Source organism: Mytilus californianus, unplaced genomic scaffold (assembly GCF_021869535.1).
Source record: "Mytilus californianus isolate M0D057914Y unplaced genomic scaffold, xbMytCali1.0.p SCAF_12, whole genome shotgun sequence".
NCBI lineage: Eukaryota > Metazoa > Mollusca > Bivalvia > Mytilida > Mytilidae > Mytilus > Mytilus californianus.
In genome coordinates, this window is record NW_026262604.1 from 20,976,465 (window position 1) to 21,114,065 (window position 137,601).

Below are 137,601 nucleotides of genomic sequence, written 5' to 3' on the forward strand. Positions count from 1 at the left end.
TAATCAAGCAGTCACTGAACCATAAAAATTAGGTCAAGGACAATGGACATTTGTTGGACAGAAACTTAGTGACTACACATATAAGGTACACAAAAATGTATCTGTGTACAAGGTATAAAACATCCAGGTCATCTATCTTCTGAAATATCAAACTTTATTCAAATAGTTTATGCTGCTGCACGATTATGCTGATTGTAATCCCTAAGTGTCACATTTTGCAACAATGGTCTCAGGTGACACAAAAACTATTTCATTAAATTCAATCACATTTCATGTGCCTGTACCAAGTATAAACCCTGTTGTATATTTGTAGTACATGCTGCATGGCCTATAGTTTTTATTTTTTTATTTTTAGAATTGTGTATTAAATGCATATGACAGATCTATATAAAATAGATGTGGTACATTTTTGTACATGCAGTAATGTGATGTACATGTACATGAATGATTATCACAGACACAATGAACAAGATATTTCTGCTGAATTTATTCACTACTTTTATAGACACATTAAAGACTAGAGCTTGACATATTGCATAGACAATTGCATTTTCTTCTATTGAAGCCTTATATATACATGTAGGTTTCATTCTAGATGTTATTTAATTATTTTTTGCTATTTTAGTTGCTGTCGGTCTATTACAAAGAAGGGTTATTATTCACATCACATAAACATATTCTTGTCCTGAATATGCATATTAATTTGCCACTGGACTGTAAGCAGCTATCCATCATCATCATCATCATCATTAACATATATATAAACGTTTCATGTATAGTATCTCTTCTTGTTCAAATGTAAACTTTGACCTACTGCTTTATATACATTGTGTAGAATCTGAGAAATGGAATTAACCACAATATATATTAATTTGCACAAAAAAATAACCTTAATCACTGATGGGTAAAATGAGGTTGGGGTCACATGAACACCGTCTTTTGTTTGATTTTATTTTTACCTACCTTAATTTTTTATTTAGATATCTGTAGACTTATAAGTTGAAACAAGAGTGCACACGCTGAAATGTCTCGCCTACTATACTGACCATTGATTTTATGTTGATAGTCCTACTTATAAAGTTTTACTACAAGTATCACATTAACATTTATGATCCAAGGAAATGAGGTCAAGGTCAGATAAACCAAGACGGAAATACATGTACACCTTTAATACAATCATTCCATACACAGAATATAGATGACCTATTGCTTGTAGTATAAAACAAACAGACCAAACCATGGAAATTCCATATGGACCAATGAACCATGAAAATGAAGCCAAGGTCAGATGATACCTACCAGACATACATACATGCATACACCTTACAATCATTCCTTACACCAAATATAGTTGACATATTGCTTAAAGTTTAAGAGAAACAGACCAAAACACAAAAACTTAACATTGAGCAATGAACCGTGAAAATTAGGTCAAGGTCAAATAAAACCTGCCAGACTGATTGCCAGACTGATATGTACATTGTAAAATATTTCCATACACCAAATATAGTTGACCTACTGCATACAGCATGTACAGTATTAGAAAAACAGACCAAAACACAAAAACTAAACTAGTACCACTGAACCATGAAAATGAGGTCTCAGATGACACCTGCCAGCTGGACATGTACACCTTAAAACCATTACATACATGTACGCCAAATATAGTAGACCTATTGCTTATAGTATCTGAGATATGGACTTGACCATGAAAACTTAACCTTATTCACTGATCCATGAAACGAGGTCGAGGTCAAATGAAAACTGTCTGACAGGCATTAGGACCTTGCAAGGTACGCACATACCATATATAGTTATCCAATTACTCATAATAAGAGAGAAATTAACATTACAAAAAATCTGAACTTTTTTTTCACTGAACCATGAAAATGAGGTCAATGACAATAGACATATGACAGACGGAAACTTCATATCATAAGGCATCTATATACAAATTATGAAGCATCCAGATCTTCTACCTTCTGCAATATTAAGCTTTTAAGAAGTGAGTTAACGCCGCCGCATCACTATCCCTAATTACACAAAATTTAGATTATTTTTTAACTTTTGTGATAAAATGGTGATATACATGTATGTGCTCAGTTGATACAACATTTTACAATTTTCATGCATCTTGGGACTCGCAAGTTTTGAAAATGATGAGTCCAGACTGATTATGATGAGTCCAGGACTCGCCTTAGTGAGAACCCGGGGCTTGACAAAAAATTGAGTGACAAGTTGAACCCCGTCTGACAACACATGTAAACCTTTGATCCCATACATGTATACCAAATATAGTTATCGTATTACTTATAAAATGCCACAAATTCACTTGATAAAATCACTACACATGTAGTTTTTTAAGGAGCACTGAACAATGAAAATGGAATAAGGACAATGGACATATGTCTTGACAGAAACTTCTAAACATAAGGATTCCTTATACATTATCATGATTATGATTTTAAGTATGACAAATCCATGATTTCTACCCTCTGAAATATAAAACTTCATATAAAAAGTAAATGTTGTCCGATTAGCATTTCATGTCTTGCATGTCTTGTATTCTGAAACTTTTGTCACAGACAGGACATAACTGGAGACCTTGGAGGAATTAAGCCTACTTACACATGTTATAAGCCTCATGGTGATAGTCAGTAATTTATCTTGAGGAAAATGAACAAGGAAGATACAAAAAGTGAAGGTAGTCTTCAGTTCCAGAACAGACATAGTTGTCAGAATTTTTTTTTTAATTATCTGGTTTATCCGTTCAAATAAAGACAGACGAAATCTATCTATTACTAAAATATAACTGTTCTGAACTGCATTTTATTTAATGAATGTATAGCACTGTCAACATGTACAATGTACCTGACAACAACCAAGCAACAATCTTTTAGTTCACAAGTACAACAGCTTGATCCATATGTGATCCAAAATGTGCAGAATGCTATTATGGTGGGAGGTTCAAATTCACTTTATACTTCTCTACTTTGAATATTATATCCTATATCACCTTCATTGCTGGTGATCATCATGTCATGTACATGTAGAACTTATTTTTAAACTTCTATTGGAAACCAGATTGGTCAAATATGTCTTCATAACGAGTTGAAAATATGGAATGTCTTGGACTAGGTACCGTGGCTTCCAAAGATTTAAAGATTGTCTGATGGTCTTAAATCTGTATTGTATATGACTGTTACATGTATAAATGAAAAAGGCTTTTATATCTTTGCTTTTGTACAGACATCATTGACATTTATATTAGCAAACAATTTGCATTTCCTGGCATATCTATTTGTTTGGCGGCTGAACATTTCCAAATGCATGTTTCATGTTTTTCACATCCTTTTTAGTTTTCTGATGAAAATGCTGTTGCTTCCAGTTGATACAGATTCTATAGCTGAGCCTGTGTCTGGCCATTTCTTTATGTCTAGCATGTCTAGCATGTGTGTGAATTATTCACAGTGACTCTCAATTTCATTTCCCCAAACTTTCTGTGTCTGATTCCTTTCAATGAAGCTATATAGACCAGGGAAGAATGTCTGCTCCTGAAATATCAATTTAAATATATTTATGGAATATTCTGATTTCAAAACAATGCTGACTCCATTATAAAGCTTATTTAAGATTATTTAACATCCGTTTCAGAGGAACTCATTTAAATTTTTTCTTTAATAATTATTACTAGCTTTTCCAGACTAAAAGATGAAGAAAAAATGTACATGCATGTTTGTTTAGGGTTTCCCTACCTACATGTACATACCCTGTTACTTAATACTAGTGTTTATTCAAACACATTTTAATTGATATGTTCCTCTGGTTAATGACAAAATGTTTTATTGTCCTTAAATAAATGTTACTTACAGATATACATGTAGGTTATCTAAAAGTAAATTTATAAATTGACACTGTGAATCCATTTCTAGGATCCACATCTTCTTATCTTTGAACATTTTTTGGGGAAATAAAAACACTGGCCCTTGAGTAATCCTTTTTGGGATTAGTCCTTGAGGTGTGGATTCCCTAATCAAATTTGTATGTACATGTATTTATTATCAGAATCTGTACACAAATCTTTAAACTTGTATTTCATTTCATTTCACATTTTTTACTTTTTGGTTAGCATCATCATTTCCAGACATTAATCTTATAAGATACCTATTGATTTTGTTTGATGGTTGGTTGTTTTCTGAACAATTTAACATACATGTATGTACTATGATAGAGATAGCCTCGTCTGTCTTGTTCTTCTATATATTGATCATTGACAAGTATATGTATTGGACATGTTGAATTTAAAGATGGAGTATTCTATCAGTCAAGAGCATAATTATTTAATCAAGTCTTCAAAATTATTTATATATATAGTAATGTTACAAATGAAAACAAAGCAGTGGCGGACCCAGAAATTTTCTTCATAATGGGGGCCTGTACAGCCATGTTTCAGTGATTCCCTATATAAACAACCAAATTTTTCCAAAAAGGGGACCTGAGCTCCCCCTCTTAATCCGCCTCTGCAAAGTTACTCAATCATGTAGTTAAAGCTAAATATTTGAGTATAAAAGACTACAATAAATGGGGAATGTGTCCATAGGACACAGATGATGCCCACTCTTGCAGATCATATAAAGTTATAAAACGACATAACTGAAGAACGGTAAAAGTGATGCTACCCAAATTTGTGCTTGATCTGAGTTTTTTTGGTAATAAGTATTGTGTATAAGTTTCATAACATTCGGTTGAGGCAAACTAAAAATAGAGAATGGAAACGAAAAATTCAGCAATTTTACCATTTGTTCTGGAACAGTTAAAGTAACACTTTTTGCCTCTTTCAACTGATTTTTATAGTTCGTTCTTATATTGTACTGTTAGATCCTCGTATGTAGTATAACCAGGAGTTAAAAAATCCACTAGCCCGACGCCCGGGACTAGACTTTTACACTCCGGGCAATTAAAACTTGTAACCGAATATGCCCGACGGACTAGTAACAAACAATTCTTGGCATTTCCAAAATAGTAAGTGGAAAATCCCCTCATCACTATTCTATCTTAGCCAATCAGATTCAATTACGTACGTCATCCGGGATTCCAAGAATTTGAACCGATTTTGTACATGTTTTAAAAATAGAACAACTAACTCTGGGTGGACCGGTATCATGTATTGATCGCAATTCACGTACTTTCAATATCAATTTCTCAGTACAGGGGGTATTGTACTTTGCTTATGCCGAGATTTTCAATTAATGGTACTTGGGTGTATGATGTAATGATCGATATTGACCTGTCTTGTCGGACAGCTGTTAATTTGAGCTTGAAACCATGCACAAATTATTTCTAAACATTTTAGTACGGCCACCAAAGGAACTTTGTCAGTTTTAAAACGAAAAACGGTAGATGAAGGGGGTAATGAGGCTGAAAATTTATCCCAAAAAATGCCAAATACGACCAGGAAAAGCGGAAAAAAACATTTATAGTGTCATGGACAGAAAGATTCCCCATGGGCAAGGTCGACTGTTACTGATGATAAACAAGAGATGATGTTTTGTGAATATTGCCGTTATTTTCCCGATCTCGCTGATAAAAAGTCTGCTTTGTATGTGGGAACAACAAATATACGAATTGAACCACTGGTTTAACATGACAATATCAATGAACATGTTTTCTGTGCCCGAAAATATTTAACCCATAGTACAAGGGATATCCAAAAAGATGTCTAGAGATCCTTGTTATAATTAATAAAACAAAAATTTATTTGATTTATTTTATCAAATACCGTGTATAATGCCGCATTCAAAACAAGGGACACCCACTCTAAATTTAAAAGGTATACTCGGGCTAGCAGTTCAGTTTTGATGGGCTGTCAGCTCTTTCAACAGGGCTAGTAAAATCCTGCTACCAATAAGTCCTGGGCTAGTGAGCTGTAACAAATTTTTTTAACCCCTGAATATTTTTTTTATTTCATTTCACAATAGATAAACATTTTTACCTTGAAGTGGAACTATCCAAATCTCAGTTTCTTTTTATAAGATGCTCTATCTAATGATCTGGTGTCGTTTCCAGGTGTCTTCAGCATTTTCTCATCTGATGAATTTTTCTACCCTTTCCAGTCACTATAAAGTGTTACAATTTAAATTTAGACACAACACATAAATAGTAATTGGAAAGGTACTGCCATTGCATGTGTAATGCAGAAACAAACTGAAAAAATAATGTAGGAGTTGAAAATGATACAACTATCCATAAGCCAACTGACCAAAGAACGAAGATTTGCACAATTACAGGTCACCCTTCCAGAATGCATATGCCTGGTTCGGGTTTAAAAATAAATGACAGTTTACAAAACATGAGAAGCGAAAGTTAGTAAACAGTAAATCGATTTGTACCATCGTGAAATTATGAGGTCGACAAGAAATGAACTTTGTGATAATCTACTCGTTTCCCAAACCTGAAATAATTCCATCGTCTGCTTTCAAAATGCTTTTTAAATATATGTGACCGTCTTAAGCCTGAAATATATGCCATACTGAACGTTTCAGCATGTTTATGGCGTCTTCCAAACAACTGTTTACTTTCAGTTTGTGTTTATCATGACTTTCGATCTAAAAACTAGAGACGTTCCGAAATCCTGTATTGGCCGGATCAGAACTCGGCCAATACAGAAAAAAAAATCTATATTGGCCTAGTTATTCTGTATTGGCCGAGTTGACACCTTTATATTGCATAGGCAGTTTTCATCATATTAAGTCCAATAACAGTGTAGTTAATTAATAAAACACGTCAATGTTTGATTACTTTCTGTAAAACAGATAGAAGATACCATAGGGCAATACAGTACGTCAATGTTTGATTACTTTCTGTAAAACAGATAGAAGATATCATAGGGCAATACACTACGCCAATGTTTGATTACTTTCTGTAAAACAGATTAAGATACCATAGGGCAAGACAGTACGCCAATGTTTGATTACTTTCTGTAAAAAAGATAGAAGATATCATAGGGCAATACACATTGCCAATGTTTGATTACTTTCTGTAAAACAGATAGAAGATACCATAGGGCAATACACTACGTCAATGTTTGATTACTTTCTGTAAAACAGATAGAAAATACTATAGGGCAATACAGTACGTCAATATTTGATTACTTTCTGTAAAACAGATAGAAGATACCAGAGGGCAATACAGTACGTCAATGTTTGATTACTTTCTGTAAAACAGATAGAAGATACCATAGGGCAATACAGTACGTCAATGTTTGATTACTTTCTGTAAAACAGATAGAAGATACCACAGGGCAATCCACTACGTCAATGTTTGATTACTTTCTGTAAAACAGATAGAAGATACCATAGGGCAATACAGTACGTCAATGTTTGATTACTTTCTGTAAAACAGATAGAAGATACCACAGGGCAATCCACTACGTCAATGTTTGATTACTTTCTGTAAAACAGATAGAAGATACCATAGGGCAATACAGTACGTCAATGTTTGATTACTTTCTGTAAAACAGGTAGAAGATACCATAGGGCAATCCACTACGTCAATGTTTGATTACTTTCTGTAAAACAGGTAGAAGATACCATAGGGCAATACAGTACGTCAATGTTTGATTACTTTCTGTAAAACAGATAGAAGATACCACAGGGCAATCCACTACGTCAATGTTTGATTACTTTCTGTAAAACAGATAGAAGATACCATAGGGCAATACACTACGTCAATGTTTGATTACTTTCTGTAAAACAGATAGAAAATACTATAGGGCAATACAGTACGTCAATATTTGATTACTTTCTGTAAAACAGATAGAAGATACCACAGGGCAATACAATACGTCAATGTTTGATTACTTTCTGTAAAACAGATAGAAGATACCACAGGGCAATCCACTACGTCAATGTTTGATTACTTTCTGTAAAACAGATAGAAGATACCATAGGGCAATACAGTACGTCAATGTTTGATTACTTTCTGTAAAACAGGTAGAAGATACCATAGGGCAATCCACTACGTCAAGGTTTGATTACTTTCTGTAAAACAGGTAGAAGATACCATAGGGCAATACAGTACGTCAATGTTTGATTACTTTCTGTAAAACAGGTAGAAGATACCATAGGGCAATCCACTACGTCAATGTTTGATTACTTTCTGTAAAACAGATAGAAGATACCATAGGGCAATACACTACGTCAATGTTTGATTACTTTCTGTAAAACAGATAGAAAATACTATAGGGCAATACACTACGTCAATATTTGATTACTTTCTGTAAAACAGATAGAAGATACCACAGGGCAATACAGTACGTCAATGTTTGATTACTTTCTGTAAAACAGATAGAAGATACCACAGGGCAATCCACTACGTCAATGTTTGATTACTTTCTGTAAAACAGATAGAAGATACCATAGGGCAATACACTACGTCAATGTTTGATTACTTTCTGTAAAACAGGTAGAAGATACCATAGGGCAATACAGTACGTCAATGTTTGATTACTTTCTGTAAAACAGGTAGAAGATACCATAGGGCAATCCACTACGTCAATGTTTGATTACTTTCTGTAAAACAGGTAGAAGATACCATAGGGCAATACAGTACGTCAATGTTTGATTACTTTCTGTAAAACAGATAGAAGATACCACAGGGCAATCCACTACGTCAATGTTTGATTACTTTCTGTAAAACAGATAGAAGATACCACAGGGCAATACAGTACGTCAATGTTTGATTACTTTCTGTAAAACAGATAGAAGATACCACAGGGCAATACAGTACGTCAATATTTGATTACTTTCTGTAAAACAGATAGAAGATACCACAGGGCAATCCACTACGTCAATGTTTGATTACTTTCTGTAAAACAGATAGAAGATACCATAGGGCAATACACTACGCCAATGAAGACATCATGGCAAAAACAAAACAAATAAGGGGACGACTATTTGATTTTCGGGAGGGGGACGGGGCGAGATGATTTTGAAAATGAATATCCTGGCTTCCTAAGAGATGAAAATAAAGAACATTGCACAAACCGGATGAAAATGAATATCCTGGCTTCGTAAGAGATGATAATAAAGAAGATTGCACAAAACCGTTTATGAAGTCAACGATAAGAGGGAGACTATTCGGTATTCTTGGGGAGGGGCAGGAGAAGTTTTTTTCCATACATATAACATACATTTTGTTTATCATTAGTGTGTGCGCAGGCGTCTGATCGTACATGCAGGTTACACCATTGGTAGGTTGGTTCCCTCCGTAAAATATTCAGTATGCCTTCGGAATATACAAGTATTGTCAAGATTTTCAATAGCGGCCGGGTACCAGTCGACACCATTGGCGGATCCAGCGGGGTGTTCCAATTTTTACTATTTCTTTTAATTCTGTTAATATTTAAAGGCGTTTTGGAATACTCGTTTTAAAATGGCTGGATCGGCGCCTGTTTTATACCTAACACTCTGCTACAAAAAAAAATATATAATGTTCGTCAGCTGTTGCTATGTGTATTCGCGTGTCTGTAAAAATCTTATTTTCGACGGCCGGTACTCTTTACTACATACCTTACATTTGTAAGGTTTTCATCTGCATGTGTTCTGATGTGTCTATTTAAATCTTATTTTCGACGGAATTCTTTACTACATACCTCTCATTTGTAAGGGTTTTCACTAGCACGTGTTCTCAAGTGTCGATGTAATTTTTATTTTCAACGGAACCCTATACTACATATCTCACATTTGTAAGGTTTTTCACCAGTATGTGTTCTCGATTGAAACTGTAAAAGGTAGTTGAAGAGGTCTTACATCATCAGACACGAAGTACAACTAGAGGTTCTAAAGAGCCTGTGCCGCTTACCTTGGTTTATGTGCATATTCAAAACAATTCAAATAGGAAAACCAACGGTATAATCTATATAAAAAACGAGAAACGAGAAACACTCATGAACCACACCAACAAAGGACAACCACTGAACACTAAGTCACTTTTCCTGACCTAGGACAGGTGCAAACAAATGCAGCAGGTTTAAACGTTTTAACAGGCGCCAACCTTCACCTTAACCTGAAGTAGTAGTGTAACATTACAACACACTATAAAATATCAATTGAAATGGCTTAACTCAATCAAACAAACATAATTACAAAAACAAAACATACACTGAACGAATAAATTTGATCTATGACACAATATAAATACAATATTAATAATAAAGGGGAAGATGTTAAACATTATCAGAGAGACAATCATAACCTTCCATTTGATGTATGGAACCATGTGGTACAATTTCATAGAGATCCATACACTTATACACAAGTTATTGTCCAGAAACAAGAAAAATGCGTGTATTGGACCCTTATTACCTAAACAGTTAAGACAATTACCCCAAAAATCATTCCAAACCTTCCTTTTGTAGTATAGTGGTACAATTTCAAAGGGATCCATACCAAAATACTCAAGTTATTGTCTGGAAACCAGATGTCTTCGGACGACATCGCCATACCATTAAAATCTTTTGCATCAGTATAAAACCCAGAACAACAAAAAAATATATCAATGAAATGTTGACTGCTGTAACCCAATTTTTGACATTTTCACCTATTTTCTCTACTAGTATTTGTTTGCTTACACATTGTTGGCAATATAATCGAATTTAATGCGACTGTCATACAAGTGAGCACACACATGTGTTGCATGTGGTAAAGGGTTTAGTGACTGCAGATCCTATATCATACATATAAGTACTCATATTGTTGAAAAACCTTTTAAATGTGATGTATTTGGGAAAAATTTTAGTGGCAAAAGCAACTTGCTTAGCCACATGAGAATTCATACTGGTGATAAACCTTACAAATGTGATGTATGTGGTAAAGAGTTTAGTTACAACAGGTCTTTTCTTATACACACGAGAACTCATACTGGTGAAAAACCTTACAAATGTGATGTATGTGGTAAAACGTTTGGTGACAAAAGGAACTGCCATACACACATGAGCATTCATACTGGTGATAAGCTTTACAAATGTGATCTATGTGGTAAAGATTTTAGCCAAAACAGTGTTTGTCTTAGATACACGAGAACTCATACTGGTGACGATTTTTACAAATGTGAAGTATGTGGTAAAGGATTTAGTGACAGCAGTTCCTATAATAGGCACATTAGAACTCATACTGGTGAACAACCTTACACATGTGGTGAATGTGGTAAACAGTTTAGCTACAACAGTTCCTATAAAAGACACACGAGAACTCATGATCATACTGGTGAAAAACCTTACAAAACTGAAGTATGTGGTTAAGGGAATAGTGACTAAGTTAACTTTCATAGACACGTGAGAATTCATACGAGTGATAAACTTTACAAATGTGTTGTTTGTGGCAACACCAGCTCTTATCTTATACCCATCAGTGTTCTCCCCAGGATGTTTTGATAGCGCTGTGGTAAGTGCGTGACTTTTCGACTATTCTCAGTAACTTTGTCGCGGCGCGTGGTTCATTTGTAATGATGTTTTATGGAACATGCTGCTGATGTTTGATCTTGTAATGTTATTCCAAAGGAAGTTACCCCTTTGTTTATAAATGTTATTGTTTGAAAGTAGACGAAGAATCCTTTTGTATGTCCGTTGTAAATTCAGATAATCAAACAAAATTGAGTACAGAAATGACATGCGAATTCATACTGGTGATCATGGCAAACCTTACACCTGTGATGTACATGTATGTGGTAAAGGGTTTAGTTCACTTAAGAACTCATTCGGGTGAAAAACCTTACAATTGTGATATGTGGTAGAGTGTTTAGTGACTGCATATCCTGTAATAGACACACAAGAACTCATTCTGGTGAGAAACCTTACAAATGTGTTGTATGTGGTAAACATGGTAAAGGAATATGTGATAAAAGTACCTTCCATATACACATGAGAGTTCATACTCGTGATACACATGATCATCTTTACAAATGTAATGTTTGTGGGAAAGTGTTAAGCCACAGTTTTTGTCATAGACACATAAGAACTCATACTGGTGAAAAACCTTACAAATGTAATGTATGTGGTAAATGATTTCAGGTGTGTGGAAATATTTGTCCCTGGGCAAGTTTAACTGTAAATTTTACCTTATACAGCATTCGAAAGCTTATCAACAGAGGAACAAAATGATTATAATCAATATGTGCCACAATGCCCATTAGAGGGGTTACGTAGGACCTAAATGCCAAAATACGCGTGAAAATCAAGAAATAGCCAATTTTGAATAATGAAATGGATATTTTGAATAATGGAATGGACTGCTGCGCTGCTGCGACCGTTAGGTTCGCCAAGTTCGTTACTTATTACTTATTTATTATTCCGTATTTCTTACCTATTCGTTACTGATTCATTATTCCTTATTCGTTACTAGTTTTTCCTTATAATCTTTTCATATGTTGCCCCTCTTTAATGCTTTCTTTTCTATTTTTAACTCTGGTTTGAGGAGGTAAAAATAACCTGTTAGCGCGTATGTACCGGTTTCAGCGCTCGAATGATACCCTATTACTTGTTCGCTACTTATTCGTTCCTTATTCTTTTTGATACGCTACCCCTTTTTGATGCTTTCTTTTCTTTTCTTGTCTTTGGTGTTAGCTATGGGTTCGGTGAGTCGAAATTTCCTGTTAAAGCGGATGTCTCCGTCTTTGCGCTCGACTGATACCCTGTTACTTATTCGCTTTTTATTTGTTCCTTATTCGATTTTTATACGTTGCACCTTGTTAATGCTTTATTTCATTTTCTTTTCTTGGTTTTTGTTCTTTGTTCGTAGAGGTGAAATTGCCCTATTAGCGCGTATGTACCTGTTTTGCGCTCGACTGATACCATGTTACTTATTCGTTCCTTATTCGCTTATTATACATTGCTCCTTTTTAATGATTTCTTCTTATTTCTTTTCATGTCTTTTGTGTTGTTATAAAAAAGAAGATGTGGTATGATTGCCAATGAGACAAATCTTCACAAGAGACCAAATGACACAGAAATTAACTATAGGTCACCGTACGGCCTTCAACAATGAGCAAAGCTCATACCGCATAGTCAGCTATGAAATGCCCCGAAATAACAAATGTAAAACATTTCAAACGAGAAAACTACAGGGGTTAAGAAATCCACTAGCCCGACGCCCGGGACTAGAGCATTTACACCTCGGGCAATCAAAACTTGTAACCAAATATGCATGACGGACTAGTAACAAAACATTTTTGGCGTTTTCAAAACACAAAGTGGAAAATCCTTTCATTTCTTTTAACTTAGCCAATCAAATTCAATTACGTCATCCCTGATTCCAAAATTTTGAACTGATTTTGTATGTTTTAAAAATAGAAAAAATGACTCTGGGTGGACCGGTATCGTGTATTGATTGCAATTCCTGTACTATCATTATCGATTTCTCCGTATTGTACAATGCTCAAGTCGAGACTTTTAATTAACGGTACTGGGGGTATGATAAAATTGAGAAAGGAAATGGGGAATGTGTCAAAGCGACAACAACCCGACCATAGAACTGATACACGTGTCAGCATGTGCGCAGGTGCGAGATTTAATTTTGCATCCGAATTCTTCAAAAATGCGAACATTATAATAGATACCTTTATCTAAACGTTCATTTCAAGTATTTTTTTCAAGAAGAAATTATGTGGAAAGAACTACATAAACTGAATAGACAACTTTGACAGCGTACATGGATTTTTTTGTCCATTTTTGGTCCGTGTTTTACCATTGACAAGTCAACATCCGGTAATAGGAAAAATGTTTTTTGAAAAAAGAAAGTACAGTTCTGACAGCGTGATATTGCATTAATAAAGAGTTTAAGGCAGATTTTAGTTCACTTGTTTTTAACATTTCGTATGTGGACAGTCAATTTAACAGTTTACGTCAGAACATCAAAATTATATCAAAAGTCTTCTGAAGCCAAGTTTAGTATCGTTTTAATGTAAATTATTCAGGCATTGTGATGATGCCAAAATTTTAACAATGATTGCCTTTTTGACTATTAAAAGTCTTACAGGATTGAAATTTGAATCAGAAGAAAATATCGAGCTGACTTAAACATTTGTTGGAAGTTCGGGCTATCAGGTTTGATCTACTGGGCTATCAGTTCTATCAACAGGACTAGTAAATCCTGCTACCAATAAGTCCTGGGCTAGTGAGCTGTAACAAAATTTTTTAACCCCTGAACTAACGACCTAATTTATGTACAAAAAATGAACGAAAAACAAATATGTAACACAGCAACAAACGACAACCACTGAATTACAGGCTGCTGGCTTTGGATAGGCACATACATACAGAATGTGGCGGGGTTAAACATGTTAGCGGGACCCCCCCCCCCCCCCCCCCAACCTGGGACAGTGGTGTAACAGTACAACATAAGAACGAACAATAAACGGTAAAACTAGATATATAGAAATCAGTCTGTTGCTTGACGTATACATGGAGAGACTAACCTTTTTATTAATACACTTAATGAATGAACACAGTTTTCTTAAAACTGATTCTTTTTAGTTTTAAACAGTGAGAAAATTGACATGATAAACAAATTTTTCAATTCTAGTAATTATTTCATCAAACGAAAATTCCGCGAAACGATGTTATTTTCTTTAGCACCTAAACTAGGTGACTTTATATGTATACTTCTGATGTCAAATGTTAACACCAGACGTTTTCTAGTTTCTTGGCCGCATCATAAGGTAATAGGATTGTATAAAAAGATTATTTCTATGTGCAAAATTTGAGTTTGTTTTGTTTGCTTTATATTTGAGAAATTAAATGTCAGTACATTCCGGAATTCAAAATGTCGGCTGCCCTTAACCACAGACAGGTAAATATAGAATTTTACGCTGATTGTCACCCAATCAGAACCATTGATACAAAATAGTTGCATAAAATATAAAATGTACAGCAAGAAAAGAGAGAACAAATATCTGATTACGTCTTAGAAGGAAGATAATACTTCATATAAAAAAGAAGATGTGGTATGATTGTCAATGAGACAACTCTTCACAAGAGACCAAATGACACAGAAATAAACAACTATAGGTCACCGTACGGCCTTCAACAATGAGCAAATCCCATGCTGCATAGTCAGCTATATAATCATGCCTGCAAAGGGGTAACGTTAAAGTCAACCCTTCAATTCTCAATTTGAATTTTATTTCGGATACCATGTTGATTCGGTTGACTTTTAAAAAAATATCTTTGTCGCAGATGACCGGGATATGTTCCAAAGTCGTTACCTTAATTTCGTTCTCTTTTCTAAGATGCTGACATTGCCGAATGCGACTAATCACCAGAATTTTACAAAAATGAGCAAGACAACTGGTCCAAAAGCAGAGCTGAAACTGTTTTCCCTTCTGGAGCACATTATTTCAACCCTCGATTTTCGGTGGGGATTGCACTTTTTTTAAGCAGTGTTTTGTTATCATTCTTATTGTCAACTAAGGTGTTGTCAGGTTTTAGTGGACTAATCATTTTTATTCAGTGCCCCTCCAGGAATTTACTTTCTGCTTTTTCTAACCCTGCAGGTGCCTGTTATGTTCTCTTCATAGGAATTTTTTTATGGCAAAATGTACAAATAATTGTCAATACACTTAGGCAGTTTAATTTAGATATAATTACAAAGGTGTTTTATTTTTCAGATCTGCTAAAAGAATAGGTAGATACCTGTACACATATAAAGCTTTGTGATTGGTGATTTCATTTTTTTTTATCAGTCGAAGTTGAAGGATATAATAAGAAGGATGCGCAATACCAAGCCTTTCAAGTGAAAAATACAGGATTCTAATTTTAACTGAGTATTGAAATGAGTGTTTTAAAATAAACCATTAATTATCACTAACATTAATAAATTTTTACATTTTAGGAAAATCTAAATCTTATAAACATAAACTTGGTTGATGCACTAGAGACACAGGTTGTCATTTAGTGACATGTACATTCTTTTTATTGACAATACTGCAGACAAGATAACAACATATTATATTTCAAATTTACAAGTTTTGGTAATCAAGTAACAATTCATTATGTTGCCGTGTTTAGTTTATTCTTTCTTTTTTTCAAGTAGCACAAGAAAAACTCAAAATACTTGTATATACAAATAACAGCAATCACAAAACTACACTGGCTTGAATAAATTTTTCACAGACATTTTTAAAAATTATACAACAGTAGTGTGATTCCCTTATCATAGTAATACTAATGATATTAAGTACTTTACAGAAAAATATAGGCACTTATATGTTTATTTTGAATAAGTTAAGCAATTAAAAATAAACGAAAACAATCGTTTCTAAATGGCATGCGTCCGAAGAATTTTTCTGGATTTACCTTTATCAGGAAAGCTCAAAGATGAGTATTTGATAGCCAATGATATCTAAGAACCAAAACGTTGTAGGGTTTTATGACCAAAAAGGGCCTAAAAATAACGACCATATCATTCTAATGTCAATTTTAGATTAGGGAGTTGAAACCTTTGTTCCTAATTACTAATTTTAATTTTGAAACGAACCATTTAAGAAAGGTTTATGATAAAGGATAGAAGTACCGAAGAGTGCAACAGAATGTTTTAGAGAAAAGTACCACAAACCAGTACTCCTGAGTTTGCAGAAAAGTCGTCCAAATCAGATCCTTCAATTGTACATGCGGGAATATTCTTGATTTCGTTTTATTTGGAACAAAACCTTACATGACTTAATTACATACAAAAAGATCAAACTGAACCTAACACCTATTCCATATATCTTCACCAGAAACGCGCGAACCCTTAACGCTTAAAACTAGGAAAGATTAAAAGTAAAATCACAAAAATACCGAACTCCGAGGAAAATTCAAAACGGAAAGTCCCTAAATAATTAAATAAGTTCTGTTCATAGTTAAAAGTTTCATTCAAAACCAACAATAGAGAATTGCCTTGAAACAATTTTTTCAAAAGATTTCTGCTTCTCGTCACAGTGATTTTGACAACAAAAACAATAGTCGAATTCCTTGCTTCATATATTTCATCAAGACAAGTTTAATTAAAATTTCGTAAGGGGAAACAGAAGATTTATTAAGAACAAAACATGTTTATTTCATTTTTTCAGCAAAAGCGACGTAAAACCTTGACTGATTAATGCAAAATTAAATAGGTTTCTTCTACGTTCTTATGTCGTCAACTAGTATAATGCTTTGTTGTAATTAAGCAAAACACTAAAGAAATATTTCGAAAAATTTTTGAAAAAGAAATCTGGAGAGAAGAAATTATCAAATTAGGAGGTTCTGAAGGCGGAAAATTTGGACGTCCTAGGTAAATGAAGTAAGTTGGATAAGATTCGTTAACCTGCGGAATGTGCAGGAGATCGTTAAAATAAGATGAGGGACGAAAATAATAATTTCATGTTCAACATCAAGATTTAAAAAAGGATAATATATATATCAGAAAATGTTGCGTGGTCATCTAAACCATTCAAATATATGTCCTGCAGCAAAACGTATGCGTTAGAAGCAGATTATATTCAAGTTAAGCACATATCTATGTGCAATATAAGGAGCATTTGAAAAAATACTCAACCAAGAAAAAACCAGACGCTTCCAGATACAATTCAATGCTTGATTACCGTTTGCTCAAGTGAAAAATTGAGAGCAATATGAACATAAACAATAAATTGTATGGGCTCTTAGGAATGAGGTTATTATGCTGATATGAGAACAATTTTGCTTTTCAAAAAGCAACCTACAAGTGTTCAGTAACGTACAGAGAGCATGGCACTCTCCATACAAAAGTATTACAATTTACTTTTCAATGTTGACAGTCTGTGATTTAGCAATCTTTCACAATAAAACTAACATTGTTTTGCATGGATTATATTGCCGGATTGGAAAAATCCTGGTAACAATAGTTGTGTACCACTCTTAAGGTCTTATATACAATGTCCACGTGCTTTTGTTTTACTATTTCTTAACCAATAAAACACTTTTTATGCTAGGTATTATAAGAGATGTGAATACGTTTGTGTTTTCCCAATTCATGTCATATGTAAATGTAAGATTTAGATATATAGGATAATAAAATAATCAAATATATGTTATAATGAAATTTTCTCCTTTCATTATTTTTTTATTTCTTATTTGCTTTATCCTTATACATATTTTACGACAGGTTTTACGTTTTGTTGATTTTTTTTAGATAAAACAACATTTCCTTATCTTAATTTGTTTGCATACAGGATATTTTTTTGGTAATATATAATTGTTGACAATTATAATGACACTGTGCTTAATACAGATGTCACTAGATCCTTGTTTAATTCCGTAATTGGGGACAAATGATCGATTACTATGATATATTGTGCACACCATCTCTTTCTTTTCTAGCAGATCACATATATCATTTTACATTTGTCACTTGGTTTCATCCTTACATTGGACAACATTTCTGTTTTATTCAAATGTTATTTAAGATTTCGGGCTATAACGATATATTTCAGTCTGTATAGTCCCTTATTAGTATAATGACTTACAGAAATGCACTTATTCGGCACTTTAAGAAATGATATATTATTAGTATGACTTTTCCTTGAATCATATTGATTTGTTATAGATATATCTGTTTAGACTTCGATATTAGAATTTCTAATGATAATCAATATTTACGATAAACGGGCGGATTTTCACCTTTTTTTCTTTTTTGTTTTCCTATTCTTTGATTGAATTTAGATTACACATCAATTATTTCAAAGTGAATGTGTTTACAATGAAGCCACGAGTTTCAATGCAAGTAATTTTTCCCTACTAATGAATTCTTATAGTAGGGACAAATATATATACATACTAATGTGGTCAATTGTTGTGTATTGCTTGTGCATGTTGAGTGCTAATTTATCTTTTTTAATATCTCTACTATTTCATTCAATGATGCTCTCATTACGTTGATTGACAAAGTCGAAAAAACATGTGTTGTTATTTTCAATACAATTATATACCTAGTACATGCGTTTTGAACATTTTACCTTCAAGCTAATCATTTATTACAGAAATAAATATTCATTTTTCCTAATGTGTGTATTTGTTGTGTCGTATAATAAATTCCGATGATGAAATTTGTAATATTTGGAATAAACCATATGTTACAATAAACAATTGATACAAATACAACGCTGTTTAAATATCATTTAGTAAATGTTATCCTGACCGTTGAAGAATGTGGAAAGCTGTAATTCTGATCCTTTGTCTGATTAATCATGCACATGTAAGTTTTATTATTTACTTAAACAATTATTGATTTCAAAATTTCTTGTTTTAATAATTGAACTGTTAAACACTTATATATGTTTATAGACTATTTCGTGTCTGGTTTATTTCCAGAGTAACAGCAAGTAACATTTCTTTTTTTCGTTCAACGACATTGTTTGGTTGGTTTCTTGATGCTCATGGGCACAGTGTTTCTGCTGGACGTTAAATACAGATTGTTCATCATTTTCCTACGTTTACTCCTTGAGCAGCTATTAATCATCACCTTTTGGTTTATGTAAATTAACTTCATTTCGGTACAAAATCAGAAAAAAATATACGAACAGATTACTGCAGTTTAAACAGCCTTTTCCTCATTTAATTCAAGATAAACTTACGGGTTAACTTCCGGTAATGCGTAACCTTTTGTGAAATTGTGAAATTTGTGAAATCTAATTATTAGTCAAACTCTTTTATACAGCCACGAATAACATGTTTCGTAAAACATTATCACCAATCAAATACTTATGAAGCTACACATTCAAAATTTTTTAAACTATGCTGGCATATTTATAAGTGTTTGTCCTGCAATGAGCATATTAGGATTTACTAGAAAAAAGTAGAATCACAAAAATACTGAACTCCGAGGAAAATTCAAAACAGAAAGTCCCTTATCAAATGGCAAAATCAAATGATAAAACACATCAAACGAATGGACAACAACTGTCATATTCCTGACTTGGTACAGGCATTTTCAAATGTAGAAAATGGTGGATTGAACCTGGTTTTATAGCGCTAAACCTCTCACTTGTATGACAGTCGCACCAAATTCCATTATATTTACAACGATGCGTTGATTTTCAGTGGTAGTAAAAATGTAAAGACTACAGTAACGTACCAAATACATTTTATTTAAATTTGGTTTGAATGCCTTCAATATTCCAATGAAACAAGCATTAAATAAGTCATATTGCAAGATATCATCGTACATTTACTTATTTCATAATTTGATAGTACTTGTTCCTTTGTAATCAATCGGAAAAGGGGGAATGTATTATCAAATTTAACGCATATGATATATCGTGTGTTATTGGTTTTTTTTTGCATTCTTTTTTAGTGTTGGGCGAGGAAAGGGGGTGAGGGTACTTTTGCAGTTTCTAGGAAATAATGAATATGTTAAAATATAATAGTTAACAATTAAAATGACCGAGTAACTACGAATAGCAAAACAAAAAATAAGCGTAAACATACCACGTGATCAAATGACATACAAACTATGGTGGGTAATATGTTATATTATAAAAATAAGAAGATGTGGTATGTTTGCCAATGAAACAACTCTGCACAACAAACCAAATACACAAAATTAAACAATTATAGTTCACCGCACGGCCTTCGACAATGAGTAAAACCCATATTTCAAAGTCAGCTATAAAAGGCTTCGAAATGACAAATGTAATACAAATCAAGCGAGAAAACTAGAGGCCTGATTTATGTACAAAATAATGAAATAAAAACAAATATGATGTACAGCAAAAACGACAACCACTGAATTGCAGGCTCCTGAACTAGTACAGGCGATACAGAATTAGCGGAGTTTAATTAGTTTGAACGCGCGTCAACCCTCCACTATCGTGGAACGGTGATGTAACAGTACAGCATAAGAACAAACTATAAAATTCAGTTGAATGTAATGTTACTACTGCGAGCCGATAGTAAAAGAAATTATGGAATGTTCACATTCCGGCTCTTTTGTTTTTTAAGGAAACACTTATTATAGCATGCTCGTTTAAATATACATGTAAACTGTTATATTTTGACTATATTGCAAGGAGTGCTTTAGAATTTGCATCACATGAACATTCGAAAAATATTTTATGTAACAATTAGAGATTTACACTCAATTGTCACATTAAATGCTTTATATGCACATTGTTTTAAATAAATTCAACAAATAAAAATTCGTATAAGCAACTTGCATTCCTGCATCGAAATTTGCGGACTGAATTGAAAATCTATACCTTGTGATTTTCTTTTATTAAATCCAAATGGCTAAGGAACCCTTTGCTATTTGATAAATTTCTATTGATTTCATGATTTGAGCCGACCTAATAAATTAATAACACATCGCAATCTTGCTCAATTTAACCATGGTGTATTTGCTATCTGTTAACTGTTATGTTTATCTGTTATAAGATAATAAACGTTCAGAGGTTTTTGTAACCATGATTTATACAATTAAATGCAAAAAAAACCAACATAGCACTTGAATGGCAAATGACTTAAAAGTTTTAACCCAAAAAGGAACAGGTATAACTTAAACAACCTACTCTGATTATACTTATAGCAACACCATTTGATAAATTTTATATGGAATGACTGGCAAACGTGACTTAGTTAGTTAGGCATGTAAACAACGGCTAGTGTGGCCAATTTTATTCTGTAAATAATATTACTATCAAAAAAGAAAAGTATTGTTGTTTAAATTGCACTAATTATACTTGACACAGTTAAATAACATAGCGTATATACAAAACTTTATCATTTGTTTGATAAGTGTGGTTTTTTGTTCCAGTCAACGACCCAATACAAAAATTATATGTTTACGCGTATGTTGCATTAGATAACTATATTTACATATTTCCCTCAAAAACAAATGTGCCTGGGTTAAACATGTGTGGGAGCAATCAACCCTCCCCTAACGTAGGACAGTGGAGTAACTGCACAACAATAGACATAAGCACCGTAATCAGAGTACTTGCAGTCACTGGAAGCTAGTTCAAAACCACTTAAAACTAATAAATAAAGCATGCATCATAAAAAGACTTTTTTTATATGTTCATGTAGTTTTCATTCCAGCAAACGAGATCATTAACAAGTAAGTATACATATTAATACTTAGTGTAGTTTATATACAATAACTTATCTATTTGGAAGACAATGGATGTAATTTGAATGAAAAATTGACAGTATCATCAGAATGATTGGTATCTAGAATTTTTGTACCATAAATAGGTTGCTAGCTTATGATTTCAGTTTGTTTTTAAATGCAGGATAGTTCAAATTGTTCCGCGAACATAATTCAATAACCCGAGTGTCGCAAATATCTAGTGCGAACGACATCAATTTAACGCTGTACCTAGCATCAACCAAACACATTTACCATAAAACTTTTCCATATGCAAAGATGAACGACGATATTTGGATCTATACATTTCGTCATAATAAGTAAGTCAAGGAAGGCAGACCAAAAGATCTTACTTCATAAATTTACTAACAGAATCGATTTTCATACCTTATATGACCATTTAGGTTTGTTGATTTGAGCTTCACTGGTGATTTTTTTGCACCCGAAACTCGCGTCTGGCGTTCAAAATCATAAGCCTGGTATCTTTGGTGAGGATGTTTACGACAGATCCTAAAAGGGATGACATCGTTCAATGATTTGTAATTTAGTTGCATTTTTTTAGCACTGAGCACAAAAGAGTGTATACCTCAGGTAAGACACAAAAAATAAAATCTCATAAAAAAAACGATTAAATACAAACTATCCGTGTTTAGGTTCTTATCATATGTAGATCCTTAAGAACAAAAATGTTCACTTTTGAATCGCATAAATAAGCATGAAATCAATTTGATATGCCGCCAACTGTTTAGCAATCAGAAATAAATTATAAGACTGCTTAGCTATAGAAAACTTGGCAATGTAGAACATGAATTCAGTTGAATATTGACTTTAACAACATTGGTTTGTCAATTAAATTATATAATAATAATCTTTTATTCGTAAGCAATACAACTTATAGAATATAAATATTACAACTATTCAATTACATCAGTGAAATATATTTACATTTAAACAATTAGTCAAATAATCATATAAGTAAGTATACCCATATAACAGTACAGCAGAGTATGATAAAATATAACACATATTAAGCATTTATAAATGAATTTAATTACGTGCCTTCTCGGCCAGAAATAAAAACTTCCCGAAATTGTTAAGTTCCTTTACATAATGAACAGATAGCAGTTGTACGAGTTTAAAATTCGAAGGTTTTCTCCAATAATATGGTTTGATAAATTTCTTTCGAAGTTCATTATACTTTTCACATACTAAAATAAAATGATATTCATCTTCAATTACTTGTTTATCACACATATTACAAAGTCTCAGATGTCTCTCAATATTCTAAAATCGACCAGGTTCTATATTCAAACAGTGAGCAGATATGCGGTATTTACAAATAAATGGTTTATAAACATAATTTACAGCATGATCTAAATAAAATTGTAACATGTTGGGGTCAAATACATATCTATACAGCATACATTTTGGCGAATCTTCAAAAAATGAGTTCATTTCACTATGAAAGCTACCCTTTACTCTATCTTTGAATTCAATTAAAAACAAATCCACGTTTTTAACACCCTGATGTAACCATACATCCTGGAACCCATACATGTATAATATGTCTCTAATTCGACAGGCCCAGTTATATTTGTCGTTTGGTTTTTTATTACATCTCTCGAGAATTTCTTCATAACAGCATTTAAGAATACAGTTATCAGTACATAATAACTTAAACCAATATTTTAACATTCGACAATATCTTTCTATAAACATAGGGTATCGTCCCAACTCACAATAAACCATATAATTAACAGTAGATGCTTTCACCTTTAATATACGTTTTAAGAATTTCATTTGAACTTGTTCGATATCATCACATTTGTGATTTCCCCAAACTTCACAACTATAATTCAAAATACTTGCTACATACGTGTCAAACAATGACAGCATAGTTTCAACTTTATGACCTTGGTTTGCTAATGATTTTTGGGTATATGTAAAATAACCATTATATCTAAATAAAATACTATAAAATATAACGCAATGGTACTAGACATTTGCGGAAACTAGGTCTATACCTAGGATTACACCTTAGACTTACGATTACAGTTAAAAAAAACAAGGGGTCATCTCAAAATGAAAAAAAAACAAAACAAATAAAGATACATAGTAAAATGATTTTTTTTATTAGGTAAATAAGTCTTTACGGCGACACACGAAGGCAGCACATATGGTCACAACAGATGTTAATCGCTGTCTTGGATGTCTCCACAAAGTCCCCATAACTTTATAATTTTTTAATTCTCCGATTGCGTGTTCAACCTTAACTCTATAATGGGTTATCAGTCTATTTAACTTTCTACATTTTCTCTGCATATTCCGGGGTTTTCTAACAATTTGCTGTCTAGTATAAGCTGTCAATACTGGATGTCTGTTTGGATAAATTTTGTCGCCAAGCAAAAATAGCTCATCCGGGAAAGGTAGTTGTTGTCCAATATTTCGCATCAACATATACTGCTGAGCATCGTTTTGATGTCCAAGAAATCCACATTCAACATAACATATCCTGCCTTCGTTCGATATAACAACTTGAGTATGAATGCAGTGATATTGTCTGTGTCCCGAATAATATTGTTCCTGTGGTTCTGTTATTGGCCGATAAATTTCAGTTGAAGTTCCGTCAATAGCTCCTACTGCAAACGGAAGTTTTTCCCACCCACCTTGTAAGTCCTGCCATTCATTCAAAGAAGGCCAATGAATGAGACGGCTATATGTTTCTTCAAAAATAGGTATACATGCATGAATTTCATCTTTAATAGTAGAAACACTAACGTCAAATATTACATAAAGCCTGTGATATGACGGATACGATCGTAACCATAGCATAAAAACAAGTATTCTGTTTCTTGGAGAAAGCGTATGATTTCGACCGGTTCTCTGTCTGAAAAGAACGTTCACATCGGCTACAATTTGAAGCAAAGTTTCAGGAGTTTCACCTGTTACTTCAAAGAAAGAATATCGGTTGCTAGCGAAAGAAGTGAAAACATCTCTCCCGTTCCAAAAGTGCACATTATTTCCTATAATTCTTTCCCTGATTGTTAAAGATTGATCTGGCAGTGGTTTAACTAGCGTCGCAAGGGTCAGAACTAGCTGACGAATAAATTGTATATCATCTGGTGGAGGCTGCATCAAGGCAGGTAATGCTACCATGGATAATCTGCGATGTTCATCCATAACGGAAATAAACTGAAAAAAAAACAACATATCACAAATACATCCATCATTTATTTTCTACGTATATAAAAGCGGGCGGTATATTAAAATTGAGATTCCGTCCTTCCTTTCCTCCTTCTTTTACACGATTAAGTTTTGTATTCGCAACTGCTCTTTAACAGAATTAATTATACATAAATTAGGCCGTTAGTTTTCTCGTTTGAAATGTTTTACATTGTCATTTAGGGGCCTTTTATAACTATGCGGCATGGACTTTGCTCATTGATGAAGGCCGTACGGTTACCTATAGTTGTTAATTTCTGCGTATTTTGGTCTCATGTGGGGAGTTGTCTCATTGGCAATCATACCACATCTTCTTTTTTTCACATATATGTACATGTATAAGGGTGTTTGTTAACAGTTGTGTCTGTAGCTTTTACCTTTGATCCCTTTCAATCAACGTATTCATTTTGCGGGTAACTTCATGTTTAGACGACGGCTTCATTATAAGTGTTCTCTATAGTACAATTTAAAAAAAATCGCCTATGTATCTTTACTGTATCGTATTCAGAAAATTCTAAAATTTATTGAGCAAATAGGTTTTTTTTCAAGGTGAGGGGAGGGGAATTTCAATTAAGAAAGGAGGCTCTATTTTTTTCTAAACTTTTTTTCTTCTTGAAATTTGCCATTTATACGTATTTGAAAAGATAGTAAAATTCCAAATATTAGAGTGGACCTATTCTGCATTTCAAGCGCACCTTCATCCACGTTTTATGTTCGACCAGCTTGTAGTTGACAACATGACTGATATAGACGCAATTAAAGGTAAGTTTACAATAAAAAAAATATGTGATCTTTGCAATATATTTTTTGTGAATAGTTATATATATATATAGAGAGATCTTTTTTTCTTTTTTCCTTTTTTGTGTGTTTTGTATTCCAAGTCTATAATATACCTTATCTAACTGTACAAAATGAAAAACAAACAAACAAATAAGTGACCTACCTTATTTTGTATAGCAAATATCTGTTCTAATTTCGTTCAATTGATACTCTTCAAATGGTGCACTTGAAATTCACCGGAAAATACGATAAGGAAGTAACACAATATAATTAGCAAACCCGCCTCCGCGCAGTTCTCTTGAAATATTGTCCGGTGTCTGTCCGTTCGTCTGTGAGTTAATCAGAATTTTAAACAAACTCGCGTTGGATGTCTTGCCGTCAAAAATATATCCTGGTTTTGATAATTTTTACCATTTCTGGTTTAATATTTTTCTAATTATTTGACCTTTTTTTGCAGGACCCTCAATTCTAAAACGGAAAAAGAAAATTGTCGCAGTATCTGACCAGGAGTTATTACTTATGCTGCGGGCATATCAGACACACCCGTGTTCGTGGGACAGAATAATTGATACAGTAAAGGAAAACATCCATACTCTGACAAACGATGCACAAGATCTCTACAAAAATTGCACCAACAAACAAATCAGAACAAGATTATCAGTAAAGTTGGGCAAACTGTTGGCCCTTCCGGCAGATAAGATCAAGAATATCATGGTCAAGTATGTATTTATGTCAACTATTTACAATATTTTGTCAGAGATATATACATAGCGTTAGACAAATTCTAAATAAAAAAAAAAAAACAGAAACAAACATCATTAAACTACCTGTTTTACTGTAACAATCGCAATTCATTTAATGAAGGTTGGTTTTTTCTACGTCCCCCCTTTTTTCCCACTAAAACAAATCTATATATATATAACATTTTAAAAAACAATTATATCGCGACTTAACTGCATAAGCTTATTTGATTTTTTATTATTGTATCGTCTTGAACATGCATGAAATATTTGTCACTGGAAGTTTAGCATCACACAATCAATGTTTTAACTGTTGTATCTTTGTACTTTTTATCCTCTAAGAAAATATATTTTTATTCCTTTTTTTTTAAATTGTAGGGAAGAGCTTGCTAAAGTAAAAATATTGGAGACCAGGTTGACAAAAGATCATCAAAATGTCCCTGGCCCATCAACTGCAAATGACAAAAGGGATAAAATACTTGAAGATCTATCCTCTGAAGATGATAATAACGGGCCAGTTAATTCAGAGCCGAAAAAAAACCCCCAAAATGCTACTTCAGTACAACAAAATATAGAGCAGGAAGAACCGAAAGAGCCAGAGGAACCAAAAGAACGAGAGGACACGAATGAGGAGGAAATTGAGCAACCGCAAGCTGCCAAGAGGGCCAAGCTACAAAAACCAAAAAGCAAAAAAATGCCGCTCATGAATTTGATTAAAAAAAATCATGAGGCCTACAGCAAGTTTATTACGAAAAAGGTTCCGAAGTTGCTACGTAGTCTTGGTGTCTCCTCATCAGAGTCTGACGATGATGAATTATAGTTCAAATTCTAAATTTGAAAGATCGACATAAATATAATCACAAAAAAATGGGTTGTGTTTTTTTTGGTATACTTTTGAATGTTTATTGATAGAGGAAACGTAGACAAACTGTTTTCTCGATTGAGATAAAGTAAAAGATTATAAAAATATACCGAAAGGGAAGTGAAATACCACGAAAAAAGAAAATATTATATATACATGTAGTTCTTAAACACCAACTTGTTGAATCTCTCATTCTCATTAAAAAAAAATTAGGACAATTTGTATAATCTTATTATATTGCCAACATGCTCATTAGTTGATTGCCCTAGGCCTGCCATAACACTATGTCTTGCTGAAATTAATTCAGAACTACCCAAAGCGATAACCACCGAAACTGCCATTGCGAAAATTTCTCAGATGTCAAATCATTTTCTGAAATGATGTTCGTTCATTCTTTCATATGCGTACTTTAGAGTGGCATACTTCAACTATAGTTTAACACAACGACCAATATTAAATATGTACATTATAATTACATATTTTGCTTGAAAACTCAATTGTTCAACATTTAAAAACATCATTAAGGAGATAGCATTGGTTTGGAACGACAGTTTGTATTTACACTTTGAGACGACCAAAGTTTAAATGTTACCTGTAAGTGTAATCGTAATCCTAATCGTAGGTGTATGACAGTTTTCGCAAATGTCTAATACCGCTCTGATCATTTTGATTAAAATAATTACAAATGGCCTTCATTAATACCAGTGAACCTATTTAAGTAAACAATAACATGAATTACGAAGTTGTATGATTTCCCAATTTGACTGAACAACACTCATACTAGCTGTATGACTCCGGTAAGGTAACCCCTTTTATATCTGCATTGTTATAATAAATATATCAGTAATTAAATAGTTGCATTCATCTTGAATTGTAGATCCTTGTCCACAATTTATGCCTCCTGTGCCATGGCTCTGTACTGGTGAGGCTAAAGTATTCTACATAGATGGTGTGAAATGTTATGGACCGCCTGAGATCATTCCATGCAATGATAACTCAATCTTTTTTTAATTTCTATAAGGTAAAAAAATGCATACATAGATATAAGAAGATGTGGTATGAGTGCCAATGAGACAACTCTCCATCCAAGTCACTATTTGTTAAAGTAAACCATCATACATCACGTTAAATAGTATTCAAGCATATAGTGACAGGTATTAATTCACTATTTATGTATATACTTGTGTATGTTTTCATATCAAATGTTTTGACTGTACTGGCTACAATCATGTATATATAAAATCTATTCAAATTGATATTTCGTGCATATTATATTGTGCATGGTTATATACAGCCATTTTTTATTTGATGTATATGTATTGTATGATGATATAAAAAGACGCTAGTAGTTTACTAATATTCAATTCTTATAAATCAGTAAATAAGAAGTTAAATACACAAACGGAGTAAATTGCATATACTCCAACAATAAAGGGGATTGTATGTTTTTTCCTTCCCCATGGTAAATTTGTATTCATTCCATAAAAAGTTTTAGAGCTGGTTGACCGTTATGATATATTAACATCTATGTCACAAATGAACCTAACTATGTTCTATATTCGCAGCAACAATCCTGGTATAGACATGACCAAAAGAACATGAGTTATATAACGGGTGCCAGATACGTAACAGGATCTACTTCTCCTTTCGAACTTCTTAACATTGTCCCAGTTTTTGGCGGGAATTGTGTTGCTCAATCGTAAATTTAGTATATACTCGTATGTAACTATGGATCTTCACCTTTTACTGCATACTGCATTTAATAGTATTACTACCTCAAACATTAATATTTCTTGAAACCAATTTGATGAAGTATTTTCATGCAGAAAAGTATTATTGTATCAATAATACTCCATCTATGTTTATTACAGAAATAAATATACTACTCATGACACGTATTATTAAAAATGAATAGTCTCTGGTTTTATAGGGCTAACACCCACCTTCAACATTTGAAGGCTGACATTTCATTGGGTAATGTAAAACTTACCAGAATTTAAGCTCAGCTGAATGGAATGATTAAACATTTGCAAGATACTAGAGTCTAGGAATGACCATATTCTAATACCTTAATCAACTCTTGGGATTCTTACGATTTTACGCGAAAACCTGATGAATAAAACAATCTAAAATAATATCGTTAAATCTGTCAATTATAACGTTCAATGAGAGCACATTGAAATTTATTCAGGTAATTTAGTACTAATTGTAATATCAAATGTAACAATAAAGCGACATTTTCTAGTCTAGCACATGGTCGATAATAGTAACTGCATGGTTCCGACAATATCTTCAACTTAGTGGTCATGTTCTTTTTTGGCACATACATCTAACCTCTCTTATATTCCAGTACTTACAAGCCCAGTGTTTCCAAAGTTTTACTTTGAGTTTTGGAAGAGCGCTTCAGACGCACCAATATCGTGTGTTATTAAAATGAAAAACAAAATTGTAAGAGTAAGTTAATATTAAATCAACAAAGTAAACCACATAAGCCGGAAAAGCAGATCGACTCGCGAACACAATTTCCAAACTCCATGAAAAAAATACCCCCAAAAAATAAAAAAATACTAAAGGAAATAACAATAAATTGTTTTTGATTAGTTTATACTTGTGTTGTCCACTCTTAATCATATAAAGTACTTTTAACGCATACATACACATCACATATAAATGTAAAAATAAATATAAAGATGCGTAAGCTGGTGCATGTTCCAGTTACAGAATTTTATATATTCTCTTATATTATCTTATTTCACCGACTTAGTTATCTCTATCCTTGTTTTCAGGTGGCATGACATTTTAATAAAACATTTCCTGAAGTTCATATATTTTGTATCATTTGTATACAGGATACCACTGACAATGACAATGTGCATATCACTGCGAATTATTAACAAAATAAATATGAAACATCTGGTGTTTATTTATATATTTGTCTAGATCCGCAGCGTATTTGTGTCCTAATGGCATCATTTATTATGTGCAGGTTATAACAAATTGAATAATTTTACAAAATAAAACGGTGTTTAATCGTTAGATACTGTATCATTATTTTGTTTTGTTTTAAATATGTTAAATGGTATGGAATTGAAGTTTCATTTTGGAACTCTAAAAACATTGATTATGAAAGGCAAACATAATTCCTTAACCAAGAGTTCCAAATGGTGAAGTTGAAATCATCCCTTTGTAAATTTTACGGACGCCATCACGAGTTGGTTGACCGTTATGGATTTCACAGATGATATCGGATATGTTCCTTATGTCGAAACTACAATACCCTTCCATTTTCACGAATGTGATCTACCGAATTGACTATTTACCGGATTTGTAATAACATAAGCAACACGACAGGTGCCACATGTGGAGCAGGATCTGCTTACCCTTCCGGAGCATCTGCGATCACCCCCAGTTTTGGTGGGGTTCGTGTTGCTTAGTCTTTAGTTTTCTATGTTGTGTCATCTGTACTATTATTTGTCTATTTGTCTTTTTATTTTTGGCCATGGCGTTGTCAGTTTGATTTCAATCTATGAGTTTGACTGTCCCTCTGGTATCTTTCGTCCCTCTTTTACACACTTAGCTGTCAGTGGGATTATGAAATTGCATAATATCACATATCTGAGTTTTGACAGATGATAGTTCACCGCCCAAAAGAAATATTGCCACGTTCATGTTTTTGCTGCTTGCTTTTCGGTTTTGTATCGACTTGATGAGTGCCTATGTCAATTCATTTTCATAATTTGTTGATATATAGAAATAAGAATAGGTGGTCTGAGTGCCAATTAGACAACTCTCCATCCCAGTCACAAAATGTAAAAAGTAAACAAGTATAGGTCAAAGTACGGCCTTCAATATGAAGCCGTGGCTGGCTCACTCCGGACAGCAAGCTTTAAATTGCCTAAAAATGGCTAGTGTAAAACAATTCAAACAGGAAAATCAACGGTCTAATCTTTATAAAAAAATACCATAAACGATAAACACTTATGAACCACATCAACAAACGACAACAACTGAACAACGAGTTCCTGACTTTGAACAGGTGAAATCAAATAAAGCGGGTTTAAACGTTTAAACAGGCGCCAACCTTCACCCTAACCTGAATCAGCAGTGCAACATTACAATATAGAAAGACACACTATAAAATATCAATTAAAATGGCTTAACTCAATCAAAAAAATTTATTAACAAAAACAAAACATACACTGAACGAATAAATTTGATATATGACACCATATTTTTTCAATATTTACAAAAAAAAATGTGGATGATACTTTATAAACAATATCAGAAAGACAACAATAACCTAAGACAAAATGGCATTAAATGAAATAACGTACACAGGTAAAAATAATAATTCTGTTGTTCGGGGTGGAGTACGGAAATATTTTTCACGAAATAATTTGTTGTTGTTGTTGATACTGTTAAATTAAATTGTAGTTTGTTTGTTGAAATTAAAGTAACTTAGAGTTATAATTCATTAAACAGTTTAAAAAAAGAAACAGAAACAAAATCCACAAAATAAAAGTGACAATCAAGACAACACGATAGCTATTTCACAATACAGGTCCAAAGATTGGAAACAAACAAAAAAAAACATGTTTCAAAGCATATCACATGGGCCATTAAAAATCTTTTAACATTAGGGTTAAATATACTTCTTGAGAATAAATCATCAACTTAGCTCAGCTCAAATACAAAAGTTATTCATTGAGACTTAAGAACACGTGTTTCATTTAAACAAGCCAGATTGTTAGATTTAATACAATCAAAGTATTCTTTCTCTTGCAACAGTAAATTGAAAAAAACCAACATTAATTACGTATCTTCTCTTTTCACTAGTATTCCTGGTTTTGAAATTATTGACAGATTGAAAGAGGGGCAAAAGATACCAGAGAGACATACAAACTCGTAGATCAAAAATAATCTGACAACGCCATGGCTACAAAAGAAAAAGACAAACAGACAAACAATAGTATACAAAACACAACATAGAAAAATAAATACTAAGCAACACGAACCCCACCAAAAACTGGGGGTGATCTCAGATGCTTCAGAAGGGTAAGCAGATCCTGCTTCACATGAGGCACCCGTCGTGTTGATCATGTCATTACAAACCCGGTAAATAGTCTTATTCGGTAGGTCACATTCGTGAAAAGGGAACGGGATTGTAGCTACGACTTTAGGAACATATCCGAAATCATCTGTGAAACGGATATTCCATAACGCTCAACCAAGTCGTGATGGCGTCAGTAATATTTACGGACGGATGATTTCAACTTAACCATTTAAAAAAAAAAAAAAAAAAACAAATTGGCCAACGTAGATGCAAGTAACTTGTTTAGGGAGGCATATATCATACAAAAAAAAAAAAACACTGACTCCATATAAAATATAAAATAGCCTTCAAATAGGGATCTATCAGAAAGAATGAAAATGAACTACATTCCACCATATAGTTGAAGTCCTCGCAATGGACAATTCAAAGTGTGTCGACTATGGGGAATCCCATATTTCATGAAATAAGGAATCCCATTGGTACAGATGAAATCTGTCACATATCTTAACTTATATCAGAAGTAAGATTTAAGTAATCAAGTTGAAGTTATACGTCAAAAATTTTACAAATGCCATCATGCGTTGGTATTTTCTACCCATTTTATTATATGATTTGGTAATATCGTAGATATCGATGAAAACTATTTTGTTATCAAACAATAGTTCATCCTAAAAACAATGGGGTTACATGCCAATGAAATGAATGGAACAGAAACTGTTGACCCTATCAGCTTACCTATGTTTACCAACGTATATCCGTTTGTTACCTTTTGTGATTAGTTTTTTTCTATTCATCGTTTATTTCAGTCGTCGACTAAGGGTCTGTACACATGTATCATTCTAAATGTAATTCAGATAGAGTTTTGTGTGTATTTTTAATTCTTTAGTTGTCATGATTTGTTTGGGCTGTTCCAATCCTAGTGACACTTTGTACGTTTTTATGAATGATTTACCTCACGTCAAATGGTGAATGACGTCATTGAACGTAAGAAGAATGTAAGGATTTAACAGGGAAACTGAAAGACGTCAAAACATTAAAACATAAACAAACGATGGTAAACATTTGTATAATGTCTATATCTTTTTAGATAAAAGTAAAATAATCAGTTACTAGTACATTCATCCAAATCCGTCTTAGTATGGTATTTTATATCGGTTAAGAATCTTACTTATTCAGTTTTCGATGTCGTTAATGTCAACACTAATCGTGTGTTCAATTGCGGGAAAGCAAACATTTCCCTTCACCTAGAGTGCTTCGAACAAATAGTATTGCTGTCTTTGTCCTATTAGAATTGTAATAATTTATGGGGGCTTGATTTCATAATTATTTTGGTATTTATTCTGAGACACTAGTGACGTTGTATAAATTCTGAGTAACAGTTGCAATCTATTGAATACCGAATGAGTTGGAAAATGATTATCCCATATATAAGTGACGTTGGTATATTGCTGCTAAGGTGGGGGAAATCAACAATTTCTAAATTAAAAATCATCTCGTGTGTCAGGCATTCTGGTATTAAGATGACCGCTTAAGGCAAATTCGAGGTAAAAGTCTAAAATGAGACATAGGATGCAGTGTTTGATGTTTCTATTATTTCTAGTTCGGGAGGATATATTAATGGAACCCAATTAGAAAAGTTTAAACTGTTAATGAACAGAACATCATCAAGATATCTAAATGTGAAATTAAACGATTTTGCTTTTTTTGTTCTCCTTGTTAATGACAAGCTTCTGAAAGAACTAAGACTCATATTAAAATAAGAAAAGGTTGGCAAGGAGAGGCTCACAGATAAGTGGAAGCAGTAAAGGCTTTGTGTAAACAATTAGAATTTTGGAAGTGAGGATTAGACGTAAAAGTCCACTATTAATTCATGCTGAATTATAATCACATATTTTAAAAAGAATCTTTGCCGATCCGGAAATTTGGAAACAATTTTATGAGGTCTGGAATATTTCCTGAAAATTCCGATACTTGTTTTACTTATTGTGATTTTTCCTTCTCAATGAGATGATTGAGCATTACAAATTGAAACAAATTGAATATTTGATTATACAAATATGTTTTATTACTTAAAATGTGTAAAAGCAACAAAATAGTTAAAGTAACAATCAGTAACAATTACTCAACACTATAGCAAATTTTCTGGGTTTTTTTAGGTTTATTTTTTTTGAAAAATGCTGAATTTTCATACAAATTTTCTGTAAATTCCTAATGTCGGATCACAAATAACTGATGACAGGCAAAAATAATTTACCTTTGTACTATAAAAGATTTAAACTTCAGCTTTACTTCGAGTCTAATTTGATGTATTTCAGATAAAACTGTTATTTAAAAATGTTTGGATGTACAAAAATATATCAACATAAGAAAAATAAAAACCTGTAAAAATATATGTCAATAAAATACATATTTGCGTAAATTGGAAAAACTGTAAATTTAATATAAATAAGATTTAACCAGAAATCTAGCCGATTTTCAAAAGTGCTCTAAATTCGTCGTTCACATTTGAAATACATGTTTTGTAAATCTGAAATTTACGATCATTTTGAATTGTGTTACAGCATCTTTGTATGCAGTGACGGTACAAAAAGATTTCTACTCCATGCAAACTATCAATGCAAATGATCGTTATGTGACATCGGATTGGTAATATTCAGAAAGGAAGGGTGTGTGGTCAGATTTTGTATTTGTTATTTGATTCATATTAATCAAACTTTATTTTATTTGAATCATAGATATACAAAATATGAATACAATACCTCGAAACCAATATTAAACATACGGTATCTAACCGTTAATGATATCTATTTTTCTAGATTGAATTGTTTTACATTTGTCATCACGGGGCCTTTAATAATTAGTTTTATTATACTTCATGTCAAAGTGCCAGATTTGGATTGTTTAATATGAGGGAGACAATTTACTCTATTCTATGGTAAATACTCTATTACCCTTCACGGAGACGCTTGATCAAGTGTGCGCTTTATTAAATACGACTCTATCCTATGGCAAATACTCTAATACCCTTCACGGAGACGTTTGCTCAAGTGTGCGCTTTATTAAATACGGATGGTTGTTATGTACAAGACGTCATAGTTTATTACTTTGAATTTGAAATTCAATCGACATTAATAATAAAACATTCAGTATAATAAATTAAATAACACATATCTGAGAGGGTGATAGAGCAGATTGTTACCCCTCGAAAAGACATTGTCAACCTTGGCTTCGCCTCAGTTGACAATGTTTTCTCGGGGTAACAATCTGCTCTATCACCCTCTCAGCTATGTGTTATTTATAAAATGTTGTTTCTGGTTTGGGTTTTGATTATTGTTGTTCCGTTGTTTCCACTGTTCCATGGTGTTTCCGTTGGTTTTGGTTTGTGACCCGTATTTGTGTTTGCTTAATCGATTTATTACTTATGACCAGTGGCATACTACTGTTGCATTTATTTACGATAAACTATTGTCTCTAATCATTTACGTTATTTTGTCTCTGGTAGAGCGTTGTCTTATTGGTAATCATGCCACATCTTGGTATTCATATATAAACTTTATGTTCAGCTTCAAATTGCCGAATCCAGAGAATTTTGATTCGTTTTGTTTAATACTATTTTTGAGTTATCATAGACCTTTGGAGGATAGTAGTATTTTATATTCATTTTTTATATATATTATTGAAAAGAATATACTGTAGCTTTGAATGAGTAATGGAGAAAATTTATATTAATAAAAAAAATCAACCAAACCTAGCATAGAAATCTTTTAACACGTATACATGTAGTCTGTTGAGCAAAACTTGTTTACTAGAATATCCAGTCCAAGCCTTCTCAAACCAACAGTTTGTTATATAAGATGACTAAAGTTTATGGCTTGTTTTGCACATCTTAAAGTTATTATTTCAACTTTAATTATTCAAAAGGACAATTTCACAAAAAAAAACATGTATATATGTCAATAAAAAAAAGCGTTATTTATATCTGTATCAGGCATGACCGAACGAACGCCTGGAATAAGGGTACTTAACTTCATGTCGTTTTCTAATTCATTGTATCGAGGTACCGTTAGGGATATAGAGGGAGAGTATCTAACAAATGAAAACGCGATGAAGTCTTGTGAAAAGAATCATTCAATAAGACAGCATGCGAAATCAACAAGGTACACACTATGTGGTTCCTCTGAACAAACAAACACACATTCTGTTTCGAATTATATAAGAAAATATAAATAGACTACTAGCATATTAAAACAATAAAAGCTCACTCTGATTATAGCCAGGATATAATTCAGGAGTTGTTTTGGTATACATATTTTTGAAGCATTAGAAATTCACGGAGGAGAATAAATTTCGAGATATTCATAGCTACGTTTCCTCATCGACTGCCTTCAGTGTAGAATACACGATCTGTTTTCTGTAAAAATATAATGATATCAAAGTTTACTACACCAAATACGCATTTTGACAATTAATGTTTCTTCAATGAAGCTGGTGTTCACCATACTTTAAAATTCAAATCATAATGGAAACATTGAAAAGCATCTATCACTAAACCAAGATCAAAAGTGTAAATAACCTGGACAAGGATTCGAAACAGAACTTTGTATACAAGATCAAAAGTGTAGAAAAGGATTCAAACCAGAGCTTTCTTTACTGAAGATACATTCCATAGTTTTAAAACTTAATTGCCTATCAAAACAAAAACAGTTATTACTCGTTCAATCTTATGATTTGTATACTGGAATGTTGCATTTAACTCATTTTAACTATAGGTACCTATTATTGTAGACATTTTACTCACAGTAAAACATTTAAGAAACAATCATTCTATTTTATTTTTGGAAACCTCCGATTCACCTTTTTCCGGGTCATTGATTATATTCCTAAAAAATTGAAAACAACACGTTTAATAATTTCATGCGTCCGAAGCGCTTTTCTGGATTTACCTTCATCAGGAACGCTCAAAGCAAAACATTTGAAATCCGAAGGATGTATAAGTACCGAAACAGTTGAAGAGCTATATGACAAAAATACCTAAAACAAATAGCCAAATCCATCTAAGGTCAACTTTGCCTGAGGGAGTTGAAACCTTAGTTTCTTTATAATTTCAAAATTTATAAACGGGCAATTTTAGAAAAGTTTGTTATAAATCATGTCAGTACCGAAGTACTGACTACTGAGCTGATGAGACCCTCGGGGACTGATAGTCCACCAGCAGAGGTATCGACCCACCTAAGTGTTTCTTTCCCTCAATAATTTGTTTAATTTTTCTTCAAACCAAGTTTTCAAATATTAAAATATAAAAACACCAGAAGTTTAATCTTACAGAGCTTTTCAAATTTAGAACTATTTCACATTTCCTGTGGCGTTTTATAACAGTAAGTAATGCAAAATATCTGTGTCATTTGGTTTTTTGTGAAGAGTTGTTTCATTTACAATCATACCACATCTTCTTTTTATATTTGCGGGTAATTTTTAAATCAGTTGACGAAATGACAAGATGTTTCAAATAATGCGTTTTGACCACGGAAATGACAATAATCGGAATTCGTGCTGCTCGGTCTTTAGTTTGTTACCTTGTTTACTGTATGCTTTGTTTGTTGTATACTGTTGTTTGTCATGTGGGCTTTTTTTCATTTTTTTTGGCAATGACGGTGACTTTTACTTATGTATGTTAGACTTATGAGTTTAAATGTCCTTTGGTATCTTTTACCTCTCTTTCATATATCTAAATTCGACAATGATTATATTTCAATCTGCTAAGATTACATTGATTCCAATATAAGTGCTGTCACTATGGTGGAGCTTGTATATCATACCATACACGAGGTCAGTTGTATATTGTCAAAGGATTCATTTGGTTACTGACAAATAGAAATAAAAAGATGTAGTATTTCCAATGAGACCATTTTACAACAAAAATGGAATGACGTAGAAGGTTATTTCCCTCTGACGTATTCAAGCTATTTTATCAAATTTTATTGTTGTTTCTATAAACCTTGGTCTTGTCCATCCTTGTCCCTAACAGACATGTTTTCCCTACAAACTTTCATATTCGGACATGTATTAGAATAAGATGTACTTACATATTCGATGTTTCATAAATTAGGTTAATTCTTAGAGTGAAGTGATAATTTATGTCATAATATATAATAAAGGGTATGTAAATTGCAGATTTATTCCTGTTTGCTATGAATTTCAGTTTATGTCCAAAATCAGTAAGGACACGTCATTGTTACATTTGGTTGATAAATTCAACAATAACTACCGTTATCTTTATAGTTTTTTCGTTAAATAATCCACAGTTCTCTATAAACATTGATATATCACTACACGAAAAGGCAGATTTACAACAATTTGGACAGTCATGTAAATGTTTGACAAATGTAACTACTTTTCTGCCAGATATATTTGCGGACCTAATAATGTATATGTAAATGTATTATTATTATATATGCCCTTGAATTTTTACTAGATAACATTTTTGTTCGCTTTGGAGATTCCGTATATCGTCAGGTTATCGGAATTCCAATGGGGACTATTTGTGCACCACTTATTGCGGACCTTTTTTTGTATTGCTATGAGTTACAATTTATGACAAAAATCAGCAAAGACCCATCGAAACAACATCTGATACACAAATTTAATAATACTTTTAGATATTTGGATGATATTTTGGCTCTCAATAATGACGACTTCAGTATGTATACTAAAGAAATTTATCCTGTTGAACTTACTTTAAATAAAGCTAATACTAACAATGACCACTGCCCTTTCCTCGATCTTGATATCTATATCATTAACGGAAAGCTTAATACTAAAATATATGATAAAAGAGATGATTTTTCATTTCCTATCGTTAATTATCCATTTTTAGATGGTGACGTTCCCTTGTCACCATCTTACGGTATTTATATATCTCAACTTGTTCGATTCGCTCGTGTATGTAACAATGTTTTAGATTTTAACGAGAGAAATTTATGTATTACTGAAAAATTATTACACCAGGATTTTCGATATCACAAACTAGTCAAAACATTTACTAAATTTTATAATCGGTATAAGGACATCATTCGTAAATATAGCTCAACATGCAGACTTCTTATACGTTCAGGTATTTCACATCCAATTTTTTATGGAAATATTCTTTATAAAGCACAAAAATGTCAGTATTCACCTCTGAAGCTAACAAAACCTTTAAATAGACTTATTAAGAAGGGATATAGTTACGATACTGTTGTCAGGTCATTAAAGATTGCATATTTTGGCGTTAATATTGATTCACTTATAGGGTCTTTGCATCGGCACTAAACACATTTATTTAAAAACCAGTTGTTGGCATGACACGGGTTATGTTCTTCTCATATATGTTATGATTGTATGATACTAAACCCCTAAAGGGAAGGATTTTGCCTGATATTCATATGATGAAGACATAATCTTTCAATCAGTTTAATTGAAGTCTGGAGCTGGCATGTCAGTTAACTGCTAGTAGTCTGTTGTTATTTATGTATTATTGTCATTTTGTTTATTTTCTTTGGTTACATCTTCTGACATCAGACTCGGACTTCTCTTGAACTGAATTTTAATGTGCGTATTGTTATGCGTTTACTTTTCTACATTGGCTAGAGGTATAGGGGGAGGGTTGAGATCTCATAAACATGTTTAACCCCGCCGCATTTTTGCGCCTGTCCCAAGTCAGGAGCCTCTAGCCTTTGTCAGTCTTGTACTATTTTTAATTTTAGTTTCTTGTGTACAATTTGGAATTTAGTATGGCGTTCATTATCACTGAACTAGTAGATATATTTGTTTAGGGGCCAGCTGAAGGACGCCTCCGGGTGCGGGAATTTCTCGCTGCATTGAAGACCTGTTGGTGACCTTCTGCTGTTGTCTGTTCTATGGTCGGGTTGTTGTCTCTTTGACACATTCCCCATTTCCATTCTCAATTTTATTCCTTTGGCATTATTAAGGACATCCTCAAAGATATGCTAAAGATAATTATTTTATTTTCATAGCTTTATTCATATTCCAAAGATATGTAAAGATAGGCCTTAGATTTACATGCACTTTTCAGGATAGGAGATATATGCAAAGTTTAAAATTTGCATAACTGTTTTACAGAGGTGTGGGCAGTTTTGAGAGACCGCGGTTTATAAAACATTTACAACCAATGTAAATGCTGTCAAATGTTTGTGTTATATTTGTAAACGTTTGTCGATATCGTTTATGTATGTAAAGAAGTGTATTTTATTTACTAATACTTTCCATTATTATAAATATTTTGGTAAATATCGATATTTGCAACATATCTTTACAGACGTATGCAAAGTTTTGAGAGACCGCGGTTTATAAAACATTTACAACCAATGTAAATGCTGTCAAATGTTTGTGTTATATTTACAAACGTTTGTCGATATCGTTCATGTTTGTAAAGAAATGTATTATATTTACTAATACTTTCCAGTATTATAGTTATTTTGCTAAATATTGATATTTGCAACATATCTTTACACAGGTATGCAAAGTTTTAAGAGACCGCGGTTTATAAAACATTTACAACCTAAGTAAATGCTGACAAATATTTGCTTATTTTTGCAAACATTTGTCGGATGTATTCATGTACGCAAAGAAATGCATTTTATACACTTCATAGTTATCATATTAAACATTGATACTGTTAAGTTGTCTTTACAGAGGTATAGCTTTGCGAGACTGCAGTTTATATCTCGCATGCACAACAAACGTAAATGAGGGCCGTGATTAGAGCTAAAAGAAGAAAAAAAAAGAAAATAATTTACTCCCAAAAAATTAGATAAAAAGGGTCTAATATATACATAATAGAAAATAATCTTAACAATGGACATCAAATATAAAAAAAATAGAGAAATATTACCTATATTATCATAGAATACAGATATAAAAGACCCAATCCAGACCATAGTAAATGCTGTAAGATGTGTCGATTATTTCGCATTTACGGAAAAAAATAAATCCATATATTGTATAGTAATTTTTGCAGCAAAGTTCACGTATTGATGGTTTCAGAGAAGCACACCGAGCGAATATTTGAATTGAAGTAGATATTGTTCTTCCCGATTCAAAACAGAACTGATTGAAGATATAAATAATGATCTTAAAAAATGGGAGGGTGCTTTTTAAATGTCGGACCGATGATATTTTTTTTCTATTTGACTAAATAAGAAAATCTCAAAAGCTTTACTCCAGAACCATGGAAAGTATTTAAAACAGTAATGGGGATTTTTTTTAAGATCTTGCTTGCAAAACACAAATGCTTTAAAATGTTCATAACTTTCTTTAAAACAGAGTTTACAATTCGATATGCTTGTATCAGAACGGAAACTTTAAATGAGACGATGAATTGTAACAGTAAACTGATATTTTTTTTACATCTTATAGACACAAAATAAATGGGCTGATGGATTGATTTGTGTAAACGTCCAGTTGCAAATACTACATGAATCTCAGGTGTAGGAAGAAATGCACTATTATAATAACACTGTACTAAATTGTAAGCAGCTTTACCTTTTGTACTTCAAAATATGAAAACAACGATGTCATTCAGGAATGAAATCTAAACTAGAATAAATAATATCAAATCGATAAACACGGTACGTTTTCTCAACCCAAGCTAAAGTCTATCAATCTTGGTGTGGACTTGGAAAAAAGTTAGTTTAGCTTCTGCTTATTTGTGGTCTTTTTTCATTTTAAACAAGAGAATACAAATTAATTATTTCAATATAACTTGAGCCAAGGCGTGTGTTTTGCATGATCCTATAATTTGAAAATACACGAGTATGCACATACATGTACATGTATTTTATCAGAATGTTTATGTTTACAATTGAAAATGTCTAATAATACAATAAAGAAGGAGCATGAATCAACTATTCCTTAATAGGTGGTAAATGTGTCACTTGTATGTAAATGAAGGGATTTTCTTGACTGTGAAAAGGTTCATCATTTAGCACTACAGGGTACCTTATAAGGAAAACCGTATGTGTTAATTACCAAAATTGATCTAATAACGCTAATTGTGTATAATAAAATCCAGATGTTGTAAAGATTTTGATAATATACAAATATACCAATTACGCAAGCCAAGAATATGCCAGATAAAGACATCGGTATCATTCTGTAATTAAACATGCAGTTTGTATTCGTGAAAACGTGATAATACTTTGAAAAACGCAAATAATTTAAAAGTTTACATGCTAGAAAATTAAAGAAGAAATAAGAACAGTTACTGTAACATTGTATCTAAAAAAAATATGTTTAAATTATATACAGTAAAACTGTTTTTAAACAATTATCTTTTGTATATAAAAAGCATTCTCGTTTCCCCGCTTCTCATAGCAAATATAATAGATTCGATGCAAAGCAAGTTATTTAATTTTTGAATCAGGTATAATCTCTGTATTTCGTGTTTTAACAAGAATAAAAAATGACCAACATTAATGAAAAAAAACTACATCAATTTCAATAATCTTCCTGCTCCTGTATCAGTTTTATTCTAATGATATATGCAAGTATTTGATCAATTCAAAATTTTAATAAAAAATATTGGTGCCCTTTGGTTTCCCGATCTTGACTTTATCCTATTTAAAGGTATAATGATATAAAACAAAATTCCCAGTACATGCATTTGTTCCAATCGAAGGCTCAAAATTTTAAAAACATTTCTAATCAAGATTAGCATTTCATTTTAAATCAAAATAATGTTGTTGCTGAATGGTGTAAAGTTAATCGTCAATATCAAACTCTACCTTCATTTTGTCATCAGTGAAAACATATTAGAATTTGAAAACCTTTGGATGAAAGGTTCATAAGTCATCGCACGGAAACGACTGGAGCAGCCCGACCGCTCGTCCGCAGTATAACAGTATAACAATAAATCAATAACGGGACGGAAAATTCGGTAATAAATATAGCAAGTCATTAATAAATGTAAAATAAATCCGGTTTACTGTCAACATCTGACATCCTCATGTTTATGTCGTATACTTGTAAACTGGTGTTTGTCTTTGAGTCGCCTTTTGTTTTTACTCAATGCAATAAGCAGTGCGTCGGCACTGATTTTTGAAACTTGTCAGCAACAAGGCTGATATATAAAAAATCTGTCAAGAATTGTACACTTTAGAGAGCTAACCAGACCGGACGGAAGGACGGACGCCCGGTATTTCTATGTCCCCATCAACGAGTCGCGCGGGGGGCAAAAATCCAACGACATCTTAAAATCATTTTGAATTTAGATTAATATTAATTTACACTTTGGTCTTCGGGGATAGGTGTGTTTTTGGTGTTTTGAGTTAGATATGATGAACAGGCCTGGTACAGCTGGTAAAAAACGCACCTTTTCACAAAGTTGGGAGACAAAACGACTCACAGACGATTAGCAAAGGTGCCTTTTTGTGGGGGGCATATTGGTCACATAGGCGTCGGGAAAAGCCCGAGAGTATTCACAGTCTTATAAGGAGTTTTTCTAACAAGTATACAAGTGTTTATGCAAATTAAAAGGGTTGCTATTTCTTTATTTGCATAAATGGAAATGTGGGATATACACAACAACCGGCCAATTAACGACAATCAAAACCAAAGACATATAGATAACACGTGACTAATGCAGGATGGACAAGTATTTTTTTACTGCTTATCTGTTACAGTAGTTTTAGTAAAGATTCGTTGGTCTCTTGAATATGAAAGTTAATAAGTATATTTAGTATAGCAAGTATTAAATCTATCAAATTATAACATCACATGTTCACAACAATAATCAAATTTAAGCTATAACATTAACATAGTTCAGTCTCCTAGTACGTATTTGTTGGTCTTGAAAAAACTCAAACCATTATGACATAAGGAGATGTGATATGATTGCCAATTAAACAACTTTCCATCAAAGACCCAATGACGTACATGTTAGCTTGCTATATTTGAGATCTCCCAATTACCATCCCACTATGAACTGCTTATACAAAAAGATATTTTGTCACCAAATGATTTATAATAATTTATAAAATAGAACATCACTATATATGCTAATATAAATTGTGTTCCCTTGGCTAAATGGGATCATATTGTTTTACCAGTATCCTTTCGACAGTCCATCCCGCACTTGGTATACTAGTATAGGTTTATACGGCTGCTTTCGTAGGATTATGTACAGTTTTTAAGCTTAAACTTTTAAATGATGTATCTGGTGTTAGTACATACACTAAAGATTCGCATCTTGTCAATCTTTTACTTTTTTTTATGACAGGTTGCTAAATTTGGCATTTTGAAATATATTGCGCCGATTTATTTTTTACCTGTATTGAGGGTGCATATATATTCTCAGGAAAATTTTTTCTTTAATGATTTTTCACGAACGACAGAATGTTGAACTTGGTGTATTTGAGTGAAATTTTGCATACAGTTTGCAAGGTTTGTCTGACTAACTACGCACACAACCCACACGTTTACATCATACAGAGTATCCTATATTTAGATTGTGTATTGTATCAGGATGTTGATTTTCTTGACTGCTGCACCAAATGGGTTTTTCAGACACAACAATTCAAATTGCACTTTATCGTCCTGTAAATGCATCAAGTATTTGCCACTGGACTTTGAGCAACCATCAATCAATCCATTCAAATTGTACCTCAATATCACTGTTTACCAAATTACGTTATTCTGTAACGTCACACGTTTTTTGTGAAATTCTAAGCGTATCGGTCAACTTTGAAGCAATGTATATAAAAAAACAAGGATGATGACATATGTGTTTCTATATATGTATATATATAAAAAAAGAGGATGTGGTATGATTGCCAATGATACAACTCTCCACAAGAGACCAAATGACACTTAAATTTACATCTATAGGTCACTGTACTGCCTTCAACAATGAGCAAAGCCCATACCGCATAAGCAGCTATAAAAGGCCCGAAATTACATATGTAAAACAATTCAAACGAGAAAACTAATGACCTAATTTATGTACAAAATAAAGAGTGGACGTGGAAGAGTACTTATACATCCCAACAACCAAAAGACTTTAAGTACAGATCTTAGAGTACTCGCAGTTACTGACAGCTAGTTGAAAGCTAATAACAAATAATACAAAAATCATGCATCTTAGATGCATGGATTCAGTAAACAATCCTGGATATTATGTTAGTTTTTAGTCTGTATATATAAGAAGATGTGGTATGAGTGCCAATGAGACAACCTTTCTCCGTATAAAAGAACAAAACCATGTATTGAAAAATAAAAAAAAAGTTAAAACAAGGCATTTTCCCTATGTAAATTTGTCGTCAAAATTGACGTTTTCTAATCAAATTTACAAAAAACAAAAATGGTGACCCTCATTTTTTTTATTACATATTCCGATGTAACTCGATTCAAAGTACAAGTGTCCCAAAAATTTTAGAAATCGGGAGATATGCCATTCGGTATCGTGTTATCTTGATATATAAGTACACAGTTTTGGATTATGAAGAAAAATTGCCCACTTGCATGGAACACGAAACTGCATTGAAAATGAAAAAAATCTGGAGCAAAATCAAACATACAAAATCAGGTTAGAAAAAGACACCACTTTTAAAAAAGAAATGAAAAAATTAACATTAAGAGATGAAATCATAATAATTTAGTGCAAATAAAAAAGACGTAGATAACTAGAATGACATCTTCTATGAGGGTGTGTATGGAATTTACAGAATAGAGAAAAATGGGCTAAAAAATAAAGAATAGAAAAGAAAAGGATAGGCCAAAATTTTAAGAATAGAGAATAGTGGGCTTCTGGAATATAAAGAATAGAGAATGATGGGCAAAATTTGTATAGAATAGAGAAAAAATGGCGTAAATAATATTAAGAATTGAAGAACACCCACCTCCCTCCTAAATTAGTTTTGGCACAATCTTAGTGCTAAAGATTAATCTCATCTGCTAAGAGTGTATCTAGTAGCAGATTTAGAAGGATTGAAGTCTTTAAATTCATGTTGCGCTTGCAACCCTTAGAGTACTCTTTACTCTTCTCGGAACGCTCGGTTAATTTTTATTTGATCTACTTGGATCGTCTTTGAATTCTCAAAGCATATGATAGGTGTCAACATTCTTTTTTACTGAAAACTTTACAGAAAATTGTAAGAGTGGTCATGCAGGGGCACCCCAATCTTTATCTTAGTTAATGAAAATAGCAACTGCAGTCTTTTCCAGCGTATAACTGTTGTCATAACAAACTAGACTAGAACCTAAGTTCATCAAACTTAACAAGTAGATGCATCACATGAAGGCAGTATTTTACATACCCCCCCAAAAAAATAAATAAATACAAACACACAAAAATACAATAAGAAAAATTCACTGTTGTTAGTACCTGGAGATGACCTGCGACCATCAATGCTAGTTAATACGGGTGCAGTACTAGTCCATAACTTATGTGCATTGATTAGTAGACACAATCATGAAATGAGTGTGCGTCTCTTGCCAAAAGCAATTCACTTTAACATTTCTTTTTACATTTGATCCACCTGTGATTTTTTTATTTTTGAAGCATATTTTACAATGACTATTAATTTATGAACTATATTATAACCTCACATTTTGAATAGTCATTTGAATATATAGGCATTTGCATTGATAGATTCTTGCAGATTTGCAACTTGCATAATTAACTAATTACAAATTAATTAAATTATTAAGGTCACGTTTGGTACCCAAAGAACTAAAACTTCAATAGATAAACCTTTAAAATGAAGTTCAACCTGCATAGGTATTACAACATCGTGAACGGGGGAGTTGTATGTAAAATAAAAGATGTCGTATGATAGCCAATGGGACGAATACTTTTATCCGCCAGGGACCTAAGGAATTGATATTAACAGCTTCAACGACAAACATGATGCGAGTTAAAGATTGTAAAATCAGAAATGTGCCTAGATATATATATAGACACTGGGGCTTGTCACCTTTTTTGTTTTATTTTTTTATTGGAAAATATTCTTTAATATTTCAACATATTTAGAGTTTTAAACACTTATCAATGCGATTTAACAATAACGGTAGTTTATGTATGTTGCCCCTCTTTCCTTATTTTCCGTCTGTGCGGAAAGCAAGTACAATGATACATGTTTTAGACTCGGCTCTTAAAGGACAAATGATACATGTAATAGTAGTTATTTTAAGACTTTGCGTAAAATATGTATAAGAAAGAATTGCAAGATATTCCATTATTCAAACACGAATCATATACATTTCCGCTAAAACTATATGTCTAGACTTCGTCTTGTTGTACAGGGTACAATTGCCTTATATTTTTTATAGATAGGTTTTCCATGATACGAGCCCCTATCAACATTAGTGTAATATGTATTTGTCGTTTACAAATCTTCTTGAATTATGTTAAAACAAATTTACTTCGTCACATCAATTTTGTGACTTATATGACCTTCAATCTTGTTTCAATGTTATTTCAATTGAAAAGTGTGCCTCGTATATGGTAAATGCAATTATTGCAACAACAACAAAACAACCAAAAAAAAACCCAACTTATTTGATCATGATATAAAAAAAAAGAAGATTCCTGTCAAAGTACATATGAAAGCTGTAAAATTTTGGGATAAAATAGGCGGTAAATGGGATATCGAATGACTGATAGTTCGATAACTTATTTTAGTTTTGCGTATTTAAAAACAACACAATCAAATGACAACGGCAGCATTGTTTTAAGACAATTTATAAATCATAAAGAAATGATAATGATTTGTGCCTTATTATATTGATGAATATTGATACTAGCTGTGGTCTTCTATTGATCTTTTCGGACCAGATCTTTCTGTAAAAGGTGATAATTGTCACACTTAACTGCTGATAAACCCGGTTGATCGGAGGAAGGGCGACATCTCGTCGATAGAATAATATTATCTATCGATTTTGTTTGATTTCATTGTTAATTTGTGTGTCAATTATGACACGTGACTCATTGGTTCTTTGTTTGTAATTTTTAACTTTCTTTCTCACACACAAGAAAGTTTTTGCAGAGGACGCTTTTTGAAGCACACGGAGTTCAACATCTCGTGACTGGACTTAACGGATAAGGAAAACAAATATTACAAATATTCGTCAATAGATTTAACGTTTATATATGTGTGCAAACTAGCCGATTCTTAAAAAAAAAATTCTTTCAAGATGTGTTTTGTGTCAAATATTATGTGGCAACTAATCTACCAATGAAGGAATATTTCTAGACTATTTCAGAAACTTGGACTTTTTATAAAAACTTGATAAATCGCTCGATAACCTTCCGAATGCTACCGATTTTAAATTTGATACTGAGGCCGCATATCTAGTATTGTTTAGGCTTAATTTGCATATGTGTATTATTTCTACCAGTAACCAGAGACATATATATATATATATAATGTATATGTCTCTGCAGTAACATATAATACATATTGTAGTATATGTCTCTTTTAAAAAAAATTAAATTCTATGTTTTATAAACAAAGTGAATTATGACTCGTGCATTTCCAGAAGTTTCAAAGAGATACTCAAAGGAAACGATCGTTTTATGCTATGCGAATGAACCATCATAACTTCCCGAGAATAGAAGATTTTGATGGATAAAGAAATTCACGCAGTACATCAAACAGAGAAGAGATCAAGAATCGATTTTGTAGACCCGGTTTTTTTTTATTAAAACGAAATTATTAAAATACATGTATAATAAATGGTATTACCAATATGCCAAAACCAATCCCAAAGCAAATTACATATGCCCAATATATTTACACATACATTTCTAGCTGTCTGAAATATCTTTCTTTATCATTTCTTTGCATATGTATTCAAAGTTACATATGCCCAATATATTTACACATGTCATTGATATTATCGTTTGACCACATTTCTTAATTAAACAAATTGTCTGCAAATCTATGTATTTACCATACATTAAGGCATATGTTCAAAGGCTTTTGATATGTTCTGATTTGACATACATTTCAGCCGACTATAAAGACTTACAAATATATTCCTTTACAATACATTTGACAGGTCTCTGCATATTAAAGGAAATGATGCTTTACACCCCTCTATAAAGTTCTCGTTTTGAATTGGTTTACATACCAGGCAAATGTAGATGCACCTTACACTTTATAACCCCTATAAAATTATTTGAATGATGATGCTTTGCTACCTAGACAAAGAAACACATTTGCGGATAAATTTACATCATAGAAAAATACATGACAAAGATTTCCATTTGCAGAGGTATACAAATACATAAGTTTGCGAAAGTTTTGAGATGGTCATAAATATATGCAAATTCTAAACTTTAAAATGGTTTGATTAGGTGTTAATATATTTTATAAACCGCAGTCTCTCATAACAGCCCATAGGAGGGTATAGCACAAGAAATGTTGATATTTACTACATGTAAAGACAAGATAAACTAAATGCAGCGGTTTGTTAATATATGTAAATGTCGGTCTCTGAATACATTTACATAACATTTGCATACCTCTTCAAATCCGGGATTTCGTGTAGTGTATTCTACCGAAATTTACCCATAGGAACTTACTCTTTTTATGCCCTTTTTTACCAAATTTTATGATAAATAAACGCAAAGTTTGGCCATGGATACACACAAACAAAAAAGAATTACATTCACCATGTATATTTTTCGAAAACAAATCTATTGAAGACACTGATACCATACATATGCAAATATATGACACAAACAGTTGACTCAATGTATCAGAAAGCAAGGAATAGAAGGTGATTAAATATTCTGTGTTTCAATTTTACTTGTATTTTCTTACTTTGAGAGCTACATACATCATTTAACACTCATGGGTTACCAGAACACGGAACGAATATCAGATTTACTAAATAAAGTATATCGAATCAATGAAACTCTTAATGTCACTGCGTAATGTAACACATTTCTCGTATATTTACTAATTGTAAATTGGGCGTTACTTACACAGAATATTCACGTAAAGTACATGTATATATAAAGCAATTTATCAATGTTCATTGAAAATAACACAAATAATTCGCTGGCTATAAAACCATATTTAATTCATCACTTTCTGCATAAGGAAATGCCTGTACTTAGTCACTTAGATTTTCCTTTCGCTTGATGTGTTTGAGCTTTAATTTTAATATTTGATAAGTAACTTACAGTAAACATGCTTACAGTAAACTTTCAGTAAAATTTGATTATTGCCTTGTGGTGGTTAGCTATATATATGGTGTACTAATTTTTGCATCTTTTGTTTGGGGTATACCATCTTTTCCGCAAGTTTATTGTTTTCTGTTTGGTATTAAATTAATAGATCAGATCCATTTTGTTACATCTGGTGATCCGTTTATTTGGCAATCGCCAATGGCAGTCAGCAGGGTTTAAGAACATCCGTTGTACACCATATCCGGATTTCGACAATTAATGTCTCTTCAGTGATGTAAGGAATCGAAACGGTATTGGAAGGCCATATAATTTACCTCAATTTAGGATAGACTCTTGAATTTTGAAGAGTCGAAATAGGATGAACGGATCATATAAACCCGAAGGCAAATATAATACAAGCCCAAACGAAAAAATATAAACAAGTCTAAATTGAAAACAACGTTCAAACCTATGATTGAGTTGGATAAAAACCGCAATTTTTATACGTGTGCATGCAAAACAAATTTCTTGTTAGAGGGGTCTAAAAACAGCACAAACAACATTTTCCAAAAGACCAAAAAAGTGAAAAAGTATATTTAAACAAAACGCATTTGACTAACAGGTCGAACAACAAATGTTCCTAAACCCTGCTGACTGCCATTAGCGATTGCCAAATAAACGGATCACCGATGTAATAAATGGATCTTAATTATAAATTTAAAATATATATATATATACAATTTTATTAAACTTATTCAATCGCCAATAAATACACACTTTTGCATTACTAAAGACATTAAATCTAAAGCAATTTCCAATTATTTTATTTTAAGTTTACAGAAGATGCCATGATATTCACATTTAAGAGTTCTTACATTTGACCTACACGCAGATGTACTCATAATATATGTACAATGTATAATCTTTAGTTCAATTTACCAAACGTTCAAATTTTCAATTCTTTGAATCATCAATTGCCGAAAATTTCAGACATTTTTTCTGGATGCATTAATGTAAGTTCTTCATGAAAATGTGCTTGCATCCTTGCTCCAATGATTTGTTATGATTACTGTAAACTAACTATTTTTCGCGAGCAATTTATTTTCGCGAAAAATCGTCACGAACATGTAAAACTTCGATCTTTTATTATTCAACTGCATCTTGTAAATTTAAAAATCGCAAAAATTAAATTGTCGCGAAATCGGATATGAAGGACTTAGCACGAAATAAAGTATCCGCAAAAATAACTTGGTTTACAGTACTTGTAATAATATTTTTGAATAAATGCGTGATACTCATCCAATGTTAGGCACGGGATTTAAAATCTATGAATTATGCACAGTTAAACTAATGACCAATTTTAGCAAGTGATTACATTGATGACAATTTATGACAGTATACCTATACTCAATTCATTATATGTCACAAGAGAAACATGAATAATAGTACGTCAAAACTTAATCAAGTAAATAACTGGTTATTTAAAATGCATTATTAAAGTGTTATTACTGCACGTTCTCAAGGATACCGAAAGCTCAGTAGTCAATGCTTTGACTGACATGATTAATAACATATATAATTCTCCACTTAGAAGATAGGAAGTGACTACGAAACTAGCTTTTTTAAAAAATCAGTTGGTAAAGGCTGCTCAAAAATTCAAGTGTTATCTTATCATTGCTTATAATAGACTTATCGTTTTGAATTTTCTATGCAGTTCGATATTATGGTTAAATTACTTTTTTTAAGTTTTAACTATAATAGTTGTTCACGAAGGTAGATTCCGAAAAACGCCTTTGACGTAACAAAATGTATTAAGTTTTATATTTATCGATAAGCGCTATAAGTGTAAATTGAATAAAACAAATCGTAAACCCTGAGTTTCGCCTACCATTGCTGATGTCAGTGTAATATTAACTAAAAAAGTTATTATAAGTCAGAGTAAAATGCATAATTTCGAAAATAATAAAATGCCCTTTTGAAGGTGCTATTTTTTCCATTTCGAAACAATCAATGGATGTTTACAAATTCAACATGTCAAAATGGCATATAATCCCAGATTATTTGTAAATTTTAACTAAAACAAAATCCTTCTATCAGTTAAATACGGAAATTTGCTTCAGAAATATCTAAAAATCATGAAAAGGCATCAGAGTTTACCAAAGCTTCATAGAAATTTAAAGAATGTGAATCCGAGACTGTATCTACTTTTAACTGCAAAAAAAAAAAGAAAAAGGTTTTGCTTATATACAAAAAATTATGCTCTGGATAATGTCTTTTGAAAATACAAATCTTCATCCCTACTTTCTTAAAATTCAACGAAGGTTTGACAACGTTATTAATGACTGAAAACATTTACCCTGAGAATATACCTAGATGGTAACGACGAAAAAAGTGCAGTCAATTAATTACTTTGATACGAAAAAATATTTTCAATATTGTGCTCGGTATACTCTCTTTTGTCTTCAACAAACTCCTTCAAAATTTAATAAAATTCAATGAATTCGAAGATATTTCAAAGGTATTGATGTCTGAAAATGTTTTTCCACATACGTAACCTGAATGTTGATGACGACGGGAGCTATTTATAGCTATGATTCGCTTTCCCGACATAAATATTACAGGGTTGAATAAAATGACTTGGATGTAATAGGTCTAACAAAAAATGTACGAAAATGCAAAAAAAAAATCCCCTTAATAAAATAAATCATAAACATAATTATTTTTCAATATATGTTAAACGTTCTAATTAATGTGTGTTTAGATGTTTAAATAAGTACAATAAACTGATAAATATCATATGTACATGTAAAGCTAAGTTTATAGAAACATAAGTAAGTATATGTCACGGTAACATAATATCTATAATCATTTCATTTGACGAACGCAGTTTATCCTTGTTATTTACAGATAACTTGACAATTAAAACAAAAACATTTCCTCATTTAGTTTAATTGTCATACAGTTTTCGTCCACAATGTGCATGGCACGGTGTGTACATAGTATTAGATTACGTGTACATATGTTCTTGTTTACAATTATCAAAGGAACATGTTCAGTTACATTACCACTATTTACTATGCGTGCATAGGATAAAATGTGTACCTATGTGTCATTGTTTACATGTCCGTAATAATAATAGCACCATTTATCAGGTGTATGTTTCAATAAACAAATGATCGTCTGATCAAACACTATGTTTAAGTTTTGTCATAATTTCAATGATCACCCTTGTCTCTGTCATATGTGTACTTGCTTTGCAAATTTATTCCTTTAGCTTGTATTTTTCGTGGATGCATGTATTGACGTACACCCGACATCTTCTTTAATCCTTAAGTATTAGTTGATTTGTTTGAATTACTTGAAAACCTCTTCATGAGAAATACTAAATGTACTTTGTCTGTTGTCCGTTGTTTTGTATGATTTTATTCGTCTAATAGTTTTTTCTATTTTCCCTCTGATTTTCTCGTCCGTTGTAAAAATCTATTTTTGATTGTTTTAACATTTAATTACGGAAAGTTAAACTGGAAAAGACTGATTGTTTTCTTGCAAGTAACATGCTGTAGCAGGTCATTAATCAGGTTAATATGATTTACTAAGACATGTGTTATGCATTCAAGTGTTTTGCGCCTTATGAAATAGTGACGAATTTTGTTATATAAATGATTTCACACTTGAAAAGTGTTTCTTTTAGCTAGTTATAAAATTCAGACGTTGTTTAAATATCATTCATTTACGATAACCAGGTTAGACAAAAATGTGGCCGGTTGTGATTTTTATATTTTGTGTAATTCATTATGCTCATGTAAGTTATATACGTACTAACATCAGTTTTTAAACGAAATGTTCTTCCTTTTATTACTGTACTAATTGACTAAATGTATCTATTCGTATCCTTACTTTGTTATAATATGAAATATCTTGTGTGTTCATTTACCCGTTCATAGAAGAAAACAGATGTACGTATGAATTTATAAATCATTCTTTAAACTAAGCTACAAATTAAAGAACGTATCAATTTACAATTATATATTGTTGTGGTTTTTTTAAACTTTCGTTTGTAGCATATACGGAGCATATAGATATCTTGGTTGTAGAATACAGGTTTTTGCTTCGCATTAAACATTGTTTTCCTTAACTAGTAAGCAATACATTTACTCCCCCTTCTCATTTACATTTTTTACTTGTTCAGTTATTAAATAAAACTAAAAATGAGAATGGAAATCGGGAATATGTCAAAGAGACAACAACCCGACCAAAGAGAGGATAACAGCCGAATGTATGTTACTTTCGATACAGTTTCAACAAATTCATCCATTTAAGTAAGGTTCTTCAAATATCTAACTTTTTTTTATTTTGTTGAAATGTATCCTTCGGGATGTTTCTTATGCACCACCGTAGTTTTAACCATAGTACTTTTATCCTGAATTCAGGAAAAATAGAATAATTTGTTTCTGTCAACTATCTATCCTTGGTATAACCTGGAAAACAACAGTCAACTTCCTTTTTACTTGGTACACACATATTTCAAAGAAAATAGTGGGTTGAATCTTTTCTATAGCTAACTAAACCTCCTATATGTATGACAGTTGTATCAAGTTCCGTTATATTGACAACATTGTGTGAGTAACACAAACAGACATACATTGTAATTGGTTAACGTGGCAATAATTGGGAATCAATAAAAAAAAGTTGTTCAAGCATACATCAAAGATAATAAACCATAACTAAATTAAAGAATCACAAAAAGAAATTTCTAAATCTAACAAGGATGCCAAAACAAAAATGTTGTGTAGTTGAGAGTAAATTTAAAATAGTACAGTAAAACATCATCTTCAGATGAAGAACACTTTGCCTAATATATATATATAAGAGGGCACACAAACTGAACGTAACACTTAAATAATTCCATTTGTCCGAAGAGTCTATCTTGACCAACGAGCATCAGGAACGCTAAAAGCCATAAGTGCTTCAATCCGGGAAGCAAAACGTTAGATACGATTTCGAATACAATTACTTTTGGAAGAAGGGATGGCAATACTAGTGCAAAATATTAAAACAAATACGTAAATATGTTCGCTCCTCTGTTTCAAAAAAAAAAATTGATATCAATGTATATTATATAAATAACAGAACTCAAAAAGTAGAGATAACATGAAAGGTTCCTATTTTATTCAGATAAAAGCAATGTAAAGTTTAACTGGAAATTCGAGAGTAGTGCAGCGTTAAAAGCATAACAGGAATTGTGAAAAAAATAGAATAGCAGAACATACCACAAAAATCATCAAACACCGACTCCTTTACAACATCAATCATAAAAAGAAAGACAAACTCATAGTTTCTAATATCATTTGGTCCCAAGTATATAATTGTCTCATTAGCAAACACACTACTTCTTATTTTTTTATATCAACAGCCACCAAAGTACAATGCATGGATATCATGGCTTGACTTAAAGAAGTAAATGAAAACGGCTGTATTTGCCGGAGGCCATTAAAAATTTATTATATTCAGACAATCGTTATAACAATTTCTTTTTAATGCATAAGTTGATCTACCACACGTGTTACCGCTGCCGTTTTAATTTTTATGATCATTTCCTTCTAAAAAATGTATCAATTGAATATTCAAGTTTTATTATCGAAAACAACAACAACAAAGGTACATTTCAGATTTTGATACTGATCCTAACGCACTTTTGTTAAAGGAAGGATTGATTGTATGCTATCTGATATACTTTACCAACGGTAACGATACTTTCTAATATGTTTGGGGTGACACAAGTGTGTATCATTTTGTTTGAAGATAAAACAAAAATATTGTAGCTATGAATAATTGGTACTTATTAAGATACCGACTAGAAAAATGAATTTCTATCAATAGGTCAAACATTTTACATATATTGTGTACGGTTGTTATATTTTATGTAACAAAGAAATTGAATCGATACAATTACAATTTGGTTTTGGAAGATTTATCGAAGATGTAGGCAATCTTTAAACAGCAGACAGGTTAACGTTGTCTTACTCATGGCTTTAGTGACATCTTATCATTGTAACAATCAAATTCTAAATATCCATTTTTTGTCATTTACCTTACAAATACATGTTATAATTGGTTTTTAATGTACATGACACATTTGCCAATAGAACAATGTAAAAATAAAAAGATGTGGTACGATTAGCAATGAGACAAATTTCCACAAGAGACCAAATGACATAAAAATTAACAATTATAGGTAACCGTGCGACCTTCAACAATGAGCAAAACCTATACCGCATAGTCAACTATAAAAGGCTTACAAATATAAAACAATTCAAGCAAGAACTTAACGACATGTTGTATGTACAAAATAATGAACGAAAAACAAATATGATATACAGCAACAGAAGATTAACCCTGAATTACAGTCTCCTGACTAGGGACACACACCTGTATACAACTAATTATTGTGTTGTATACACTAGTGGGAAGTTAGGGTCCTTTTCACGATCACTAGATAAACTGATCGACGATACCAGGCTTATAAATGTTTACGCTCTAATAAACGTGCGTTTCATCTACACAAGACTTATCATTGACGCAGTAATCAATAAAGTTAAAAGGCCAAATAAAGTACGAGTTATAGAACATTAAGGACAAAAAAATCCGAAAGTTTTTGACAATTAAAGCTATGCTCATCTATTTCTGGGTAGAAACTCCTCTAAGTATTCCGAACAATTCAAAGTTTTGTAAATGTTTCAACTGACAAGATGTAAGCCATTGCTCTATTGTTTCACATGACGAAAGCAGGATATATTAGCATGTACAGTTGTTTAATAACTATGTTCAAAAAACCGTTGTTATTCCTAGAGGCTGATGAAATTCAAAGGACAATCGTCTGTTGTTGCATGTCAATATTTCATTCAACGAGTTGTATTACTTTATATGCAATGTTGTGTTATGCAATGTTGGCCGGGCTGTTGTCTCTTTCACACAATTCCTATTTCCATTCTGAATTTTATTAGGAAAGTTTATATCATGGACAACATAGTGTGATATATATGATGGTGTGTTATTTAAACGTATGTTCTGTAAGTAGCGGAAATAGTGGGAGAAAATAAACCCATTTCAAATGCATGTCTCTTAACGTGTCTTTGGGAGTTGTAAAAAGGACAGTGGTGCAAGAAACAATTATGTCAAAAACTAAACAACACATAAACAGTTAGAATATCATATAATTATTATTATGATAGAACAGTTTTGGCTGAAGACGTTGGGGAAATAGAATGGCAAACATTTGCAGTTCATGTAGACTCGTAAGAAAATGGCATCCTGCAAAAAAAATTACACTTTAGAAATTACTTCTGTCTGACGTGCTTTTAAATATTGACTTTCCCCAGTGATGCGCAAACTAAAAAAGTAATTGGTCAAGTATGGATAGACACATAGAAAGGTTTAGAGTAAGATGACCATAGTTTCTTATTATGGTCGCTATTTTTGCATTTGTGCTAGAAAGTATCCTTATTTACGTAAAACAATTATGAAATAAATATAATGATTCGACTTCGTCTATTTTGTCTGGTTTCTCTTAATTGTTCCAGTATATGTAAAAGCACGTCAAGTGGTAAGATTTTAACAACTTTAGAAATCAATATTTATTTGATTGCACAAAGTTAAATTAATTGATATATATCGACAAAGGAGGGGCGCAATATACCAGAGGGACATTCAAACTCATAGATCGTTAATAAACTAACAACGCCAAAAAAAAGACAAACAGACAAATAATAGTACACAAGACAAAACAAAGAAAACTAAAGACAAAGCAACACGAACCTCGACAAAAACTGCAGGATCGATAACTTCATAAAAAGAGTTGACTTAAAGTGTGTGGTCGAATGATTTCACATCTATTTTGAATGAGTTGGTTTTATGATGAAAAAAAAAAATAGAAGTTTGAACTTCACAATTGTTTCAACCTTCCTGTTTTAAACATAGTTTAAACTGTATACGATTGGCTTCAAAAGAAAGCTGTAAAAACTAATAAAAACCTGATTCAATCCATAGTCTTCATATTAGACGGAAAGTGTCCGACTAACATATTGAAAATGAATTTTAACTAATTGATATATTGCAAACATCTTTTGAAATTGAAAATCCGAAAACCGACAAACAAATCTATGCTGAGAATTATACTTAGCTCTGAATAACTGCTGTGTTGTCTTTGCAGTGCAATTTTTCATATCTTTGAACTAAAAAAAAATATTGTTCTAATTTAATCAAATGTAAATTATGAAATAGTGATGTAGGATTATTCTCATGGGTCAAACAGTAACTATAATTGACACATTAAAAGTAACGGGAAAAAATTTGTCGAAAAAAATTACGTTGCAAACAAAGATTATTACAACCTAGACCGATAATATTGAACATCAATTAATAGTTATATATAAACTGCAATTATAATTTTTTTTTCACATTAAAAAAACATAAATAAACCTTTGGATCTCAACCTTTAGTTGTACGTCAGCACAATAGCATCTGATCCTTAAACGGGAAACTAATAAACTGAAGAAATTGTAATGGCACAGAAAATGACGCAGACTAAGATATCATATGACTGATAATTCTTTTTAAGTATGTTTTTAATACAGTAATCTTGTCTTTATTTATACAGTAAGCAACCAATCCACCATGTTTTAATACAGTAATCTTGTCTTTATTTATACAGTCATCAATCAATCCACCTTGTCCAACGATAAAACAGACAGGACAATGTCTCGGTTTACCCAAAACCGATAAATGTCAGACAGATAGTAACTGTGGACACCGTGAGATTATCAATACATTTTGAAATCAATAACATGTATTTGAAGCAAAGTAAAAACTATTAACCGTGAAAGCAACTCAACGATGTTATTACCAAGTGTCCCAATATTAAAGATTTAGAAAAATATATCACATAAAAAACATTGAAAAAGCTTATTCGAACGATTGGGGAAAAGGTTTCACGTTATGATCCGAATCAAATCATCTGAAACTATCTCGTAGAAGATGGGTATAAAAGACCTGTATAATAAATTGATTTGCCTAATTCAAATAATGAACTCACAATGCTGATATCAAAGTTTCGTATTTAGAGTTTAGTTGTTTATGTATGGACAGGGATAACACTTAAACAATATAACGTTGATAAATATTTACTAATAGTCATTATTAAGACTTTATTTTATATTCAGTCTTTTTCTCTTTGCTCACAATTCTGACAAATGTGATGGTGATATATTTATAGTGATACCTATTATACCTGTAATACAAATTTGTGTTCGACATGTTTACCCTATACACACAGGGAGTTTTATCTAAATGACCCAATGAGCCATTGATTATAACATAGAACACGGAGACGAGGTATGATTGCCAATTAAACAAATATCTGACAGTCCAAATAAAACTCTAATCAAATGCCAATGTTCATGTGGATTTTTTGTAACATTGCACTTACTCAATTATTTGTAAATTGAAAATAGACTTATGTGATGAGGACGACAGAAACTTAAAGTTATCAGTTCAACTTGTTGATATTGTGATGGCACATAAAGGGGTGAGGACTAAGAAATCATATAATTAATAATTCTATTTGAATTACATCTGTAATGCAGTAATCTTATCTTTACTTAACACAATTAGCAATCAATTCACTGCCGTCATTTCTTGCCATTGACAACTACGTATGAAATAGCCAATACGTAGTTGTCATTGGCAAGAATTGACGGCAAAAAGATTGAAACTGTTTTACATGTTTAATTGTGTTTAACCTAGAAGGTGAATGTGTAATTGTCAGAATGCTCACTCATATTTAACATCCAAATTAACTTCCATTAATTTTCAACATTGCTATATTGAATATAAATTCGATACGTTTTGAAAAAAAATGTTTGGTTAATCAGCAATCAGCTCCATCAAAATTCTTATGAATAAGGCTAAATACATTCAGTATTAGAACTAGAAATATGAGTTTCCATTTTCTTCGATTCTATTGTTTCTTGTTGGTTTTATTTTTTTTCTAGACCGGATGTGCTGCCCAAAAGAATGTGGTAAAGAATGTGTAAGTAATGTAATTTGAGGTAACAGAAAGAAAAAATTATTGTCTCATTCTCTTTAAATTTGTTCATAACATATCGAAGAATAATACAACATTCATGGAATAAATCGAAATCCATAATTGATCCCGCCCGTTTTCCCCGAATGTGACCTACCGAATTTGACTTATCACCGTATGCATACTAACATGAGCGACACGATCGGTGTTACACTCAAGTTTCGATATGTTAATGTTGATCCTTCCTAGTTTTCTGTATTGTGTTTTGCGTATAATTGTTTGTCTGTTTGTCTTCTTCAATTTAGCCTTGGCGTTGTTAGTTTATTTTCGACTTAGTTTTGGTGTACCTTTGGTATCTTTTGCTTCTATTTCAAAGACAAAGGAAAGAATGGCTTAAAAAGGCAACAAAACAATTCTGCGGGATAGACAGGGTTTAAATACTTAAACGATAAGTTTCCTTAAATAGAGGCAACATAGTTTTCCGATGTTCAAATAAATACTGGTAGACATGAAAGTGAAAAAAATGTTGGCGTTGTTTCCGATGTGTCTTACTGAAAGTAAACATGTCTCGTTTTAAAAGTGACGTGGGAGTCTTTGTAATGTTTAAAAACGAAGCCTATACTTAGGAACCAAATTATCTTTCTCATGTTTACGATACAGAACAAACTCGTGAAATCACTAAAACTTTTGCTGTTCTAGTTCTTTGTGGTACAGCGTGGACAATTTTTCAATATATATTATATACTTACTATTGCTGTAATGCTCCCTATCAGTCATTGTTCAAAACAATATCTCTAGGAGCATGTTGATTGGTATACTTTGTAATAGATATTTGTGACTAGATATCTAGCTAATTATAAAAAATACAAATACAAAAATATAGGGTATGTGTTTCTTTTGCTGTCTTAGAAACGTGAACATACCAATTGATATTCAGGAACACCGATTGTCTTCTTCCTTTTTCTTCCCATAATTGTCAACCAATTTGAATCAACTTTATCATATAATAAGGGACTCTTTTTATCAAATGGGACATCAATTGTTTGTTTTGTATTATTGATTGTAATTACTTGAAGGAAAACTCTAATAATGTTAACAAATATTGATCAATAAACAATTCTACAAAACAAAAGCGATTAAGTTTAGAGTTTAAGTGGAATTCCGAACATTGATGAGTTGACAAAGCGCTACTAAATTCCAACTGATAAGTACTGTTCAAAGTAATATATAGATATAGATATCCCTTTTTCAATTATAATTTCAGATATCAAAGCGCAAATATGGAATATGTCCCACTTTTACCGACAAACCAGCGAGTTATTGTATGATAGCACGCGATGTTTCTAATTGTGGAGGTAATGATGCAGACTGCTCAGGTATGTGCCTTGTTTTTTTTTACAAAACAGAAATGAAAATGCAAATGATGTATAATGAAGAAAAATAAACAGCGTGTTTACAATTTGTGAGGTAATAAAAGTAATTCAAATTTCAAATACATTAAAACAAATTCAGTGTTATTGCTAACAAGATAAGTTTTAGTTAGACTTATGATCTACAACCGACTGCGGCTTTTAAACGAGGACCATGATCAAGAAAATAGCAAAACAAAAAAAAAAAACCCTTACGATATATCTTACAAATTCTTCACTTTTAAAAAAGTGAAATGAACACTGCATTCGTTTTATAGTCACCTTCACAAATTAGTTGCCTGATACGATAGGATGTGTCAGTATCACTATTCATTAGCGATATGTTTTCGTGGTTTAAGATAAGATATCTATAAGATACCAGGAAAGTCTTTTGATGCGAAACTTTAGTGATAGTGTTTTATATCCATAGGTGACCTTTAGAATCAGGACCAATTTCCATGGCGGGGGGGGGGGGGGGGGGGGGGGGATGGGTGAAGCATAGCAGGAAATACTCCCATTCACGAGTTTATGCGAGGCTTTGTTTGTTACCTAGATTTGTGTTTTCCTTATCGACTTTTTTTAATTTGTAAATTGTTTAAATTCTGTTACCTAAGAGGTGTATATGCAGAATAAGTCATTATTATATTTTTAAAAAAATATATATAAAAATTGAAATGTGTATTATGTCTGCTTATTTTTCCTTGAATTGTGTACATGTTGCAAAGGGCAAAGGGCAAAGGACTTAAGAGCAACCACGGATCTAAACAAAATTAATTTTGCATATGGTTGATGAATGACAATCCAAAAATAGTGATGACCGGTTTAACTGGACCTTACTATAGAAATAGATGTATTTTTTTTTATTATATTTTAGTAAAAATAGAATATTTGAAAATTACTGAATGTTCAATACAATTTGCCGTTCAGTTTCAATACAATTGACGATGGTCGGTGGTTTTCTCCGGACAGTCCGGCTTCCTCCACCAATAAAAACTTGCCACCACGAAATAACCCAAATTGGCGCTTATAACACCAACAATAAATCAATTTAATACAATTGTAATTTTCCAACAGGTACTAAGAAATGCTGTCCAGATCGATGTGGATCTAGACAGTGTAAAGAACCCGCAACAGCAAGTAGCTTTAAACAAATTGGATTTAATAAGTTTTAGTTTTTATATTTAGGTTATATTTTCATGTCATTAAATAGCTGTTACATTTTTATAAGAGTTAAGAAGTATGGGTAACAAGGGCAAAATAAAGAGCGAAAAAAAAGAATAGCGAAAAAAATTAACAAAAATAGACAATAGTGGGGGTGTTGAACTATAATCGAAAGAATAGAGAATAATGTGGTAAAGAGGAATGGGGAAAATGAGATGAAAAATCCCTGCTATTTCACACAAAGTGTTGTGGATATTCAGCCCTTTTGAATGCCTTTGCAGATATCTGAATAGTTCATTCTCATCTTCGAAGTTAAGTGCCGACTTTCGTCATTATTTTCCGCAAAATAAATGTGACCACTGTGTTCAATAACTCATTATTTTATAACTTTCCAATTTGGTCAGATTCTTTTAATCATATGCATTTGTTTTTTAAATAAAGGCTTTTCATTGGATAATTTAACAGTGTTTCCTATTTATTATATTCTATGATGAATTAGAGTTCAAACTTGTGTATCGTTTCTGTTGTATCAAATATTTAAACATGCACGTTTTGAATGTATTGATTCTTAAAATGAAAGTAAAACGACTAGTAGGTAAAGTAGACTTTCTAATATTCTGAGTATCATAAAACTTAAAACAGCATAAATGTGAATTCTTTATTATTCGTTGAATACATATTTTTTGTGTATTTTGTCGATACAGATGAACTACAATTTGAAATAATCAACAATTTACAAATGGTCTCGTTGCTAGTATGCAGACTTTGTCGATATAAAAAAACAACAAATATCTATGAAGTTAATCAATCTACAACAATATTAATAATTCAAATTTGATGCGACTGTCATACAAGTGAGAGGTTTAGCTAGATATAAACTAGGTTAAATCCACCATTTACTACATAGGAAAATGCCTGTACCAAGTCAGGAATATGACCGTTGTTATCCCATCGTTTGATGTGTTTGAGCTTTTGATTTTTACCATTTGATGAGGGACTTTCCTTTTTGAATTTTCCTCGGAGTTCAGTTTTTTTGTGATTTTACTTCAATTCAAATCAACCAATTGACATTTTTCTTTTTGAATTTTCTAAACTTTTAAAAAAATGATATTGTAGAAGCCTCGACCAGAGTGTCCTTCTACTCAAAAAAAGGTACAAAAGGAAGCCTGTCACGTGCACCAATGTAGTCATGATATGGAATGTACCCAAGGTTAGTTAATTCAGGTATTAAATATAAGTTAGCTACTAAGATCTAAATGCAGAACAACGACCATTTGAGGATTATGTAGTCGATTAAAAATCTGATTGAAACCGTCCATGATCGTCATTTTCAGGACATTTAAACCGATTTCAGTGTGGTTTTAAGGTTATCATTTGTGAGTTAATTCATGCTGGTGATTCAACTCAATCATTTGTGAGTTAATTCATACTGTTGATTCAACTCAATCATTTGTGAGTTAATTCATGCTGTTGATTCAACTCAATCATTTGTGAGTTAATTCATGCTATTGATTCAAATCAATTATTTGTGAGTTAATTCATGCTGTTGATTCAACTCAATCATTTGTGAGTTAATTCATGCTGTTGTTTCAACTCAATCATTATGTGTCGCTAGATTGGGGAAACAGAAAAGCATGCTTCGTTTCAGTGCATAGAAAAAAAGAAGAAGTAGTACGTTCATATCATGTAATCATTCATACAGTATAACCTGTGTTATCCGACACAATGGGGGACCAGAAAAAAATGTCAGATTAGACAACTGTCGGAATACTCAGGTTTATCTACAAGGATAGGCATATTTTCGGACGATGAAAATGTGTCGGCTAAAGCAGGATGTTAGAATATTCAGGTGTCGGATTAGGCAGGTTACACTGTATTTATATTTGGCAGCAAATTTTTTACGATGACCAGGACGATATCTGTTTTATCATGCTTAGTCCTAGCGTCTCCTTTTTAAGTTGTGATGAAGAATTCCATTGCTATAATCGTCTTTGAATCAATTGTATTAATGATATTGTTTCAGGTAAAATATGCTGTGTTGTTTTTTGTGGAATAGGATGTGCAGAACCAGTACAACCGAATGTGAGTTAACATAATGCAAACGAATTGAGTCCAATTTATCATCAATCTCTTTTAAAAGTCTATAAATCAGTTGTTTTGTTGAAAATCGGTTGTTAATTGTACGATTAAATGATTGTTTAATGCATGGTAACCAATAGGATTGCTCTACCAATAAGACAGTTGTGGCCTTAGTAAAATTTGCATGACGGGGAATGTTTGGTTTTCAATTACCTCTCACTCCGTGACTGGTATTGGCTAATAGCTATTGAAGTTGAACGCCATTGATGACTCTGAAGTAAACGAAAAGCACATTTACCCGGTCTAAATGAGAAGCTTAGTCGCTTTGATGAGTTTTGAGCAGATTATTATTCTATTTCTATAACAATAAAGGTAGAAAAAAATTAAGTTAGGTATTGAAAGGGCGGAACTTCTTTAAAATATTTAAAATTCTTCGATTGGATTCGAAATCGACTTATGATTTTGCTTCTCCAAATTTTCTTTAAATCAGTTTTATGGTCAAATAAATTGTGAATGGAAGTGTCACAGTGATCCTATGAGTTCGTTTACTGTCACCAGGCTTTGAAAGTAGATTTGTGGTTGGATTTCAATCTTTTCAAGCCGCATGTGGGTGGTTCTCATCGGGCATTTCCGCCAAAAAATGGGTCTCAAATGTATAGCCACGGATTTGTTTAGGTAGATTAACTGTACACCGTCATCCAGGATTGTAAAATAGCAGTATGAAATCAGTCTAGTTCTTTGCTTCAATCTGCAAACCTTAAGACGGAATGGCTTCATGTGTAAGATTGCTTACTAAAATAAAGACAAAATATTTGTATGATCTAAGAAGTAAGTAGAAATGTACCTTAAGTTTGATTGTGCTTTATTTGTAATAATGAAATCCGCCATATTAAGATATTTGCTTTATCACATAGTGTTCTCTAAATATCCGGAACAACAATTCTATCAATTGCCTTTTTTCATGATCTGTATTTTCATGGTGGATGTATATCTAATTTAATTGTTTCAGCTACCAAAATCCAGACATGGGGTTTGTCCACCAAATCCTAAAGGCGGGGATTCAAACTTTTGTATTCTTGTAAATGTGAGATATGACTGTGACGTAGACTCAGATTGTACAGGAAGTAGGTATACATATCACCATATTTCAGGATAATCCGAGCTAAAAAGCACCTCTCTTTCAAGCACCATCACCCAACAAAAGGAAACAAAAATAATTACAAACATGATATAATTTCATTCAAAAACATAAAATATTGTAGTAGTCTATTTCAGGTTATTATTAGGTCACAAATGCAATTTCATTTTGGTAGCACAAATTCTGGTATAAACCAGGACAAAACAACAACAGATTGATTGTGGACATGATTGATCTATATGACAGAAAAATAGTTTTCGTCTTAATTGAGACAATGCGGCAAATAACAAAATCAGTTTACATTTGAGGGAAAGAGTTCAGTTGTTTTTTACTCATTGTTGACTTTTGTTAGCTTAGAATTAATCATATAGTTGTATTAACTTTAATTTCAATTACACTATGGTTTATGTTATGTAATCACTGAAATAGTTTTAATGGCTAAACAGTGAGTATACTAAACAAAGTTTTACAGATGTCGAGAAGGACACAAGACTACCGGGGACACCTTAAATGACAGTGAAATCTTCCTGATCTTTCAATGTTTAAAAAAAAAATGATGAATGTTAGGTTATTCATTGATTTTAATACTAAATAACAACGAGATTTTTAATGGCTTTTTAAATGACATTTTGAGGTCTGCATACACATCAAAGATGAAATGTTTCTGGAAATCGTTTGACAAGGATCTTGATCAATACATAGAACGCTGTTTTATGTTTAGACCAAATTCATTGAAAGACAAGTAATGTTTATGGTCGTTTGTGCTGCCTATGATAGTCTTTGGCAATATATATTGTGAAGGTCTAGCTTGCCCTTGGTTAATGCACTGCATTTATGTTGTCTTTATATTGTCTGTCCTCCTTGGCATTTGGTATACGTATCTTTTTTAGAACATTTGGTAGCACACGTATTTAAGTTATCTTATATTTTCATTTAAGGAAATAAAAAATGTTGTGGAACACCATGTGGAGGACGAGCATGCACTAATCCTATAAAGGTATGTTACCTTTTTATAAGGTAAAGTTACAGTCTTTATAGTGTTAGACTGTTGTTGAACAACAAACACTGTATAAAATGTTAAAGAGTTTTGAAATTATCTAGTGTACATATTTCACACACACACACACACACACACACACACACACACACACACACACACACACACACACACACACACACACACACACACACACACACACACACACACACACACACACACACACACACACACACACACACACACACACACACACACACACACACACACACGAGTGTTATTGAATAAACAACAATTAGCACGTACGTTAGGAATCGAGTGTGCAGGAACAGAAAGAAACATAATCTTTAAAATTTTTCAAAACCATAGTAGGCCTATACATAACTGTAAAAGAGGTCTATATGAAAAATAAGGAGATGTGGTATGATTGCCAATGACACAAATGTTCAAATGAAGTGGATATAAGCAATTGATGGCAACCGTACGGCCTTCAACAATGAGAAAAACCCATATTGTTAAAGCTTTAAAGTCGGTTATAAAAGGTCCCGACATGAAAAATATGAATTAATTCAATTGAGAAAACCAACAACCTAAAGTAAAACAAAACGATGAACGAAAAACAAATATGACAACTATTGAAATACAGTCTCTTGTCTTTTGGCAGGCACATACATGATATGGCAGTTTTACATGTTTCCGTGCAACCAACACTCGCCCTAACCTCGAACAGAAATGAAACAACTATAAAATATGAACTAACTATAAAAATCAGTTGAAAACGGCTTAACTCGTCAGATCGATACAAAGCTGAAAAACAAGTAACAAAAACACTAGCCGAACTTAGCCGGGTATTGATACATCCACACAAGACATATCTGAGAATACTCGCGGTCTCTGACAGCTAGTTTCAAGCCAATAACAAATAATAACAAAATATGTCTAAGAATTAAATATCGATCAGTACACATCCAACATTTAATGGATTTAAGGTAAAGACGCCATTAACAGCCAGAAAAAAACATGACCTTGTGCAATGCCAAATAATAACACACTTTGATTGAGAATGTTCGAACTGAAGTTCCGTTATATTAATATAGATAATGAATATGGCATCATTCCTTAATCATGCTTTTTTAAAATTCTAAATAGGGTGATCGTACTGGATGTCCAACGTGTTTCAACAGCCAATCGAGTGCAGGTTGTCCCGCGTGCATACAATATCAGCAGCTGTGCAACTCAGACAAAGAGTGTAATCGAGGTCAGTGAATTGTACAAAAATCCATGACAAACTTTAAAAGTTTTGTTTGATGTACATTGTCCATAGTTGGCCTACCATAAACTTGACTGATATTGATAACCTTGATCTTGAGCTCAAGGACATTTGTCCTTTTACTTAGTAGACTTTCCTATTATGAAACTTAAAATTATTATATTCAACGTCAAAAGTATTGCTAGTTGTGTGAACAACATATGGAATTGATATGTTTTCAATGTCTAGCCCATTTTCTTGAACTTGTTTTTTCATCATCTGAAACAAGTAGATAACTTGTTGCTATTTAAAAGCATACTCATAGGAGGGTGTGTCGTAAGAACAAATGGTCTTGACTGGTCATTCTGTTGGTACAATATTACGTTATTTATCATGTTGGTTAAAAGAAGTGTGGTATGTTATCGTGACTTTTAACATCAGACCAGAGACTTTAATCATTTGTGTAGCGTATCAATTAGCTTTAAAAGAATATGTGTCGTCATATAGCGATATATCTGCCTTAAATTAAACCTTAAGAAAAACTGTTTAGTTCACGCAATAAACATACATTTGATTAGTTTTGTTCGATTAACGTCGCATGGAAAATTTTTCATGAATTTTCAGGATGAAACCTATGTTGATATCAAATATAACAATGTCATTTGCCGCGAGACAGTCCTCATTGGAGAAACAATAACCAAAATTCTCAAATAATTGCACTGCACATCCTGATAATAAAATCTTGAGAAAACACGGCATCCAAATTATTATTACTTCTGTGCTTGTCTTATTTGTATATTGTACTTTTTCAGGTCATCTTTGTTGTTTCAACCCTTCCTGTGGTACATCATGTAAAAGAAAATATGGTCGATAAATCATTCTTTATTGGTAACCAAAGAACCCACGAAAAATCTTACAACGGTTATGATGAGCTTATATTTCATTCTTTCGATTATGACTTAACTAATTGGGTCAATCATAGAAATAAAGAATGAATTAACCAGAATATGTATTTCATTTATACTTTGCAGTTAGTGAATGGTGTTAACTTCTCACTTATATCATACGTTTAATATAATTACACCATACATCATTGCACTAGACACCATATACCTTTTACAATTACATCATACATCATACACTTTCGCTTTAGTTAAAACATTGTTGTGACGTCATTCTATTGTTGTACCGGTTCTTTATTACAGTGATTGGACTATCATTTACCTATAAAAAACATAATATGTTACCTTTAACTGTCCAATATTTTTAAGAATAACCCTCCTCTTTCTTAAAAATATTGGACAGCTGAAGGTAGCATAATTGATTCTTACAGGTAAATTATGGCAAGCCGTTCTCGTCAAAACTATGTTTAAACCATTTTTCGAAAAATTTACACACTGAGAATTAAAAAAAACACTCTGAGATTAAAAAACCTAAAAACACACACTGAGAAATAAAAATTACACACTGAGATTTCATAAAAACCCACCGAGATTACAAAAAATGAAAAACCCACACTGAGAATTGAAAATTACACACTGAGAATTTAAAATTACACACTGAGAATTTAAAATTACACAATGAGATTTCAAAAAGACACACTGAGATGAAATAAACTGAAAAACACACACTGATAATTTGAAATAACACACTGAGAATTTAAAATTACACACTGATATTTGTGCGCACTTTCTATGCGCACATATCTAATTAGCATACTAAATCTGAATCTATTACAAGTTTAAACAACTAGGGGACAGAACTCGTTAGTCCTACAATTTGGCGCTAAATGTTTAATAAAAAACATTAAAAATACAACGTATAGAAAAACTACGTTATTAAAGATCAATAGAACAAGAAAAATACCCACTTACTCTCATTACAAAATATAACCAAATGGTGAAAAACTTTATTAAAATCATAAGAAAACATTGGAAATATCTGCAAAAATACAAACAATGCAAAAGACTTTTGATAAGGGACCATGCTTAAACAGTTTTAAGCAAAAAATCTCAACATACTGTAAGAAATAATCTGAATTATAGGCAACAAACTTATGAATATGAGTTAGCAAAAAAAGTTGTTAAGTCTTGAAATTTATTACGAATGTTGGTTGTAGGAACCGCATTTCATTATAATCACAAGAGTTCGGGAGACCAAGATATTAATCTCATGAATATTCATTAGTAATTTGCATATTAATCTCAGTGTGTATTTTTGAAATCTCATTGTGTATTTAACAATTCTCAGTGTGTGTTTTTCAATTTATTTCATCTCAGTGTGTCTTTTTAAAATCTCAGTGTGTAATTTAAGATTCTCAGTGTGTGTTTTTCATTTTTTTAAATCTCAGTGTGTAATTGTAAAATCTCAGTGTGTAATTTCGATTTCTCAGTGTGTTATTTTAGGTTCTGAAATCTCAGTGTGATTTTTTTAATTCTCAGTGTGTAATTTTATCGGAAACATGGTTTAAATATAGTTTTGACGAGAACGGCTTGCCATTGTTAATGATCGTTCAAGTACTGAAAAAAATCATTTAATTCACACAATTTGTAAATTCATATTTGAAAAAATACAACGAAAGAACAAATGGCCATTACACAAAAACATTTTATTAAAGTCACCTTCCAATACAATAATTTTGTCATTCATCAAGACGGTTTCTTGAAGAAAAAAACACTTTCAAATAGATTTTAACACTGCCAATACTTATTTCACAGCAATTTTGGGTTGTTTCCTTTAACACCAGTTAAGTTGATAATGCTCGTTGTAAAAATTGACCTCTGGTGTTGCTCTCATTCTTCCAAACATAATTTTCAGCTACAATTAAAATGAAAAAGTAAAATAAATTAATGCTTCTAACGCTTGATAGATCATGCCGCAATACAAGGACCACAAGTAAAATAATTTTATTATCACAATCAGTTTGATTGTTCATCTGAAGTAAATGTTTCACCAAGTGTTGATGTGCAAGCCACACATTGTTCCTTGGACAAAATAACTAATCAAGAATTTGATTAATGACCTAAACCTTACTCTGTGTACAAAGTGCATATCGAGAACTTGCTTCATGAACTAGGGGAATACAATAGTTTTCATAATTTTCAGGTGTTGGCGTTGATTTAGAAGTAATATAATGCAAAGCTTCGCTTATCAACGACGATGAATATGTGAAGCAAAATAGAAGACCACATTACCGCAGCTTTAACTGTTAAACGAATCAATCAAGTGTCCGATTCGCACTTTGTTCGTAGTGATCGTTTTTTTTAAACCGATGTACTCTCTTGAAACTAAATAAACGTAGGTGCTATATTTAATCATATGTTTGTTAAATAAGTTTTAGACAGTTTGTAATTGTGTTTTGTAAACTTGAATATAAAACCCTTTCCTGCATTGAATTGATTGAAAAAGGGGGTTACAGTAATAAAAGTATCTTTACTATTATATAACATCAAAATACGAATTACATTTGTTTCTTTCCTATGTATATTCCAAACAGTTTAGTCACTTTACTTTGTGATTTCAGATCTCAGAGGTAAAATTGATTGAATGTAGACTTACATTGCTTTGTTTTGAAAGAAAAAAAAAAGAAAGCGTTATTTGCAAAGGAAAATCGAGAGACAAAATTATATTTTGGAAACATAAAAAAAACCACAAGGGACATCAATACGCATATAAACGGAAAAAAAAGAGCGACACGAACCTTGCAAAAAAAAAAAAAAAAACAGAAAAAGGGGGATATCCAGGTTGTACGGTTTGGATAAACAAAACCGTCTCTTGCAAGACAACCGCCGAGAATACATAATTTTTGGTGAACGAGGAAGAAAAGAGAGGGCCTTCGTTATACTGTCATACGGGAAAATTGTTTTTATTTTTTTCATGTATAGTAGGTGAATATAAGTCTGATCGATTTATTGATCTCCGGACATTTTAGGGCGATGGCTTTAGATATAATAACTATATTAATTCATTTTTATAAATAACAGTTCTAACATTTGGATCATAACTCTTGTAAAATTCTTTAAAAAAATACAAGATGGGAAAATTCCGATAAACAACAAGAGAATTTAAATTGATTGCACGCTTGTTATCTCTTCCATTGTGCTCATTCCTATATTTTATAATGTTATATTTGAAACAAAATCGACTGCAGTGCACTTGATATGGTTGAATCTTTTTCTTCAACGTGAATCTGTCTTCAACTTTCAAGCCTCATATGTTTTTTTTCATTCACCTAATGAGAAATACAACCTCAGAAGGAATAAGGAAGTAATAGTAGAGGATTACATTTTAAAATATGTATGTATATAAGTTGCCATTATTTCCTGCTATAACTTTATCCTCTTCGTTGTCCGCACTAAAATCTGATATATCTGAATACACATTTGATTTTAATCCAAAGTTTGAAACAACACAATCACTGATTTCTACATCACTTTCTTCCTTTTATGCATTAATAATATACTTTCATGATCTTTATCCATTTTGAGACACCAAACGCATGTAAAGCTATTAACGGGAAATATATAAAGTAGCCCTAGCGCACGCAAAAAGCATGATACACATACACTGGGTCTTCATGTACATATAGCTTTACATGTTGTTTACCTTCAACTCTACTTATTTTGTCTAATGTTTGAGTTGAGCTACTTTTAAAGGGGTCACCATGTAGGATAATGTAAATAATAAAGTTTATCTTAAAACAATTTACACACTTGAAGAAAAAAAATCTTAACAAATGTTTGCATTTGTTTGCTTTTTTCACCTTTTTTTACCTTAATTTTTTAAGTAAGATAAGGAGAGAGAGAGAGAGAGAGAGAGAGAGAGAGAGAGAGAGAGAGAGAGAGAGAGATTGAACAGTTAAATGTGTTATTACCCTTGAAAGACGGATTTTTTCCATTTTCCAACATTATATCACATTTTAGTGCCACAGTAAGCCGTTCTAACGTATTTTTTGGGAGAAAACTTACTTCTTAGAAGGGTCGTAAAAGAGTCAGGTGCATATGCACATAATATGGGAATTTGCCTTTTATCGATAACCAAAAAAATAGAATATTGTAGCTAGCACGTTGACTTTTTACCAATTTTTGCGAAACAAGGGGAATAATGAGCTAAACGCACGAGACCACATGCAATGAGTTGTTTATATGATCATCATTATCATCATAATCATGTACCACATGAAGGTTTGAAGCAACAAGGCTGACCTTAAAAAATAATGCTATGAGAATAAATCTTTTTTTCAAGCATAAGAAAGAAAAGAGCAAAAGACTTTGTACCCATCTCTTAATTGAATAAACATAAAACATAAAAATTAGATTCAAAATAAAAGTTTTGCTTAAAGTACTTCCATGGATCAAATTGTTTAGTAAATATTCCTCGATTATCACTTTATACTTTTTTACGGTATCCGTCCTACTTCATGACTGAGCATTCTCCAGTTCATATCACTACATGTCAACAAAACGTTAACATGCACATTTAGTTTCAAGAAAAACGTAAGTGTTATAAGAATATCATCATAACGCCGGTTTCGCAACTTCAACTCTTGCAGTTAGTTGCGCGCAAAAAAAACATAGATTCGACCTAGCATATTGTTATTTAAAGTTAGCATGTGTATGCTCAATACATCATTATATTGTCTTAATTAACGCATAACGTTTTTGTAAATCTGTAATATATGACAAAGAGAGGTGAAGGATACCAAAGGGATATTCAAACTCATAAGTCGAAATTAGTACACTGAACACAACATAAAAAACTAAGGAGTGGGCAACACGAACCCCACCAAAAACTGGGGCTGATCTCAGGTGCTCGGGAAGGACTGAGCTTCAAAAGCTATCAAACAGAGTCACGTGGATTAAATCACCAATATGTCATCGTACATCAAATGAGCAAACACCGTATAGTCGGCTATTAATAGCACTAACTCTAAAAAACTGGGAATTGTCAACGACATGATTAACGACAAAACAATAAACGAATAACGAGCAAACCAACGACAACCACTGAATTGCAGACTCTTGATTTGGGAGAGGCACATATAGAATCTTGAGTGTTAATTATGTTTGTGAGTGCACAACCACCACCACCCCTCTCCCCCCGCCATCCCCCTTTAACCTCGAACAGTGATGTAACACTACAACATAAGAACAAACTGTAAAAATCAGTTGATGATGGCACGACTCATCCGCTTGGCACGGAGCACAATAAAAAAACTAACATTAAGACTAAGGATATCAAGTATGGCGACCTCAGAGTTTTCCCCGTTACTGAAAGCTATTTCAAAGCCATTACCACGTGACCAAAACAAACGAATAAATAATTCATGTTAATCCAGACTAGAGAATCAATCGGTAAACATCAAACGGATATGATGTAAAGACGCTTTAAACAGTCTGAGAAAAACATGATAGTGTGCAACGCCATAATATATAATCATAATATCAACGGGATAGTAGGACAATACATTTTTCATAAGTTTATAGCAATTCATAATTAGTTATGCTTTAATTTTTCAACACAAAATCAACGTAAGTACCAATAATAAAAAAAATATATTAAATTATCCTACTGGGGAGTGACATTAATATTTTTTAAGAAAAAATGCAACAAAAGGTTTAATGAGTTACCATGAATCGTATCTGAATTATAAGACTTTTATTAGATATTTCCGAAAAATTCAGGATGTAACATCCAGTTTTAAACCAGTAACAGATAGGTAAAAACTGTGAACAGCAAAATCGATCAATTATACAATTATACAAGACCAACAACCATGATCAATAACTGTAACTATCGGTTGACTTCTTGTAGGAATTATTGCCCTTAAATAATCAGTTTTCACTAAATTTGGAAATTTTGCCAATTATCTTGAAAACTATGATATATATGTATAAGCTGTTGACAGCAAAAATTATCAGCTGTACAAGATGAGCAAACACATACGAATAAGCGTTATTGTCAAATGACTCCTTATAGCAGTTATTGCCCTTAAAAGACGATTTATGCTACTAATTTATAAGTATTTCCTTTTAATCTTGATAAAAACTAGATAGTTCGAAACTTTTAATTGCAAAAATGATCAATATATAAGATCAATAAGAATACCAATGACAGAACCCAATGGTTGTCCCCTTATAGAAATAATTGCCCATTATTTCAATTTATTTTAGATGAGGTGAGCGATTTGGCTATTTAAAAGCTTCTTGTTTACCATTATCGTTAAATATTTTAAAAAAGGGGATATTTTCTCATATTTCATATTCAAATCTACATTTATGCATTATTGATACATACTAGTATATGACATTTACTCTAACGTGTTGTTCTAGTAAAGGATGAAAACAAGAAGAATATTGCAGCTAACTTTTCTAAAGTTGTCGTTAATTTATTTCCAAGGGAAACCATATAAAAAATAATTCCCTGGGAAACTATAAGATTTACGGTGCAAAATATCGGAAATACTTACGCGCAAATATTACCATCTTACTTTCTTTTTCCCTGGGAAACTTTTCATGAATACCAGTTGAATATGTATATTATCTATTTCTGGAAATCATTCGTTTACGTTAAAAATATATTTTTTTGCGCAAAAAAGGAATTCTATATGAGATATTCCTGTATCACTGATTTTTCGTGCAAATCTCTGAAATTTAACTTTCAATGCTTAGATGATTTCTATATCTAATATTAAATCATGTTCAGAAATCTATGCATTTTCTTACATTGAGTATGGAGGAAAGTCGCATTTCTATTGTTTCCCACACAAAGCACTTTCCCTTTAAAAATTATATATTTTGCTAACAAAAAAGACGTAGTTTATTTGTGAATATTTTTTCAAAAGTGTCAATTACCATTTTCCAGTTCGTTATAATATTCGTTTTTAGGTATCCCTCTGAAATGATGAACTTTTCCCATACAAACAGCTAAATTTCAGTAGCAGTGCTAAATCAAAATTTGAATTTTTATACATTCAATTTTTTTTCAATCACATTTTATTGTTTTCCCTTAGATTATGTTTATTCTATATTTTTCCTGGATAATTTTCAAATAACCCTTACAAAAACTTTTAAACACAGATGCTCTATTGTTTAAAGCTGTCAGTTATGCTAAATATATAAAAGAAGATGTGGTATAAATGTCAATTAGACAACTCTTCACAAGAGACCAAATGACACAGAAATTAACAACTATAGGTTACCGTACGACCTTCAACAATGAGCAAAGCACATACCGCATAGTCAGCTAGAAAAGGCCCCGAAATGACAAATGTTAAACAATTCAAACGAGAAAACTAACGGCTAAACTAAGACTAAAACAATCATAATTCTTGAACCAAGACATCACATGATATAATATTGTTTGTAAGTATCCACTCAAATGAAAGTACTAAACCAGTTGCTTGATTTTCATAAGTAATTCTTAATCATGTTGGTAAATGTCAGTATCTGTCCTATCTTATATTTGGATAACAATTTAAAATGTATTGTTGCGGGGTTTTTTTTTCTCTAGGGAATTTATTCATTGATGAAAAATGAAAATAAATAGTTTTTTGATAAAATTATTTTCTAGTTGTTAGTTTCAAAGGGAAACTAGTCAGTGGTAATTTATGAAAATGTATTGTTTCTCGGGGAAATGTTTGTATTGTAGCTTGTTTTCTGGGAGAAACTAGTCAGGAGTAACATATTAATATGTATTGTTTCCAAAGGCAATGTTTTTGTTGTCTGATTCCAGGGGAAGTGATACATGTTCTACTATTAATTTCCCTTTGAGACAGAAAACAAAAACGATTACTTAAGAAACAAAAGAGGGACGAAAGATACCAGAGGGACAGTCAAACTCATAGATCGAAAACAAACTGACAACGCCATGGCCAAAAATAAAAAGACAAACAGACAAATAATAGTACAGATGACACAACATAGAAAACTAAAGACTAAGCAACACGAACCCCACCAAAAACAATATATGTTCATCTATTACTCATAATTATTTATTATTTTTATAATTTTTATTATTTTTTTTATAGATAGAAAATCTATTCTATTATTTATACCAGATTTAATTGTATCAACCAAAATGCCAAAATCAAACCAATCATCTGTAAAATTTGGTTATTGGAATATAGGTGGCTTATTTTCAAAGGGCATGAATAAAGCAGAGGATCCCCTTTTTCTGAAACATGTAGAGAATTACGACATTGTTTTTTTAGTCGTAACTCATGTGGGATATAATTCCCAAATACACAATATTGGTAAATTCCATTATCATCCAATATGTAGAAAATTATCAAATAATAACCGTCATTTTGGGGGTATAGCAATTCTACAGAAAAGTCATGTTAAACCTCATGTCAAAATATTGATTAACAGTAATCCAGATTATCAATGGATTAAATTAGAAAAATCCTTTTTTTGGATTTAAAAGTGACCTATTTATTTGTGTACTGTACAACCCCCCTGTTACGTCCAAATATACCCAAGAACTCTCTTCTGATATTTTTGAATGCATAGAAAAAGATATCTTTCAGTATAAGAAAATGGGTGAAATTTTGTTATGTGGAGATTTTAATGCCAGAATAGGCTCTGAAAATGACTTTATAGTAAACGATGATTCAAAATTTACTCCAATTTTTGATACATACCCAACTGACAAAAACATTATGACAAGAAAAAGTCGAGACCAAAAAATTGATCAAAGAGGCAAAGAAGTTTTGGATTTTTGCATTAGTAAACAAATAAGAATTTTAAATGGCAGAGTTCTTGGTGATACATTTGGTAATTTTACTTGCTATACCCCCAATGGCGCAAGTGTGGTTGATTATGTTGCTGTGTCGGAAGAAATTCTTGAAAATGTACTGTGTTTTAAAGTATCCAGATTTATTCCCACATTATCTGATTGTCATTGTAAACTTGAGTGGGAATTATCTGCAAAATATTGTGTTCCTGGAAAAAATGATATTCCAATCCAGTTGAAAAATATGACACCTTATTATATCTGGACTGACTGTTAAAATTTCAAGAAACACTTTCTTCAGATACACTACAAAACTACATACTAGAATTCAACAACAGCACAATTCAATTTACTCAGACATCAGTAGATGAAGCATCATCAAAACTTTCAAACATCTTTTTATCAGCAGCAAATCTATCACTTAAACGACCTTTACAAAAACACACAAAGAAACAAAAAAACAAAAAGTGGTTTGACGCAAGTTTACAACAAGGTCAAACTAACTTGCGTAATTATGGAAAAATTTATTCAAGATTTCCATATGATCCAATTATCAAAAATCACTTTTATAAACTGAATCGTGAATACTCCAAACTAAGGAAATATAAATACAAACAATACAAACAATCATTGATTAGTCAGCTGGACTCCTTGCACGAAGAGAATCCAAAACTGTATTGGAACTTAATTAATGAACTACAGGAAAAAAACGAAACACAAAAAAAATGTGGAGTACAACCATCAACTTTGATATCACATTTCCAAAAGTTGTATCAACTGAAAGGTGAATTTCAAAGTAGATATACAGAGCTATGTGAAAAACTGAAACAGTTAGAAAACTCAAAATGTTTCAACGAGTTGGACTCCGTTACAACTGAGTCTGAAATATCCAAAGCCATTTCACTCTTAAAATGCAATAAATCATCAGGCTTGGATAACATTAGTAATAATATGATAAAGAATGAACAGACTGTCCTTTTAAAAAGTTTTCAACAGATGTTTAATATTGTCTGTCTTCAGGTATATACCCAACATCTTGGGCTGAAGGTTATATTACACCAATTTTTAAAATCAACGATACAAGTGACCCAAACAATTACAGAGGAATAACAATAACAAGTGCAATTGGAAAGCTTTTTAATAGAATATTAAGTCTAAGACTGGACAAATTTCTTCAGGAACATAATATTATACATGATAGTCAAATTGGATTCACAAGGAAAGCCAGAACTGCAGATCATATGTTTATTTTAAACTGTCTTATTAACAAATACTGTAATTCAAAAGAAGGTAGACTGTTTGCCTGTTTTGTTGATTTTCAGAAGGCTTTTGATACTGTTATACATACAGGGATCAAGATTAAACTACTAGATATTGGGGTTGGGTCTTATTTTTATAACATTATTAAAAGTATGTATGAAATTAGCAAATCATGTGTCAAAATTCAAAATCAAGTAAGTGATTTTTTCCCATTAGATATTGGAGTCAAACAAGGTGACAACCTCAGTCCTGATTTATTCAAGATATTCATAAATGATTTGCCCAGATATTTGTCAAATACTAGAGACCCAGTTAATGTCAATGACAAAGATCTACATTGTTTAATGTATGCGGATGATATTGTTTTATTATCTACATCAGCTGAAGGACTACGAGAAAAGCTGGGAATGCTTGATAAGTTTTGCAAAGATTGGTGTCTCAATGTGAATACTAATTAGACAAAGGTTCTGATTTTCAACAAGGCAGGCAGACATGTAAAACAGATATTTACATTTCAGAATATAAATCTGGAATGTGTTTCAAAATACAAATACCTAGGTTTATATTTAAGCTCATCTGGTTCATTCAGTTATGCTCAAAATGAACTATACAAAAAATCCTTGAAAGCTTATTTCAAATTAAGGAAAGATCTGTTATCACTTAATCCTGATGTAAAAACAAGTATTCATGTTTTTGACCACACTGTAAAACCTATTTTATTATATGGTAGTGAAATATGGGGGATGTTTAATTCTCTTTCCTCTAAATGTAAGAAGGAAGATATATCTTTTGAAAAATTATATTCAGGTTTACCCTGTGAGAAACTTCATATAAAATTTTGTAAATTTATACTTGGGGTACACAAGAAAACAACAAATGCTGCCGTGTTATCTGAACTTGGAAGATTTCCAATATATTTTGATATTATAAAAGGAATGTTATTGTACTGGTATAGATTAGAGAATTTAGGTAATAATTTTCCTCTATTAAAAGAGGCATATACCCAATCAAAGACACTACATCACATGAATATAACATCATGGTATGGTTCAATAAATGTTTTATTTTAAATACTTGGTATTTACTATACAAATGCCATAAATGCTCCATTTTGTGAATCCTTATACAATTTAAGAAATATATACAAACCAAGCTATCAATATTGTTTATTAGCTGTTGGAAAAAACAAATAGATAAATTTTCAGACAGTAAACTGAAAACCTACCTTTTATATAAAACAAATTTTGGTTTTGAAAAATATCTAACATTGATCAAGAATTTTGAACTTAGAAGAAGTTTTACTAAATTACGTGTATCTTCTCATAGATCACAAATAGAATTAGGTAGATATCAGGGTATTCCCCGAATTAACAGAATATGTAATAAATGTTCTTCCAATACTGTCGAAGATGAGGCTCATTTTCTATTTGATTGTAACAAATTTGAGGATGATAGAAATTGTATGTTAGCTAGTATTGCAAATTATAATTCTTATTTTAATCATATGAGCAGTCAAAGCAAAATTATCTGGTTATTTAGTGTAGAAAATGTTGAGTTACTTAAAATAATATGTAATTTTATATACAAACATCTTCCTTAGTGAAGATTAGTTAAAGGAAATCTATGCGTGTATATACATTTAATTTGACATAGAAAATTATATTCATCTGAATATCACAAACATACTAACCGATTAAAAAAAAAATAATTGTTGGAAAATATTATTTATTCAAATGTTCTCTTATATCCTTGAGGCATCGTCCCCTGGTATCAACTGCATTCAAGTTACCTATGATGCTTCCTTGTTTGCTTTTGATACAGGTAGGAAAGAGACATTTACACACATTTTACATGCCTATGGCCCATAAGGTATCGCCTCCTGGTGTCAGCTGCCTTTAGGAAACCATAATACTTTCCGATTTACTGCTGACACAGGATGAGTCATGGACATGCTTAATTTCTACTTTCTTTTTGGCTAATTATTATATGTTTAATTGATCCAACTTTTTGTGTACTATACATATATGGATATCTATTTTTCTTTTTTCTTTTTGGGCTGCTTGTTTGTTATCTATATCAACCACACTTGCAATAAAATGCATTAGTATTAAAACAATACATACTATAGAGTCTTTATCTACGTATACTTTAAGAACTTAAATAGTTCTCGTTAAACTTCTTTTTTATCTCATTGTTTGTATTGTTTTATGAAAAATTATTGATGTTGTAATGTTTATGCCCTTTGGGGCCCATAATTGGAAATAAAAATATCTTATCTTATCTTATCTTATCTTATCATAATAAGTTATTCCATTAAACAAAACACACAAAAAGTCCCTTGGAAAAAAAAATTAATTCATCAATATTTAGATGATGTGTTTCTTATAGTCCCTCGGTTTTAGTTTGTAATGCGGATTTGTTTTCTCTCAATCAATTTATGACTTTTGAACAGTGGTATACTACTGTTGTCGTTATTTAGGTTCCACAGGAAACAAACAATCGAAAACATATTACCTTGTGAAGAATACATTTTCATCTATTTTCCCTGAATATTTTCCCTGTGACACTAACAACCAACAACATTTCCATGTGAAACAACAAAGATTATTAAAGTATTGTCACTGATTAGTTTCTCCGGAAACCAATAAGCATAACAAAAAACATTTCCTTATAGCAGTTATTGTCCTTAAATCGATTCGTTTTTATAATTTTTTGGGTAGTTGCTATTAATTTTGAAAAATGAAATAAATGATTAGAAAATTTTAATTTTAAAAATATTCAGTATATAAGATCAATAAGAATGCCAATATGACAGAAAACACTGAATGTCCCCTTAAAGAAGTAACTGTCCTGAATTACGAACCTTTTTTTTTTCGTTTATTATTTCAATTCTTTACAGGTGAGGGATTCAGGCTTGTAGGAGCCTGGTGTTTACAATAATCGTTCAATTTGAAAAAAAGTCGATTTGTTTTTCTCTTTGATATCTAATATAAGAAAATTTACAGATCTAACTGATGTTTAGACAAGTTGTATGTAAAGAATGTACACAGCCATGTATCACCATTACTGTTGGTGATCCAATGGGGAAATCTGTTGTACACTGGTTCAGACGTACTTATATATATAAAACAACGCAAGTGAGGGATGGAAACATATTTACAGATCTGTATTGCAAGCCCACAGACAAACATCAATATCTATCTCCATTGAGTTGTCACCCTAAACATTGCACCAAGAGCATTCCCTACAGCCAGGCCATACGAATAAAAAGGATTTGCTCCACCAACGATATTGCAAAAAAACGACTACAAGAACTTCGCGGTCACCTAAAACATCGGGGCTACAAAAGAAAAGACATTGATAAAGGTTTTTCTCGTGCTAACAACATCAGCCGAGATGAACTTTTACAATATAAAGTCAAAAAGGTCAACAGGAGGGTGCCTTTTGTGTTGACTTACCATCCAAAATTTGACAACTTATCTCACCTAATCCGCGAAAATTGGAAAGAAATCGAAAAACATCCTAAACTATCCAAAATCTTTCCCGAGCCACCTGTACTGGCTTTCCGTAGGCCCAAAAGCCTTAAAGACTTGCTGGTGAGAGCTGATCTATCCTCTCAAGCAGGCTCTTCGTCTGTGGGCTCTTGCAAGGGTTGCGGAAACAAACGATGTCTGACTTGCAAACAAATACTGGTTACCCAGACTTTTAACAGTCACTCCACTGGTACAGAATACACCATATTTTGCAATGTTAATTGCAAGACTACAAATGTTGTGTATCTCCTACAGTGTAAATGTGGTAAACAGTATGTTGGCGAGTCAGAACAGCCGTTTCACAAACGAATGAACGGTCATCGTAGCGACTACCAATGCAAGCCAGACCTCCCTCTCAGTCGACATTTGAGATCCCCTGGCCACACTAAGACAGATCTCAATCGACTGACCATTACAATCATTGACCACAACTCTGCTTGGTCTAGGGAGGATAGACTCACTCGGGAAAGATTTTGGATAAGAAAATTAACAACTTTGGCACCAAATGGGATAAATGAAAAGATGTAGTTCTACTCCATGCAGTGCTTCACATTTGGGTTATATTGCTTATTACTACAGTCTCTGTTTCTATTTCTTTACCTTACTCATCTCTAAAATCTGTTGAATATACCAATTTAAATTGCTTAATTTTTTGAGGGATGTAAAAGTACCAAGCCACGTTCAACTGGTTAACCTTTATTATCATATTTTAACGGCCGTTTGTTTGCGATGTTTAAATACGCAGACTCTGTTGTAACTACTCTACCGTTGTCAAATTTGAAATATTTACAAATTTAGATCGTTCAGTGCTGTTTATTTGGAATTCTTATTGACGCAATCGTTCTTGTAACATCATAAATGTCGTCACCATTAAAGCTTTAGAATTGTGCTAGTTCATATCGCACATTATTATTTTTATTTAAAGCATATATTTGAACTCTCTGTTGTAATTAGTCATATAACCTATGTCGTGTTTAACACATATTTAGAATTGTGCAAGCGTCTTACCTGATGTTCGGTTTGACTTTTTTATTGTATAAATTTCAAGATTGTTATAGTTTAGTCTAAGTAGACTGATATATGATTCATTCAACATCACAATCATATTTACTGATGAAGGATATCTGTTATCCGAAATATTTATAAATAATTACATTTATAGTTCCTTTTTTTGTTATTGGTGTTGTTGTGTACACTTTTTAGGCGTTTATATAATTTATTTATTGTGTACATGTATCGTTACTCGTAACGATCCAGCGCCCTCGTGGGAAAAATCGTTGACTATTATTCAGACGTTTTATATATATATATATATATGAACGCGGACCTCTACGAAGACATTTTTATTCGTTCATTTGTAATAAACTTGGTTGCAATAGCAAATAAAAAAAATACAAATTACTTTTCACACATCATATGTATTACTTTATATTCTTTTATTTAAATTTTAGCTTAATGAATCACATAAGTGCAGAATAAAGTGATGCAATTTATTTGTAATTAGTCATTTTAAAGGCCCCAAGTTAAGTCATTTTTTAGAATTTAGATATAGTCAGAATTAGAATACTTAAACTTTTTGTGTTTGTGGAATGCAGCTATTGTTTCAATCTAATACAAATAATAAGCCGCCATAATATTTCAGTACTTTTTGTACACCAGGATAATTTGTTTTTCATAAAATATGCTGAATTTTAGGGAAAATATACTAAATTTTTGTACGCGTTGTCTAAAATGCAAATATTTCTTCTCATATTTGAAATAATGCAACGTCAATTGCAATCAGTCGTTATAATGCCTTTTGATAACTAATTTTGAATAAAATGTGAATAAATGATCGAAGGATAAATATGCATAATCTTTTGTTTTTGTTGAATAAAATGCAATAATTTCTTTATTTGAATGGAAACTATTGACCGCCATTGGATTTTGTAATTTTTATAGTTAACAATTGGTTATTTTTTTTATTAAGGTAAAAGAATATCAGAAAAAATATACTATAATGTTGTTCGCATTGATTAAAATTACCAAAATTTCTTATTTTTAAAAGAAAACGCAGCAATTTTATTTGTAATTTGTTATTTTAATGGCAGCGATTGAGATAATTTTTTTTAAACAATTTCAAGACTATAAGGATACAAAACTTTAAAATATTTTGAGAATAATACACTTAAATTTTCAATAATTGATCATTTCATTTTATTTCCCAGAGTATTTTCGGAAAGTTATAAAATCAAAATCGCGACATAAACACCGTTTTAGAACTCTCCGGGTTTTAAAATATATAACCTAAATAAAAACGAAAATGACCATTCTTTAATGATAATATTTAAATTTAGGTGTTATATGTATATTTTTTTTCGTTTAAATTCATTAAACTTTGCTAAATAATTAATGAAAAAAATGTTGATCAGTTGTACTTGAACGTTTCGTATTTTACATGTCGCCAATTTAATTAAACTGAACGAAACAAAGATTCCGTAATTGGTTTTAGTTTATCATGTGACGTAGTAGAGTTCAACCCATCAGTCCTATCCGTCCGATTCGTCCGATCAGTCAATTACTTCTACTATAAGTCTGGCGGATTGGTGACGTGAGTTTGACGCGAACTTGACTGATCGAAGACTGATCGATGACCGCTGATTGATCGCTAAAACAGTAACGCATAAGGTTGCAAGTACTGTACAATTTAACAGAGAAACATGCCATATAAATACAATTACAATAGTTGGGGCAAACAAATGCAGTACAATATTTTAAAATGAAGTACAAAGGGCATCATTCCTAAATCATGTTATTTTTTTTTAATTATAAACAGGGTGATCGTACTGGATGTCCAGCGTGTTCCAACAGCCAACCGGGTCCTGGTTGTCCGGTGTGCATTCAATATCAGCAACTGTGCAACTCAGACAAAGAGTGCAATCGAGGTTAGTAAATTGTACTAAGAATCCATAACATCCATAAACTTGTTAATGAACAACAAAAAATGGATTGACCCAAAAAGCTACGAATGTTCATGTATTAATCTTTTTTCTCTAAACTTTAGTTCCTTTTTTCTTTGTAAAACTATTTGGAAGGAGTATTTTGTCCGGAAAGTTTTTTTGCGTCAGTTAAGATGGGTAAACTTTAATTGGTTTAGTCTTCAACGTTTCGCACTTGTATGACTCTATAACTATTTTGATCTGAGCGTCACTGATGAGTCTTATGTAGACGAGACGCCATCTGGCGTATTAAATTTTAATTCTTTTACCTTTGATAATTAATCAGCTTGAAAAATACATCCTCATATAGAGTTATATCTATCTTAAATTAAGAAAAACTGTTTAGTTCACGCAACTGACATATGTTATATAATAAAATGTATACAATGTTTTAAGTAAATTAAGTTTGAAAAGACAAGACAAAAGAAACATATATTTGAATCGTTTTGCGCGATAAACGTTGCATGTGAATTATTTCTTGCCTATTCAAAAAATTGTAAATAATTGCAATGCACATCCTTGTATTTGAATCTTTAAAAAACAGGGCATCCAAATTCAATATTACATGTACTTCGGGGCCTACCTTATTTGTATATTGTAATTTTTCAGGTCATCTTTGTTGTTTCAACCCTTCCTGTGGTACATCGTGTAAAAGAACATATGGTCGATGAATCATTGTTTTAGTAACCAAAGAACCAATTAGAATCTCACAACGATTATGTTGAGCTTATATTTCGTTTATTCAATTACGACATTTCTTATTGGGTCAATTATAACAATAAAGAATGAATAAACCATAATATGTGATTTATCAATGTTTTACAGTTAACACCATTCTCCATATACCATACACTTTATAAAATTACACCGTACACAATACATCATACATTATTCTCCATATACACTACAATTTATACAATTACACCGTACACTTTACACCATATACTATACACATTATACTATTAATTTATAAACCATTTAATACCGTATACAATTACCCAATTCACCGTTCCACGTATACAAGTACACCATACACCAAACACCTAATACAACCACACTATACACCACACACCATTATCCATACACCATAAAACCTATATAATTACACCACACATCATTGCACTATACATGTTTTTCAATTTTTGTTTTTTTAGATAAGTCGTTAATTTCCTCGCTTTAATTGGTTTATATTTTTCATTTGGGACATTGCGATCTGGGTTTTTCTCATTATTAAAGGAAGTGCCCTATTATTTCTGACCTTCTACAATGTTTGGTATATGATGGTAGGTTGTCTCATTGGCAAACATATCACATCTTCATATTTGTATATAAAAGAAATAAGATTCACAAGTAAAAGATGGACGAAAGATACCAGAGGGACAGTCAAACTTATAGATCGAAAACAAACTGACAACGCCATGGCCAAAAATAAAAAGACAAACAGACAAATAATAGTACAGATGACACAACATAGAAAACTAAAGACTATGAAACACGAACCCCACCAAAAACTGGGGGTGATCTCAGGTGCTCCGGAAGGGTAAGCAGATCCTGATCCACATGTGGCACCCGTCGTGTTGCTTATGTTATTACAAATTCGGTAAATAGTCTAATTCGGTTAGTCACATTCGTGAAAAGGGAAGGGTATTGTAGTTACGACATAAGGAACATATCCGATATCATCTGTGAAACGGTTATTCCATAACGGTCAACCAACTCGTGATGGCGTCCGTAAAATTTACGAAGGGATGATTTTTACGATTTGTTCTCGAAATCGTTATCTTTCCTACATTTAAACATCCAGGGTTTAGCTCCTAAGATAGATCTAATTACAGCTGAATATGAAAAATTCGATATATGAGCATTTACTGATTATTGGTTAAATAGTAGTCATACTGACGATTTAATAAACTTGTTAAACTTTCATAGTCCTTTCCGTCGCGACAGGGACCCTCAAAAACTGGGAGGGGGAGTGGTAGTGTATGTTAAAAATAATTTGAATGTACGACGTCGCCCTGATTTAGAAATTGACGAGCTTGAAGCCATCTGGTTATACTTTAAAGTACAAAACAAAAACATTTTATTTGGTATTTTTTACATTCCCACAAATAGTGGACACAAAACATGGGATAAAGTTGAAACAAGCTTACATGTAGAATAAGATACGGCCTTAAATGACAATAAAGATAATATTATAGTCTCAGGGGACTTCAATCAAAATATCTCTAATTCTAAAGTCAAAGCTCTACTAAACCGGTTCAGCCTAACCCAAATGATAGATGAACCAACACATTTTACCGAAAATTCTACTTCACTGATAGACCTAATAATGACAAGTAACGTAATGAGATTTCGTACTGTAGTGTTGGCCAACCGTTGACAGACCAAATTCGACATCACTGTACAGTTATTGGCTTTTTAAACTTCTTAAAAACTCCACTAAAAGCTTTTAAACGTAAAATATGTTATATGACAAAGGCGATTATGATATATTTAGAAATACACTAAGTGAAGCGGACTAAGACACGTTAATAACATCCGACAGTGTAGACGCTGTATCCCCAATAAAATTATTACAGTTCGAAAAAACAGCCCTGTCTGGCTAAAAAATGATATTGAAAAAATAATTAGGAAAAAAAAAATAGAATTCACAGAAAGGCAAACAAATTTAATAAACAATCTGACTTGAATAAATTTAAAAAAATAAGAAACAGAGTCACTGGATTTGTTTGAAAATTTAAAGAAGATTACAGTAATAACCTTATAAACAAAATTATGAATGGTAATCCGTCTAACACAAACTGGTGGAAAACAGTTAAACAATTTTCTGGTATTAAACCTAGCGATAATGGTATACCACCTATTGAACGAAAAAGAACATTAATCTTTGATGATATTGAAAAAGCAAATGAATTTAACTCTTACTTTGCTTCACAATCTAATTTAGACGACGTAGAGGCCAATAATCTAAGTAACCTTAACGATGCTACTAACAACTTAAACGAAACTAAATTAAATGAAACAGAAATTGAGGATGCCTTGAATGTTCTAAATCCTTCTAAAGCATCTGGATTTGACATGTTAAATCCAAGGTTATTAAAAGAAGCTTCATCGGTCATAAAATATCCTCTTTGCAAATTATTTAATATGTCGTTAAGGAAAGCTAAATTTCCGAGCCAATGGAAAAAAGCTTATGTCATATCTGTCTTTGAAAATAGTTCACCAAACGAAGTTACAAATTACCGACCTATATCTCTTCTCAGTGTCTTATCAAAATGCATGGGACGCTGTATTTATAAAAATACGTATAATTACCTCAGACAGATAAATATTCTAACGCAAAACCAGTCCGGCTTCACCAGGGGGGACTCTGCTGTAAATCAGTTAGTAGACATTTCGAATGATTTTGGTAAAGCTTTGGATAGTAGCAAAGAAATACGGGTTGTGTTCTGTGACATAAGTAAGGCGTTTGATAGAGTTTGGCATAAAGGTCTTCTAATTACATTGCAGAGATACGGTATATCTGGAAACTTACTTAAATGGATAGAAAATTATTTGAATGGAAGGTCTCAAAGATCAGTTATAAATGGTTCAAATTCTGATTGGTTATCTACTAATGCTGGCGTTCCACAAGCTTCTATATTAGGTCCCCTTTTGTTTTTGTATTTATTAATGACATAGTCACTGATATCAAAGCCCAAATTAAGCTTTTTCCTGACGATACAAGTCTATATTTAACTATTGATAATCCAATAGAAGCTGCTGAAGTTCTAAATAGCGATTTGAATAAAATAAATGAATGGTCCCAGAAATGGCTTGTAAAATTCAACCCTAAGAAAACTGAAACCATGACTATTTCCAGTAAAATGCAAAACCACCTTTAAAAATGAATAACAAAGCACTACATGTAGTCGAAAAGCACAAGCATTTAGGAGTCTATGTTTCTAATATTGGTTCATGGAATGTACATGTTGATTATATTGTACAGAAATCTTACAAAAGACTCAATATATTAAGGAAAATAAAACACACTTTAGATAAAATGACCCTGGAAAAAATATATATTTCGTTTATAAGACCTATCATTGAATATGCTGATGTTATCTGGGATTCAGGAAATCAATCTTTAATGAATAAACTCGAAAAAATCCTGTTGGACGCCGCTCGTATAGTTACAGGGGGGGGGGACTAAGCTCACAAGTACGTCGATGTTACTAGTATATAAAGAAACACAATGGGAGAAACTTTCAGATCGGAGAAGAAACCACAAATTAATACTGATTCATTAAATTATAAATAATAAAACCCCAAATTATTTGCAAGAGCTATTGCCTGGCTATGTCAGTGGTCGACATGACCACAGTACAAGACAAAGTAATGATCTATTAGAGGTCAAATTACGTACAAAACTTTATTCAGATTATTACCTTCCGTCATCCATCAATTTGTGAAATCATCCAAGTCAGGAAAATGGCCATTGTTATATTATAGTTCGTTTCTTTGTGTGTTACATTTTAATGTTGTGTTTTTGTTGTGTCGTTGTTCTCCTCTTATATTTGATGCGTTTCCCTCAGTTTTAGTTTGTAACCCGGATTTGTTTTTATCTCTATCGATTTATGAGTTTCGAACAGCGGTATACTACTGTTGCCTTTATTTACCATAAAGTGTTAGAAATTGTGAATCTCTCTCTGTATTTCAGAAACAAATTTGTAATCAGAATGATCAAGTCCCTTTATACTTTTATGTTGGATGTCGAAAAGGCCAAATTCTTCACGCGCGACTAAGAATGAATAGTAGTTCCTTAAACTGTCACTTGTTTCCAAGAAACTTAGTTTCTTCTCCTAAATGTCGCTGTGGTGACTTAGAAATTAGTTCACATTTTTTATTATTTTGTCCATTTTATTCGGCCATAAGACAAGAAATGATAATATCATTTGGAAGCCTAAAATTAACGGTATCAATGTACACCGAATTACTATTAAATGGTTCAAATATGATTTCAAATGAAGAAAACAGTTTATTTCTCATGGTACAAATGGTTCATTATTAAATCTTAAAGGTTTACAAACTAATAATTCATTAAAGCATTTCGTCTTATCAGTTGCATTTTACTTTTCTTTTCAGTTCATTATATAACTCAACTGACATTATCAATATTTTTATTATGTAACAGAGCATGTCATTTTGATTTATTTGTGTATAATGTATTTAAATTAACAAGGAGACAGATTAATATAAGCACTCGGTTATGTTAAGCTTGTTTCTGAATCCTAATTGTGAATGGGTTATAACATATACTTGTATTATTCATAGTAAAAATATTGTTTACACCAAAACATTTTATATATATTTACGAATTTTCTAAAAAAAAAACTGTGTATAAAAGAAGATGTGTTATGATTACTCTAGAGTCAACTCTTTACAACAGATCAGTAAATAACAATATTGGTCACCATACAGCCTTCAACAATGAGCAAAGCCCTTTCCGCAAAATTAGCTATAAAAGCCCCCAAATAACAAATGTAAAACCATTCAAACGAGAAAACTAGCGTACTAGTTTATGTACGTAGTCGGGTACTTATACATTCCAGAAACAAAAATACACTTAATACAGATCTGAGAGTACTCGCAATTACTGACAGCTAGTTCAAAGTCAATAACAACTAATATAACAAATCGTGCATCTAGTCTAGGTTTTTTTGTTTGGTTTTGCAATGGAGGGTTTCAATTTTCTTTTCCTCAGTATCTCCCTTAATGAAAGATTATAAACGATTTTATAGGACAAGTAATTTCCTGATCTATGACTGTTTGCATCAATGTTCTTCAAAATTATTGGTCAACAGTGATTTCCAACTTCGTACTTACTAACAATTCTGATTCGATGCATCTTTTGATATGGTGATGACATGACTTTTTTACACAAATATATCAATTAAACACAATATCGTTTTCGTGTGTATGTTGATCTATCTATCCGATTGTAACCTATATTTGATTTTGAAGAGCTGTATACTATATAAGATAATACAAATAAATGTCTTCAACAATTAAACATGTCTTAGTTACGTAGTCATTTGAGCTACTATCAAATTTGCAGATTTTTTTTTCCAAATCTCATTTGAATGTGTATACAAATATTGTCTTCTCGTCAGTAATATACATTGAAAAAAATTTATCTCGAGACCATTGCTTTGATTTGAATGTTAAACATAGCATCGAAATAATTATCTCAAATGGAATAAACTATTGTAATTGGAAATTTTCTACCGAAATCTTATTTTTTTAAACGCAACAGCATACTTTTTACGAATTTAGAATAAATGTTTACCAATTTGTTTTTGTTTTTGTTTATCATTTTTATACATATAAGATACAGACAAAACAGTCTAAAAATGTATTTTCAACCATATTTAAATATTCTACATAGTGTGTAAGTAATCGTAGTGGATGTCCAGTGTGTATTCAGGGAGCTAAACCAGAATGTCCTGTGTGTGTTCAATTCAGACATGAGTGTAACAAAGACGAAGATTGTCTATTAGGTCAGTTTATTGTTGAATATCAATCCAGTTAGTAAAGTTCTGCAAATAACATTTCCCGGGGAACGCAACAAGGCGTGCATCATTTAAATCAAAACTGTATTCCGTGGGGCCCAGACATTATTTTTTTGTATCCAAGTTCTCTTCGTGTAATGAAACCAATACAATTTAATGGTTTGAAAAAATTTAAGGAATACAAACTAGAAACGTTTCCTCAGCTACAAATTTGAACACTTTTATTTTCTGAATTGAAGGTATATATCTATAAAGATAATACATTCGTAATATGTAGTCGCGATTACAACATAGTTTGCTTTAAATTTAATACACATGAGTCGTCTTTCATGAACCATCATGACAAATGAATGTATTACATGATCTTTAGAATAATTTTCCTTGTTTAGGTAGGGTTCTCAGTCTAGCCTATAGTTTGTTGACTTAGGACAAATTGTTCTTTCGTGTTTATTATTTTAATAAAAAAAACTATGTTTAAGGTTACAGAAATTGCGACCAAAATAAATAATTTAAAGAGAAAATTGGCAACATCTTCGCAAACAGTGACAAAAGACGGTTATACAAACAACTGCAAAATAACTAAAAAAACATTACATAGAAAAGCAAAAAGTCTCCAATTGTATACATTTCGAGCCAATAAAATCATTCCTCGGAAATGTGTGATGTCGAATAATTCTCATTAAGGACAACAATTACTTATTTTTCAATATTGGTATGTCATTTCTTATACATATATAGGTCAATTGTGCTGCTTGAACACTTCCTGTGGCAGATCGTGTCATGACAAACCAGGTATGTGATATTTTTAATAAACAACTGTATGTTATAATCAGAAAAATCGCCGTATAAGCTATACATAAGTTATTGAAGCTTTCATTTCATGTTTTAAATTGATTTTTATTTAAACCCACTTTGTCTTTTGGTAATTTAAGACTTAAATCACCAATCAGTTATTACGAGACTATTTTTTTTACAAAACAAATATTATTTATCAACGTATTGCACTGTAGAAACAGGATACATATCTTAGGTGAAGCCGGACGTTCTTACCCTTCCTGGACACCTGATATTACCTCAGTTCATGATGATGTTCGTGTTGCTTTTCTTTGATTCACTGTGTAGAAACACAATAAAGAACAACATTTGATTGCTCAAAGAAGCATGTGGAGATTCGGGAAGGAATGGCATACAGCATTGATATTGCGTCAATGACTTTTGATTCACGAAGATAGCCAGATATGTCAAAAGAAATTATCAAATCCCATCATTTTCCAAATCTTTCTTACAAAGCAGAAATCGTGACTTGTGCTTATAACCAATGGATAGTTAACTAAATTTAAATTCAGAATTCATATTAGACTCAATATTTCTTCTTCATTTTCCTACTTTGCGTATAAGATCTAGAAAAGCAATGTTTATTTTATATGAAAAGTGGATTTGAGATTGCAATCATTTCCTTTTTCGTGTGATAAATTGAGCAAAACCTTTACTGATACTTTATTTATTTCAGTATGCAGCAAAGTCACATGCCCGGCAGCAAAATGCAAATATGGATTTAGCCTAGACAGAAAGGGATGTCAGACATGCAAATGTAACAAATTACCAAAAAGTGAGTAGACAAAGTATTTCATTTGATCGCATCAACTTAAAGATGTAAACTTATTTTAATGTGTTGATTTTTTGTTTATTTGCATGACCTACTTATACTTCAAATGTGCATCACAATATAAAAATATAGATTTGTTAAAATTGCCAATGATACAATTCTCCCTAGAGACCAAATGAATTTAGAAGCTAGTAAAACTTAGCTGCTCGTTAAATAAGAAGCCATGTGTTAACTCTGCAAGGTTCTCTTTAACTCTCCGAAAGATTATTTTCGAGTTAAACAATGTTATTTTGTCTCCAAACCGTTGGTAAAATAATAAATATCAACTACTCACTGCCTAGCAAACTCCTGAATTTATTAGAGAAGAGACTCGGTCGTTTTAAAAAAAATCCACAAAAAACTCCAAAATGTGTTCATCTTAGTATACCAAATAAATTCATTATTGACCATGAAATATCTTAACAAGTGTTCTTTTAATTGTAGGTCGATCATTTGGTCAAAGGTTTAATGGAAACATGTCAATATCTCAAACGTTATGTATTTTGGTAAACGTTTTTGATTTTGTCTCTGTTTTATTTTTTAGGTACTTGTCCACATCAACTTCCTTCTCCTCCATGGTTTTGTAATGATGGAAAACCCACTATATTTTATTTAGAAGGAGTGAAATGTTATGGACAACCTAAAAGCATTCCATGCAATAAAGGTAACATAAAGTAATCCTAAGGCAAAACCAATTTGATTAATAGTTCTTTGGTATTTCCCGCTCCTGTTTTTGGACAAAATTGCCTTTTCAATAAAAAAACAAATTAAAACCGCTTCCGCAAATTTTTGGGCCACCTAGAGGTTTTTCTTGTGCATATATTGATTCGATCGATTCAAACGCACGGAGGATAAATTGATTTGTAAATAAAAGGTCAACACTCCTGTTGCCAACATGTAGATGTGTCAGCTCCAGGTCGTTCACAAGTATTGAACATACAGCTATCCGAAATGCATCTTGTTATACCTGTAAAGACCTGTTCTAGGAGACAAAAAATCATCCAAGTACTGAACTACTGCACATCGGATGACTGCAAGTTCTTGTTGATGGTAACAAGCACTTTTTTCAGAAAATAAATCACATCTCTATACCTGAAAGTGAGGTTAATGTACATATATATATATATTTTTCTGAGACAAGTTCATGCGTGGATGATGAATAAATGACAGGGAATTTAACCTCACTGTAATGACTATTATATTGTAGTGATGCAAATCAGTATACTCTGGTTTGATATTATATATTATATTAATATTTGTAAAATATTAGTTACATGTGTTAAATAATGTTCATTCATTTGTATATCATGCTATTCTTCTAATCTAAAAATAGTGCAATACAAGTGCATGATTGACATTCTACTGTAATAAATTGATTTTTCTAATAGATTGAATTTGATTTGAGAAGGCATTCATCTTTTCCCGCAAAACATTCTTGAGATATTCTTCTGCATGCGGTAACAAAAAATGTCGGTTTTCTTATTTGTTATTAATATATATATTTCTAACGACAAAACATTTTTATATCATTTATCTACTTCTTAAAAAATATTTTCATGAATATTTATTTGTGAAATTGATATATTAAAATCGATAAGGAATGCTATTTTCGGTTCGGTTATCAGTCAAAGACGAGAGTCACGTGAGTAGAAATGCATGTGGCAAAATACACAGGAATGCCATCTCGGTCATCCAATGTAAATATCATTCTCAGAAGATCAAGATCACATCAATATTTGTTGGAACTATCGTCATCCCAGATGAAGGATTTGTTTCAACAGACGTAGACCTATCTTTGTATCTATCTTGGATGATATTTATATTAAATTCCCATTATTTTTTTAAAAATCAGACTTATCCCCTTGTTAGTCTATTGGCATGCAAGCAGAACTCTGTTGTTAGGGACATTTACACGTTATAACGTTCGACACCAAAGTAGTGGTATTGGTATTGACATACGCATAATAATTAGGGATGTGTAATTGGTTCAACCACTTCTAGTACAGCTCACGAGTTTAAAATGCATTGCAGCTTATAGGAGCAAAAGGAAAGGATATGTTGCTCAGTCAGGAACTACATGCGTAACTAGCAATACAACTAACTTTTTCATGATATTGTTGAAATTTTTTGTTGATCCGTATAGTAAAGATAAGTAGTCCCAACTTGATGTTAAACAGCCAATAAACAATCATTACCATATAATGAAAACAACTATTTGAAAAAAAATAATATTTCTTTGGGATGCATACACATATTTTAACTTTATTCATTATATGTCATTCACCTATCATAATTCCTCTTATGAAACTGTATCTGCTCTGCCTACTTAATATAACTTAAATGCAGACAAAGCTTATTTGACGAAAATAATAAAAATAAACTAAACCACAGTGAGACAATAAAGTGGGGATTGGTACAGGCAATAAATCAATAAATATGCATTAGAGCATGTTTTAACATGTACATAAATTGTAAATCGCACAGTTTAAAAAAATTCCGCTGGCTTCACTTGTAGATCACTCGCCTCATAAAAATTCATTTTCAAGCAAGAAAATACAATAATAAAAATTTTGCTCGCTCGTCCCATATTTTTGGAGCTTTTGTCCGAATAACGAATCGTTGAAGCCTTCAAACGTGTTTTGATATATCACAGTGCTCGGTTTGTTATTTATTTGTACATCATTTCACTTTCGTCATATGCATACATTGAAGTTTTACTTCGTAGGAGACTGTCTTTGGTGTTGTGGACCTCCGCCATGTTGTAATACATGTGGTTGTAAGTAGAAAATTACTCGGTCAGTCAGTCATATGTTTTATTCACCAAAATCCCGTTGTACTACAATATATTTTTGTATTTGACGGATTTGCATTCGTCGAACATACTAATAAATACCTGTATATCTAAAGTAAAAAAATATAAAAATAAATTAGGAAAAAGCGTAAACTAGAGCAAAACAAAAATTTAAATTAAATGTAAATAAGATATAACCAGAGATCACCCCGATTTTCTAAATGTATCTGAAAGTATAGTTCTTATTTTAAATAAAGGATTTTTAAATTTCAAAACTGCAATAAACATCACTTTTGAATTGTGTAAATGCATTATTTTATGTAGTGACGGTACATATTAGATTTATATACAATGTAAAATATCAATTGGTCGCTATTTGACAACTGGTAGTTAACACTTAAAAAGAAAGGGTGAGTGGTCAGATTTTGCATTTGATATTTGATTCACATACATTTTGTTTTTTTGTGATGACGTATCCAAACGATGTAATGTTGTGTCAACGTTGTATTGATTCTAATGAAAAGGCCATAATGGCTGAAACGTATGGAAAATTGTGTTATAGTTTTTATCATAGAATCAATCGGAGACTTTATGTATATATATGTAAACGTTTGTACAGTTGTGTCTTAACAGTTCTTTTTGTTTCCTTTTGCAGTTAGTGCAACAGAATAATTAGATGCATGTTGTAGAAGCTGAAACCATCAGGATATTAATAAAATATTCGCAGTTAATTGCTTGTTTTGCACATCTTTAAGTAGTTTTTGGAAAATGCAATGTATTTACACTTGTATAATTCTATAGAACAATTTCTCAGTAACAGTCTGTTTTTCTGTATGCCGCATGCCTCGAATCGGGGGTATTAAATTTCAAGTCGTTTCCTTTTCTCGATGTACCATCGGGAATATACGAGTGATAGTATGTAGATAAGACAATGACAAACCATTTTTAAATTAAAATTAATTACTCTATTTTATATTTTGCAACCACCCATTTATATCGCCTTGCTTAGTCTTTGGTTTTCTATGTAGGTTTTTGTTAACTATTGTTTGCTTGTTTGTCTCTTTATGTTTTTTAACCATGGCATTGTTAGTCAATTTTTGACTATGCTATGTCCCTTCGGTATCTTTCACCACATTTCATCAATGTCCAAATATTTCCAAAACAAGGCATAATCTGACAAAGCTTTTTATAATTAGTATAGGAATTTTTTTTTCACACTTCGTCTGGCGTTTTATATAATTTAACCATGTGTACGGATATTTATAATAATGTTTTGAGCAATAATAACAATAATTGAAAAATACAAAATAATCAAAGAGTACATGTAAATATTATCGTACCTTATACTCTCAAAATCGGAATAAAAACCATTTAGACAACCTTGGTAACATACATTTTATCAACACGAGTTTTTTTTACGGAGAAATTCTTTCCAAGAACAATCATATATATATATGTATCAAGTTTCATTTTTAGAAATACAGCAATTTTAAATAACATACATGATCGTTATAGCAAATCTATTTCACATTTTACTGCGGTCATGAATATTGTGTTGAAACTATAATCTGCTCCTCATATTTTTGAATATTATGTTACATAATAATACTATAACAACAAAACCAATAACATTTTACTGCACGAGATGCGCATTTAGACAATCAATGTCATTGTTGCATGTTCAGTGATGCTCGAGGGCCAAAATATTTAAAATTAAAGTTCATAGGAAACAGGAGGAGCTATAAACCAAAAAGAACAAATATGTAAAGACGTAACATGCAAGATAACAGAACTTCCCACGAAGGAAATGGAAATGGAACATGGTACGACTTGGATAAAAGAGCTAGATACAGACTCTGAATAAAAAGGAATGTTTCAGGTAAAACTTAGACATGCAATAGGCCTTGATAAAGACTTCTTAGAATTGAATTTGAAAAAAGAAGATGAGGTATGATTGCCAATACGACTACTCTCCACAAGAGACCAAATGACACAGACATTTACAGCTAGGTCAATTTCCCTAATGCGCCTTCAAAGGAAGAACTCCAAAGTTGTGTGCAAACAAACAATCTCTGTGTAATGAGATTGGACATGTTTCTATTTTTAACAAGTGACTGAGCTTAACCATTTGTGTTGATTTTGAAAATAGAGGAACATAGCATAAATGTGTAAAAACTATGAAGCTATTAAATGTGTTCAAAGTATTTAATTTTCAAAGAACTAATTGTGTTAAAAAACTGGATTTTGTTACCACTAAAAGCCGCATTACAAAGGCATTTTCGGGGTTAACTAATTTACTAAAAACTTAGTTTCACTTCATAACCCCCCCCCCCCCCCCCCCCCCCCCCCAACCAAAAAAAAAATCAATCACATATGTTAAAATGTCTCAGCTTTGAAACGAGTCATCATACATATCTAAGTTTACGATATGGACTGAGCTACAGAAAAAATACTTGCCATTACAGCCTATGGGAAATCAATTAAGGATATTAACCCAGCTACAGGTCACCATACGATCTCCAACAAAGAGCAAAGCCCATACCGCATAGACAGATATAAAAGGCCCCGGATATAATTGCGAATAAGAGGATTCTGCACAGTTAAACAGATGACAAACCTTATCGTTTTATATGTAGAACAATGAATGACAATATACCTTTATGTGGGTTGTAACATATACACTATGCATTCATAGATTTGGTACGATTTCACATGGAATACATCGGAAGATTAAAATTTGCTTACGTCAATAACTGGTAATTTCAAGTGCATCAAATATGTGTTATATATCTTTTCAAGAAATACGATGAAAATCCTGCAAGGGACTGCTAGTACACAAGGGTACAAACGGTGCTTTAGTACAGATATGATTTAAAGCATTTCATCTTTGAGTGCACCATTTGGTTCTCGTGTTCTCGGGTTCTTAATTGCGTATACTTGTAAAGTTTATGGATGAAGAGTTCCTAACGAAACTTAATTTTTGGAAAATAAATTTGACTTATTAAAATGTATTACAAGTGTTATTTTTATTTGAAAGCTTTGTAATTGAATTAAAAAACGTCGAAAATGATCTTCCGATCCTTCTGTCTGTTCTTGATTGTTGTATCAATGTAATGTTTATTGTAAAACATCAGTCCTGTTGTTAGTAAAACCCGTTTTTGTTTTTAATATTTCTATATCAAAACAATCCATGAAGGTCTGAAAACTCTCAATGTCAATCAAAAAGTATCTTACATTATCTGTAAAAAGTAAAAAAAATCAAACATACCGAGCTCCGTGGAAAGTCAAAACGGAAATTACCTAATCAAATGGCAAAATCAAGAGATAAAATACCTCAAACGAATGGTAAGCAACTTTCATATTCCTGACATTGTACAGGCAATTACTTATGTAGAAAATGGTGCATTAAACCTAGTTGTAAAACTAGCTAAACCTTTACAGCTACACAACATAGTTTTATTACTAGCTCAACCTCTCACTTGAGGTTAACTGTAAAAAAATCAGTCTACCGGTAAAAACAAGAAACATGTCTTATATGCTTCAGAAACTATCTCTTAATTATAAAAAGGTACACAAATCGTTTAGTTGTCTCATTTGTAATAAATACCATATTAAACAATAAAATGTATGTATTCGGTAAGTGTAAAAAGATAAGGTTCATTTTTCATGAAAATACCCCTGGTCAGTAACAAGCTTCTGTCCAAATTCCATAAAATGATATTAAGATTTGGCGAAGTCACTGATGTCTGAGAAACGTTTCGAAACAAAGAACAAAAATGTTGACAACACAGCCGAACCCGATATCTGTGATCGTTGTCACGTTTAAATGACAAAAATACAACAGGATTACAGAAAGAGCTTACACATAATATTTCACAATAAATTAATGATAAAAAATAATAAAGAAAGGCATTAACACAAATATGTTTAAATTAGTTAATTCTTATGTTTTAAGCTCTATAAATGTGTAAATTTTATGATAAGTACATCAATCTTATACATATCATATGTACTAAATAGATAGAAATATAAACAACTGCATGTCTCGAGAACAGAATGTCTTTATTTATTTTATTCGACCAACACAATTTATCCTCGTTGTTTTCCGATAGAATGACACTTTAATTATTTCTGTATCTTGTTTAATTTCTATCTGGCTTTTCGTTGACAATGTGCATGACCCCGTGCATTCGCAGATACAATTATGTTTACCTATATACTTGTTTACAATTATCGTTGGTACATGAACCCCATTGTCTCCTGTTATCAATATTAAACATATGTGTACATGTTGTGGTAATATTTTGCCTGCAGGTAGTTTTTCATGGATTGTTGTCGGATTGACTACATCCCTCGTTTTCTTTATTCATTCAGTTTTAGCACCTGTGTATGTACTTCAAAACTTTTGCATGACAAATCATAACTGAATTGTTTATTTAAAAAAAAGATACATTGCTGCCTTTCTTTTAAAAGAAAATTTGGATGAAGATTATCTTAGCAGATCAATGTTTGACAAAATTTATGTTACAAATTAAATTGAAAAAAATGACGCAATTTTTTTATAACAAAAATAGTGGTCCGTGATATCTTTGTTTTATCAAAGTTAAGTGTGGTATTTGTCCTACTCTCAAAATGTGTTTATTTCTTAAATAGGTAGTTTTTTCTCAAGAAAAGAAAATCAGTTTTAATGTATGGGTTCGACTATATGCCTTATTGCAAGAACATATGCAAGTTCCAATGGGTAATTTAGTTGATAATGTCTATAGTTAGGAACAAATATTGTTTGTCATACGTGACACGATGGGTATATCATGTGAAGCAGGAACTCGTGATCCTTTTATCGATTCTTGAGTTTACTGTTGGTTTTATTTCAATGGAATATTCTGAGGGTTTTTCTGTAAAATTTGTATATACTGCTCTCTGTATTTTTGCTTTTTGTCGGATCAATTAAATATTTTGTTTTTTCTATTGTCTGATTTTCTTATTGTGTTCGCCTGTTTTGTGTTGACCCCATGGTTTTTCCTTCTCTTTCAAAAATGTATTTTTAATCGTTTCAAACTATAATACGAAAATGTTTATCGCGATAATAAGTATTGTTTTCTCCAAGCAACATTCTGTAAGAAAGTCATTTATCCGAATAATATGTTTTACTAAGATATGTAATACGCATTTTAATGTTGTGCGCAATATGTTACATCAAAATAAGATGACGGATTGTGTTATATAAATAATTTCACAATGCAAAGGTTTTCCTGTAAGCTAGTTATACATATAATAAGTTGTGTAAATATCATTCATTTACTTGAACCAGACTAAAGAGAATGTGGCAATCTGTGATTTTTATACTTTGTGTAATTCATTATGCACAGGTAAGTACTACTTTAATATTGAAATACTTACTAAAAAATCTTTTTTCTTTTATTATTAAATTATCAAGCTTGTCTTTTTTTAAAATTTATATGATATAAAACATTCGTATGTTCATTAGCACTTCTAGGGAAGCCAACATGTACATGTATGAATTCAATAAATCATAACATTAAACCAAACTATAATTTAAGCGAGGTATCAATTTATGATTATTTATTAATGTGTTCCTCTCAAAACTCTTTCGTTTCGTGTGTAGCTTATATACAGAGTATACAGAATAACAGGTTGCAAAATCCCTGTGTTTGATTTGCAACAAATTGTGTGTGGTTAACACCAAATGAGTAATGCATTAACACTCCCCAAACATAGTATTTTATCAACTGCATGTTACTATCTTTAAAGTTTTCAACAAATTTTTTCAAATTAAATCAAGTTTTTATTTTGACGCAGTGTACCCATCACCGGAATGTTTATTATGCAATATTTATTAATGTTGAATTAAACAAACCTTTTTTATCCGGAACCTTTTTAAGTTTAGTTCATTTTATTCTGTCAACTATCAACCCTCCGTATAACATATCAATATTACAACAAAATACTGAAGTACAGCATTTGTGCAAGGGATATTCAAAAATGAAAACTCAAAACACTTGACTATTGTTAACCATTGAATCGACTAGTACGGTGACCTATAGCTGTTAATTTCTGTGTTATTTTGGTCTCTTGTGGAGAGTTGTCTCATTGGCAATCATACCCACATCTTCTTTTTATAGAAAACATGTTATGATCTTTGGAACAGACATATTTCAAAGAAATGTAAGATTTAACCTGTTTTTTATGCCTAGCTTAACTTGACATTTTTTCCTTTCATGTCTGTTTGTTTTGTTCACACATCGTTGTTAATATAATAGAATTTGATGCGATTGTCATACAAGTTAGAGAATAACCTAGTTATAAAACCAGGTTTAATCCACCATTTTCTACATACGAAAATGCCTGTACCAAGTTTGGAATATGACAGTTGGTATTCATTCGTTTAATGTGCTTGAGCTTTTGATTTTGCCATTTGATTAGAGACTTTCCGTTGTGAATCTTCCTCGGAGTTCGTTTTTTTTTTGTGATTTTACTATTTTCCTACTTGTATGCGAGTTATATCTAGTTCCTTTATTTTGACAACAAAAGCAGACTTAATTAGTTAACGTGGCAAAATTGGGGATCCAGCTGCCAAAGTTGTATGTAAATAAAACAATGTACATAGGTATACAACATATCTGTATTAAATGATAAAAAGGAGGCAAACAGAACAAGTTTGTGTTGTTCATAGCAAATGCAATCTTACAGTAACATACCATTTTGCTTTCATCTATGACTCGAAAAATGCTAACAAACAATGAATTACAACACAAGGCCATCATGGTCTGACTAGTAAAATTAAATAAAACGAATGTATTTGCGAGAGACCACTTGGTACCTAAAATAATCAGCTCTTTGTGAGAAATAATCCCTTTTTTATGCATAAGTGTGTGTATCCCGTATGTTACTTTTGACGATAGAAGATTAAGGTCAATTTCCTACTTAAAATGTATTTTTATGTTTAAGTTCTAATGTTGTGTTTTATGATATTATAAAAGGCTGTAAATAAAGTCAAATATTAGTTTTGACGAGAACAATAATTGCACAGTTCAGATTTTGATACTGATCATAACGAACTATTGTCCCATAATTACATTCTAAAACATTGCACTGATTACGATACTTTTTCAATTTTTTTTTCAATAGAAAACAAACAAGAAATTTTGCTATAAAGGGTGAATTATAATTGGCCTTATAGAAATACTGACTGTCCTTGACTTGAATTTCATCAACTCGATAAATATATTATGTCTCGATTGAAAGGCCCGAGATTTGAAATATACCTTTTTCAATGTGTCTGCTGAAAAATATGAGTGATAAAAAATATTTAATCTACAATTGCCAGTGTTGTACAGAACATTTTTAAATGAGCTGTGGTCAATTATTTAAACAGCAAAAATGTTTAAAAAGCAACTTAAACATAAATATTTAATCATCAAAGATGTATAGACACGTAGAAATGTTGAGATTCATTTGACCAGGGTAACTTTTGAAGGTCCAAATTTTTTTTTTGGCATCTGCCAAAAACGATAAAAATCCATGCTTAAATAATGTCATCATAGATACCAGGATTACATTTGTATATACGCCAGACGCGCGTTTCGTCTACAAAAGACGTATTAGTGACGCTCGAATAAAAAAAAGTTAAAAAGGCCAAATAAAGTACGATGTTGAAGAGCATTGAGGACCAAATTTCTAACAGTTTTGCCAAATACAGTTAATCATTATTAAAGCTAATTTCGAAAACCATTTCTGATAGAAATATAATGAATCGACGTCGTTTGGTTTTTGTTTTTTTTGTTTTCGGTTTCTCTTTTATCAGTTAACGCTCGACGCGTTCTGATTTAATCAGAAAATCGATAAGCATCTGCTTTTAAGAGCTTCACGCATATGATAGCTGTCGGCAATAAAGTAATATATATATAGATTCCTTCATTGGTGTACCAATATAGTAAAATTATTGATTTTGAAGTCCCAGTCTCAACGGAGAATTTAATATCAATAGGTAAACGATTGAGATTGAATAAATCCGATAATTCATGAATGACAATATGATAATATGTTTCTCTTTTCTTTCTTTTTTTTTTGGGGGGGGGGGGGGGGGGGGGAGGGAGGGGGAGAATCGAGGTTCAATTTTGAGTGCAATCCACGTTCTTGATTTCTACATCATTCATGTACAAACAAAAATGCACAAATTTTGGTTTATAAATCCTGTGTTAAAATGGAGGCAAACATTAATAAAAGACCACATCATCTTTAATGAAATATATATTTATGTGTAAAGGTGAATAACTTGAACGACGTTATCTTAAGGTTAGCCTTTTTCCGCATTGTTCAACTTTGAATAAACTCTAAATTTCTTCTGTTCTGATTTATCTAGAGACCAGGAGTCTCCATTGAGGAACATGTAACGATGGAGGAACTTTCACCATTACAAAACAACGCGTCTACGGCACGGCGGGATCGAAAGTAATTCATTCCTTCATTTCCATGTAAGGAATGATGAACAGACTGATATATTGCTTATTACATCTATTTCTTTATAAAATAACTAATATTTTTATTAAGAGACCTAATGCAAGTTATGAAAATTAAATTAGCCAATCATCTACTAACATTATTGACAACCACACGTTCCCTAAAAAAAATTTAACAATGGGTCAAGAAAAGATAAAATTGCAACCGAATAAGAGAAAAGTAGTAACAGTATGGTTTATTTTAATAGTGTGGTCAATTCGAATTGCTTCAGATGTCTTTTGAGTGATTTGTTGTTTTCAAACTTTAGTATAGAAAAAACCTTTAGAAGTAGATATTTCACAATCACTCAATTGAATTGAAATTGGTGAAAACTGGAAATAACATAATAAATTGGTTATTGCAATCTGGACTTTTTTACTATTGAAGTAAACTGCAAAATACACATTCATATTAGCTTGTTTCAGATTATTTACACATTTGAAGAAAAGGAACCGACTATTGTGTACTTTTTTCAAGCAGAACAACCGGTTTTATCTTTGGCTTAAGTTAGACTAGCATGTAACACAATATCATGTAGTTCTTGTTATATATAAAACTGGGAACTCATATACTGAGCATTTTGTACCGGCACAGAAAATTGATTTGTAATGGGCGACATACACGGAGCGTGGCCCAATGTATTGCGTACTAGGTAATTCTAATATAGTCGATACATTGACTGCACATCAATGTTCCTTCGTTGCTAATAAAGTTATCTTATTTTATTTTACATAGTTAGCAACCAATCCACCATGTTTTAATACAGTAATCTTATCTTTTTTTTACATAGTCAGCAACCAATCCACCATCTCCAAAGATAAAACAGACAGGACAATGTCTCGCAGAATATAGTGTAGACTAAGATATCATATGATTGATAATTTTTTTTAAGTACGTTATTTATACAGTAATCTTATTTTCATTTTACACAGTCAGCAACCAATCCACCATGTCCAAAGATAAAACAGACAGGACAATGTCTCGGTTTACCCAAAACCGATAAATGTCAGACAGATGGAGCATGTGGACTTTGTAAGATTATTATTACCTTATCGATAAATTGTATTTTGAAGTAAAGTTATTGTGACCTAGAGCTGAAAATCAACGCCATAGAAGGTAGCTGGGATGTCTAAATGTTAAATGATTATGATAGTTAAATCTTTAAATTTCAAATTTTAGATTTTTCTGTAATATGTTGAACGATACTAGGCATAATATTTAAAATCTATAAAAAGTAGTTTGCAATACAACAAGAAGAGGTGCTCAGATAATGACCCACGTTTTACCTTAAAATGTAAGGATAAAAAAATCAACAAAAAAATGGCCTTCAGCTTTGCTCATTGTTGAAAGCCGTACCGTGACCTAAAGTTGTTAATTTCTGTGTAATTTTGTCTCTTGCGGAGAATTGTCTCATTGGTAATCATACCACATCTTCTTTTTATATATACTGACCAACTGTTTTCAAAAAGATATATATCAATTTATATACTAAAAACTCTTTTACAAATATATTGTTTTGAAACAGTATCGAAACAATAATCGAAAAACAAATATAGCAAACTGCAATTAACGACATCCACTGAATTACAGGATCTTGAAACAAACCTATAAAACACGATGAAGACATAATCTAACAATAATTTTAATTGAGTTCTGCAGCTGGCATGTCGGTAACTGCTAGTAGTCCTTTGTTTATTTGTGTATCATTTTGTCATTTTGCTTATTTTCTTTGGTTACCTATTCTGACATCAGACTCGGACTTCTTTCCAACTTTTTACTGTGTGTATTGCTGTTCAATCTACACTGGCTAGATGTATAGGACGAGTTTTGAGATCTCACAAAACATGTTTAATCCCGCCATTCTTTAGCGCCTGATTTCAGGAGCCTCTGGCCTTTGTTAGTTGTGTATGTTTTTAATTTGAGTTCATGTGTAGGTTTTGGAGTTTAGTATGACGTCTATTTTCTCTGAACTAGTAAACATTTTTGTTAGGGCCAGCAGAAGCTCGCCTCCGGGTGCGGATTTTTCTGGCTGCGTTGAAGACCCATTGATGTCCTTCTACGGTTTTATTTTTTTTTGCTCTTTGGTCAGGTTTTTGGTTTATGCCAGATTCGGTTTAGACAGGTTTTACTGTGTTTTAATCACTCTTGCTGCTATTTAATTTTAATATTGCTTGATTGAATAAGTTTATTGGTTTATACTAGTAAGTTATTAGAGCTTCATTACATTCTACTAATTATAGAAAACACTTTCAAGATAATTACAACTAAAAATTGCAATTCACTACAATTTTTTTTTTGATTTTCAATATTCTTGACAAAATGTGCTGCCCAAAAGAATGTGGAAAAGAATGCGTAAGTAATGCTCGTATAAAGTAATGAAAAGACAGAGAGCATTAGATTTATTTTCATTCATGAAATATTGTTTTCCAAAATTATATAAAACAGCATTGTTGTATATTGAACAAGCTGGTCTAATTAATCTGAACGAAACATCCCTTAATCGAAGAGGCTGCAGTATAATACTACAACGTTCATACATTGAAGAAATCGAAACTCATACTTCAAAGTAAATAGCATGCTTACAAAAAGAATGCACAAACAGACAGTTCTTTGTGGTTGATAGACTTCTTTGGTTTTAGGAATTTCATAACGTCAAGTAGAAAACATAACAGGCATATCAACTCAAATATCAAACTCAACAATACTACAAACTAATCTATAACTGCACAAAAATGTAAAGTTTCTAATTTGGTACTCAATACATTCATTTCGTCTACATACGCTCACTGGTGGCGCTCGAATCAAAACATGAGGAAAGCTTCTTAAAAAACGAAGTTGAAGAGTGTAAACAATCGAAATTATACGTCTAATGAAATCAAGCTTTATGGTAGAAAAAAAAATAGTATTTGGAATGATTCAACAGTTGTATAAATAGTTAGTAGTCAAATTGGTATTCTTTGTAAGTATTATTGGAAAGGTTGAAAAAGCAAAACGGCCAATTGCAATATGTTGACTGTCCCTCTGGTATCGGTTGCCCCTCTTTTATCGTACATAAAGGCAACAAGAAATTTTCGACAATCGAATGATTAATAGTAGACATATAACCATTAAAGTAAAACTATATAAACGTTGTTTCAGATGTTTCATACCAAAAGTATGTATGCCTCGTTCTGACAATAAAGTGGAGGTCATGGCAATGTTAAGAAACGAATCTTGTATTTGGAAAGCACGTTATTTGTTCTTTCAACATTGCCAACAAATTATAACCACGCGCCAGTTAGCAACTGTCTCTGTCAATTGCGGAAACACCCGTGTTTCATTTGTTATCTCAATTGTAATTGTCTTTATGAAATCCCAATGACATAGCAAAAATTGATTATTGATAAAAAAATTCTACAAAATAAAAGTAAAAAGAGATACAGTTTGCAGTGCTAATAGAGGTTTCCTGATTTGCTACCTTACCAACCGTAGTACGAACTGGGAGCCGTCATTGAACTTTTGAAATTAATTCATATATGCCCTTAATGTCAATGTATGTTTTATGAATCCCTATATAAAGTATTTGAATGATTTTAGCTACAACTTAGTATAACTTTCATGAAGATATGTTACCTATTCATAACAAACGTTATTGTGTGTACTCGATTATGCTTTCAACAAACAGTTCCAAATAACCGTTGCAACGAACGGTTTGTAATTAAGATTTATTTCCCCTGAAATTGCACCGGCAAAAAAAAGCTAAACAAAATGCACATTCATTGTTTATCTAATGTTTGCCTGTAATACTGATATAATAGTATGGAATTAATAAGTTGGCATTTTTGGGAGTAAGCTTTTAGAAAACATAATAAAATAAGAGCCATTTTGAACATATAAAATTTACCTCATCGAAAATGTATAATGTTAAAAGTAAATACAAAATTTGTTGCTTTTATTAGCGAGACCCTACTACAAACAGCGTTGCTAACGAATTAATACCTTGTATAAATTTAAACTCGAATGAGCAAGTCATTAGGAATATTTAGATCAGTATATAGTATTGGTTATGCACTAACTTGTGTTAAATTATTTATTAGAAAGAAATCAGTCTATTCTTTATTGGAATTTAATATTGTAGGTTATTTTAGTTTTTCAAATTCACTATCTATAATACCATTCTTAAATGTTTCTGCAATTTGGCAAACATTGTCATTCACACATATGAGAAAGTTTACCAAAATTGAAATTTCAAATAAAGGATCAAATAAAAGATACACTAGTAAAATATTCATTGAACACAAGTGTCAGTACAATTGTATTTTATTATAATTGTATGACAACTATCCTATTCAATTAAAATCAAGAAATGTTTTTTTTTTCATTGGCAATCGAATAGTGAATACTGATTTTTCAATATTTTTTTAATTTCCTTTCTAGAATGCATTTCTAGAAAGAAAAATATCGAAGAATTCCCTTTTCTCACTCAAATGAAATCTCAGCTCCTACATCCCCTCAGAAAAAACATCTTTTACTGCAATGATCGAAATAGATTACTTGAATAAAAACTAGTTTCAAAATCATGCATGAACTAATTTTAATACGAACACTACGCAATTTTGACACGTTAACAAATATAACCAACGTTACACCAGTATCATGTGTTTTTGAAAGTAGTTGATAGAAAACAATTTTATTTTTCTATAAATAAACGAAATAGAAAATATACCTATAACAAACAGAAACGAAAATCTATATTTAGAATCTAAAGGCCGTGTCAACTCAGTTCGTTTAAGGTCTGTTTGATTCATGCACTTGTGCATAACTAAGTTATCCCATAAAGAATCATAAACAATGTGTTATAGAAACGTGGAAATCGTTATCAAATAAATCGTAAAACTAGTTTTTTGATAATACGCATTTCAATTCTTTTAATTTTATCACGATGAAGAAAATTATCTCATGCATTAAATCATAGCTCCAAAACAGCACTAACGGTTGCGTTACGTACCAACCGTACCTGATAAATCGGGAAACCTCTAATAAGTGGATTGTTGAACGTAGACAAGTTCACAAAACGCTTTCAAATTCGAATTTATCAGTACTGTAGTTGAGAGTTGGTCAATATCAAAAGTGATGTATACATTGGTGGCCTTCGGCTGTTGTCTGCTCTATGGTCGGGTTGTTATCTCTTTGACACATTCCCCATTTCCATTCTCAATTTTATTTTTTGTTGCAATTATTCTTTCAGACATCGAAGCGCAAATCAGGCATATGTCCTACCTTTACTGAAAAACCATTGAGTTTTTGTAGCGTAGCACGCATTGCTTCTGAATGTGATGGTAATGACGATGACTGCTCCGGTATGTATACTTTGTTCATTTTAAGTCTTTGCAGAATACAAATGATGTGTACAATGAAGAAAATAAACAGTGTGTTCACTTTTTAACAAAAGAAATGTATATGTAAAATACATAAACCATTCGCTGATATGGCAACCCAGATAAACTTTAGTAAAATTTAAGCTCTAAACCCGATTGGGAATACTAAATTAAGCTGATCATTAAAAAGAATATTCACCAAAATCGATTTTGCTTATTACTCATTATTCATAACACAATCTTTGCTCCAACATAGCCATGAGGAAGATGTATAAAATTGACCTTGTGTTTTACGGTCATTTTCACAAGTTCGTTGACCAATATTTTGTGTCTATAACCAATGCATTAGCGACATGTGTTCGTGGTTTGAGATTCTTAGATGTAATGACATTGTCCTATTCCCAATTATAACATCGTTATTCGGGTCAGCCACAGATCGCAGCAAAACTAATATTTGCATATGGTCAAACAACATAATTCCAAAACGGGGGTACCCACTTGAACCTCCCAAGAGTTACGGTAAATGGGGTTCGATAAACAATGGGACACCGTCTTTTAAAAACTTAAAGACTAGGAAAAGAAAAAAACTGCAGGTCACCGTTTTGCTTTCAGCAATGAAAATAACGTATAGCTTATTTAGCTGTACAAATGTTCCGTGAAAAAAGTGTTTCAATATAATCATACGAACGTACGACCTGATTAAAGCCTACAAAATTAAGCGATATAAGATAAAGGGAGAAAACGGATATATTCCTATTGTGGTAGCCACAATTCCTCCATGCTCGTTCCATCTATTGTCACTAAATATGTAAGTGTAATGAGGAACACAATGGACGACTTTAGTGGAAAAGAACCTGTATGAAATCTTTGAGCCGTACATGAGACAACCCTTTGTTTTATGGGGTTTGCATAGGTCAGTATTGAATTTTTATATGGTTTTGTAGACTGTTGTTTAAATTTGTCTTACCGTCTTTTTCTGTTTGACCGTCATATTTTTCTTTTTTCCTGGATTTAGGTTTTTTATTGGTCAATAGTCTCTTCTATTTATTTACAAATAACGACATACACCGGACAACAATTTGCTGGCTTGAGACATGTACATAACAAATTAGGTGGTTGAAAATTTTTCCAAGTGAAGGATGAATTAAGTTGAAATTATATCATGCAATTCGTTATTGTATGGGTATCTTGAATAGATAGAGTAACGGCTGTTTAACGTCAAGTGCCAATTATTGCATTCTGATATGTTGTGAAGATAAACCCAGCTGACTATGCGTTAAGGCCTATGGTTTTACTTATTGTTGATAGCCATACGGAGACCAATAGTTGTTAATCTATGTGATTTTGTTTTTGTTGAAGATATTTCTCATTGGCAATCATACTAAATTTTATAATTTTATAATTGTACTAGAACAACACGCTGTTCTTTGATTTGGGTACATGTGCACAAAGACGGGGGAGCAACCACAGATTTACGTTTGTTATATGGACGTGAATTCCAAAGTTAAACCGGTCCTACTGTAGCAATAAATGTATTTTTTGGAAATTTTCTACTTAAAATTAAAAAATGTATGATAAATCAATTTTCGGTAAACATTTGAGTTTCAGTTTGAAAACCGGTGTACTCCCTTTTTAAACAGGTACTAAGAAATGCTGTCCAGATATATGTGGATCTCGAAAGTGTAAAGAACCTGCACCAGTAAGTAAATTTGAAAAATTCGCATTTAATACGATTAGGTTGTTAAATTTTGGTTATATTTTCATGTTATTGCATAGCAGTAATAGGTGATTACAGAATGCAGAATACAAGATAAAAAGCCAAAAAAAGTGCGAAACAAGAATAGTGAAAAACGGCAAAATATAACAAATACAAAAAAATTAGAGTTTGCAATACGAAGAATAGAGAACAATGGTAAATACGAAAAGAACGAATGGGGATAAATGCTTAAGTTATTATTGAAAATCCCAAAAATGTCTATGTGATGCGTCTGCTCGAGTTGACAAATCTTTATTTTTCACACAAAGTTATCTTGAAATTCAGTATTTTCTAAACATATCAAAACTCCATAGTGTTACACTTTTATGATATGATCACTGTTTTTTTAAATCTGCACAGATGGTGAAACCTAATAGAAATACCGCTTTTGTTAGTCTTGTATGTTTTTTAATTTTAGTTCATTTATATGTTTTGGAGTTTAGTGTGACGTCCATTTTCACTGAGCTAGCACACAATTTTATTTAGGGGTCAGCTGAGGACCACCTCCGGGTGCGGGATTTTCTCGCTGCATTGAAAACCCATTGGTGGCCTTCGGCTGTTGTCTGCACTTTGGTCAGGTTGTTGTCTCTTTGACATATTCCCCATTTCCATGCTCTATTTTATTTCAATAGGTATGAATTGATTAAACAAAAACAAATCCGGGTCACAAACCAAAATAGAAGGAAAGGTATCAACTATAGACAAGGTTCCATTTTGAAGGCCTTAATTTGATCTATTCATTCTGTACATGATTACTGTTTACAACTTCTGACTTGAATGGAGAGTTGTCTCGTTAACAATCATAACACATTTTCTTATTTCTATATAAGAGGAAATTGACGAAACAACAGAAACACAGATCTGCTACAAAAACAAACGCCATCATACATAGAAACAGACAATTTGATAACAACTGCCATATTCCTGACTTGGTACAGAAAATTTTAAGAAAAATGGTGGGTTGAACCTGGTTGTATGGTCACTCAAACATCCCGTTTATATGAAAATGTTAAAAACATCGGTAAAATAACATTTTCAAGTGACAGGAAAACAGTACAAATAAACGCAAGAACAGTCAGGACAGGGAAATACATAAATAAATACTATAATGTTACATTACAACATGTACTTACAATAAATATTAACATTGTTTATGAATCCTGTAATATTGAAATAAAGCAACTTACATTTTATTTTCTGATTTTTCTAATAAAAATTAATATTGTAGAAGGATCGACCAGAGTGTCCTTCTTTCCCAAAAAACGTACCATGTTTAGTTTACCAGCATGATTGTAGTCATGAAAAGGAATGTCCCCAAGGTAAGTACATTTAGATATTGATGCCTTTAGTTCAAAACAACAAAAATTTAGTAATTATCTATTTTATTAGGATCCCAATACGTTTTCTAGGTAAAGAATTGTTCATTCATGCTGTTGATTCAACTCAATCGATATTCCTCGCTGGATTTGGTGAAATACAAAAGCATGCTACTTGTCAGTGAATAAAAAAACAAAGATAAATAAAAAGTCTCATATCATGTAATTGGTAATCTTTATACTCAGCATCAAATGTTTCACGATGCCCAGGATGATATCTGCTTAGTCTTGGTATCTCCTTTTTAAGTTTTGATGAAGACTTTGACCGCTAAAATCGTCCATAAATAAATTGTATTAATTATATTGTTTCAGGTAAAATATGTTGTGGCGTAACTTGCGGAATAGGATGTGCAGAATCAGTTCAACCGAATGTGAGTAAACATAATCCAACCGAATTCTATCCAATGTATCATAAATCTCTTTTAAAAGTCTATAAATCAGTTGTTTTGTTAAAAATCGGTTGTTAATTGTACGATTAATTATCGCTTAATTCATGGTGAACAATAAGATTGTTCTACCAACAAGACAGTGTTGGCCTTAGACTGGTATTACCTGTTGGGGAGTATTTGGTTTTCAATGTCCTCTCACTCCGTTAGTGATTTGGTTACTAGCTATTTTATTCGAACGCCATTGATGAGCCTTAAGTAAACGAAATGAACATTTGACCGGTCTAAATTAGAATCATAATATCTTGGATGAATTTTGAGCAGATTATTATTCTATTTCTAAAACAATCAAGGTAAAAATAAATTAAAGAACCTTAGTGAGCGCGCTCACATACCCCACGTCCCCACATTGTCATTGGAGAAATAAAATATGTGTAAGAAAAAAAAATTGTATCAGAAAAAAAAACTGAATCATAATTTCCTGTTAATATGCACATCTACATAGTATTTCCTTATTATCTACACAGTTTCATGAAATTCTGTTGTGTGGTTTGAGAGGAGTTGCGATGACAAAAGGTTGCAGTAGTATATTGGGCAAATAAGTTCAAAGGAGCGTAACTCCTGGAAAAAAAATTGAATCGTAATTTCCTGTCGATATGCACATCTATCTAGTATGTCCTTATTATCTGAAAAGGTTTCATGAAATTCTGTAGTGTGGTTTGAGAGGAGTTGCGATGACAAAAGGTTGCAGTAGTACATTAAAGTAAATAAGTTCAAAGGGGCGTAACTCCTAGAAAAAAATTGAATCGTAATTTCCTGACGATATGCACAACTACATAGTATGTCCTTATTATCTAAAAAGGTTTCAGGACGGACAGACAGACGGACGGACAGACGGACGGGTCAAAAACATTATACCCTCCGCAACTCGTTGCGTGGGGTATAATTAGGTTAGGTATTGAAAGGGTGGAACTACTTCAAAATAGTTTACGGCTTTCGATCTTTTTCTTCTCCATGTTTTCTTGAATTAAGTTTTATGCTTCAAATAGATTATGGGTAAAAATGAGATCGTTTACTGTCACTAGGTTTCGAAACTAGGTTGAAAGATCGATTCCGATCTTAATTAACTCAGATTGCCCGTTTTCAAGTCCCAGGGGTGTGTGGTTCTATTCAATCACCTCGACCATAAAAACAGTTGGTTCCAAAAGTATAGCCACGAGTGGTGAAAGATTTTTAAGGTAGATTAACTTTAAACGGTCTTCTTGGATTGTAAAATAACAGTATAAAATCGGTTGAGTTATCTACATCGATCTGCAAACTTTAAGACGGAATGGCAATTTATGTACATGTGTAGGATTGTTTATCTAAAACAAAAACAAACTATGTATGATTTAAGAAGTCAGTAGAAATGTAACTTAGTCTAATTTTCGTTTATTTTTGTTAAAAAAAATACGTCATATTAAGATATAAGGATAATCACATATTGCTCTTTAAATGGTCAGAACTATAGTTCTATCATTTGTTTTTTTGTAATTTGTATATTCATAGTGTTTGCATATTTTATTTAATTGTTTTAGCTACCAAAATCCAGACAGGGTGTTTGTCCGCCATTTCCTAAAGACGATCCAAACTTTTGTAACCTTGTAGATGTAAGATATGACTGTGACGTTGATTCAGATTGTACAGAAAGTAAGAACCTTTTTCAACTGATTTTTATAGTTCGTTCTTATGTTGTAATGTTACACCACTGTCCCAGGTTAGGGATAGGTTGGAATTCCTTTAACATGTGTAATCCCGCCATATTCTGTGTATATGTGCCTTTCCCAAGTCAGGAGCCTATATCAGTGGTTGTCGTTTGTTCATGTGTTACATATTTGTTTTTCGTTCATTTTTTGTACATAAATTCGGCCGTTAGTTTTCTCGTTTGAATTGTTTTACATGTGTCACTTCGGGGCCATTTATCGCTGACTATGCGGTATGGGCTTTGCTCATTGTTGAGGGCCGTACGGTGACCTATAATTGTTAATTTCTGTCATTTGGTCTTTTGTGGAGAGTTTTCTCATGGGCAATTATACCACATCTTCTTCAAAGCCTTAGTTTTTCAAAAATTCAAACTTTTGTAAACAGTTAATTCATAATTATAACCATATCAATGATAAATCATGTCAACACAGAAGTACTGACTACTGTGCTGGTGATACTCTTGGGAATAAAAACTTCGGCAGCGGCATCGAACCAGTGGTTGTAAATCAACTCATCATAGATACCGGGATTGAAATTTTATCAGGGGAGTTTCTTCGTCGTTTTTGCTACCTATGATAATCTTAAGCAATATATATTTTGAAAGTCTATCTGGCGCTTTGGTTCCTCCGTACATATCAAATACAAAATATGTCGCTAACTCAAAATAAAAATAAGAAGATGTAGTATGATTGCCAATGAAAGAACTCACCACCAGAAACAAAATGACGTAATTTGTTATTCAGTCTACGTATAAGGTAGATGGGGTGTCTAAATTATAATCCATAGAATTTTTTAATAATTTGCCAAAATGTAGTTTATATCAAGCTTTAAAAAAAAAAATGATAAAAAGAATGGGTCACGGGGCTTATTTTCACGCTACAGGTTGTTCAAAATTAACAGATTTTGTATAGATTATGCATGGAAAACCCAATTTTCTGCCATAAAACGAAAACTACACCATAGAATTTTGAGATAAAATATGAGAAGATAGCTTTAATAGTATGCTTTCAGATAAGAAAAAGAAAAAATGGGGTCACCGGACCCGTTTTCTTGCTACATAATAAAATAGGTAAATTCCTAACACATTCTATTGTAAAAGTACCTTTATCTGAATTATCTGCCCTTACATTTGAGTTGCCTCCCCTTATGTGGCAAAGTTGGAAAAAAATTGAATCAAACAAAAGTTTTCTGTTTTTTGTAAAATACAACCATAAATATGATAAAACATGTCATTTTCTATATTGAAATGAAAATTCTTACACATGAATTACCTACTACTCTCAAAATTTGCACATTCTATTAAAGATCTAGACCGATTGTTTTCAGGTATTACAAAATCCAAGATGGAGGAAGACACCCTATCTACCATAAGTCTATGAATACTGAAAGGTAATGACGGTCTAGCTAATGTCCGTGTTCCTTTAACCTGAATACATTTGTAGTATCGAGTCAATTAAAAATGCTTTTTTTTACTTTCCACAGCTAGCATGTTTTGGATATCATATATCAATAAAAAATATTTAAAATTATAAAGAGAAATTATAATTAATGTTAGTGTTTATATTCGTGAAAAACATCCCTTACAATAAATTAAAGAGTTAGGTCATAAAACAGTTTCCTCTAAGTTATGTTTCCTCTCGTCTTATATATATAATTAGAATATGATATGTTTAGTCCTTTGTATAGTTTTATTTTAACAATTTTAAGATTTGGTAGAATCCGTATCTAACTTACGTTATATTTTCACTTAAGGAAATAAAAAGTGTTGTGGGACACCATGTGGAGGACGAGCATGCACTAATCCTTTAAAGGTATGTTATCTTTTATAAGGTAAACAGTCTCTATAGTATTTGACATTAGAAGAGGGTTGAAAGATACCAGAGGGACATTCAAACTCATAGATCGAAAATAATCTGACAACGCCAGGGTCAAAAAAGAAAAATACAAAGAGACAAATAATTATAGTACACAAGACACAACATAGAAAACTTAAGACTAAGCAACACGAACACTACCAAAAACTCAGGTCCTCAGGAAGGGTAAGCAGATCCTGCTCCACATGTGGCGCCCGTCGTGTAGTTCGTATTATTACAACCCCGGTATAGTATTTGACTGGTGTTTAACAATAAAGACTGTATAAAATATTAAAGATTATTGAAATAATCTGGTAAACATATTTCACACACACACACACACACACACACACACACACACACACACACACACACACACACACACACACACACACACACACACACACACACACACACACACACACACACACACACACACACACACACACACACACACACACACACACACACAGACACACACACACGGGTATTATTGAATAAAAAGGCAATTATCTATCACAAACGTTAGGAATCAAATTTCCAGGAACAGATACAAACATAATCTTTGAAATTTTCAACACCACCATAGGCCTGAACAACTGTGAAATAAGGAGATGTTGTATGATTACCAATGAGACAAATGTTAAAATGATGTGCAATTATAGGCACCCGTACTGCCTTCAACAATGCGGTAAAAGTTGTGAAGTTGGCTATGAAAGGCCCTGACATAAAAAAAAAAAAACAAACAATTCAATTGAGAAAAGTAACAACCTAATGTATATCCAATAAATGTACATAAAACAAATATAACATACATGTACCAATGACAAGCATTGAACTTCAGGCTACTCTACCTGGACAGGCACATACATGATATGGCGCTGATAAACATGTTCCATGGGGACAACCCTCGCCTTAATCTGGGACAGAAGTGAAACAGTTATAGCATATGAGCTAGTTATAAAAATCAGTTGAAAACGGCTTAACTCATTAGATCGATACAAAGCTGAAAAATAGATAACAAAAACACTAACCGGACATAGCAGGGTTTTGTTATATCCCAACAACAAAAAATACACTTAGTACATAACTCAGAGTACTCGTGGTGTTTGACAGCAAATTTCAAGCCATTAACAATTAAGTAATATTAAATTGTGTCTAAGAATATAATATCAATCAGCACACATCCAACAACCAATGTATTTGGTGTAAAGACGTCATTACCAGTCAGGAAAAAAAACATGACATTTTGCAATTACAAATTATATTCAACTTTGTATTAGGAAGTTCGAACTGTTATATTATCATAGATACTGGAATTGACATCATTCCTAAAATCATGCTGTTTTAATTCTAAATAGGGTGATCGTACTGGATGTCCAATGTGTTCCAGCAACCAACCGAGTACAGGTTGTTCCGCGTGCATTCAATATCAACAGCTGTGCAACTCAGACAAAGAGTGTAATCGAGGTTAGTGAAGTGTACCAAGAATCTATGACATCCATAAATTTCTAGAATGAACAATAATATTTGGATTAAGTCTAACAAATAGGAATTTTCAAATAATCTTTTTCTCTGAATTTTAGTTTTGACTTGTAAACATTTTGAAAAGAGTATGTTGTCTGGAAAACTTTCTGCGTTATTAAAAGAGGTCAAACTTTCAGTTTCCGACATAGTTATTTGATGTGCATATTTGGCCTACCATAACAGTCATGACAGATATTGACAATTTGATATTTTGGCGCATGGACATTTGTACTTTTGCTAAATATTCTTTCCTATTAACGAACATGAAATTATGATATTATTTATGATGGCAAACAATTACAGCGGGATTAAACGTTTTAATGGTACCAAACCTTCTCCCTTATCTGAAACAATAGTGTAACATCACAACCTAGAAAGACACACTATAAAATACCAATTGGAATGGCTTAACTCAATCACAAAACGTAGTAATACAAATTAACACACAATGAACGAATAAATTTGATCTATGATACAATGTTAATACAAAGTTAATAACCTATAAATGAGCTATACAAAATATGTGTCGTCATAGAGCAATACCTGACTTAAGTTTAATCTTAAGAAAAACTTTTCAGTTCACTCGACAGACATTAGTTTAATATTCAATGTATTTATTAAAATAGATATAAAAAACAACAGCCATACATTTGATTAGTTTTGCTCGATTAATGTCGCATGGAAACTATTTCATGCCTATTCAGGATGGATTCAATGCTGATATCCAATAGAACAAATATATTTGCCGCGAGACAGTTCGCATTGAGAAACAATAACTAAATTCTTCAATGAATGCACTGCACATTCTTAAAAAAAGAATATTACTACTGTTGAGCAGTGGTCGTTTGTTGATGAGGTTCACAAGTGTTTCACGTTTCTGTTTTTTTTTATATATATATTAGACCGTTGGTTTTTCCGTTTGAATGGTTTTACACTAATCTTTTTTGGGGCCCTTTACAGCTTGTTGTTCGGTGCGAGCCAAGGCTCCGTGTTGAAGACCGTACTTTGACCTATAATAGTTTACTTTTACAAATTGTGACTTGGGTGGAGAGTTGTCTCATTGGCACTCATACCACATCTTCTTTTATCTATTGTCTTCTTGGTGTATTGTATTTTTTCAGAACATCTTTGTTGTTTCAACCCTTCCTGTGGTACATCATGTAAAAGAAAATATGGTCGATGAAACATTCTGTATTGGTAACCAAAGAACCCACGAGGACCTCACAACGCTTTATTTCATATATTCAATTATGACATAACTAATTGGGTCAATTATAGAAATAAAGACTGAATTAACCAGAATATGTATTTATTTGATACTTTATTGCTAGTGAATGGTTTTTACTTCTCACTTACATTTGATTAGGGACTTTCCTTTTTGAATTTTCCTCGGAGTTTAGTATGTTTGTGATTTTATTTTTTACATCATACACTTTGTACAATTACACCATGCACCGTTACACTAGACACCATGCACCTTTGTACCATACAGGTTTTACGACCTTTGTTTTGTAGATAAGTCGTTCGTTTTTTCTAGTTTTATTTGTCATTCTATCTTGATGAGAAATATGGGTTTTGCTCATTGTTGAAGGCAGTGCAGTGAAGTACTGTGAACTATTTTAGATAGCCTTCTACGTTGTTAAGAATTTGTTTGACAGTGGTCACATTAGCAATAATACCATATGGTGATACAAATGTACCACATCTTCTTATTTGTATATAGAACAATAAGATATACAAATAAGTTATCTTGGTACCAGAATCTATGACAAACGAGAAGATTTTAATTTTGAAATTATTAATTTCCCCACCTTAGTAGTAATATACCAAATTCACCTGCATATGGGATATACATTTCCCAACTTATTCGATATTCAAGAGCTTGCAGCTCCTACTCAGACTTTGTAAAACGTCACCAGTGTCTGAGCAGAAAGTTGATGAACCAGGGGTATGTCAAAGAACGTCTCGTCCTTTTTCTAAAAAAGTTCATCGGAAGGTACCAAGGCTTTGTTGATAAATATTCCGTATCAACTTCACAAATAAAACATGATGATCTTGATGTATAGATTCTGCGTACTGACGTTGCTTATCATCTTAATAACGTGTTATATTGTTCTTTTATTTGTCTTTGTTCTATCATTAATATTACGTTTACTGTTTGGTCTGTTTTCTGTTATATCCATTTGACGTGGCTCGGTACTTATACATCCCGTCAATGTGTTTGTATTATCTTTCATTTTTGCTGGTGTGTTTTGTACGTGTGCCTTGATGTATTTCTTTGGTACATATGACGTGGCTTTGTACTTTTAAAGATCCCACCATTTTGTTATTGTTCTATTATGATACCATTATGTTATTGTTCTATTATAATTTTGAAAATACTTTGAACGTCAAAATTATTTAAGTCGCGTAGTGGTATTAACCATATGTGGATTCTTAAAAATTCTAAAGAACTTCTGGATAATTTTAAATCTCGGCCTCTTTCTGAAATTAGTTATAACAAAAACTTTTGATTTTTCAACCCTGTATACATGTACCACCATTGCTCATGTGAAATTATAATTTTGAAAATACTTTGAACGACAAAATTATTTTATATTTCTTCCTGTGCGACGTTTACATTTTCTGGCGTCAACACGCGCCTCTACACTAAGAGTAGATGTGACTGTCATACAAGTGAGAGGTTTAGCGCTACAAAACCAGGTTCAATCCACCACTTTCTACATTTGAAAATGCCTGTACCAAGTCAGGAATATGACAGTTGTTGTTTATTTGTTTGATGTGTTTATGCTTTTGATTTCGCCATTTGATTAGGGACTTTCCGTTTTGAATTTTTCTCTGAGTTCAGTATTTTTGTGATTTTATTATTTGGCAGATATCGTCAATAGACACCTTATAATAGCTGTTGTCTTGGAATGATGAGTTTCACACTTTTTTTGTAACTAAAAAAGATAAAGGGGTTCTTTCAGTTGTGTCAACATGGATAAAAATTATCTATGTACTCTTTGTGTGAACCTTAGACCTTGAGAGAGAGAGAGAGAGAGAGAGAGAGAGAGAGAGAGAGAGAGAGAGAGAGAGAGAGAGAGAGAGAGAGAGAGAGAGGGGCAGGCAGGCAGGCAGGCAGGCAGACAGACAGACAGAGGAGAGTAGAAAATGTTAAAAGCAAATATGTTCAGAAATAGAACCCTTAAAGGTGTTATAACCCTTAAAAGACGAATTTTGACTCGTCGCATCCGCTTGGCACGACGCACATCAAAAACTTACATATAGCATAAGGATATAAAGTAGGACGACATCAGAGGTTTTCCAAGTTAATGAAAGCTAGTGCAAAGCCAATTCAAACGAATAAATAATTCATGTTATTATACAGTCTGATAAAACATGATAGTGTGCAATGCCATAATATATCATTCTAATATCAAAAGGATAGTTGGACAATACATTTTTCAAAGGTTAATAGCAATATACAATGACAAATGTAGTTATATTTTAATTTGTCAAAAACAAAAGTACCGAAAATAAAAACAATATTTAGAGATTTTGCCAACTATCTTTATAACTACTTTAAAGAAAGACGTCACTTAACGTCAGCTGATCAAAAACAAATATGGCAACAACCGGGTTAGGAGCCCATCAAGTGACGAAGAAACAAGATCAAACAAAGCTTGAAAATTCATCTAGTGTCGACGATATATCTTGCAAACGGCCCTTTTTCAGTGGCCAACTATATTTTTTCAGAAAGAGTCTGCCTTTGTTGTACATACAAAAATTGTTAATATTCATAAAAAAGTTTTCTAACGTAAGTGTTTTGACAATCTGTAACAGTCGGAATTAAAAAAAAAACAATATGGCCCATTGAGTCGTTGATTATCCAAAAGCCCTCGTTGAAAAACACTTACTCGGGTTTATAATGCCTCAGCGGGTAATAATTGTATTTTATTATACTTCACGTAAAAATGCGGTATTTTGATTGGCTTATACGAGGGTGTTAATTTACTCTATTATATGGTAAATACTCTATTACCCTTCACGGAGACGCTTGATCAAGTGTGCGCTTTATTAAATACGACTCTATACATTTATTTCCCGTGCCGGAGTGAGATATGAAGATTTGTTCACCCAAGAATATTCATATTTCACGAGGGCTCTGCCCGAGGGAAATATGATTTTTCGAGGGTGAGCAAATCTTCATATCTCCCGAGACAAAGGGAAATGAATGTTTTATTCCACTGCCTATGCTTTGTTTACTATCAATACATTAAATATTATTTCGCATACATTTTTTTTCTTATCCGCTTGTTTTTGTAAGTCAAACTAAACACAGTAAGGATCAAAATTTAATTATAAGTCTTTTTGTTTTATCGTCTGAAATAAATTTGAACATGATAATGATTTTTGCTATTTTAAGAAGAATAAGAAGTTCAAAACGTTATGTACATTAACCGCGCGTAACGTCACACGAAGTAATCCCGACATTTCAGAGGGGAATATGATCCTCAAAATGGAATATGAAGATTTGTTCAATGACACGTGGGATAGTCTCAACCAATCAAATATTGATTAAACTATCAATATGTTTAAACAGTGGAAAAATATCCTATGGCAAATACTCTATTACCCTTCACGGAGACGCTTGCTCAAGTGTGCGCTTTATTAAATACGGATGGTTGTTATGTACAAGACGTCATAGTTTATTACTTTGAATTTGAAATTTAACCGACAGTAATCTCAGAACATTCAGTATAATAAATTAAATAACACATATCTGGCAGGGTGATAGAGCAGATTGTTACCCCTCGAAAAGACATTGTCAGCCTTGGCTTCGCCTCAGTTGACAATGTTTTCTCGGGGTAACAATCTGCTCTATCCCCATCTCAGCTATGTGTTATTTATATATGGTCAAATGTCCCTTTGGAGGTGACACAATTTTACACTAAAGTCTAGATGATTTGCTTTATTTAGCTAAAAATCGTTAATCCCTTTTGGCATGATATAACACCGTGCGGGACAAATTTGCAATTCCAGAATTGGCAAATCTGACTTTGTTGTCTTACAAGATAACAAAAATATTTTTTGGCCAAGAGATAGATAATTAAAAAAAATAAATTTCCCCATATGTCCCAACATGTCACTGTTGTCACTGTTGTCACTACAGCTGATTAAAAGTACATTTCCCATGGGAAATTAAAAAATTCCCATGGGAATATTAGAAGTTTCCATGGGAAAATTTAATGTTCCCATAAGAAAAAGTACTTTTCCCATGGGAATTTTAAAGTTCTCATCGGAACTAGAATTTCCCATGGGAACATTAGTAGATAGTTTCTCCCCATGGGAAATTCTAAATTTCCCAAGGGAACTATGTTTTCTTCCCATGAGAACACCTTTTTCCCATGGGAACAATAATTCTTCCCATGGGAAGATATATTTTCCCCATGGGAACATTTATTTTTCCTTTATTATTTTTTTCGGAATTTGTAAAAGAGCTATGAAATATCGTAATGGACAGATGGTTACTTATAACCATGTCTGCAGCAGTTTAACAAAAAATTCATTTGATAAAATAGCAATATGTAATTACAATAAATTTAAGGTATTTATGTCATACTTTTACATTCAAAAGTCTTTTATTATCATTAAATGATTGATAGAAACTCTAACGTCCAGCGGCTGATTTTTTCAATTTGAATCTCTCACCATTTCGATCAAAAGCATCGTGCATTTCATGTAATATTGCTGAACTGCCAAGGATTAGAGCCATGCACGTGTATTTCAGAATTTAATTTGAAAATAAAAAATATAAATCTGTTGTTCTTATCTATATACATGGGAAATCACGAATCGTGTGTAAGATCGGTTTCCAGTCATAATCCTTGAATTTATGACATTGACATCATAATTATTATCAATATACTAATTCTTTTTCATCTCGATATGCGTGTTTTTCTCCACTAGACAGATGTGCACTGAATTATTTTTTTAAGTTTATGTCATTAATTTGGTCAAATTTCCAACTTCAATGTGTTACTTGTTTACAAAAAAAAATCTTTTATTTTGTTTCATTTTTCTCAAACACCTTTGAAAGTCTTGTTAGATTTGTTTTTGTTTGTGATCTCTCAGGTAAATATCAAAGAGAATCCAGAGTTTTGCATTTACAAGTACGGATGAGGATTAAATACTTGATGGTATTATATACACTTGTTTTTTACCCGTAGACTGTAATTTATAGTTTAAAGGAATACGAATACTTTATTTCTCATAAAACTACAATTACTAGTTATTGACATAACTTACTATGAGGTACAATTATTACATGCACGTGTGAACGATACAATTAAATAAACTTAGAGGACTCACTTTCACATTTATAACTTTAATAAATTTAAATAGTTTTACTAATATTACAATATTTGATGAGTTAAACAGTTGATCAATTTTATAGTTATTAGGGTTTGACCAACAGTAGTTCGGTAAACATTTTTTCTTTCTAGATAAATGTTCCACAATTCATAATGTAATGGTACTCGTCACCAATGTAGTTTGAGTCACAGACGGCAGAATATGTCTTTTCTCGATAAACCCTGCAACCTTCCAGACCAGACTCAATCGGCAAATGGTGACTTCCACATCTATATTTGCATAATGTATAAATAAATTTGTAGAGTAAAAATGAAAAGTATTTTTCAATTGTAAATTCTTTAAAAAAAAACCGATAAAATAAAGTTTTATGCGATTCTGCAACAAAAGCAAAGCATTCTTGTTGAAACTGGTCTTTGAGCTTTTGTTTAATACATTTTGACACCCATTTATCAGCAAAGTGTTATTCCATATATTGAACATAACCATACTGCAATTATCAAAAATATTTTTTTTATATATGATACCCGCGTAGTTTCTATTTCGTTATCATTATAATATAAAACACAAGTTTGTATAATACAACACAAATTTTACTTTCTTTTCCATTAAGAAAGTCTTCTATCGAAATTTATCATTTACAACTTTACAGACACAGTACTGGGGTATCTGCCAAGCTCTGCATACACCAGGAACATATATATTAGATATACTGTTCCTGGGCATACACTATGACATTTGGAGTAGATAGACTCTTTTAAATGCAAGGAACATTGTCGTCTGTTGCATCTAGATTAAGACTAAATGATTTATTTTTGCAATTGCATACAGGTAAAAGAACTATTTGATTTTGATTTTTTTAAATTTTGATAATTGCTGGTGATTTTTTGTTTTTGTTTGTACGAATAGAGACCAATTCGAAATAGTTTTAATCTGCAAATTTTATTTAATTTGGTTTTTTTTCCTCACTAGGTAGGTGAAAATGTGTAAAATTTATTGTAAAATTGCGAAACTTGCATTACGGGCATATTCTATACTTCTAAGTTTGAATAAAGAATCTAAGCTTTTTTCAAATATGGAATACGCAACCAGATCTCTGTTATTTGTTATTTTATCCATGTTTGAATTGTGTTTCTGTGAAAGGCGGTTGATTGGGTATTAGTTTAAGGAAGGCGTGGTTTTATGTAACTTTCCTCCAATCAACTGGCTTATTCAACAAACCTGTGTGCGCTGATGCGTAAAACTGGATTTGACATTGTAACGGCACGTGTCTTACATGTACATCGGAATATGTCGTGCGTGACTAATGTTTATTGTAGTATTTCTTGTCATGTGGCCAATCTTATCTGATAAACAAGTTTTAAAGATGAAAATTTAAATTCGCTTTTGGAAAGATTATTTAAGCAGTACCCCGAAATACGGTCTTAGAATAAGAAACCACTTCGCTTTTGTCGTCGGCTAAAATAGTTTGGTCCTGAATATGCATAAAATACTTGCTACTGAACGTTTAACAACAAACGGCAACTATCCACCAATCCATCTGCAATTGCGATACCTCTGTTAAATACCCGTCATTTTGTCTCATGCTTGGTACTATTCTTTGAACAAATTTCGTGTTGTAAGCCGAATTTGTCCTACATTTAAATTGTTCTTGTCCAGTAATACATTCCTTGAACAGGTTTAAATGTAAAACTAAATATAAAATCAATTTGGTGCATTGGTTCTCTGAAACACAATTTTGTAATTTTTGTTTGTACATTTGAAATCGAGATTTAAATATGATTTTTATATGCAAACTGAAGGATCTAAAATTTAAATGATTTATGTAAAAAATAATGTATACGGAGCGGGGGTATTGCACGAAGTCAGCCAGACTACCCGGATTATAAATCCAAGCCTCCGTACTTGTATGATCACTTAATCCAAAATTTAGCTTGTCAAATGAAACAAAAAAATAACAGCACTTTGGTTAAGGACTACCATGCACCTTCCTGTTATAGCAGATACGACAGACGTGCACTACAGTCAACGGAATTACGGTATCAGTTGTTATAGTATACACAAAAATTAATTGGGCTTATTTGGTCTCTGCTGCATGGTTTATTTCACTGGCAATCATAGCCCACATCTTTTTATTCAAGAAAAGTTTGAAATCTTGAATATATTTATGAAGCTTGACTGAGACGTAGATTCACTCAGATACCGATCATTCTTATCTTTTCTTCTTTAACACAAATGAATGTCAGGGATTCGGAATATGGCAGTTATATATATATATTCTCAGTTTATATTTAATTCGAAGCATTATCGAACTATGTCAGCCTATTGGACTTTCATCTTTAAAACTCACTTTCAATTAAATATCTAAATGAAATAACATAGGAATAAATTGCAGTGTATACACGTATATGTAAAAACCAGAAACCAACAGCAATATTTGACGTAGATGAAATTGATGATGTAATTTTAACGTCCAGTGACATTTATTAAAATGCATGTCGAAACAGAACTTGATATTGACAATATGTACTAATGGAACCGTCGCTTTTCCAAAGTATTCACGCTTAGTTGAAATTTCACGTGCTATTTCACAAGGTTCGCATTATAGTTATACATGTACAATATAACTAACAAATGTGATGACGAATTGCTGTTCTAAAACGTTCTAATGTTGATATAAATCAGTGATTTGACGAAGCAAAGCAAGTTAGATATAGATCTTGGGTGGTGTTCGTCCTAAGAGACATCCTAAGATCAATTTTATCATGGACTTAGGAATCATCTTAGGACACTCTTACGCTGTGTCTCGAAGCTATGCCATACGCATCTTATATTAGGACATCCTAAACATATTCTAAGTGCAAAATTTTAAATCGTCAAAGTAATTTTTTGATAAAACATTTATTAATGACGAAACCAATTAATAAAATTGTTAACGTATTTTATAATAACATGTATATGATTAAATATAGTACATGATTTTAAAAGTAATAATAAAATTTTTCAAAAAGGATTGTAATTTAAACGAATGGGGATTGATTTGTAGTGTTATCGTAAACACTAAGTTTAAAGTTTTAGAGTATGCACTATTTCTTTAGATACGAGTTAAAACCGATGGTGCGTTTCATTTCATGTTCATCAGGTAAAAATGAGTAAAAAGTGAAATCATAACTTTATTATGTTAGGATAAGATGATCTTATGACACCTAATTTGGTGTCCTAAAGTTAGGACTAAAAATGCGATATATCGTTAGTTAAGAGAGCTTCAAGAACACGACTTAGGACAAAGACGTGTCATAAGATGGACTTAGGACACGTCCTAATCCTAAGATAGCTTCGAGAACACCACCCCAGGACTGATATGCATAAATCGATATCCAATCGTAGTATTAATTTATCCGGCGTAGAACATGTAGAAAAATCCGTCCGTTCGGAATAAATACGGGCCCTGAATTTAAATCAGATCGGTTCTGGAGGTTTTTTGTCTTATTTTCAAAATACATATTATTAATTGTGACTATCTTTGGTTCAGTATCTTTCTATCTGTATAAAGCAACGATCGACACATGCGTATATTTTTTGTGAAAATATTTATATGTTTTAGAATGTCAATGATTATTGACAATTAGTACAAACTTACATTTTTTCAAATTTGACCGATGGAAATTATTTCCATAAATTGTTACTTCCTCATATCTTTGGTTGGAATCAAATATCATTCATTACACAAGAAATGTAATTCATAAACAAGTGGTAGTAAAATTGACTTTACGTGTGAGTTTATTAATTTATGGTATGTCACTTTTGGACTCAAGATACAAAAAAAAATGTACACATGATGTATATTATAAGAGATAATTGATTTTTAAATATAAAGTTCCAAATAACCAGCCGCATACACAACTCAGCAGCTACTGTAAAGCGGTACGTGAACCTGTATTACGTGTAATAAAAGTTTTTAAGACCGACAGGAAATCGCTTGAATACCCGGAAGTGTCACCTCACAGTACCTCTGGCAATAATTATTTTAGCCATGGTCAAGTTAGGGAATTAAATAAAGGAATTATATAAAGGCTTGGACATAAAAGAAAGAAGTCATATTGTATATAGTCCCAGATAAAAAAAAAGTTATGAACAAATTGGATTATTGGAAACAATTTTACACGTAAAACAGCATTTTAATTATGGCTTTAAGGTGGTACCTAACACTACAGGGAGATAACTCTGTAAAAATCAGCTAAACGTTTTAATCACGTTGTATTGTTAAGGAAATATTAAGCTTCTCAATGATAAAAATTAGTGTTTGTCAAACTGCTATATAACCAATGAAATTTTTCTGATAAAATGGTTGGTTCAAATTTTTTGAAATTTTTATATTTTTGTCAAAGGGTCAAAGTAAACATTTTATCAAAATTTTATGAAAATTAAACGAGCCAAATTAATATTAGTCAAGGTGTTGGGTACCACCTTAAACTATACGAGAATCCATAAAAGACATCGCTCTAAACTAATTCCCCTATATTTTTGTCGAGCCGAGACATAGCGATCCTACATTCCGTCGTCGGCGTCGGCGGCGGCGTCCACAAATATTCACTCTGTGGTTAAAGTTTTTGAAATTTTAATAACTTTCTTAAACTATCCTGGATTTCTACCAAACTTGGACAGAAGCTTGTTTATGATCATGAGATAGTATCCAGAAGTAATTTTGTAAAAAAAAAATCCTGTTTATCCGTATTTTACTTATTGGACTTAGATTTTTTCTGCCAGTTAACATTACATTCACTCTGTGGTTAAAGTTTTTAAAATTTTAATAACTTTCTTAAACTATCCTGAATTTGTACCAAACTTGGACATAAGCTTGTGTATTATTCAAAAGCTAGTATCTAGATGTAAATTTTGTAAAAATTTTGTAAAAATTTATTTCCTGTTTTTCCATATATTACTTATAAATGGACTTTTTCTTCCAGTTAACATTACATACAGTCTGCAGTTAAAGTTTTTACAAAATTTATTAGATTCATAAACCATCCTTGATTTTTACCAAACTTGGACAGAGGCTTCTTACAATCAAAAGATTACATATATAGACAACAGCAAAAGTAGGCAAGACACTGGGTTCCGCGGAACCCTTACAATTTTTTTTTGTTTCATAAATTTAGCTAAAAAAAAGCAGATCATAGTTATTTAAAAAATTAGAGAATGCAGAGAATTGATATTTTGAATTTGAATTTGATGGTGATATTTTATCTAGGAGAATAAAACATTAATAAATGAATTTGTGCTGTTTTATACAAAATGAACATGATATATCAAATTAACATTTTTTTGCGGAGTTTCCCTTTAACTTTTTAGACTTTTTTTGCTGTATTTTTTGGTTTTATTGTGCTATCATGATACTATATTAAAATTCATTATTATACAACAAATGAATAAAATGGCATTTATAATTTCTCTTATTCGGTAAATGGATTGTTTTTTTTTGCGCTAAATGTCCTATCTATGCACTAAAATATTCTCCGCTGTTGGTAGTGATACACTTTTGGTGAATGAATTGAATATGAATACACATCTTATCATTATTCAGTGTAAAAGAAGTTAATATCATCACTCGGTATTGTTTTAACACATATAAATCCGAGCCGGAATATGTACAGAATGTATTACCAAGGAAAATGCATACCGGCACATATAGAACACATAATGAACTGTGCAAGCACAGTACAAGATGTTCTTGAAAAAAATAAATATGAATTATATTGAAATAATCTTGCTCGTATACACTTAACATTTATTATACCAATTATGGAATATGCATATGTGTTTTGAGATAGTTGTACTCAACAAAATTCTAATAATTTAGAATATGTTAAGTTGGAAGCAGGAGGAATAGTAACTGGGTTGCCCGTGTATGTCAGTCATGAAGCTACATATTTTGAAACAGGCCGGATATTGCTAGAAGACAGAAGAAAGTCAAGAAAGCTCAATGTGTTATATTCTTTGCATAACGAAACTGCCCTTGATTATCTCTGCGATTTAATGCTCCCACTTATTGGTCAAATTCTAACTCGAATAATTCAGCGCCCTCTATCCACTACTTTTCTCGAGGAAATGGAGTGATCGTAGTGATCGTAATATAACGACTGGAATATTCGAGTTAGTCAAATTCATATTATGATTTGCGAAATAATAACAACTATGTCGTACCCCGAGTCATAGACTAGATATAACCAGAGCATCTCCCCCTTTTTTCTCTTATGCTACGTTTGCGCCACCTGTTTTAAAGTTACATAGTATCATTTGCGCCAAAAAATAAAACATACGATTGCGCCATTTAAAAGAAAAATTACTTCCCTACTACTTTATCCGGGCTTGGGACCGGCAGTTTACACGAATAATGTTTCATTTTCTGAAACATGTCTACTTCTTACTGCTGCTACGCAATTTAATGTATGTAGTAGCTTGTAGCTTCACTATATTGTCCAACAATACAAACATTGAATGATGGGATGCATAACGGTTCATTGTTATTCTTGTGGAATGCCTCTGCCCCAATATATGTACGTCTTGCGGTAGATGGGGTTTCAGCTCATACGGATAATGGGAACAAAGCACTGTCATCAACATATATGGCTTTAAAATAATCTGCAAAAGTTTTATTTTTTTCTCTTTTGGCTTATCTTGTATTAAATCTTCAGCAAAATTTTCTTCTCTCTATGTACATGGGCTTTCTTATGCATTTTAAGAAATTATCCTCTTGAAATAGCCCCGCACATGTGATACGTATATATACTTTATAAGCCAAAAATTAAAAAAAGATACATATTAATCAGTAATATGTATGATAAATATGTGTAAAGGTAAATTGGCCCAAAAGAGTTCCGAATATTGGCGCAATTGATACATTTGAAGACAACAAATTGGCGCAAATGATAACCCTGAAAAATAATAATTGGCACAAAAGGACTCCTGCCTTTTAAAGGCAGATCTGCACCGTGTTAATATTAAACTTAATCCCGCATGCAGCTGTAGCCATGCTGTTAGAGATTGTATTCATAATTTTTTCGAGTGCCCATTTCACAATGAAGCAAGAGAAATATTGTTTTTTTTTTTTATTTCAAAAAGATATGCTATACCAATTGAGCTTCTACTGGCTGATCACGTTGACCTGTATACATTTCAGAAAAGTAAAGAAATTTTTGAATTTGTTCAATCTTATATCAGAAATCTGTGATAGCGATAATTTGTGTAAATTGTACATCGTCGTTTGGAACTATTTATAGAGATTATTTTTTCACTAACAAACTTCTCGGTCATAAATTGTCATTATATTGTTAAACTAATTATCATTTTATCAAAAGTCTTATTTCCGTCTTTGCGAATATAAATTTGACACTGAATAGTAACTTAATACACAAAAAGCTTTTCAAACGGTATGCGTTACATGTTAATAAAATTAAGACATTTTTTTCTTAACCCATTTTTTTTTTATTAAATAATTAAATTTATTTATTTCATATAAAATTTAAATGTAAATTTTATAAATAAGTTAATAAGACGTGATGTCCACTTTGGCCCTGTCACAATTACACAAAGATTCAGAACTTCACATACATCTAAAATTCTGAATTCATACTTTGTCACACTTCACGCCAGTCCATATTACAACAATATTATATAGCATTTTCTGTTTTGTTTATAGTTTGTATTACATGCATTCTTATTTAGATTGTTGGCATTATCTTATGTATTTTGTGTTTGTATTTGTATATGGAGAGGTGTTGTAATTTGTGTTCAATCACATTTACTACTTTTGGAAATAAAATGTGTTTAAGGTGGTACCTAACACGACAGGGAGTTAACTCTGTAAAAATCAGCTGAACGTTTTAATCACGTTCCATTGTTAAGGAAATATTAAGCTTCTCAATGATCAAAATAAGTGTTTGTCAAACTGCTATGTATCCAATGAAATTTTTTCCGATAAAGTGTGTTGTTCAAGATTTTAATTTTTTTTTATATTTTTGTCAGAGGATCAAAGTAAACATTTTGTCAAAATTTCAAGAAAATTAAACGAGCGGAATTAGTTTTAGTCACATTTTTTGGAACCACCTTAAACAATAAACAAAACAAAAATACGGTAAACGTATGTAAGTCACTCAAAAAAAAACTCACGTGAAAAGTAACAAACTTGTACATTTGGTACATGTGTAGAGCTCTGATACACGTACGTGTATATGTAAGAAAAACAGTCACAGAAATCACTAATCCATGTCAATATTAAGTTTTGAAAACAATTCAACAGAGACTAATAATATGACTTCAATTTATTATTTTCTGTTCTTGTAATTCATCTTCATAAACTACCTATGCCCTAAACAGAATATAATACGGATGGAATCAAAATGTTGAAATAAAGACGTCCGTATAGAAATACCGCGAATGACCACCTCAATATCACGCACTGTGGACTTGATAGGAAGATATAGTTGGTACAAAGGACATGAAATATAAAAGTAGACTGTGCTATTATAAATAAATAAATAATTTCAAATTATATATTCATATCTTTGGTAATGACAGTGTTATTAAATGTTTTATCGACACGGCACGCACTCTATTGATGGTCATCTGTGTGTAATCGATTGAAATTTGTGTTCATTCAACCAGAACCCGTTAATTACGCACGTGTATACAGATTGTACATGAATGTATTATTTCAGCATGTTATAGTATTTTTGTTTTATGGGTATTGTATTTTGTAAAAAAAAAACATAATCAAAATTTGTGGTATTTCTACGCACCGGAAAAAAAAGTTGTTTTAAACATTTTCTATCTATTTTCTAATAAGTTCAATAATAGAAAAAAGAATATTTTGTTATCACAACACACACGCACAAGTCAATTTAAAAAGTTACTTGTCATTGTTTCATATTTTAATGGATAATCAGAGGTTTATGGAAGTTGCATGTTGAGTGCAACTTTAGATACGAAACCATATTGACATTTTGTAGAAAACCTGCATACTGCAATGATTTAACATAAATCCTGCATTTTCAACAAATTTCATTTTTTCTAGGAGAAAAACAATCTAAAGGAAAACATGTTCCCGTTGTAAAATATCTGATTCAATGGTAAGAAAAATTGTTCCCATCGAAGAAACAAATGTTCCCATGGGAAGAAAAATCGTTCCCATGGGAAGAAAAATTGTTCCCATCGGAAAAGTTAAATTCCCATGGGAACTTTTAGTATTCTTCTTTTCCCATGGGAACTGTAAAATTCTCATGGGAAAAGTATTTTTTCCGATGGGAACTTCTAATTTTCCCATGGGAATTTTTAAATTTCCCATGGGAAATTTACTTTTAATCAGTTGTGGTGACAACAATGACATGTTTGGACATATGGGGAAATTTAATTTTTTCAATTATCTATCACTTGGCCAAAAAATGTTTTTGTTATCTTGTAAGACAACAAAGTCAGATTTGCCAATTCTGGAACTGAAAATTTAATTTGTCCCGCACGGTGTTATATCCTGGTTCCACAATAAGTTTAAAGTTGAAAACAATACTGATATGCTTTCCCATATAGAAGAAATACCGACATAGCTTGATAATACAATTAATTATCTAATTACTACCACAATTTTATATTCATAAGTTTTGTAATTTTCATTGTTATTAATACATGTTATATCAGTATTACAAACCTAATCTTGAACTCTATGCTATTTTTGGGAAATTTATAGGAATTTAAATGTGTGACGTCACATTGTGTGTCGATTTCTTCGGCTAACATATAATACGTTGTTCGGCTGTGCCTTTTTTATGTGCTGATTTAGGTTGTTTTACGTATTCGTTTTATTCTGTAGTTAGTCACCACTTCGGTGTTAACATGTATATCTATTATATAGTCATTTTTATAAATTTACTGTTTGCAAAAGTATGAATTATTCTAAATACTAAGGATTTTCTTATCCCAGGCATATAAACTAAGCCGTATTTGGCACAACTTTTTGGAACATTTGGTCCTCAATGCTCTTCATCTTTGTACTTGTTTTGGCTTTCGAACTTTTTTATCTGAGCGTCACTGATGGGTCTTATGTAGACGAAACGCGCGTCTGGCGTATTAAATTATAAGCCTAGTACCTTTTTGATAGCTATTATTTGTGTTTGTCTCTGTCCTGTATGTTCTCCCATTTATTTGTATTCTAGTCCTGTCATGTAACCTTGTCATTTTAATGTTATATTTAACATTGCCATAAAAGCGGGAGATTTGGCTAGCCACATAACCAGGTTCAACCCACCATTTTTTCTTAAAATGTTCTGTACCAAGTCAGAAAAATGGCCATTGTTATATTATAGTTCGTTTCTGTGTGTGTTGCATTTTAGTGTTGAGTTTATGTTGTTTCGTTGATCACCTCTTATATTTGATGTGTTTCCCTCAGTTTTAGTTTGTATGTATGTATAAGTTCCACAAGAACAAACAATCGAAAACATATTTTCTTGGGAACATATACATGTTCATCTATTGTCCCTGAATAGTTTCCCCGGAACACAACAAACGTTAAACCATTCTCCCTGATTAATTTCCCCGGAAAGTAACAAATGCAAAATAATCATTATACATTTATAGATATTGTTGAATTAAAAACGTTTCGTTTTTATTTTATTTTTTTCTATTTCACAAGTTCTCTTATATGTCGTTCTAGTAAAGGACAAAAACAAGAAGAATATTTCCAGAACAGTCAATAACCAGAACAGTGAAGGTTGAGTAACGGAAACCAAGAAATTTTTGGCAGGTTTTTAGGTTGGTCATTGTTAAGATGTAACACCACTAATTCGGGCCCGGCCAGAAAGCACATACCAGAAAGTAGTACATATTTAACATAAAATAGTTCCTACGCATGAGTGTAACTTTCAAAATATGTAGAATATTTAGCTATTTTTGGTATCAAATGAAAGCTGAATGACTGGTGATCATTGTAGAACACTTTTTGACTTATAAATATGAATATTTAAAAAACTGCACCAAATTTTAAAAAGAGGGTACATTTTGCCTCTTTGTCAAATCTGAAGTACCTGTTTTGATACATCTGAAGTTCCGGGAACCAGTTCTTTCTTATATGCCACTAAAGGTATGTTGATTTTTTCAGTACAAGACACC

At 32.0% G+C, this 137,601-nt stretch overlaps 2 protein-coding genes and 2 long non-coding RNA genes across 5 annotated transcripts; all 4 read left to right on the forward strand.

Annotated features, from left to right (window-relative positions):
• Positions 1-26,585: 26,585 nt before the first annotated feature.
• Positions 26,586-27,698, forward strand: LOC127722334 (uncharacterized; the record flags this gene model as incomplete). The annotated part of the gene is made up of 2 exons (XM_052229220.1): positions 26,586-26,890; positions 27,257-27,698. Coding segments are annotated over 2 exons (747 nt in total), but the record flags the coding sequence as incomplete, so codon positions are not given.
• Positions 27,699-54,654: 26,956 nt separating this feature from the next.
• On the forward strand, positions 54,655-61,055 carry LOC127721540 (uncharacterized). The gene is made up of 3 exons (XR_007991298.1): positions 54,655-54,767; positions 59,676-59,775; positions 61,015-61,055. It is a non-coding gene; the product is annotated as an uncharacterized LOC127721540 (long non-coding RNA).
• Positions 61,056-62,316: 1,261 nt separating this feature from the next.
• LOC127721538 (WAP four-disulfide core domain protein 3-like) lies at positions 62,317-121,392 on the forward strand. 2 transcript variants are annotated; one of them, XM_052228299.1, is made up of 11 exons: positions 102,840-102,941; positions 107,025-107,124; positions 108,407-108,444; positions 111,320-111,431; positions 113,090-113,148; positions 114,434-114,524; positions 114,894-114,952; positions 116,545-116,656; positions 118,463-118,521; positions 119,925-120,033; positions 121,212-121,392. In XM_052228299.1, the coding sequence occupies exons 1-11, from the start codon at positions 102,894-102,896 to the stop codon at positions 121,271-121,273; spliced, it is 849 nt and encodes a 282-aa protein (XP_052084259.1). In that variant the 5' UTR covers positions 102,840-102,893; the 3' UTR covers positions 121,274-121,392. The 2 variants fall into 2 exon arrangements, with proteins under 2 accessions (XP_052084260.1, XP_052084259.1); XM_052228300.1 differs by lacking the exons at positions 102,840-102,941; positions 107,025-107,124; positions 108,407-108,444; positions 111,320-111,431 and adding an exon at positions 62,317-62,422.
• Positions 67,760-70,069, forward strand: LOC127721539 (uncharacterized). The gene is made up of 3 exons (XR_007991297.1): positions 67,760-67,830; positions 68,980-69,088; positions 69,892-70,069. It is a non-coding gene; the product is annotated as an uncharacterized LOC127721539 (long non-coding RNA).
• Positions 121,393-137,601: the final 16,209 nt, after the last annotated feature.

What these genes read in the sequence shown, in the direction of transcription:
- LOC127721538 (XM_052228299.1), top strand. Translation starts at nt 102,894, where the DNA reads ATGTGGCAATCTGTGATTTTTATACTTTGTGTAATTCATTATGCACAG. An exon ending in AAGAATGTGGAAAAGAATGC is followed by an intron (nt 108,445 to 111,319) that starts GTAAGTAATGCT and finishes TTATTCTTTCAG; the next exon opens with ACATCGAAGCGCAAATCAGG. An exon ending in CAGAATCAGTTCAACCGAAT is followed by an intron (nt 114,953 to 116,544) that starts GTGAGTAAACAT and finishes TAATTGTTTTAG; the next exon opens with CTACCAAAATCCAGACAGGG.